At 39.2% G+C, this 144,179-nt stretch overlaps 2 protein-coding genes across 5 annotated transcripts in view; one reads left to right on the top strand and one right to left on the bottom strand.

The window, feature by feature from the left end:
• TMEM163 (transmembrane protein 163) overlaps positions 1 to 20,537 on the top strand; it is a 90,104-nt gene extending 69,567 nt beyond the window's left edge. Inside the window, exons 5-8 of the mRNA XM_048309680.1 lie at positions 1,102 to 1,198; positions 14,874 to 14,985; positions 18,309 to 18,450; positions 19,380 to 20,537. Coding sequence (XP_048165637.1) covers positions 1,102 to 1,198; positions 14,874 to 14,985; positions 18,309 to 18,450; positions 19,380 to 19,440 — 412 coding nt within the window. The 3' untranslated portion in view covers positions 19,441 to 20,537. The remainder of the gene's footprint in view (positions 1 to 1,101; positions 1,199 to 14,873; positions 14,986 to 18,308; positions 18,451 to 19,379) is intronic.
• A 5,858-nt stretch (positions 20,538 to 26,395) lies between these two features.
• MGAT5 (alpha-1,6-mannosylglycoprotein 6-beta-N-acetylglucosaminyltransferase) lies at positions 26,396 to 143,411 on the bottom strand. Of its 4 annotated transcripts, none has more exons than XM_048309672.1 (18): positions 143,334 to 143,406; positions 130,779 to 130,878; positions 99,011 to 99,398; positions 94,940 to 95,107; positions 82,504 to 82,580; positions 80,924 to 81,013; positions 72,918 to 72,989; positions 71,694 to 71,855; positions 70,566 to 70,735; positions 69,555 to 69,689; positions 63,677 to 63,810; positions 59,701 to 59,834; positions 49,328 to 49,477; positions 41,035 to 41,181; positions 38,210 to 38,326; positions 37,354 to 37,428; positions 34,843 to 35,000; positions 26,396 to 33,627 (listed from the first exon to the last, which is right to left on the bottom strand). In XM_048309672.1, exons 3-18 carry the CDS (start codon positions 99,246 to 99,248, stop codon positions 33,429 to 33,431), a joined length of 2,226 nt encoding a protein of 741 aa, XP_048165629.1. In that variant the 5' UTR covers positions 99,249 to 99,398; positions 130,779 to 130,878; positions 143,334 to 143,406; the 3' UTR covers positions 26,396 to 33,428. The 4 variants fall into 4 exon arrangements, with proteins under 4 accessions (XP_048165629.1, XP_048165631.1, XP_048165632.1 ...); XM_048309674.1 differs by having other exon boundaries at positions 130,786 to 130,878; XM_048309675.1 differs by lacking the exon at positions 130,779 to 130,878 and having other exon boundaries at positions 143,334 to 143,411.
• Positions 143,412 to 144,179: the final 768 nt, after the last annotated feature.

Genomic DNA, 144,179 nt, shown 5'->3' with positions numbered 1-144,179 from the left:
TGACTACTGAATGCTGATTTAAACCTCAGACTGCATTTCTGTCTGCTATTAATACCCTTGACACTGTTGTTATCATCTTCTTTTTCTTCTATCTTCTTTAGTTATTTCTGGGTAAGTAGGTGGACGGGAATTCTTTTGCTACAGTAAAACTGAGCTGGAGGATGAGAGAAACAGAAGATTGCTGAAGTTGTTGCATATCTGCTGGCAAATATGCAAAATATTTGCTGTTAGACTTGGGTGGTTGGCAAGTTTACAGAGATAACCCCAAACTCTCTGACTTCTCTGGGAACAAAATCCAGCCAATGGTCAGGGCATTCCCCTTAAGGAATGTTTGCCTGTCTTCCTCAGAAGTGTGCAGGGAATAAAATGTGTGCTAAGGGAAGGGGATGATGCATTCAACAGGCATCCAGTGGTTCATATTGCCACGAGGAAATGTGATCCATAGTTTCCAGCTCACATATTTGTGGCTGTGTTGGTTTAAGCCTGTTGGGGATGATAGAAAAGCTTGTCTTTCAGAATTGCCTTCAGATTAAATGTCAGCATATCCTGGCAGGAAGTTTATGTACCTAATGTCAAGCTATCACTGGCTCAGCAAGTGGCCTTAGTCAAGTCCACCAACTTTTGTGGACCAGTTCCCAAATTATGTCATGCCTGGCTGGGGAGGAAGCAGTAGTTTCAGGTTCTGTTATGCTACTGACCACATTTACCAAACATCTCTCCTGGTTTGGTAAAGAGAATAAAGCTCCCTTGGTTATTTCTAATGGGAGATCCTAGCAAAACAAACAAACAAACAAACAGAGACAGATCTCTAGAGGGCTCTGTGATAAATCATCAGGACAGAAGTGGCAGGTCTTTCTCTCTGAAACATCACAGAGAAAGGAACATCATCTGGTATTCCCTGTCTTCTCATGCATAATCCAGGTTTTAATAATGGGAGAAGAACTGGATGTTTAATTCTGTTCTTTAATTTAAGCCTCTATCTTTAGCTCCTCAAGACTTTTTTTTATTATTAATATTGCTATCCTCTGTTACCCTGGAAGAGTTGGCAACTTCAAATATATTCTTAACATTTCTTTGTATTTTTCTCTATTTTTTCCCCAGGGCTTGTGTTATCTTGGGTGTCATATTCCTCCTGTCATCTATATGTATTGTGATCAAAGCCATCCACGATCTTGCGAAGAGGGTGCTTCCAGAAGTGGTAAGGTGATTCCTGTTCTTTTAAATGTTCTCTTTATTCCTTGCCCTGCCAGTGGGACTGAGAAATGCCAGTGTCTCCTTTCAACAGCCCCACTGAACTCTGTGAAGCTCTAGCAGGTGCATTTCCTGCCTGGATGCCCATACTGGCCCTGGTCTTCCAGCAGTACTTTTTACTTATGTGGCAGAGTCTAGTCTACTTCTGGAGTTTACTTATGGGTTTTTATAGTCTCGACCCCAAATCTCTCTCAGCATAACCACTTAAAGCTTCTACACAGGACTGTGGGAGTTCATTTAGAGGGAGGAGGCCTCTCTGGGCTTAATGACTGTACTAGAACTTTATGAGATGAATGTTTCCACAGTTTACTTCTCCAATGGCTTCAGTATTTTATTTTCAGTGTGGAAAAAAAGTATTTTTGGATTATATTTTAATGTCTTCCAGCTCTTGCCTCCAACTCCAGAGCCATGTACGTGTAGCAGGGATGAACCAGGTGAGGGGAGCATGCTGGGTGAAAGAGCTGGCTTTTAGACTGACTCACCATGGAGCATCCCAAAGGGCTTTTCTTCTGCTCTCTGCGTTCTTTTGGCTGTGAAAGCAGCCCCTACCTGGCCTGTAGAGCAGCTCTCCCCAGTGGCCTTTCAGCTCTGCTCTGTCCTGTCCTGCTTGCTTCCTTTCAGTACTGGCTATTAACTTCTACTCATCATAACAAGCTGCTCACTGGGAAAACCATTTGTCAGTGGTTCCACTCCACAAGACTCTTTCCAATATGCTCAAACAAAATGAGGTTTCAGTACAGTTGTTGTGTGCACAACCTGACTTGGGGCTTTGTCTTCAGCCTTCATGAAATTTGGTCTGGTTGTGTGTTCAGCCTTTCACATCGGGGGTTCACCCTGCCGAGTGCCATTCTCAACACAGCACCACACAGAAACCAAAACTCCTTCCTTTCAACCAGGAGATGGAGGCAGAGCTGGAAAATTAAAAAGCCAGAATGGAATTCCATGTGTTACCCACTGTTAGCAGTGCAGATGACCTGCTGGGTCCTGTGTTCTCATGGAAATTTGCAAGAAGCTGGGCAATTCCAGAAGCTTATTTTCAGTAGTTTATCAAAATCTGGGTGAAGATGAGTAGCACAGCCCACGAGTTAGCACGTTACTGAATCTCAGGCAGGTGCATTGTTTGACTGCAGGTGATTCATGTTCTCTTTGCATTTTGCTTGCCCTCTTTTCCAGTCTCCATAATTTACTGCCTCCTCAGCTTTGCCAGCATTACAGCACGTGTGGTTCACCAGCCTGGTTCTGTCAGAATGATCTGGGTTAGCTTAAACACTTTCAGTAGTCAGTTCTTAAACCCAACCAAAACATTTTGACAGAACTGGGTTGGGGAGTGAGCATGGGGCATGTGCCAGTGAAGCCGAAGAGGAAGGGTGAGGGGAGACCCTACTGTGATGGTCACCTAAGGGACAGCATCTTAATTTGTCTGTACCTAAACAGTGCAGACTGGCTACAGTTTGACTTCTGTTTAGTGAGAAGATGAAATACACAGCCCTGACTCAGAGAAGGAGAAGCGAAAAGGGAGTCTACAACCATAATTAAAACATTCATTTTGATGAATTTCTGGTAGTGTATATCAGATTAACTTGGATGTCTCAGTCTAATTCATTGTGGGCAAATGCTCTAATAATTCCATCAGTAGAAATGAAAGTTTAAAATCGTGTCATCTATATCTCACTCTTTCATCATTACAGGTTCTGTCTACAGGAGAGGGCTCTCTTTCTGACATGGGGAGAAATGTCTCATATTTGGATTGTGAACATTTTTTATGATTTGCAGGCATATTGCACTTCCTCATTTTTAATGTTTTTGCAGTAGGAAAAAATATGGAATCAGACCTACAGAAAGGTATCCCTGGAGAGAAGATCGCATTACATTTTCAGTGTCCTATAAGAATGATTTGTACACATCCCTTTTGTCACAGACTGCCTTGGATTCAGTTTCATGTGCTAAATCTGTGTCAAGTAGGTAGAAGTTAAGAGTGGATACTGCTTACATTTGACACAGTATCAGGGTACTGATGGATAATCTTCTTCCTGTGACTGTTCTCACTTGTTTAGGCACTCAAGTACTACCAACAGTTTGAAGGATGTATCTGGTAAGGCATGGGCTGTGGATGTCTGGTGGCAGGGTAAAAGCCCCATGCACACACCTAAAGGACTTTCGTACCTGGCAATTCTGCCTGGAATGTAGGTTGGAGCATGGGAGGAAAAGAGATGGTATTTTTTGGTTCAATGTCTCTTAAATGACATGGCAAGGATTTTAATTTCAGAGCCTTTCAGTGTGTGTCGCTGTGGGAAACTGATTCAGCGAGGGTTGTGTGACGGGTGAAATATCTCTGTGCAAACTCAGAATACCAGTGAAAAATGGGAAGGCTCAGAGGGCAGCACCACTGCTGCAAGTCATGGCCAGGGAGGTATAATGTCTAAGGGTTACTGACATTAAAAATAACTGGGGGAAGAGGATGTTGTTCAATAGAAACCTTTCCAGTTGCCCTAGCTGTGCCTGAATGTGACACAGATTTTCAGGTTGCTGGTTGCTCCCTTAACTGCTTTGTGTCTAAGCAGAAATTGTCGTTCTTCCCTGTTGTTTGGGTCTTTGTTGATTGATTGTGTTCCCAGCGAAGCTGCAGCTGCCCGGGCCATATCATCAGCATCTGAGCAGAGTGGAAATCTTTCAAATTTCATCAGCAGGAGGGTGAAGTTTCTCCCTCTGCTCCTTTACCTAAGGTGCTGTCTTCTACTTCTTGGGCCACTGATGAACTAATTGCTAATGATACTAATTTCTGTAGTATCTTACCATGTAATTTGGCATTAATGTATGGATATATATCTGGAAAAATAATAGAACAATGCTTTCTGTTAATAGTTTTTTACATAGCAGTGAAGTAACCAGTTCTGCATCAAAACAGTGACTTGAAATATTTTCTGATGGTGATATCTGTGTTGGTGGGATTTGATATTAACTTGCTATTCTGAGACCAGGGAATTATCCTTGTGGTGTGAGCAAGAACAGAACATTAACTCCACTGGTGTCCCAAACTGGTATAAAAATGAGGTGAAGAGCTCAGCACTAGATTAAGAGGATCTCTGCCTCAACAGAAGTTTCACATGTGAGTCAGAGTCGCATGATTTTTTTGGTACAGTTTACATCCTTATTGCTCTTTATCGCAGCAAAGGTCATTGAAGATGTGGGTAATTTTTAAAGTGCCTTGTGAAATTTTAGCTGTGTGACTTCAATCTTAAGGGGGATAATGTGGCAAAAACCCAACTGGAATATGTTGCTCTTGGTGCTCAGATGCTGAACACAAAGTTAGTACTGTCAGCCCTGCAAATGGAGATGGTTTGGAAAGCATTGCTCTATGTAGGGGATTCAAGATTAACCTAATGATAATAATAATGCAAAGACACATGACTGACTGCACTGATCTCAGAGCTATAAAGTCTCTTTTTACATCTTAATTTCTGGTAAATTTCAGCAACTTTGTAATAATTTTTGTGAGTTAATTTTAAATTCCAGAAGTTTTGGAGAAAATAGTATGATACAGACAAGTTTAATTTTAGAAACGAAACAGATTAGATAATTAAGTATGTGCTTCAGTAACTTTTGAATAATTCTGGATCAATTATAGGAAGTTCATTGTATTTTCTGTTGCATATGAGATACACTGGTTATGTGTCTTTCAGTTCTTAATATGCACATAGCAAAAAAAAAAATTTTCTTGGAAAGATTTTATGAATTCTTTAATGTGGAGATTCTGTTGTCCTTCAAGTGGATCTTGGAAGAGTTGCTTTCATGAAAATACTAGCAATAAGAGAAAATATAAAAATCACATGACTAAGGAATAATTTGAGGTACTTTTCCAAATGTTTTGAACAGATATTCTTTTACTTCTGTGGACATTTAGAAGCAGGAATCTTAGGTATTGTTGTCATTTCATATGATGATTTCAGGTGCATGTCTGGTAGTCGTCAGCAGGATTCAGAGAAACAGGAAGAGAATGACAGGTTTACTGCACATTAATGGCATTTCCAGCTTGATTTCCCCATTCTGTGAGGGGCTTAAATGTCCACAGATTCTTGTTAGACTGCAGACAGGTGCTACTTAATTTACAGGGCAGGAGCTCAGGTTTAGCTCAGTCATGGATTTTTCCAGTCACCTATTTGAATTATCTTTTATTCCATGCTGAATGCAATTTTGTTGAAACCCTGTGAATGACAGTGCTCCTGATCTGCGCTGACAGAGGAGGGAGGACAATTAGAGCTCCTGAATTCCTGTATTTCTTAGTATTGCTTCTGCCTTCCTTTTCTGCTTCTTGCTTGTTTTACCTCTTGCTGTGTCTCAAGTAAAAAGAAACAATAGGTAGTGTTATGTCACAACACAAGCTTTCAGCACAGGCAATGATTTTGTAATTCTTTTGAATGCCTCAAAACCTTAGGAATCACAGAAATAGTGTCTTTCTCCTTTTTGGTTCTCTAGCTTGATATGCTAAGGATTGCAGTTAACTTTGGCGTAGCCTGTGAGGCGGGATATGAATGACTAGGTAGATTAATTAGTTTAAAATTAATTGGGTAAGTTTAATGATAAATGTTTGTCTGGAATTTTGACTTTGGTAGTGTGTGTGTTTCCTGTATGCAACAGCAACCATGGCCCTACTGGGTCAGACTAAAGGCCCAGCTCTGGTCTTCAGTGACTTTCATCATGCCTTTCTTTTAAATTTTATCTCCATCTCTAGATGAGGAAGCCTGGAGAGCCCACAGAATTCAAAGGATAAGGGTCACCAGGGATTTATACAATCTGTTCATTTTTGCAAATTACTGTTTAGCACTGAATTGATATTTTTAGAGAGCTTTAACTGTAGATTTCATTTCCTGCAGTTAACAGCAAGTTCAGAAATTGTCATTATTAGGTAAACTTAGGGTTTTCCCTTTGCACAGGACTTTGTATTTATATTATAATTAAAAAGAAGCCTGCCCTGAAAAATTATATTCTGTGTCAGGAGAGTTGGCCAGCCAATTAATTATACACTCACTATATAATTCTGCATTTGTATTAATTATACATCTCTTAACTGTGGGGAAAAGTTCATTTTCAAGTAACTGAGATATATATTAATCCTCAGTGTTCAAAACACAATCCCTTGTGCCAGTGTTTTTGGTTTTTGTGAGGTAGAGCAGTGTTCTTCAACAATGATCCATAGGATGGTGTATATTCTGAAATGAATTAATTAATGAAGTCATTAATTACAGAGTTGATGAAAGGTAGATGTAGGAGAAATATTGCAACTGAAGAGATGTGTTTGTCCTAGATGGTTGGAAAATTCCAGTATTGAATATGTGCAGTGAGAAGTGGAATGGATCTTTTTTCCTTCCACATTTTTGAAGATTTTTACATTACTTTTTGTGAGCATTAAAAAATGTACTATGGGCCTCTGATTCTTGGACAGAGGAGTAAACAAGGAGAATAGAGTTTTCATGTCACTTTCAGAGGGATTTGTCTGCCATGTGCCCTACCTTGGATTTGTAGAGATGCTTCCTTTTCCTTTGGAGGCAAATTTGGGTGTGGGTGTGGAGACAATTTCTGCCTGCGCCAACACGTACACGCCAGTCGCTTTATTGAGCTGTGACCTCCGTTCTCACTTGCCTGAAAATATTTTTAATTAAAGCTTCCTCATTTTGAGAATGTAGAGATGTGATGACATTTTCCACTTGCCTTGGAACAGGTTGGTTTGGAAGGAAATCTTGCTGTTTCTCTCCTACTCTTATCGTATCTCTAGAATGCTTTGGTTTTTCGGTAAGATTCTTGTACTTTTAGAGCCCACACTGTGCCCCCAGCCCTTCCCGGAATTTCTCAGTGACACTACCAAACTTAAAAAAATATCTAAATATTACAAAATCCAATGAGAACAAATTTTATAGAGGAGAGAGAGATGTGCCATTAATGTGTGGGAACCTTACAGCTGCAAATTCCACTTATTTCTGTGTTCTTGTCCTACTCTTTATATAGCTGGGAAGTTTTTTATTTAGCTGAGAATATTTATTCCATACAGGTCTGCTTCAACTGACATGCTGCAGTTATTATTTCAGTTTCATATCATTGATCCCTAAGGAAATATTTTTTGCCAGCTAGATCTTTGTCTTTTTCTTCTCCCTCCGTCTTTTTTCTTCTTTCTTTGTTCCAGCACTTGCTGAAAATGTTAGATGAAGTAGGCCAGCTGCTCTTCCTTCTGGAGCATTTGGAATTAAAATTTCTGATAATTTTAGCTTGTTCAATACACCTGAATTAAAAAGCTAATCAGTAATTGACATTTGGAAGAGAAAGTCTTCATTTTGTTTACCCTTCAGGTTATTTTAAATGGGTATTTCTCAGATCAGGTAATTTAAGCTGGGTTTTTTTCCTACAATGATGAGTGTTGAACCTAAAATAGAATAATTTCTTGCTGGCTCAGAAATAATTTACTAAGGTTTCCTTTCCCCTAGCTATGAGATTCAGAATATTTCCCTTATTGTTACTTTCAGCATTTGTTCTCCAACCTATGTTAGCCTTAATAAGATAATTCCCAGTAGGGAAAGGAATTACCATTCCTTTATTGATGTTTCAGAGAGCAATATCCACAGCCAGTGCTGTCCCTGAGGATTTGGTACACATACATTTCCTACAAATAAGAATGAGTAGAGATTTTGCATACTGTTGACGACATCATGCTTGGATTTCTGTGTAAACTTTAGTGATTTTTTTACATTTTATTAATATATTGAGAAAGGAATCTAAAAATCTTTGAGTGTAGGTTTTGAGCATTGTTCTGTGTTTGCATTTGCTACCGTCAGTGCTTGCCAGCTCTGTGATAAAAAAACCTTCATCATTTGCCCCTTTACCTTCATCATGTCAATTATTGGATATTCTTGGTAGTACAAATATCATTTAGATGTGAATGATGTGTTTTATTTTGACCATTTCCACAAAGAATTTGCAGACCTTTTCTTATTTCTTAAAGAAAGCTCTAAAAGCTTGACCCAGCCACACTGGGAAAGACTGTTTTAATTTCACCTGGGGTTGTAAATCAATATCCATTTACTATTCGGTTACTGCTTGCATTTCCCTGGGTAATAGTATAACACATGTAATGTCAGTGCAGTTTGGCATTTGTCCTCATTAGTATGGCAAAGGACACTTTTTTGCAAGAGTAAGCAAGCATCATGCCATATTTGTGACATTTCCTGCAGAACAAAGGAGGAAAGATGTAATCAGTTTGTGGACGAAGGACGTGCAGCCCATCTCATGTGGGGCCTCCAACACTGAAATGAAATCTCTTGAAAAATTAGGCCATGTGGTATTCCATTGTATGTTATTGATTACAGCTGAAACAGGAAGGTTGGGGTGGCACAGTGTAGCTTTGGGAGTTCTAATTGATTTATTAATTTAATAGTTTAAAATAAATACATCATAAACATATATTCAATAATGTCAACAATTGAATTATAGGCCATAATGGTAACATAACAAATAATGCTTGGGATTATATACACATATGTCCTCATACATGTTGCCCTATACATTTCTAACCTCATATATAATTTATTTCTTGCCATTTCAAAGCAAAGTATCATATACACTAATTATACATTAGAATCCTAGTTTATAGTTATTATCACCTATGTATGGCTTGGAGTTTGGCCTAAAATTCCAGTGCTTCTTGCAGGTTGTTGAGAATGTTGTGGGTATTTGAACTGAAAAGTAAGCCAGGTTTAGGGCAAATGTATCAGCTACACATCATTCTTTGCTCAGGGGATGGTGGAAAGCCTCATTTCCAGATTTTACCACATGCTGATAAGAAAGAAAAGCTGGTGGCTGCTCCCCACTTGGTGGGTGATGTGGAAAGTACTGCTGGCCTTGGCTCCCTGCTCATTGGAAAAATCAGTCTCACTCTTCCGAGGGTGGAAAAATACAGTTTTAATTTATGTTTCATAACTTTGATGTTAAAACAACGTAGATGAATTCTGGGAGAACGGGAAGCATGACTGATGTAATAGTTAAGCAGACCCTTTGGAGGAGCCCTAAGGTCACCTAAGAGAGTTCTCTGGAGCTCACAGTCCTTCAGTTCCCGGCCCCTGTGCCGTGCCGTGCCATGGTATTCAGCACACCCTGTCTTTGTTATCTATTTCTTGAAAAAACATTCTGTGCTGTGGAATTGCTTTGTCACACCAAAGACAAGTTTAAACATTCATAAGTTTTTTTTTTTTTTTTTTGGTACTAATAATAGATCTTTGTATCTCCATGTAAAGAGACTGTCTCCTGATTGAGTCAGAGACTGGGATGTTGGTTTGTTTTCTGACAGTGAAGTGCAATTAAAACTCATCCCTTTTGAAGTTTGCTGGTGAAAGAGACCCTCTGGCTTCCCAGGAGTTCCCTTTAGACTGATTACATAAACTATTTATTACTTGGGAGAAAGTGTGATAGAGATTTGGACTTTTTTTTTTTTAAGTGTTTGTATTAGGAACATCTTTGTTGCTCTCTATATAGTAACAGAATCCTTCAGGGGAGGAAGAGGGAGTCCTTTTTGACTGAGTAACATGCTCTGCAGAGGGCCTTTTAGTGATCCCAGTGTGCCCAGGTGACTTGGCAGCTGTTGAGGGACCTGGAGGAGCAGGAGGCAGTGGGAAGCGTGTGAAGGTAGGGATGGGGAGCAGGGCGGGAGCAGAACCCAGCAGGTGCTGGGGAGGATGGTCACCAATCACCTGGACTGAAGAAGGGTCATTGTTGGGATCCAGGAGACAGATGGTGAGTTGCAGAGATGGGTAAAATTAATATTTAACAATACAAACTCAGCTCAGTTTGGGCCAGCCATGACTTTGCTCCTGCCAACACCATCTGTAGCATTCCAGATACACATCCCTACCTTCTCAGCCAAGAGGAATGAGGCTCAGCAGAGGAGAGGTAAAACACTGTGAGACACCAGGTTCTCTGGAAAGGGAAAAAATGGCATGAAAAAGGCAGTACCAGTAATTCCAGCTCCTGCAGGAGTGTGGAGGAACTTCTGGCTGGTTCACAGAGAAAGCCGAGGAGAGGGCAGAGGAGTGGAAGGAACCCTGCAGCTATTGGGGTGAGAGAAGCAGCTTGTTCTGGGATCGCAGTAGAATGAGTGACCAAGGAAGGACAGAGCTTCGTTCTGTACCACTGAATATCTTTTGACTCAACACTGTACAGTGCAGGTGAAATGAGAACTTTTTACATCCCAGAGGAGGAAAGACTGTAAGTAAAGTGGAGTGGGCAGAGAATAGCTGGTAGAAATAATACATGGAATCAGGGCAAAGTTTTAGGGTCAGAATTAGCAATATGCATTCTAGGGAAAGATTAGGAACACGAATCAGCTGAAACTCAGTTACTAAGCTGGGAATTGGGTTAAAATATTTCTACCTAGTAAACCAAGCACTGAAGAATCTGTTGTGAGATTTTTTTTTTTACTTTCTACAGTAGATTCAGAAGGAGATCAAAGTTGCAACATCAAAACCAACAAACTTTTTCTTGAGCTGTAAGATTACTGCTGCCTTTGGTAAAATCCTTGAAAGCAGGGACAGAACTGTTGTGACAATTTTGCAACCCCCTCTTCTCAGCTGCACAGCTGGGGACAATGCATTTGGGTAAAGTGGAGGAAAGCTGCCTGCTGACTTCTATTATTCCTTTCTTAGGAATAGTAAAAGAGGAAAAGACTTTTTCCTAGGAAAGCTTTCTTCTGGGAAAGAAAGCATAAAACCACAGTATAAAACCTTGCATAAAATAAATCTTAAGTAGGGACATTTTAGCTATTAAAGTGCTGTGTAATGAGAAGGCAGCCCAGGATGGGCACCTTTCTTTATGCACAGTGCTGGTCTATACATGAAGCCATCTAATCAGATATATGTGTCCTTGTACAGTGTAGTAGCAATGAGCAAATATGAAAAGAAATGGAAAAGGAAGGAGCTTTATTTACCTCACTGGGAAGCCGTTATCATATGGCAATGATCAGAATTTAAATTTGTATCATCTGTCACAATTTGCTGCTGCTGTAATTAAAATAACACCAAGGACACGTACAGTGAGCCTGGCTAGACGTGCTCCGTGCTCCTAATGACTGTCAGATGGGAAGGCAAGGGGTACGGAGAGGGCAGGGCTGCGGGAAGATCCGGAGGGAGATGGTGCCAGATGGCCGGGCTTATTTTATTAATTTAGATCTCCATTATGGCATTTCTTTTCTTCATTTCTCCAAAGGATGAGTTAGTTTAATGGGAACCATTTCACAGCCACGGGATGACGTGTTTAACCCTCTGGAGCCCACAGCACTGCAGCAGAGCGCGTTTGTCACTCGTGTGTCCCAAAGCCGGACGCCTCTGCTCCAGCCCAGGGCTTGGCCCACAGCAGCCGTCCCTCGGCTAATTCATTGAATCCTGCTGTCCTAAACCAGTTCCAGCTTCTTGGCAGCAAAATAGTGCCAAGGCAGCGTTTTGAGCTGGTTCTCTCCTCTTTCATCCTCCCCTGCTCGGGACACAGCCGGGCTGTCCGTGCTGCTGGACATCGCCACTTTGGGCTGATCTGTTACACCCGCAAAAACTTCTTGTTAGCAGCAGATAGCCTCACTCTTCTTCTTCTTCCAGCTCTGGGGTGCCTGGACGCCCAGAAAGCACTGGGTGAGGAGTACTGAGGAAAGAGAGTTTAAGAGATTTTTTCCTCTGGGGTTTGGTCCCCACAGCCGCGCTCAGTTCGTGCGGGATCTGCCGCCTCCCCGTGGCTCCTGCGAGGAGCTGCGCGCAACAGGAGCTGCTGATTTTGGGTGGTGTTTAGAGATAAAACCAGGAATATCGCCTTCTGAAAATCTGTTTGGCACAGCCTAAAGCATCTGCGTCCAGAGCAGGGTTTTTTAATTTCTTCCCTTTCTCGTGTCCACTGTGATAACAAAGGAGCTTTGATTTTTCAGGTCTTCTGCTTTATCAGTGGTTATTGCATTAGTATTGGCAACAAAATGAGCTTGTCTTGTGTGATTTGGTGGAGAAAAAGCCCACTAAACTTAGGAAGACTTTCTCGATCCTGACTATGCATCCTGTATAAAAAGCCTGTTAAACAATTCATGAATTCATTCAGAAATCTGTATCACATTTAGGTCATTCTTGGATTCCAGTAGAGTAGCTAGACTCATTTTGATTATGACTGAACAAATAGCAAGATGCATTTCCACATACTGTGATTTTAGTGACACATGCAGGAAAAAAACCTGAATTCATCCCAAAAATTTGTGGTACACGGTGGCAGGAAAAAAATAAACAAAAAGCTCTAAATAAAATGCCATGCAGAGGATGAAACCTGACATGATAGCACAAGGAATAAGGCATAGCATTTTCAGGATTCTGAATCAATAACTGGACTTTTGAACATCTCTATGAATACTTTTCAAAATATCTTGTATTGTGATTCCTAGATTTTTTCCAAACTATGCCAATTTGTAATGGTTTTCCAGTGCATCCCCAAGGATTTGACAGGTGGAGGAAAACTGCATTTCATCAGCCCAAGGCTGACAGTGACACAACTTACTTGTTGATAGCAAAGTGATTTGCGCTGTCACCTCTGCTGGGCCTGCAGTGTTCAGCTCTGCTGGTGACAAGGCCTGTGCTTTGCTGAGGGGAAAGGCAAAGATAAGAGGTAGGGATGCCTGGGAGGAATCAGAGAGCCTTTGGCGGGTGTGTGGGTTGATGGAGAAATCAGGGATCTCATGTAGTCATTGAACAATGAGTCCTTGTGCCAAGTGAGACACAAGGGAAATGTTGGTGGAGCACAACATTCTACCTCAGATTATTCTGGAGCCTTATACATATGCTGTATATTAAATATTAGGTAAAATATTAGATGAGATTAGGTTAGATTAAGCATTCAGAACTTGTTAGGCTATCAAAATGAAGTCTTTGGGTACTGAAAACACACATTTTTGAGAAAGATGCATAAAGATTAGAGGCATGGTTTTGACAAGGATCTCAAATTTTGAAAGATTTTTGCAAAGCTTGTCCAGACTGTTGAAGTTTTGTTGTCATTTCAGACCTTCTGAGAGCTCACAGCTTTCCTTGTTAGACTGACAGTACCCAAATATTGCCACTGCTTCCTTAGTCCTTCCCTAGCACTCCAAAATTGCTGGGTATTTTCCAGGTGTTATGTTAAAATAACTGTATGAATGCTTTTTATCCTACCTTTACCCAGTACTTGAGTTCTGTGTTTTCATTGCTTCTGTTTTACTCTCTTTTCCTCAGTGAATTTTGTCTTAATACTTAATACTGTTAATATTGTACCAGGTCTAGAGAGAATGAGCTCATGATTGAGAGTGAAGTAGACGTTCAAAATTATACAACATACAAAATTGTATAAAAATATTGAATGATTTATTTAGGGATATGAGTACATTACAGCAGTAATCTAATTCCCTGTGTCTTCCTAAGCAGCTTTCAAAAATATTTTTTTATTTCTTTGGGTTTCAAATTGCTGCTAAAATAATGAAAATGGATGGAGCTGATGACGAATCATCATGACAATGTTTGGTACCAACAGGGACTTTTGCTGGAGTGTTTTAATCAGGAACAGGGTCCCAGTGGCACTGGCCCACTTAGACCTGCAGACACAAATTAGAAAAGAATGCTTGCTATTTCCTTTGTTTGTACTGGTGTTGCAACAGTTTAAATTAACACTTCTGTAAAGAGTAATAAATGAATCTAACTCAAAGCTCTGTGGTGAGGTGGCAGGCAGGCTGAGAGCTCACTTGGGTATTTTGCAGCCCGTGGGTTGATGTTCCTCAGGGGGAAGAAGGCACAGGGCCTCCCTTTAGGCACCTGATTGCAGCATGTCAGCACCCAGGAGTTTCCTCCCAGCCCAACCAAACACAAAACACTCAGCAGGAAGGGGTGGGGGCCTCCAGATGACCTTTAGAGAATGAGTGTTAAACAATAATAACTTACCCTTCTTTGCCCTACACAGACATGCAGCTCTCTCCTGAGGGAGCCTGGGGAACCCATGTTGCATGTGCAAATTAAGCAATGTGGATGTTTCTGTGAAATGGAAATCCATGAAAAATTTTTCTTCTGAGAAAGAGCTAAACCTTACTTTGCACATCAGTGTCAGAAGTTTTATGGATGTAGCTTGAACCAGACTTTAGAAAAAGGTAATGAAACAAAACCAAAGCAAGCACAGAATCAGAAACAACATTAAATGGTTATTTCTTACAATGAAAATCAATATTGGTCTGGTAAGTGGGTTTCTATTTTCAAGCCTTCCTTCTGCCTGTGGGGATTTCACTACTGCTGGCATTTAGCATTAGATGACCTGGCAGTCTGCATTCAGCCCCACTGGTAAATATAACCTCCTGACTCTGAGGAGCTTGGGTCAATTCACAGTTTGTTGGTTGGAGCTGTCATTAATTACGGCTGCAAAAGCAATTGCAGCTGACAATATAAGCCAAATAAGCACCAGCTGTCTTGGAAGTCATAATGCAGGAAATCTTTATCTCAGGTTGTGTTTCTCAGCAGCACAAATAATTACACATTAATTAGTACTATTTGTCATTTAATACATGGGACATGACCAGAAGACTTACTGATGTCTGACTTTTTTTTTTTTTTCAGGATGATTTTCTGTACAGTGTCTCTGTTCTAAGTGGAATCCTTTGCACTGTCTTGGCAGTAATCAAATTTATGCTGGGAAAGGTCCTTACAAGCAGAGCACTGATAACCGATGGTGAGTGTGACATTGATCCTGCTGCTTTCATAGACTCTTCCAGGGAATGTTGTGGATGCAGAGGATAAGAGTGACCCCTGCACAATGACAGCTGTGAAAGAGCATTGAAATTAGGCAGCCACTAGGAAATGGGAAAAAACCCAAACCCTAGAGCAGTCCGTAGTACCACTGGCCTTTAGCACAGATAGCTCAGCTGGAATGACTCTGTCTGGTGGAAGTCAAACAGTGAATGTGTGGATAGTAAGCAGTAACAGAGAGTTAGAGGTAGAGCAGATAATGAATTAGAGGTGTATTAGTCAGAGGTTAGGCTGCAGCAGGGTTCTCAGAGCTCTGGTTAAGTCACCTCCATCTTCACTGCCTGTGCCTGGTGAATGGTAAATCCTGACAGTTTAAATGAAGCAAAGTCTGCTGTGGAAACGCTGCCTGCCTTGAGCAGGGATCATCACCATCATCCACAGGTACCCCCATAGGTGTCATTTGTCACCACAGTGCTTTCTCTGCCACTCAGCAGAGCTGCTGGAGCATGGCAGGTGTGAAACAAAGCCTTTCCCTGCCCTGCACTCCTCTGGCCCTGCTGGTGTTTGGCACAGGTTGAATCTCCTCCACTGCATCCTTGGAACACCTCACTGCCACCACTGTATTGGCCCAGGTGTGTAGCAGCTGACTGGTTTTGGTTTTAAAGGAAGTTTAAAATCACTCTTTAAAAGTAGCTCCAGATATTCCTCTTACTGACAGGGCTCAAGCTTGTGAGTCCTCAGAAATCCTGGGGATCTGTCTTTCAAACAAGTGAGGCCACAGTGATGGCAGAAGTTTCACAGCCCCCTACAAATCTCTCCCAGTTTTTATCTGCCAGCACAGGACAATTTGAAACAGTCTGTAAACAGACACTGTAGGGTGTTCATGATTCATGGGTCGTGGTACCTAAATTATTTTATTCTTTGCTAAAGATTTCACTTTGAGGAAATTCAATTCTCAGCTTACTCTAGAGATACATACAATTAACTTTATTTTAAGCAAATTAAACATACTCAGCTTTTTTCTTGATGATATGTGATAACACGTATTACGAGTATCTCTATCATCCCACTTACAGAAATGCTTCATGAGTACTTACATTTTAAATCTACAAGAAGCAAAAAAGGCATCAGAATAACAGTGAGGGGGTTACAACTAAGCTACTGCCTCCCTGCATTTGGGATTCTCTCCCACCAGACCTCCAGCTCAGAGATCTTATTCTTTCCAATGGGCTCTGCCACTCTAGACATTTTGAAACAGAAACATCTCCAAAAGGAAAAAGGATTCTGGAAAGGATGCTGGTAACTGCAGCCCAGTGAGTCTGACCTCCTTCACTGCCAGGGTGTAAGTGGGTCATGTTGACCATTTCAGAACTGTGCCTGGGCAGGCAAATGATGAACCCTCCCTTTAAAAAAATGTAGCTGAGTTTTGAAACAGAGCAGTTTATTTAGACAAAATATTAGCTGAAAATTCCTACGTAGCTCCAGCTCTGAATTGTTCTCCTTCATGACAGAGAAATCTCTTTCCCCATAATTACATCCTCATGCTAATGATACTGCTTCTGAGCTGGAGACTGCTCATTCTTTGATTAAAAAAATTAGGGAAAAAGGTATAAAATTACCTCAGCCTGGTTTTTATCTCTCTTCTCTCCTTTAGAACTACTTTAGAAAATGTAGGAGGCTGATCTTAACATGTGTGGTTAAATATCTGCTTTCACCAGATATATTTACATATATACTTGATTTATTAACAATCAGGAAGAGACAATGTGATTCAGCAGCTGAGACAGATTTAGCAGTCCCTTGCATATCTTTTTTTAGTGTTTTCTGTTTCCTGCTAATTTGCCTCCTGGGATCCCTGGCTCCAGACCAACAAACTGTTTTGAATAAAAGGAGCATGAATTTTTCTTCCTGAAAAATAGGTTTATTTTCAGAACAGCAAATTCTCTCTTATACATGTCAACCTCTATTAACAATTTTTTTTTAGAATTATTTTGTTTTAGAGTAGGGCTTAACAACAATATCACTTTAAAGCCTAGATGTATGAACCCTAATGAGGCAAAATGTCATTTGTACAGGTTGTTTATAGCAAAAGCTCTTGGCCTTTAGGATAATAAAAATAGCCATTTCCTGCCTTGAATTTTGTGACATCTCAGAGGACAACTCTGTGACAGTGATGTCAGCCAACTTTCCTGTAGGTTTTAGGTACCTGTTTCCTACCCAGATTTAGCCACCTGTTTTTTCCTGTGCTGGCCCTACACACAGAACAGTGTCTGGATTAATACCTGCAGCCATTCCATGATTTCCTGCCACATCAGCAAAGAAAGGTTTGGCTGAATGAGAGCCAGGAAGGGAAAAAAATTTCCTTTGCAAGTAGCTTTTAGATCATTTGGAACCATCAGCCAATAATGGCATGGAAATATTTTATTCTTTTGCATATTGTGCTGGTGGATTCTGACTTAAGCTGGAGCAGGGGAAGTAACAGTGGTTTAAATTTCTAATTAATTATTTATATTTTATATTCTTTATATCTATAGACACAATACAACATGTGCTAGCAGTATAAATTAATAAATAGACGAAGACTTGGGTGTGAGAGGTGTGGATCAAAGGACATACTCAGGAACAAGTGTCAGGTATATCATTGTTGGCAGTCATGGGGAATTGGAAAAACCTGGCTAAGTCCTGTAAACAGCAGCTGGCTAGAGCTGACTCACCAAGGAATATAGAATATTTCAAGTTTGATATTTCATTTGTTACCTAGGTTAAATAGCATATGGATCTACCATTCTCAGTGACTTTTTTTTTTTGGTAGAACAACAGGGGTGTCTTTTGGGTTACTGTGGAAAAAAAATCAGAAAAAGGGAATTTGGAGTTAAAAAACAGAAAACAAGGAATGACTTAAAAACCCCCAAATCAATAATCAACCAAGCAGGAGTTGGATGAAAAGGGGCATTAATTTTTCCAAAAGCTCTGTGAGAATTTTGAAGGGACTGGCTTGGAGAAAAAGAGAAAGAGTTTAAAAAAGAAAAAAAGGAATCTAAAAGGATGTTCATTAAAATTGTGAATAGTAGATAAGAAGCTGCTGTGGTATATCTAAAGCACAAATGGAAAATATTACTAGGGTTATCCTTTGTGTCTTCAGCAACGTCTACAGCTCTAAACAAGAGTGCCAAGCACGTAAATAAATATATGGTATGGGGTAAAAAGCTCCAAGAGAGGCTCTTTGACAGGTTACTGTGCAAAACCATTTTCCTTTCCATGAGTTCCTGCTGTTCATCCTTTAATTATTTTTTTTCCCCCTTCTAGGTTTCAACTCTCTTGTAGGTGGAATAATGGGCTTTTCCATCCTTCTTAGTGCAGAAGTGTTTAAACACAATTCTTCCGTCTGGTTCCTGGATGGCAGTATAGGAGTGTTAATTGGACTCACAATATCTGCCTATGGAATCAAGTGAGTATCTCCTGGGAGCACGCAAGGCAGTGTGTCCAGCAGCTGGGCTGGCCCTGAGGTAGGAAGTCACAGTCTTTAAGGGCTTAAGTAATTCCAGTGAAATCAGTCCCTGGAATTTATTAGACTAGCAGCCAATACTGGAGCAGAGTGTGTGGAAAGGGTTATAAAAGACTGTGTCCCCCACATCAGCTGGAAAGCAGCCAGGACTTAAAAAGCAATTGGAATAATTTTAGATTTTTGTACACTTGAAATGCAATATATGAAAAATGACCACAAATGATGGATAAAATCAGTCCTCATTACTTTTGGGGCACATTTCTGAGCACTGCTTTTCCACAGGAAGTCTGGATATAAGCAAAGGTGCTCAAGTTTAAAGAAGGATCTTGCTATTGATTCCTGTCCCAGCCCTACCTTTGGCAACTTCTGAACTGAAGGTTCCTGCTGGTGTTTCAGATGTTGCTTTTCTTGAATTTTAAGATGCTTTCTTGATTCACACCAGAAACAGACTAAAAAAATCAAATTAAACTCTGCCATGCACTTCATTGCTGCCACAATTTCCCTTGACTGCATGGAATCTAACCCGAAGTTTGCACTTCATCCCTTGTGGATTATCTGCCATAAGAGAAAGGGGGAGATGTGGAGTGTCTTAGTTGGAACTGTGCCCGTTGAGAAGCAGCCCTTGGCCAGGCTGCAGTCAGCCCTCACCTGGAAGCTGTGTGGGGTTTTCTTTTTCAACTTGGAAAATTCAATTAACATTTTAATGAGGAATACCACTCTTGAATAAGTCTCTATAATCACAATTTCCACTGTAAAACTAACAGTTCTGGAAAACTGTGGAGGCTGTTACTCCACCTGAGCTGTTTCTTATTAATGAATCTTTATATATTCAGTGCTGTGCCTGTGCCTGACCCCGTGTGCTCTCCCTGCAGGCTGCTCATTGACATGGTGCCGCGGGTGAGGCAAACGCGCCACTACGAGATGTTCGAGTGAAGCTGCTGCCCTCTCCCTGCAAGGACTGTCAAACCACAGCATTCTACGTCTTGGCAAGTGGTGCCAATGGTATTTTCCTGAATATGCAGTTTGTTTCCCGTGGTCTGTTTCTGTTGAAATTTGTTTGAATGGGAAATCTCTCTGTAAATCTGGCATATTGTGCACACTGCTTGCAATTCAGCCAAACAGCAGCGTTTTGGTTTGGTTTTTTTATTTATTTCCAGTATGCTATTGATTCCTGTGACAATAGAAAACATGCAGTTCGCAGTTTGAACCCAGCTGCCATGTTGTATATTCCAGAGTGAAAGTGTTCTCAATGGTGTGGTAAGCCTGTGGGTAAAGAAGTGCCAGTTTCAGATTTGAGTTTTGGATTTTTTTTTCCCCCTGGCCTGTATTTTCACAAACACATGCTGTAACAGGAGTACAATCCTCGCTAACCTCTTCGACTAAGAGTATCTTACATAGAGTCTGGACACCAAGAGCTGTGTTGCTTAAAACACTTAAGTAGCTACTTCCACCCTCTTGTTGAAATAGACAGCCAGAAAGAGCAGGTACGGCCCTTTCTGTGATCAGAGAGATATTGCATTTTAACCCCAAATTAACCAAAACTATACCTCTTCAATTTAAATTCTATTTTTTCTTGATGAGACACTGTTCGTAGCTTTGCATGGACCAAACAAGCACACACAGTATTACTGTACAGACCAAAGCCAAAAAAGTCATGCAGGGAAGAGGAGCTGCTCAAGGAATGGGATTTTCATCTCCTATTTTACCATATGCAGCTGTACCAGCATGTGTGATGTTGTGGTTGCTCTGTAGTCTGACAACGGCACAGCAGTGGCTCAATCTCGTGGTGAGATACAGATCTATTTATTAGATTTAGATTGTCCTGTAAAGTGTTGCTCACTTTCCATCACACATCTTATATATTACTTAATAGCAGGTTAAATGATCAAAGAATCTTGATGTATAATCAATAAAACTGGTATCTATTTTATACAGTATCTGTAAGTAACATTTGAAAACTATTTCCAGAATGTATCATAGAACAAAGTCTTCCTGTATAGCAGCCTATTAAACTGGATTCTCTGGCTATAGCCATTTTCTCTTTATTTTATGTATTCCAGGTCGGTTTTCACAACAGAGAATCAGTGTTGTTGCTTCTGTTTATCACAGGTGAATAAAAAATATGTCAGTCAACTGCAGAGATTGAAGTAAGATCGCAGTAAGTAGCTGAGTAGCTAGAAATGCCCATTTCCACTACAGAACAATAGACTACAGCTATGAGAGTAGATGTACAATTAGACTGGTCAGTGAGGGCTGTAGAGTGGGGACACTGATATTTTCACAGGTATGATGTTAAAACTGTATTTCCCATCATCTGTGACTTGATCAGGTCCTTAAGGATCTCTAGTAAAAGACAACTCCCACTGATAGGTGTTGGAAGAGACCCCCCTGCAGTGGTTTCCCTGACCCCTGACCCATATGGGGGGCACAGTATTGCAAAGAGAACATGCCTTGCTACAGGATTCCTCATGGCAAAACTGCTGCTGCAGTTTGTTTTCACATATTTTGGATCAATTAAGTTTGTATAAGTATTTGTATGCAAAGTGTTGCTGTTCATGCTGATGCTGCTTGTGCCTTGCTGTCACAGGATGGTGTCACTCAGCTGTAAGGTGCCAAAGGAGCTGCTTCAGAGGAGAATTCAGCAAGGACTCCAGAAGGACTGGAGAGTGTAGGAGCGCTCACTGTACTCAGCACAGGTGGATTTTTAAATATCAAATGCCACCCCAAGACCCTGTCTTCCTGCACAAGACCCTAATGTTTTATACTTTTGCTTTTCCCATTATGTTTCTCCTCTCACATCAGTTCCATGAAGGCAGCTGTGGAAATGGTATTTCCTCACTGATTAACAGTGTTTATCAGGCATCTTCAGCCTCAGAATCATAGACCCAGGGCCTGAATCTAGCAATATTAGACATTTCATGGGTTTGTTAATTTTCTTGGTACTGTTTACCCTTTTCCACCTCCCTGAGGGCTTTATTCCCACTCTAGTCCCATTACTAGGTTTGAGAATGAGACTTGGGAACTACCCAGAAGTGTTGCTTCCCAGGACCATGCAGTCCAGCAGCCTGTCTGTAGCCCGCTGCTGCAGAAAACTGAGGAGAAGGGACGTGGCTGAACTCCTGATCCAACCTTTGCCACACCAAAGTCCTCAGCCACTGAAAGTATGCAGGACACTCAAACCAACACCCAGCTCAAGCATTAAATAATTCTGTTAAAATGCTGAGTGTAAACAGGAGCACAGATGTGCTCAGGCATGAAGGAAGGTTAAACACTCAGTTAATGAAGTTTCACAGTTCATTCTGGAACTCTGGAATGCTCCTAGGATGTTTCTAAGTACAGACACCTGAAAAGGAGCTGTGGTTTAACAAGTTAATCATACTCTTATCAGATTAGTTTAAACCAATTGCAGAAAGTTTTCAGGTGCTTCAAAGCATTGCTGGTGTTAGCAGGTAAATACAAGAAAAGAACAGAAATACTTGTGAGACTTGAAAAAGTCCAGGAAAAAATGATTCTCAGAAATGAAGGCAAACAGTGATAAAGCCAGCTGGCACTGGAGAGATTCTGTGTGGTACGTGACAACAGCAGAGAAAATCCATCTACTGTGACACTGCTTGAGCCAGCCACCCTCAGAGAGAACAGTTTCTATAGGAGTTTTCTTTATTAAATGTTAGTGCCAGTTGATTTTTTCCAACTATGAGATGGCAAGTGTGCTTCCAGCCAGGCTAAGTGAAGATGGACTTTTCAAAAGCTGCAACAGCTCAAAAGCACTCGGACTAATCACCTGAAACTTGGCACTGGCCAACATAATAACCTGTCTGGTGATCACAGCAGCCCTCAGCACTGCCAAGGGCTCTTTGTTGTGCACAGGACGTGAGGAAGGAGCCTCAGTACTCACACAAGGAACAGCACTGGCCAGAATGAGGCTGCAAACTGACACTTATTAAAGTCTGGCCAAGCTTACAATTGCAAATTAATCCCTGAAAGTGACTGTGACACTGAGCAGATGCTTTGAATCTGGCCATATTGTTCAGCAGAGAAGGGAGCTATCAAAAACTCTGTCAGGATTACACCAGCTGCAGTCTTGAATCCCCAGCCATAACCCACACACACCAGGTAGGCATGGGAAATGATAACGTTCACTTTTAGCTAAAAGCCAGATTTTTCTGAATCTTGGTAGTCATTAAAAAATCACCAGACTAACATCTGCTGCTTATTTATTCCATTTTACTTCTAGCTATAGTAGGCAAACCATAAATAAGCATCATGGTGAGGCTCTTTTTCAACCATGGTGGAAAAGAGCCTCAAAAGACACTCCCTGATGTTCCAGGAATGAACATGAAGCAAAGATCCCAGACAAGAAGCTCCTCAGATGTGGGCAAATTCAGCTGTAGATACACCTGCAGCTGGGAATGTACCACAGAGGTGTTCACCACTGTCACTGCCACTTGTATTTCTGCAATCCTAGCTGCCTGGGAAAAAGTGTAGGCATTTCTGGCATTCTTTTTTGTGGGTCAGCTCATGGAGATGCTAGGCTATGGGAAAAGTGTTAACAGAATAGTTTTGGGTGGAAGGGACCTTCAACGGTCATCCAGCCCAAGGTCATCCAGTCCATCTATTAAGCCTTAATAAATATGCAAACCAGGAATGTTTGTTCCCATCCTGACAATGCATTTTTCCTAGGCAGTCAAATAAAGAGCTAAGGAAATGCTGAAGCTCCTTGAACAGAGATTATCCCTGGAATATACAGACTTGTGTAGATGCTTCACACACAGATTGCACATAGTTTTGCTGTGCTGGCAGTGATTTCTCACCTCTCAGCCTGTGCTGTGTGTGCTGCCACTGAGAGGTGCTGTGAGAGAGCCCATCCCTGCCCCTCTGGATGTGTTTATCCAGGACCAGGAACTGCACAGGAGTAGCACACAAAAACACATTCCTGCGGCCTGGCATGTGGGGCCGGGTTATGCAATGTGAGAGCATAATTAATTCAAGTAACAGACCAGCCAGGGATATTTCCCTCTCCTGTTCCCCCCAAGATTGGGAGCTGCTGTTTTCCTTTCAGCCACAGGACCGGTATTGGAGGTAGCACTGAACAGTTCCTCCTTTTTCCCTGTTTAGTGGGATCAGCTGCCCAGTGTGGCTGGCACAGCTGCTCCAGAGCCTCCAGCCCACTCACCAGGAGCTGCAGAAGGGAAGCTCAGAGTTCAGGTCCTGCAGGGACTGACACCAGCACCAACATGCAGCTGCAGGCAGGCTCAAAGTACATCTTCTTCCAAGTTAGTCTGGCAAGTAACTAGCAAACATCCCATTTTGTCAGCTCCCACTGCTGGCACCAAACCCAGCACCCTTCTGAACTCACCTCTTGCTGACACAGGCTGTAGGGATTATTGTCACCCTTCACCTCACCATGGAGAAAGGAGTGGAGGCAACAGGACAAGTGACAATGCTAGCCTCCTCTTACTGGGCAGACCCATGGGGCAGAACCCAAGCCTGCAGCACAGCCTTGGGCTGATCACATCAATTCCACCCTCCTATGGAGGTGGGGAGGAAATTAAAGCCAAGAGGGGTCCCTAGGGATTTGGCAGCTTCCCTTCCAAGATCCCCTGTATTTACACTGGAAGCACCAGCTGTTACCTGCCAAGCCACCAAAGGCTCTCACCTCAGGACATTTTCTGTGGAGTTTTCACTCTTTCAGCATTTTTGTCCAGGAGTGGTTTGTTCTGATGTTTCTCTCCTCACAAAGGTGCAGGAAGCTGGTGTCTCCAGCCAGGCAGTGCTTCCCTGAGATCCTGCAGGAGCAAGGACCCCCAAGCCAAGGCTCCAAAGCAAAGCAGGACACACAGTGAGACCGAACAGCTGGAGTCTGTTCTGTGCAAACTCTTCCCAGGTTTTTTTGCTACAAAGATTTACTGCTAGATTTTAGCTGAATGCAATCTCCATAATCAATAAAAGAACAATTCCAGACAAGCATAAACACAAATTCAGGGGAGTGTGAGGCAGCAAAGTGGGTGCTCCAGCTCTTGCACACTGAAGGGAAGTCTTTTGAGAGTGGCACAAAGTCCCAGCAAAATGTTTCCATCTGTGGACTCTCTACCAGCTGGAGGAGTTTGACTAAACCCAGTCTAAACATGTGAGAGTTGAAGTATTCAGTATTTAAGCTCCCCCAAATGAGCTTTCCAATACAGCTGCATGGCATATTTTGATTCCAAGTTCTGATTTTCGTAGATTTTTTTTTTCTATCATGTGACTGCAACACAGCTCACATCTAACTCTAGCTGCTCACCATTTTACAGATGTCTCTTCAGCTTTTTAGATATCAAAGCTGAACAACAATTAAGGGAATGAAACAGGAAGGAAAACGTTTCCAAAAATAGGCAGAACAAGAGCCTGAATGAGCAGTGTCCTCCACTAATTCACTCTGATGGTAGGAAACATTTGGAAATTGTGGTATGTTGAATAGCAACACAGAACCAACAACATTTTCACCCGTTTTCATCCAAAGGGACGTATGCCAAGGACCATAAAAAGGGGCAACTGGTGAAGGATATTCACATCCTTTTCCTCACTGAAACAGCCATAAAAGGCTCTTGCAGCAGCACTGCACAGTGGAAAAACCACCCTCTGCATCCACAGCACACTGAACTTGCCAGGGAATAGACTGGATATCCAGACCCATGTCACAAACCCTTTCTCAGCCTGCAGGCATCTGTTTGACATCTTTATGCTCTTGCTTACGAAGGTGTGTGTCATTAATTGGGACAAGGACAATACAAGGCATCTCAAGCTCATAGTTACTGACTTCTGTACTCCACTGATGCTACATTGCTCAGTTAAGTGTGGCCACAATAAAAACAAAAAACTAAAAGCTCAGCAAAGAACAAACTTGGAAAAAGGTGATGCTGGGAAAAAAGTGAGCTGTTGCTTCTCTCCCGTGTAGTTGTGGTTTTTTTGTTTTTTTTTTTTAAAGTACATAGCAACTGTGCTACAAATGGATATTTTTTTACCAGATAAAGGAGCTAGTCTTCATTTGTTTTTTTTACTATTATTTTTTCCACTGCATACTCCTCCTGCATTAATTGCTCTATTACTCTTGGACACCTCCACCAAAACCTTTCCACATTCCCAGCAGCTGACAACGGAGAGCCCTTCCCTCAGTCTTGGCTGGGCTAACAAAACCTGAGGTGGGCAGAAAGAGCCTGTCAGCAGAATGGGTGCCCCTGAAATACCCTGACAGCTCCCCTGGAGAAGTTTCACTCTGGATATTTACATTTATTTAGAGCTGCCAAGGTGATTTCATGTGGCACCTCTTGAGTGCACTGAATGCACACCCCAATTCCATGTGGGCCAAAGCTTCGTGCCTGAGCCCTTGTTCCACATACAAACGTTTCATTAGTTCCTGAGTGCTTTGCATATTAAATTGGATCCTGGAAGAGAATATTCTCTAAAGCTGCTATTTTATCACTGTGTAGCTCTATCTTTCAGCTTCATAGTGTATTGTGTCAGTAAGTCTTGCAGGCCTGAGAACCACTGTGCAATTCCAGTCTCCCTTTCTCCCAAATTTACAGTGGGCTGTAAATTCAGTGAGTGCTGTAATTAAGTGTGCTGTAAATTTATAGGAAACCAGGAATTCCTAACTACTGCTGGGGCAGAACTGCCTTCCTGAAGGGAGGCTCGATGTAATTCATTATCCAACTCAGGTTTAAAACAAAACAAAGCAAACAGGTCATTACTCACCTGTTGTTCTTCTGGCTAAGGTGGGGACTTACCTGTGCAGAGGTGGGGCAGCAACAGAAACACCCAGCTGCAGAGTTGGAAGAAGAAGCCACACAAATGCAATTTGGGATAAAAGGCAGCTCATGGCATTCCCATTTAAGCACAAAGCAATCATAAATCCAAATCACACAAGAAAAAAGTTTATTGAAAAATAAATTCTCCCTAGTTTTTTTCTACAACAGTGAAAACAAAGCATTTTTCTATGCCATTAAAGTACAGACATTTACTGTTCTAAAAAAAAAAAAAAATTAAAAAAATCCCATCTTATTGAACCCCAGGAACTTGGCAGTATCTGAACCACTGCGTTCTGTTCTGTTTGAATCCAACTGCTTGAACGTAATATAGTGGAACACAACCATTGAAATAAAACAAAGGATCAACCTATTAGGGAAGAATTCAAACCAAACACCCCATAGTACCAGCTTGACCCTGAAGTTCTTGTGTACATTTAAACCCCCTCATTGACTCCACATTATTGTTTGCAAAAAGCAGTATTTTATTTCCTGTGATTTCAGTAGGGTTTTTTTCCAATTTACATTGCTACAGGGCTTATTCAGACTCTGACCCTCTCCACCCATGAAGAGGAAGACTCCTCCAGGGAATGATGTAGACCAGAACCCAAAGAGTTGCCCCAAATTGCACTCTGAAGAATCTCCCTGCAGTGGTCAGCTCAGCAAGCTCAGGGGGATCAACGTCTCCAAGCCCAAATTAGCTTTGTAAATATTTCCTGGTATTTTTCTTTTAGCTCTCTTAGAATCTTCAGGGTAACTTTTCTCATAAAATTTACTCTCTTTTTTCCTTTGGTAAAAACTGCCATTTCCTCCTCCTCTGCTGCATTCTTTGCAAAAACCAAATTAAACCCATGACTCCTTAAAAATATTTTTCACTGTCACTGTACTGCAACAGACCTGTTAATGAACATAAATTAGTTCTGGGTATTACACTATTAAAATTAACTGCCCTCAGACAGCAATTTAGCTTGATTTATCGTGTGCCTATTTGATAGTTCAAACTACTTTGCAGCTGCTGGAGCCTGAGCCAGGTCGTGTTGCATGCACTGGGTGGCTCCAGGAAATGCCATGGCATTATTTACATGCTCTCCTTAAAGCCAAGGATTTGGTGGCTCCTGCAGGCCCCAGGCTCTGCACTGACCCAGGGCTGGTATTTGCAGTGACAATACAGATGTGTTTTCCTGCACCAGAGGCAGCCACGTGCTTTGGTGGCCATGGGGACAGCAGGGTCCTCAGTGCTTCAGTCTGTGAGCCCTTACATGAGGTGACAAATTCTGGTCCCATGCACAGACCACTTAAGTAAATGGCACCTGCACTGATCTGCCCAGCAGAGAGAAGGGTTTCAATCACTTGAGCACAACTATTTTTTTAAAGCAGTTTCTGCATGTTGAGGGTGAAGTTATTACTCATTTTATTAAAACTTTGAGGACCTGGTTTTATTTACTCACTTAATAAACAGGCGGCTTAGTGCTGTTGAGAGAGGTCTGCTGAATTAAAGCACACTTTTGTGTGTTCCTAATTACATGAATATGCAAAGGATGACACCTATAAAAATGGATAGGTCCCAACGTGCAAGGCACATCAGGAATGGTTGCACTTTGTGGCTTTTCCTGGAAGAAAGAACAATGATGCCTCACACCTGAGGCACTCTGGGATCCAGCCTCTGGTATTTTCAGCACATTCCTACAGTAAACATTTTACACTTGATACATTGAGTGTATCAAGTACACATTCCATTTAAATATAATTATATTTGGAAATCATAAACTAATTTACAAAAAACCTCTATAGAACTGCTTGAAAATGTGTAGATGAGATTTAAGTCACTGCCCATAAAATGGTATGTTTTGATGTTACATTTACAGTGATATTATTAAAGCAGATCTCAATAAAATCCTCCATGTCCCTGGCCTTTTTAGCCCCAATGAAAACATATATCTGTCAGTGCATTATTCTCCTTGACTTTACAGCAATCCCTACAACAATGGGGCCAAAGGAAAACTACAGATGGAAAGAGATCACAAGTGAGAAGCTGAAGGCATAGCAGCTGTAGGACAAACATCGCAAGGAAACAGCCATGCCAAATGTTAGCACCCCTGGAAAAAAGACTGGAAATCAGAAACTGGTAACTCCTGGTCTCTCTAAGAATAAACAACAAAAGTGCCATCCCTCAAACTCCCAACTGTAGACTGAACAGCAATTTAACCACATTTTGAATTGGTACTTTAATAATGAATCAGTAACATCAACTTAGAGCTGATCTAAGTCATTGCAGCAAGAAAAACTGGCTGCTGATATGTGTACAATATGTCCTGTAAGTGTTTGGTCTTTATCATGTAAGATCCAGTGCTTCACACTTATTAAAAAGGGCGGGCTGATTTTTTAATTTTAAGAAACATTCATGGAGGAGTTGTGCTATCACTGAAGCCAGTGGGAGTCATGAAGTTAATTGGGCTTGGATGAGATTGTATCCAGCCTGATTCATCCCATTTAATTTATTTTACTAGCAAAATCTGGTCCTGAAATGAACTCTGAGCAAAAGACATACCTGCGAAAGCAATTTGGGTTTTGTTTATGTGAACAGTGCTGCAAACTCATAAATCAATTCAGATGGGCCACACACTCCTGAGAGGGGAGGGCATGTCTTTCACGTCAAGGACAAATTGAGGATGCTGCCTAGGATTTTAAAGGACAGTGGTACAACATGAAAGCCTGATTTGGAGCTGATGATATCAAGAGAAATTTTCAATGAGTCTGAATTCCTGACAATCAGCAAGGTGCAAAAGCGACACAAGTAGCTGGGAGCAGAGTGGAGCTGGGAAGGTGCAGAGTCCTGGCTCTGGCTACAACCCCATCCCAACTGAAATCTGATCAGCAGCTGTTTTGCAAAATACTATTGCAGAAAAGCAGTAGCGTAAAAAAGAAAAGCCATCTGCAATAAGCTGAGCAGTCCCTCCCCAGCGAGAGCTGCCAGTTCAGCTGTGATAAAAGGCCTGTATTCTCTGGGAGCACCAGGAACCGCCCCGGGTACATCCATGCAGAGACATCTTTATCTGAAAAACCAACACCTCACAAACCTCAATGTGGATCCTCAACTTCCCTGCCCATCAAATCAGATATGGCCGTTCCTGGAGGTTTTCTGTTATCATGGTCTCCCTGGGGAATGTTAATGGCTTTCCTTTGCTCCCTGGTCATTGAACAGACATCCCGTCCCAGCAGGAGCTCTCATGCCGAATCACAGATTCTCAGTAAATTGCATTCTGCTTGCAGAAGCAATGTTTTGCAAGAATTATTAAAAGTTACAGTATCTTTTATCTTATTAAGCCTTATAGTCTTAGAACAGATTTCTCCACTACTTAAAAACATTCAAAATTTACACCAGTAAGTTGTAGAGTCATCAGCACACTTTACCTGGAATTAGTGTTCCATTATACTTGTTCAGACAGTGTCCATATTCCAAACACGCATCCAAACCCCAAAGAAAGTAAAAAAGGCACATAAACATTAAATATTTGTAGAAACATAATCTGATATAAACAAGCAAACACACTGCTGCAACTATAAATTACAAAAAGAAACATAGAAACTAAGCAAAAAATGCAAAAAGCAACTCTATTTATACATGTGCAAATCAACTTGCATATATGAAATAAATGAGGTTTTTATTGGCATTTTTAAACAGTGTGTATTTACCAACTTTACCTTTCAAAGGCAAGCCTTTTATGTTAATTTTAATAAATATGTAAATGCTTCTCTCAAGTTTTCTAATCCCGTAGGAATAAGATTTTTGAAAAAAACTAGGTCACATACAAAAATACAAAATTTTAAAACAAAGAATGTCTTGATATGAGAGATATGTTTAAAAGCTTGTAAAATGGTTTTGTATTCAACTTCTAACATTTTTTTCCCGTCAATCGCAGAGCAAAATATTCAAATGCAGTCATGCAAAAACCTGACTTCTGAGCAAAGGAAGCTGCAAGCTCTACTGTCAGACTGAAAACAGCAGCACGGTCCCCTCTCTGATGTCCTTGCTTGAGTGCAAGGATTGGACTACACCTTTATTCTTCAACTAGGAAAGAAAATAGTTATGGAATTCGGACAGAAAGCCACCCACTATCCTGTGGATATCTACTATAGGCTTTAGCAAATAATTCAGACTTTTCACTAGTCCCACATGGATTTGCCTGAGTGTTTATCTGCAGAAGGAGTCTCTGATTTTGCACTGCACAAGGGAACGCGGCTGTGTGACGGGGAGCGTGTGTGGAGCTCAGTGAGCAACGCTTACAGAGTCTATGCACTTACAGTTCTCATGATAGTCTCCTTTTACAGGAATTTAAACTGAAGCTGTAGGTCTTGACTCTTTATTCTTCAAGATAAATGAGTCTTCTCTATAAGTTTCAGTGGAAATAAGATCAGAGACCACTGACTCTGAAGCCAATTTGGATGTTCTGCCCTGGCTGAAACGCAATCGGTGCTGCTGTTTCATTTTTGCCAGAATGCAGTAATTCAGTTCAGCAGACTAGAAACAGTGCTACAGCATGAAAAAACAGAGCTTATAATAAACTCTCCCTGCTGTGGTAAAGGCAAACTTAGCATTGAGCAAAGCACTAGACCAGAAAATCTTATAATAACAAATACCAAACCCCTCCCATCTTTAAAGGTTTAGAGGGAAAACCGAATGCAGTATGTATTGCCATGTGGGCCTTACAGCAGGGGAAACCAAGCAAACACGTATTTACAGCAAAGAATTACACTACAGCAAAACCCACATGTTTTGCATCCTTTAAGTGCACACACACAAATCTTTGTTTCCAACAGAATTCTGTGATATCCCAGTTCGAAATCAATTCCTGCCTGAAGAAGCTCAGGCTGAACTGGTGAAGACAAGTCCTGCTGTTGCCTTTGCTTTCAGCACCAGCTGGAAGTTCATACGCTGTGATAGGCAGGATTTTCTAGTTGCACAAATATGCACAGGTATGCAGGGGATATTTTATATAAATACAGAATGAATTGTTGTGCCTGCTCAGACCCATTTCCAGTTGTCCTCCCCCAGCTTTTCCAGGGCACTAAAACTATGGTAAACTACATTTGTGCTGACTGAAGCAAATGCTGAGCTATGGCAACGGGAGGGATTTTCATACTGGTTTGCATTTGTTTTCTTTTCATACAAAAATTTTGCCTCCCATTAGAGAACCCAGCTGTTCTGTTTCTGGAAAATTAATCTGAAATACAGCAGATTTTCACATCATCAAACCCAGATCCTGGTGACCCTGCTGTTCAACAGCTCCCCCAGACCCTTTTTTGGATACTGAACAACCTCCCAGGATTAGGCTCCTGTGTAGTGCAGAGCGATGTTATGGAGTGTTACAGGGTAACACTGTCAGGAGTGTTGAGGCAGGAAACCAAATGATTGAAAAGGCTCATTCACTGCTTTTAAATTGAAAGTTAAAATGTAGACTGTTCTGGAGGATTTATCCACGGTGAAATAGCATCTCTCTTGCCTGGTTTTTGGTAGGTCACTAGGTCCATCAATATTCCCACACAGATTACAAGAACACTACTTACAAGAAAATTCTGAACCAACCAGATGTGTCCAAGAAAGGAAAACGTAAAGCATCTATGCCTTTCATTACTACCTGGTAATGTTTATGAAAAAAATATTTGTGCTGATTTGAGGCCTTATTCCAACATGGTGAGAGCGTGTCCAAATTGCAAACCTGCAGACTCTGACTGCAGATTTGTTTCTCACTAATCTTAACATGTAACCTTCTGACTACAAATGGTGCTGTCAAGCATGTCACCTTCTGCTGAAAATAACAAATTACCTCTGTAAAAAGAAGGCAGTTTAGAGGAGTTAACTTGCTGCTCTCAAAAAAAGAGTTTGAATTCTGAACTCTTGAATTGTTTTCTTCTAAATTTGTAATTGGTGGGCCTGCTAAAAAAAAGGGAAAATTAAACAAACAGCCGCCTAAAAACAGAAGACCAATCAAAGAACCCAAGAGGATTGATTAATTCTTTTCTTTGCAGTTCTTTATCTCCTCTTACTTGTTCTCTAGAAAAATTTCTCTTTAAAAACCTAGCTAGTTATGAAGACATTTTACATTTCTACCATACAATAATTATAGTTAGCTTAGTTTAACCTTTCTATGTCATTCAGCAACACTTCAACTACTGGAAGCCGTAGCAAACTGAGGCTCTAATGATAATATTGCTCCAATGATGCTGAGTACTTTTTGCTTCACACAGTATTTCTAGTAGACAGACTACAACAGAAGCGTGGGCAAATTCCAAGGATTACTCTCTAAATGGGACCAGTAAACTGTGATGAGTCCATTCCAAAAATGGTTGTGTGTTTTTTTTCCACACTGAAGAATGCCACAACCCCAGTGAGCTGTGCAGTCACCAAGATGTGTCACATGCTGGCAACTGCCTATTTGCTCATTGGTGACACTCTGCTTAGGCTGCTCTGGTGCAGCAGCTGTGATGCAGACAATACCTTGTTGTATACAAAGATTTAATTTAAAAAAAAGGAAAAAAAAAAAAACCAAACTGGGCCCAAATAACCCAATAGGTTACAGAGTACAGGGTACAGAGCTCACTCATTCCAAGTTCTTGTGAAGTAAACCACTTTTTAGCCATTTGAGTCAAAGCTGTACCCAAACCAGTGCACCTTGAATAAAATGTTAGTCCTCCTTCCCCAGCATCCCCTCCCTAAGCACACTTTTTTCAGTTTTCTACTGGAATGAAGTTGAGATCCTTTAGCTAACCATGATGGGGGATGTCCTAACTCATTAAAAAAATAGAAAACACTTCACCCAAACAACAAAAACAGAAGTTTGATGGGTCTGAAAATTTTCTACAAACTATTCTGTGCAGTCATCTTCAAATCATTGTAGAACATAAGACTTGTTTCTCTTTGCAAACAGCTGAAGGAATCCGAAGAGTGACACTGCAAAGGTCCTTACAGGAAGAAAAGATCAGTTATAGCTGTTTATTATGAATCCCTCCTCTCTTAGTAGATAATTCTGCCCAGCAATGATAGCTCTGCCTGCAGCGGAAACCTGGACCAAAGTGCAGGAAGTATGAAGTAATTCTCCAAACTACTCACGTTGTCCCCAGCTGGGAGCAGCCCTGCTGCTGCTATAGGCAGTCCTTGCAGAGTGCAACCTGCCCCTTGATATAGTCCCTGCAGGGGCAAATCCTTCTGTGGGTGGGGTGGGAGCCTGCACAGCTGAACAGTAACAGGTCACCTTGGAAAACACAGTGCTTCCTCCTTCCATCAAAAGAGGGAACCAGGATATCATTTGCAGACTCCATGGTGAGACATTCGATATTGTGCCTAAAAAGCAAAGCACGTGATCTAAATCACACCTGAGTTTACGGGAGTTTGGTACAGTTTTCATCCTTCCTCGCTAAAAATAAAATCCTTGCTCTATTAGATCCTAAATCAAGTACATTTACACTTGCAGCTTTCCAGAATGTGACTTTTCTCCTGTACAGATTCTCTCTGCAGAGGGCAGTGCAGCCTTTACAGCTTTACTGTTCTCTAAAGATTAATAAAAGAAGTTAAAGAGGAAAAAATCGCTTTTGACTGTTCCCCAAAACCTAATATTTAAATACACCATGGATTTTCAGTAGGACAGACTCAAAGAATCTGAAATCAGGAGATACTGTCTCTGATTTCAGGAGGGCTCTTCCCCAGGGAAGCCCCACAGAGCCAGGCAGCCCTGGGCAGCTCGAGGTAGGTGAGCTGGACTGTGAGGATGAGGGATGCTGCTCCTGGGCTACAGGGAGCAGGGTCTGCAACTCCCAGGAACCAGCCAGCACCAGCCAGTGGGAAAATGAAAAATGCCAGTTGCCATTTTCTGACCACAAAGCTTAAAAACAAGGGTAGCAATTCCAGCAGAGCCTTGTTTTTCACTTATCCTGGAAACACTGGTAACTTTCAGCATTTAACAGAGGAGTTTTTTTCCACAGGATTATGATTTTGTCTAGACAGCTAGAAAAGAAAGTTTTTATATGAGCTGCTTCTGAACTCCACTGGAAATTACAACTTTTCAAAGAAAATACAAACCCAAAAATCTTCTACAATGTATTTTAGTGAAAAGTGGGGATAGAAAACCTGGAAAGCAGATTGCCTAGCAGTCATTTGTGGGTAGCTGGTTTTGAGGGCTTTGTTTTCATTCTGAAAGGAACACAGACACATATCCAGAGAGACAGCACCCGAAAGCAGCATTCCTTTCCTTAATGCATAGCTGAGTTTTATACATCTGCACCAACACCTCCAGTGTACCAGGGTTCACAATTCTTTACCCAGGACAATACTGACAGAAGGTTTTTGGCCCCCTGTGCTCCTGGCACAGTGCTCTCAGCAGTCACCACTACCATACAGTGCACAAAGCACTGCTAGGCCCTCACTCACAGCTTGCTTCAGCCAGACAGAGTTTCCCTCCCCACCTTCCCTTCTCACAGAACTCGTGCTTTAAATTCCAAGTGTGGTAAAACCCAGTGCAATAAAGAGACCAAACAACATATTTGTGCTATAAATACTTACCTAAGCAGAGCTTTGTCCTTGTTAAGATGCTGGAAGAAGGAAGGCTCACAGATGAGCTGGCTTTCCTGACAAACTTGCTTACAGGATTTTCCAGGTTCAGCAATTTTTACTTGAAGGGCACTTAATGGGGGCCACATCACCTGCCCGTGACAGAAATCCTGCAGTGACAGATCATGTTTTATTATGATGTGTTCAGACAACATTTCACAATACTCAGAGTGTATTTTAACATTTGGCAACTCTTATCAAAAGGTGATCAAATAATTTGGGCCTGATCCATCGTGGTTTGCTTTCTCTGGACAAAACCAAAACTTGTGTGAACTGATCCCTCACTGTGACCCAAAGCCCCAAATCCATTTACCAGTTCTCAATATCAGCTTGAGCTTTTTTTATTCCGTTTTAATTTCCTCTGCTGAAGGAGGAGGTTTTTATACTTCCAGGTCTAACCACAAATGTAATATTGTACAGTCATGAATCACAAAACATCATGGGTTGGAAGGGACCCACAAATTTCAAGGTGAGACCAAAGGGGTGTCCTCCTTCATCTGTCTTTTCTTGGTCTTGGGTGAATGTTCTCACTCCCTTTGCCAAGCTCTGGGGCTCAGCTGAGTCTCTGCTGAGCCAAGCCAGTTTTCTGACCTCATAAGAGTCCTGCCCCAAACATTTTCTGCTGGGTTGTCAAGTTCTCTGCTTGGCCACATCTTTCAAAGTCAAGTGTGTCTGTTCCATCAGCCCAGCCTGCCTCATCCAACAGCTCCCAGATTTGCAGCAGGGAATCCCTGCTGTTTTGGCTGCGGTTGCCTGGCTGCTCCTTTGATGCCAGTGCCAAAACTGAAGCAGCCCCTCCCTCTGGTTCCCGGCCTCTGCTGCTGCCTTGTGGAGCAGACACAACTGTGTGTGCAGCCACAGAGCAAACAGGATCAGGGCATGGATTCACCAGATGGCAGGGAGGCACCAAACAGCCACACTGGGCACTGGCAGGACAGAGCAGCTTGGAGACACAGCTGGTTTAACCCAGCTGAAGGTGGCACTGCTGGGTGTGAAACCACAGCTCACAGCACTTCTCTTACCTCCGACTGTAAAGGCCTTCAGCCCAGGTGTTGGATCTGAAGGTTCAGGGAATTCACTAAACCTTTCTTGTGAATATTGTCTTCCCTCCTGACCCTAAGCCATGGCCCCAGAAGGGGAACCCTGGACGCCTCCTTTAAATGCTACAGTTTCACTGTCCATAGAGTGACTGGTGGGAGAGAATATCTGAACACATCCTCTTCACACTCAAACATCCCCTGAAGACCTCACTGTCATGGTCAAGGCACACAACCTCTGAAACAGATCAGCTCTTCATTCCAGCATCTTTGTTCCCATTTCAGGCTTGCACTGCTTTCTCTGTTCTTCCTGCCTCCACCACAAACTCATCAAAATAAGGTCTCAATCTTTATTTTTGCTTTTTATTTTTGTTCATCTGACATGTTAATTTGGCAAAGTGCTAAGCACATGCAGCTAAAATTGTGCTTGAACATCCTGGGAGCTGTGAAACACCACCAGCTTTTGACAATTAGTCAAAGCTGAACAAAATGACAATACTTTGTGGATTTCTGAGAAGCACAAGGCAGGGCTTAGCCCTTGGGGGAAGGCCACAGGTGCCATCTCTTGATTGTCTCTTTTTCTCCCTTACACTGAGCTCCATTTCTTCCTGATTGACAAAAACTCCCAGTTATAGCTAACTTGGGTAGAAGAATCAAAAGCAATAGAGATACTTTTACAGGTTTTGTCATCAATACAGCAGCAAAAAGCTTAAAGTGTTTACTGGCAGGAAAGCGGAAATAGTTGTGCAGTGTTAACTGCCCTTCTGACCTGGAGCTGTGTTATTCTTTAGGACTGTCTTTAATAGCACCTACCTTCAGAAATACAAGTACAGACACATGTCCAGTGCCCTTGAAAGAAAACCTGGCAATTAAATGACATATCAGAGATAAAGGTTATTCCTATCTCTCTTCTGCAGCAGCCAGAACAAAAGGCAGAGCTGGCTACTGCAACAGATCTGGCTTGGGCAGAAGTCCAAGCAGGCACACAATTTCTAGAAACCAGGATCTCATGTAAATCTCTGCAGTTTATTACTCCAATTCAACATCTGCTGCTGCTCTCAGCTGGCAGTAATGCACAGGGACCAAAAGTCCTCTAAGTAACTGGGTTCCAAACCATTTAAATCTTTATTGATTGAAACTAAATACTTGAAAAATCTGCCCAGAGGCTGCAGCCGACTGCAATTCTGCCAAAAAGCACCTCTGTGTTTGAGTGATCCTTTGTGATCCAAAGCTTTTTTGTGTGTACACAGCTAAGGAAGTCACATACACACTGAAAAACTGCTTTGCCTTTCTGCTTTCATATAATAACAAGGTCTGCAGAGCTACTGTTTCTACTTGGACAGCAGTGACACTGAGAAGCTTTAAAATGGAAATGGTCCTCCCTTTACAATATAATCCAAAATTCACCTACAATAGAAGTTCATACCTGTCTTTCAATAAAGGCGTTCATCCTCTGGAGCATTCCCTCACAGGTAAATTCGTAGGGCAAGTAAGGGTCAATCTGTGGAGAGAGTGTGTTAAGGTTAGAGGGGTTTTTGTTTCACTCAACTTCATGGTGTACTCTGTGCCAGCAGCTTCTGTTCCAAATACTCCATTATAGCTCAAGTAGCAACAAAAGATACAAATAAACTCATTAACAAATAATAATTTTACAAAACCATCAGCAGTTTTAGTTGATTTTTGCTCCTTTTTAAAGGCAGTAAGAGTTGCTCCTTGACTATCTTTATGGAAACTCGAGGTACACTGCAAAGTGGCAGATGTAAGGCTAGTCTGAGACCCTCTGGGATTCCAGAACTCCTGTTTTAACTAAGTTTCAGTTCTGAACTTGAAGCAACAAAATAGAATGTGATACCTTTGAAAATTCCTTCAAACTCTTCCCCCTCTTGAAGTACCCTCATTACCATTCCACACTGTAAGTGCACAAGCACTTCTGTGGGAATGTCAGGGCTACAAATTCAGAGCTGAGCAGGGCAAAGTCTGCAATGCTCTAAGAATCAACAATGAAACTTCCTCACTGAATGCACAGAAAATACAGATTGCTGTATAATTCACACGTGAAATTCTCATTTCTATACAAATTCACCCACTCGTTCTTTTCAAGTAAGAACCTGACATATCCAGTACTAAAACATGATAATTTCGATACCATTGATATGTAATCATTTTTTCTTCAATATCCCACCAAAATGCAGCACTCATTAGACTAATATTAGGAGGCACTCTACGTGCAGTACACACTACACCCTCAAGTGCTGATAGCAAATTGAGGACACATTTCTCACCTTTTGATTCAAAATTGATTTCACAGCCTTCTCAACCTCAGAAAGATCATTGATGTCCACAGTCCACACATGGGGCTTCCCAATGTAAACTTCAGCATAGGGATGCTGAGATGTCAACTGTAAGAAGAAATTATACTGGTAAAAAGTAATGTTCAAGATATCCTTGATTCTCACTCTCTCTATTAGACTTTTTGGATGAAATGCACTAGGATAGTGCAAAAATTCAGTTAGAACACAACAGTCAGCATCATTCCTTCTGAGCTACCTTTCAGATTTTCTCTTTAAATTTAGAGAGTGAATTTAATTGGAAAACTGAAAATCAGATAACACAGATCATAAATAAGATATGGGCACCTCTGTTTGTGGCTTCAATCTTCCCAGTGACCCACATCACAGAAGACTTGATGTTTACTGAAATTACTTGCACCACGACCTTGCTTCCCCACAGCTCATTCACAGAGCCACCCTCCTTCTTCACAACCTGTCACTGCCACAAGTCCTGCTTATACCTGCATTATTGGCTCCCAGAGATGTCATCCTCACCCTGAGTCCTTCAAATTTCAAACATTGCCAGAGTTCTGTGAGCAACAGTGAAGAATAATTTCTATCACAAAGAATGAATTCTGACTCTCATGGCTGAGAGTAGAAGAGTAACCTGACCTCACCAAGAGTGTTAACCAGTATTTTGCTCACCACTTTGTTAGAAAATAATATCAATGAATACCCAAGAAGGTAACTAAGAAAAGCTGTATCAGAGCTGCTTTCAGAACTAGCAGGACAGCTCAGTAAGTATTTTTGTGACAGGTCACCCAAGAGTGAGAACATGCACATGAAGACACAGAAGCGAGCAAAAACTACAGAAGAGAGGAGTGGTTCACACTGGCCTCAGAGGAAAACTGCCCTTTCAATAAATGCCAAAAAACCCCACAGGACAGGTTATTTATAGGCAATGTTTATACAGCTGTCTCTTTATGCTGTCTTTACAATAAAAAGATGTTGCAGAAGATCTGAAGCAGGAAGCAGTGTTTGTTGGGAAGAACCTTCTCCTGCATAGGCATACACTGTACCTGATCTTCTTCTCAAGTGAGTGCAAGAAACTGTTGTATTCACTACTAAAAATATTAAAAACCCCATTAAAAAAAAATAGCTATTGCATTTTGTTTGTGGAGAAATAGTAACTTGCAAAGGTTACTTTACAAAACTACTTGACAAAGACTTCAAATTCTTGTATGGATAATCATGTCATGGAACTACACAAGCTCTTTTTGTTCTTCTTTAGCACCTGAAGAATGGAGAGAAGCATTTAAGGACTTTTTTAATCTCAAAGAACCAGCACATGGATTACTGTCAATCAGATCTAAATGCAGTTGTGAGAAAAGGTTATTCTCAGGATAGGTCAGCAGGGCATGTGAATGCAGCAATATTCCTAATGGATATACACCATGTACTTTGGACTAGAGCAGTCAACAGGGATTATTGTTCTGTACAAGTCAGGTGCACAGCATTTCTGTTAGCGCTGACACATGCCGGTGGGATTTACCATGGCATTCCAAGCCCTGAAATTCCTACTAAGCACTTGGATGGCTTCAGATTATGTACTGAGCCTGACCAGTGATGGTGTTTGGGCACAGAACAACTGGAAATGAGACAAAAACTGAGGGACTCACAGAAGAAAAGCTTTGAAAGGTGCCAAGCCCAAGGAGAGAGTTTAAACCTTTATTCCCTTATTGCTGTCTCCTTTGTTAGCAACACAGACTGAGACAAGGGACAAGCTTCAGCTTGTACAGGAGATGTGTATAACAAGAAAGGCAATTACAGTTGTGGATCACAAAATTATAAGGAATTTATGTTCCTGATTGAAAATGGGAAACTGTCTTTTGCTTATCAATCAGCCAGTGCTGCTCAGGACACAATTCCCATGGCCCAAGCATAACCTGAATTGGAAGTGTGGCTGTGCAAGGTTATCATCATCTACATGTTACCTGAGAGCTTTCTGTTGATGTAAATACATAAAGAATATAGGTACATACACCTGTGAGCAAGCCATGGCCACAGACACAAGTGCTAATGTCAGAAATGGCTCTGTGACTATTAAATGCCTACAAGTATAGGCTGAATTTTACCTACACTGAAGGAAAAAAAAAAAATCCAAATTCAGGGCCAGGATGAGGGGTTAGTTTACTTAGCCTCAGTTTTCTCTCACTAGAGTCTAAACACACTGACTGTTTTGAATGCTTGGAGTTTGGTTTTCCTGTTTTCCTCAAGAGTCAGTTCTCCAAAAGTCTTCAGCTTCTAACCACAAACACGGTGGGTGACCATTAATACCTTAACTCAACAGTGCCTTGAACAGGTCTTTTCTGAAGAAAACAAAATCCCAAAGCACACGCACTACCACCCACAAATGCCATTTTCATGATTTACTTAAACACCTGTTTACTTCCCGCACAGTACACTGCAATGTCTGTTTCTTCAACAAAATAAAAACCCTTTCAAATGATGCATCATGTATCAAAACGACACGATCTGTTCCTGGGCAGAACACCAGGTTTTCAAGAGAAACTTCAGTTTATGATGTCTCAATTAGAAGTAGCAGAATGTACCTATAAGCAAATCTAGAGGTAAGGCTTGAAGTCTGCTAACAAAACCATTTTGATTATACTATAAAAATTAGGACTGATAGTCGCACCAAAGGCTACAGAAAAAAGCAGTTGCACACCTCTGGCAATAAACCTTGAACATTAATGTAAATTTTCCTACACTCTGTTACTAAAAAGAAACCCACAAGCACTTTCAATAAAAAAATTATCAAGATTGATAGAGCTTACCTCTCGAAGTGTAGGTTTGCCTTTGAAAAAATCCGTGTTTTTGCTACTTTTTGGTGGGTTAAATCTTAAATTGAGGAAAGCACATCCATTGGCAATAGCCTCCAAGGGAGCTGGCCCCTCATATGGAAATCCAAGACCAACAAACAGCTGTAAAATAGAAAATGAGGGATTTCTTAATTTTTGTTCTTCACAAAAAAGCTAAGAGCTAGCTTAAAACAAACAGTAACCTGTTCTAAATGTACCAGCCTAAAGAGAATGCAGTGCTAAGAAGAAAATGGGAGAAATTCAGCAGTTCACCCCCTCCCACCCAAGCAGTAATGGAATGTCCTGTAAAACACATCTGACAACCATCATCTGTAATGAGCTGGGGTGGTTTTTCATGGAGCTGAGGAAACAACAGTCCCTTTCAGGGCTTTTTTGGGGGGGGGGCTGGGGGGAAATTGGTGGTTTGATTGGTGCTGAAGTGGAATTTCTGGGGCTCTCCTACAGGTACAGGTTCTAAGGCAGCTACCTCCAGGAACAGCTGCACCAGTGTTTTCCCCACTCCCAAACCAGCCAAGCCGCTGGCTTTGCCAACAGGAACATGCGCCTGGCACACTAATTAAGCCTCCTAATTAAAACGGTAGGTGGCAGCAAACAGCAGCTCACGACACTGGACCGAGGCAGTAAGAGCTCGCAGGGGCTTCCAGAGGGTTCAACGCCTCCAAGGGAAACCGGAGCAAAAATCCATCCCAAAGCTTTTCCTGCACCTGCTGAGATTACAGGTGCTCTCGAAAAGGCACTGCTCTGTGCCAGTGAAACACATTAAATGGTTTTTTTGGAGTTGTTGGAAAAAATCTTGACCCCTTTCCTGGCCAAAGATAATGAAACCCCCTGAATTAAATACAGGATTCCTCATCTTCATTTGAATGTCTGTGTATGATGGGAGAATCACAAGCTCTGAGCTGGAACAGTAATTTCTCAGCACTGCTGCATAACAATGTGTACATACATATATATATATATATATATATATATATAGCTACTGCTTTTATCAAGAAAATAAAGCACACCATAACTATGAGAATCATGCAATCAGGACACATATTCAAAGAGGTCAAGATATACTATTCTGCATTAAATCTTCTGCAACACAGAAATGAATCCCAGTAACAGAACATTCACAGCTGGGGGCTCTTCCTAGGAGCTGATCCTAACATGGAAGCATAAACTTGTAGTCAGCCCTGACGTGCACAGGCATTGCAGCATCAATCCTCCCCAACCCATGGCAACAACAGTATAAATTCAGAGTTGGCTCATTTTAGAAAAGCAAGTTAACACTTCTTAGCATAGCTGAGGATATACAATTTTCACTGCATGGAGCTGAATATTGTAATTTCGGTTCTCAGCATTCAGGTTAAAGAAGTTGCCTACTTGCAAAAACTTTCTCAACTATCTCACACATTTAAATCTTACAGAAACTCTCCAGTGGCTGATAACAAAAAGATCCAGAAAATGAATTCTACTAAAGACAGATAATCTAAATTCTCATTTTATATATGGCATAAGATAGCCCACCTTTCAGTCAGAAAAAAGCATGCTAAATATAATCTCAAAAGAGGCTGAATTTACAGCAAGATACTCTCTTGAAAATAACGAATTAAGGACATGAAACCATTTCATGCAGTCTGCACGTAAAATATTATTTATTTAAACTACTCCTTAGTTCAGGCAGAAAACCAGCTGAGAACCAGCAATTAAATCTATCTGAAGTATCAATTCTCCTATGATCCTGTGTTTGTCTGTTATGTAGGAGTGCTGGGTTGTTTGCTTAGTTTTGCACTTTTTTAATAAACCACTGCTGTGCACTGCTGAGTTCTGTGTCTGACTGGTCCATTTATTTAGGAGGAAGCTCCATGGGAAAAGAAACATGGGTTTATGTTTTGACAGCACAGAGCACACTGCCATCACTTAATCTATAATAAATAGCTTACCACCTGTTTCACATCCATTTTCCAACCTCACCTCTAAGCAGCACTGTTCCTTTGAAGGAAGAAAGAAGGATGTGTCTGATCCCTAGAACAGGGTGCGTGTGTGTGTGCTGCCTGGTGGCCTGAGGTTGCAGCCTGGCTCACAGCTGCCTGCAGCCCCTCAAATCCTTCTTTCAGCCCTTCTATCACCCTCCAGCACATCACCATCAAGCCAGCTGAAATTCCCAAACTCAATCCAGACCCTTCTCCACAAAACTGTCCCTTATAAAGTGTCCTTGCCCATGGCAGGGGGTGGAACTAGATGATATTTAAGGTCCCTTTCAGCACAAACTGTTCTGTGAGTCTCTCTACGATTAATGTTCCTAGGTTAGGGAGTCAGTATTTTTGTCTGGTATAAAGAGCAAAACAGAAATATCTTACATGCCTCAAGAAAGTCACATTCATTATGATTAAAAGAGCAAGTATTAGAGAACACAGGCCTTTTCTGTAACTCACGATGCTCTCATTTGCTAATCCTTTGAATTACATGCTTGTTATTTCCAGAAAGGCTAAAACAATCTGTCAAGGTACTCCCTAAGAGTATGCAGCAAATACTGCAAGTCACTAACTGAAAAAGAGCTGAAAAAAAGAAAAAAGTAGAAATAACAATCAACCACTTTCAGTGACGCAAACATCCATCCTCAGTACAGACAAGGCTGTGGGGAAGACAAGGCTCTGTCCCACAGAGTAAAGATTTAGAGCAGGCTGTGCTTCCCCTAATTTGTGATGTAAGTGTGCACTGCTGCCTCCCATATGGAAGGTGCTGACTATGGCTCTTAGGGTGATTTCTCATCGGATGTAGGTCTGGTAACCCAGTCCAGCATGGGGAGGTACCCGCACCCTAGGGCTGAAGATCCATATTGCAAAACACCAAATGTGACTGTGTTGGTAACACCACAGTGGGCACACATGGCTAAAAATATTAGTCCTGATCTTACCCTGTTAGCTGCAGCAGAACTGCTGTGCAGAGTAGAATGTATGCTTTATGATTTACTGGTTGATTAGTGCTTGGAAAAAATTCATATTCTGTTTGTGAGCATTTTTCTCACCTTTCCGATGTTTCTGAAAGCAAAAGCCATAATTTTTACTAGAGAGCTTTAAGTGGGCACAGGGCACTGATGCCTTAAGAGGCCTCCTAGAAACAGAGACTAGACAGGAGTAAGGGAATAAAAGTAGGTATTTGTTTGAAAGGCCTTCAAAGGTACACCCTGGGGCCAGAGGCTACTGCCAAGGCAGACCCCAAGATGGACCACAAGTCACGAATTCTTCACACTTTTATAGGTTTGGTTAATTTGCATATCAGGATTAATTCTCCAGTTAATTTAATTCAGTTTAATGATGTAATTTCCCCTCTGCTTGCCTCCTTAGAGGCTCTTTGGTTCATACTTTTTGGGCCTAGGACAGTCTGGGTGTCCTTGAAGAGCAGGCCCGGAGAGGCTTTGTTATGTCTAACTACCATGAGAGACCAGAAACTAACAGGCTACAAGAAACTTCAGAGTTACACACTAAGCAGTACAGAATTTGAAAAATATAGTAGTTAAAACCTAAGGCATCAGCACAGCCAGCTCTGCACATTGACACCCCACAGAACGTGGTGATTGCCAGAAGGAAGTTACACTGTAAAAGTCTATCTAAAAGAGATAACTGCCAATAAATACAGAAGTAGAATGATCATGGAAACAGCAGTGTGGGGTTGGTTTTTTTTAACCTGCTCCTTTTTAGTAAGGTCTGCTACCCATGTGTGTCTGTGCCTGTAAGCCTGCATGGACCAGAGAAAGGGATTTGTGTCTGCAACATCACTGGCCCAAATTGAGCAATGCAGGTGTTGAAACTCTTAGAGTTTGGTTTTCATAAGAAAGGCTCCTCAGGAATCTTTTCCACCTTTGTAATGAACTGAGCCTCTGGTTTGGAGTGCCAGACTTCTGAGTTGGCCACCCAGCATCACACCAGCCAAGACACCACTCTTGCTGCTGTAATGTAAATGGTCCTCTCCCAGCACAGTAGCTAAGTGGAGACATCTCTGACACAAAACGTGACTCACAACCCCTCTCATGAAAAGCAGTGTGTTTTTTGCTTTTTTTTTTTTTTTTTAGACTTTCAACTAATACTAAGCAATTTATTTGTGGAGTTTACAGCACCACATCAGACTACTATTAAAATAAGTAAGTAAACAGTCTTTCTAAATTATAGCCAAAAGTATAAAATAAGGAGTGAATGCTTTACTTCACTGACTGTAATTATGACTAGCTGAATAGCTAAGAAAAAAATTTCATATTCCAGAGACTAAATGCTGTAGTTCCATGCACAGGAGTGTTTATCTTCTCCTCTCCCCTTTCTAGCATTATTGAACTTTTATCTAATTTATTCTATCAGGCTGGTAGGTTGATCACCACTTTTATATGCCTCCTTACTGAACTTATATATTCTCTTCTGAACTCCAGAAAGAGGAGTATAGCAAAGGTTAAGTGTCTTGCCATATTGTGCTCAACAATACAAAATACTTTCTGCAAAAGCCAATCTCAAGTCGTTTGTGATTCAAACAACTTGAGAATAGAATCACTAGTTAAATGTCTTTTCAGCTGATTTTATGAAGTGTGTGGAAGTAAATATATATTCCGTCATAAAAGGCAATATGAAAACAAAGTTTGTTTGCCTATGTCTGTCTAAGCAGGGTGTTGGTTTTATTAATCCCCATACAGAAATCGCAAACCCCACTTAATAAAATAATTCAAACTCTCTCAAAAATTCACAGTGACTCGAAGGAAGAAGTTGCATCTGAAACTTTTTTGAAAGGAGAAATATTTCTCAATAATTCAACACTGGTTCCTCCAAGAGAGCCTGGTCCAACTCCTCCAGCTGCCCACTTGGCAAGGAGCCCTGTGAGTTGGCAGGAAGGCTGCCAGCTCGCCTACCCCATTCTCCTCCGACGTGATGAATGGCTTTACATCTCCTCATTAGGAACTGGAGACATGGCTCGTTTTTGTCATGCTCTACACAGCTGAAGCAGCCATGATGAATCTCAAGCAGCCCCTCCTGCCTGCAGAACTCCCTCCCTCCAAAATGTGCTGCTTTATAGTGCACATAGAACGAAATGGCAGCTGCATGCTGCCCGGAATAACTGTGTCCTACCAGCTACTGCAGGGACCAAAGACATTTTGGGAATGCAAAGCTCTGATTAAGAATCACAGGACTGAGCTGTCACCTATTGGTATTTTGCTGTCTAAGGACAAAGTGAAGCAGTGCAGCATAAGCTGACACTTCTGACTAGGCTGAACCATGTGATCTGTTAAATTATTATTTAGCTCTCCCTTTCTCAAAATCAGAACATTTGTCAGCTGACCTAACAAAAAACTGCTAACACAGTGTTGAAATCACAACCAATGACAGACAATCCTTGCCCTTGGTCTCAACACATCTGAAGGCTTCTGGAAGTTTAAGAACAAAGGTTGCTGTCTCCCTGCGATGCTCCAGACGAGCATTGTCCCCACAGATGTTCCCAGCCCAGAGTTACGGCCCTGATTATTCACACATTTGCAGCACATGGACAGTCTGGTGACAAAACCCCATAACTAAATTCATTAGGGGGCTCTGGTCATGTTGCCTAGTGAATAAAGTGATTATGATTAAAAATTGTCCTTGAACATCACTGCATGCATGTGCACACACACACATGGGGCTCCTCTGGGCACAAAGCTCTTATCCAAGTCAGCCTGATTTTTGTGAAAAACCTGCACTTATTTTAGCAATTCAATCCATGATCCATCTGATACAAACACAATTGACCCACATAGACAGCAGATGGCCACTAGTGACAGGTGAGCAGTGTTTTGTACTAAGCTGCATTCAAGTATTGCCTCTTAAAGGGTATCAAAATCTGGAACTGTGAATATATGGGCAGCAAGAAGACTTAGAGCAAGTGTGTCTGTTGATCAACACTGACAGGTAACCATATGCTGAGGCAGAACAGCCAGAGTACCTAGGAGATACTAAGCATCAGCCAGCAAAAAAAATAAAAACCTCACCCACCCCCCCAACCTCCCTCCAACTGAAATGTTCAAACAAATTAGATGGGAGATCTCAGTTTCCACTTTCAGTTCCAGATGCTGCTGTTTCACTTTTTCTGTTCAATTAGATATATTGAAACCATATTAGACAGGAATAATAAGCAAAATGCATGATGCAATAAGCCATATTTAATTTCATTTTGTTGCAAAATCAGAAATACATTGCACCCTCATTTCCCTGACATGTATTACTAATACTTATGTATTAGGAGAAGCAGATGGACTATTAACAGCTTATCATCAGGGCAAAGTTTTTTTAGCCTGGCTGTATCCTAAATAAATAATTTCCTAAAAAGGAAAACAGCTTTTGTCATTTGCAAACCTGCTAACAAAAGTTCAGAAAAGCCATATAAAAATACTGTTTGGAGATGTAATTTTTAAAACCCTGTCTTTCTGATACAGGGTTCTGAAACATATTGATGATTTTCTCAGTGCCATCTACTAAGAAATGCAGCAAATTATGAAAAAGCTTTTCCCCAATGTTAAGAAAGAAAAAAAAAAAAAATCAACCATAACCAGTGAACAACAATAGAATAAAAATCACTAAAATCTAAAATGCTCCAGGACTCTGACAACAGTACAGCACAGAGCCATACTTTTCACCAAATCCTTTTTGTGAAAAATAAGCAACTTACTGTCTCAGGAGCACTTCACAATCCCAACACAGTCTATTCTATCGGATGCTACAATTACTATTCAAATTCTGAGCGAAACAAGTCTGCTACCCCTGTGTCACAAAATCCATATTACTAAATTGCATAACACATAGATATCAACTTGAATTTGTCCTAAATTGAATGTCTTTACATTGCATCTTAGAGCAAATATAATCAATAACAACTAGATGAGATATCTAGTTAATACTGAAAAGCAAGCTTTTTAATGTGATACATGCAAGATGGCTGACAAAAAATTAGAGAAAGACTTAGTTAAACGTAACTATTATTATGAACTGGTATTTGTATAGGGACTTCAGTAATTCTATAGGAAGTCCATTTGCTTATTTTACTATTTCAGTGAATAGAACACATGTTTTTTTAGGAGGTAGTCACTGTTCATGCTCAGGGTTATTACAAGGTCAATATTCTTCTCACATTATGATGAATGCAGGGATTTCATACTCCACATAGGCAAAAACTGTGTAATCTCAGATTATCTATGATGAAAGCAAATGTTGACTTTTTAATATGCAACATTATGTGTGTCTGCATGCATCAACACACAATGGGTGCCTTTAAAAACTCATAATTTACCAACAGCTGTCACACAGAGATGTCAAATTACTATCATTTGCCTAAGTACTTAAAAAAAGAAGATCTCTGCAGTTGTGTGGGAAGCCTAAGAGGTGCTTGCTTTTTTCTTTTCTTTTTTTTTTTTTTTAAGAGATTTTTCTGTGGAAGTGCACAGCAAGAAACTATCAACAGTGGTGCACTTCCACCACTGTTCCACCATTTAAAATTAGATTTTGCTAATTTTAAACATACAATCCCCTTCTTTCACCAACTTGAAGTTAAACATCCTATTTAAATGCAATCTACTGAAGTGTTTTAGTGCTGCAAAGTGCCAGAAAGATAATGGGAAGGGCACAGAATCCAGACAAAGCTTTCTAACTGTGGGGATGAAAGTTTATTTCAATGTACATCCCATCCCTTATCTTGAGTTCCCTTGACTCTGGAGCCACAGGCAAAGCACATCACGAAAAGCCACGCTCTTCTGCTCACTCTCTGTGCACAGCTGAAGCAGAGGAAGGACATGAATGGCAAATGAAGTGCAGCTTTGCTTTTCTCCCTGAGAGAGCAGGGTTGCTCTGGGTTAAAGTCATTGGGAGGGCAGAGCAAGCATGCAGCTGTACAGCTTTTGAATGTTACCTAACATTGACCTCAGGGATGTAAACTAGAGCACACTCTCAGCTGATAATCTCCTTGAGCTGAATATCACATTCAAGAAAATGAAAAATGCATTTATCCCTGTTTCTCAAGCTGGTTGTTAAATGTGACTGTGGGTTGTCATCCCAAATTTCTAATTTGAGCTGTCAATCCACCAAACACGGACATGATGAAAAACGTATTCTTGGCACACAACTTAAGCTCCTTTACACATGATAATTTTTTTCCAGTGCTTTTAAATTAAGAGCTTATTCATAGGAGGTGAAATGCATGCACTTCAGACACCCTCTATCTGGAGCTATTTTTTGCCACCACTCCTGCTTGACGAACTTACTTTGGTTTCTCTCAGCAGAAATTGCAAATCCCGCCCACTGAGTATTCCATGGTTTTTTACATAGCCAGGAATGTACATGGTGCTTGTCCCATGAACAGTCCCATGGACCTCCATATAGGTGTGGATGACATCCAGATAAGCCTTCTTGTCCTGTAATGGCAAGGAAAAAATATTTTCAGTCATTACAAATTTGAACAAGCAGTATTTAATCAGAGCTGTTCTTTATCTCCTGTACCACAAAAGCCAGGAAGAGAAGAAGTTAATTCATTCCTATTTGATTTCTATAATATTTGATCTTTCATTATGTTATTAGTTTGGTTTTCTACTAAACTGGAAGAAAACTGCAGCTTTTTCACTCATAGTCGAGGTATAAAGAAATCAATACCAAGGCCCTCTTAACTTCTAACTGGACAAAAAACAGGACACCATCAGACAGCTGTAATCTCTGCATGCCTCAACAATACTTGGCTTAAAATTACAGAAAACTCATTTTGAAATATCAAATTTTCACTGATTTTGTCAAAGATGCAAAATAATTATCTTCTTTGTGAAGAAAAGGGTGAATATCACCTTAGTCAGATGCAGTCTTGCCAACTGAATAACTGAACACACTCCTTTATCTAAATACCCAGTGTTTGAGTTCCATGAGAGACCTACAAATATTCCACCTACCTGAAGTTTTAGAGGCATTTTGGAAAAGACCCAGAGAAGAACAATGGCTTTAATGTTGCATTAAAAAAAAAAAAAAATTAAGAAAAAATAGTACACCATCCTAGTTTGCACACAAGAATTACTTTAATTTTCAGTGCCATATGTTTTTTGAGTTTTAAAGACTACTGGCATTCCAAGGCAATTAGCTGAAGACTGTATTTACACGCAGTCTGCAACACAGATCAGAAGACTTTCCTTCAATATTTGCACATAGTCTTAGTAATAGCTCTAAAATCAGGCAACAAGTCGCCATACTTCTTGGCAGCAAGAGAGTTTTTACGAATTCTACTTTCACTCACTATTTTTGTCATGTAAATTCTGTGCAGTGTTCCTCCACAGCCCTGTGGGAAACCTGGCCAACAATTGTACTGAAGTTCATTCAAAGGACAAGTTAGGCTGATGAAAATCCTGTCTTTTCCAATCCTGGAGGAGCAGATATCAGGCCTAGGAGGATGAGTGCTACTTCTTACAGCTTCCTTGCTGAATTAGTTGTTGCAGAGGGTATTTAATGTCCATAACAATGGCTTCTCCCTTCAGCCTGCACTGCTGGTGACTTGCCTGTGCTGGGGAGGATGGGCTGACTCATCTCTGAATGTCCCTCCTGGCAGCTCTGCCAAGGCTGCACCAGCCAGACACTGTCCTGGCCTAAGTGTTACATAAAACAGCCAACAGATAAAGATGCTTTCTTGTTCAATGTGGCTGCTGTTGTTATTAATTAACACAAATTATTCAAACAACTGAAAGGTTGCTCCATTTTTCACTTTAAATTTGAATTACTCTGTAAGACATGTTCTCACGTAATTGTTAAAATACCATAATTAGGAACTTTGAGAAACTCATACACCTTGTCAAGAGAAAATCCATTTAGAACTTTTTTCTTTGGAAATGAGCAGAAGAAATATGAAAGGAATGGCCTGCTCTTGTTTCCAGAGGATACCTTAATCCTGCCTGCCTGGCTTTTAATATATCCAGAACTTTGGAGTGTTCAGGGTTCTGAATGGAAGAGAAGGCAAGGAAGCAACAGGTACTACTGACATGATCCACCTGCAGCAACAACATCAAGGCACTTGCCTCAGATTTTACTGGCTCATGACACAAACCCTGGTGACACAAATGCACTCTAAATCAAGAAAATTTGACAAACGAGCAGCTTGAAAGAACAAAACCAAGATTACCTAAAATTGCACTTCTTTTCAAGATTGCAATAACAATTTTACAAACCTTTTACAGAATATTTAGCTGTTTTAAAATGACATTAACCATGCACAGCCTTAACTGGGAATATTGCTTAGGCATATGACTGACTTCTTTCCCAATTCAGAGTCTAAAACCACAGATAAAACATTTATTATCCTAGACAGAATCAAAGCCCAACCTTATTTACTTCTAGTCAAAACCAGCTGCTTTCATAATCATCTATAAAGTACCACAAAATACTATTACCACCTTATACTTTACCTCAAGCTCACCAACATTTGCCTACTTTTGCAATTAAGTAGTCCTGAATTTCCACATTCTTTGCAGACAAGTGTTATTTTGGATCATAAAAGTATATATTCTAGGAAGCCACCTCACAAAAATAATCAGGACACATAATCAAATTCTAGACATTGAAAACAGTGAATTAGAAAATGAGAGAGTGCAAAAATGGCATTTATAAATAGAAAGGCTACATGTAAATAAAGCAAGGAATGTGACTTGCAAACAAAATATTAACATTCCTTCAACTATTTATCCACTTCCTGAGTTTGCTCACTTGGGAGCAGATATAATTATTCTTTTATCTTAAACCACTTGAACTTTACTTTCTCCAAGATGAATTCAAAGAGACAAGGTCATGAGCTGCTGGGGAGTAATGCAAACCTGACATTCTCTGCAGTTTGTATCAGACTGCACTGTTCACCCTGCTGTCCGTACTGCAAACCTAGACTTAGAGGATGGAAGATAATCACATTTAAAAAAAGGCAAATTATTTCTCCTCAGAACCAAAATGGAAATGTAACAGTGAGTAACAGCTACACAAACCTTTTCTGAAACAATTTTTCAGCAGCTAAAATAAACATGCCATTCAGGAAAGTACTTTTTGTTGATCACTGACTGCATAACTGTTATTACTGTTCATCAATCATTTCCACCTACTTTTAAAAGCATCATGATAAGGCCTTTCTCAGCAAAGCAATCAAGTGACAACTGTTTGAGAAGTCTTTCCCTAGGACAATGTTGACAAGAAGACACAGTATGAAGACGTGAAATTTTAAGTTTGGTGGGTGAAAAATTTAAATATAAAAGCTACAAAAATATGTGGTGGAAACACAATTCATCAAAAACTAAATTCTGCTTTTAGTTCTCTCAGTGTAGTAGCTGGTGGTAATTAACAACTCTGCTTTACCAACAGTTTGCCAGTCCAAGGTAATGACAGTATTTTGTAATTTTGGACCATTTGGGTGCACTCACAGAACACCAAAAATTCAGCACTGAATGAAACCAAGCACTGCTACAGGCCAACTACATAGAGAAGAGCTTGATTTAGGGTTCTCAACTGCTTTATGGCTTGAAAGTTCAGACTGCAAAACATATGCAAAACAGCCCGTATATCCAGCCTCGCTTCCTTGCATTGAAAAATTCAGAAGGCAATGGTTTTATAAAGCTTGACAAATGTAATTCAGAAAAGCCAGTACTGGGATACATCTTTGTGTGTATCCTAAAAGCATACTGTTAGAAGTCTTATCATTTGGGTGCTTATGTGTGGAAGTGTCAAGTCAAAAGTGAGCCAAAATGCAGTGTACGTGCAATGTATGACAATCGAGATTGTGACACAAACATAATCTCTGCTTGAGAACTGTCACCCTTTCAAAGACTTCTCAAGACATCCCTGAATAAAGAAAATTCTGTCTACCAGGGAGCTAGAAGAGAGCACAAAGGCTGGGGAATATTAAGAGAGTCAAATACATACAGTGTTTTACAGGGGTAAATCACAAAGAATAGATTAATTCTCCTGGAACTCAAATATGAAAGTTTCAAACTGCCCTGAATTCACAAATGGATGTAGAGAGGATTCAGTGACTCATGGCTAGCAAGTATGAACTCTACATTGAACAAGTTATCTGAAATTTAAATAAAGAGTTAACTATGTAACCACATAAAACCATCAAAATTACAGTAGTCAGTTCTTCCTGTCCAAGGAAATCCTCTCTCACCAAACTGGTAGTGTTCTCTAAAGAAGCCAATCAGCTTGTAGGAGTTCTTTGAAGTTCTTAAAGGAATGAAATCTCTTGGAGAGAGATTGGGAACCACTCTTGTGAATTAACAGTCATCATGTGAATAAGAATGGAGAAGTGACAAAAGCATGCTGTCATTATTCACAGTAGCAAAACTCAAACTAACTTCAAAATGTTGCATAAAAACATCATAATATTGAACACCTGGGGCTTTAAAGCTTTTGAAAAAGTCCCCTCAGTAATCTAAGGGACAGAGAGACTAGAAAAGAGACTAGAGAGTTGATAAATTCAACTGTCACCAAACCCAGGAATAAACTCTCCAAGCAGTTAGTCAGGTTAGAAAGCTGACATTACTTTATTAGCAGCAATGGATGCATGGGGAATTCTCCCCAAAGTATGCATGCCCAGTAACCTAAAAGACCAGATTATATTCCTGAAACTAATACATATTCATCACATTTTCTAAATACATGTACATGTGCTAATTATTGCCATGGACTTGTTTGGATATGGTTCTAGATCTTTTGATGAATTTTTTTCTCCTTGAGAGTATCTCAAAGATGTCATCAGGTCACGATGTAGTTCTCTTATCCTTCTTTTCTCTAACACACAATCCTCATTCCCAAAACTAAGATATCAGCTAGTACATATTAATCACGGATAGAAATAAACAAGGAGGCATTAGCTGGCACAAGACTTATTAGTCTCAGACACAGGGAGTTAACACAAGGCCACATTAATCTCTGGCATTTGTACTAAGCACTGTATGGTACAAAACTAAGCATTAACCATGAATGTGGGGATCACACACTATGTGCTAAAGTTAAAAGAATTTTCCGACATCTTTCCCCATCGCTGCATAGACTTCACAGAAATAAAACCTGTTTGCTAACATAACTAAAGTGACACAAATGTTAAAAACCAGCCTTCACTTCAAGTGTGGAAAAAAACTCCTGAGCTAACCAGTGTTACTCAAGAACAAAGACTTTGCATTATACTAACATATGATTATGGACCATGAAAAAAATCAGTCCATTGTTCAGTAGCAGTCAGTTCACCCACCAACCAAGTAAATGATAGGAATTATTTGGAAAGAAATTCAGAAATAAAGAGAATATTATTAAACTATTCTATAAAAAACATTCTCTCCCTCCTCACACACTGCTGCACTTCTGGTCCATTTTCTCAAAAAGAAGCTGAAAACATTGGACAGTGCTCTGAGAGGGGTAAGAAGGATCCAAGATACAGGACAGTGTCCACTGTTACACACAGAAATCTGCAAGAAATTCTTTAACAATTCCTCAGTTGAAAAAGACAAATTGTCAGAATATGAGGGAGGTTTACAAAACCACAGTTGGCATGAAGAACATGGATAGTGTGACTGGCTATTCAAAATGTCCTATAGAAAGAAACCCAAAAAAGCTCTTCAGGGGTAGGTTTAGAAAAATGCCCAGGTTAGCAGTTTCTCCTGCAAAAGGTCATAGATTTGAGGGACTCCATTACAGAGAAAGTTGCAGAGGCAAAAAAAGTTTGCATGGGTTCATAATCAAACAAACACTTTGAAATCACCTCTTACTGAGATCTCTAGAATGCGTGAACAGACAGTTTATCAACAGAGAAACAGATTCAGGAGTTACCCGAAGTTAGAAAAGCTGGAAAGAGAGAGAATTTGCAAGGGAAGTATTATATAACTTTGCCATGCTCATGCTCTTCCTGAATGTCCATTTATGGCTTCTTTTTTAGGCACCATATATCTCTGAATAAAACACACATTGGCACATATTAGTTTTGCACAAACAATGAATAAAACATCTCAGTGAAGACTCAGGATTTCTGGCAGAGCTTGAAGAACCCTATCCAGTTCCCTATCCTCATCTTTATCTTTTTCATCCATGAAGGTTTGGGGTTTTTTAAACACCGAGGTTTTCCCAAGATTTGACAATCTCATTGTCATGCAATGCACACCAACACCTAGGCAGCAATTTCCTGCCCTTTGAATGGAAATTTCCAGAACCAACAATGAGATATCCTTGTGCACTGTAAGTGCTGAAGGAGAAAAGTGAAGGAGTACAGTTGAAAGTAGGAAGTGGACCACAGGAAGAAAAGGTTGTGTTGGTTTTGTGCTAGCCAAATAACAATAGATGATTGTGTTAATCAGTGCTGTAAGACCTCATGAATTCATTTTGCAGCTGAAGAGTTCTGCAAAGTGAGAAGCTGATCACTGACCTGACAGGTAAATATCCACAAAAAAGTAGTTTTCATTCTTTCTTCAAAATAAATTAAATTCTAATTTTCATATTAAATGTTAAAGAATAACCCTTTAAAAGAGTATGCTTATTTACTGCAGTCATTTGCTTTGATTGACTTGTTTCTGATCCACACTGCTTTCAGAAGGAAATGGTGAATTTCAGAAATGTTGCTGAACTAAAGTGTCTGGCTCATTTCAATTTGTTATATTTGTGGCATAAGGCAGGACAGTGCTCCTGGTGCCAGGCCTTAGGGTAACTTTTGATTGATAAGCCCCCAGTGCTGCTTCACATTTTTGGAGGAACATAAGATAGTACTATCAAGAAACAAGATTGTGAGTGCACTGACCACATGGGAGAAAAGGTGAGAAGGAACTTTTGTCCCTTTACTTATTTTTCTTTTATGCTGGAATGAAATATTTATTCAAAGTACAATGCTAAACATGAAGTACAAAAACCAACCAGAAGGAAGGGACTTTCCTCCCACTTCATGCAAGAGGGCATATGATGGGGAAATTACATTTCATTAAATGTCCCCTGGAGCTATAAAGAGGAGACATTAGTGTGAACAGCCTCGGTGATGGGCTTTCCCATTGAGAACAAGCTAAAGGTAACCATTTCCAATGCAGTTCTTCAAAAGTTGCTGTGCAGGCAGTATGTATTTAAGAAGAATGCCCAGCTTGTCAAGTGGCATTAGTAAGGAACTCACGCATTATTTTGCCTCTAAACATAGAAATATTTTCAAGACAGCTCCAATAAACTATAATAAAATACTAAAGCAATACACTTATGCATTGATACCTATTTTCTGATACAAGCAACCTTCTGACTTCTCTCACAGAACCCTACAAAAAAAAATAGCAAATACTGCAAAATGAATCTTGACTCTTTCTGTCTTCTAGGATTAAGGGTCAAATTAGTGGAATAGTATAACAGTTAAGTTATAGAAAAAAGAACAAAGACTTAGAAACAGGAGCTAAGGCAACATGAAAGGCTTCAAACATTCTCTTTTAATTGGAATGTTCTGTAATTAAAGCCAATTTTGATAATGGAGAGCATTATGGGTTTCACACACATTTTATTATCTCCTTTTTTTCCCCTCACTTTGGCATAGATAGGACTCTCTTGTACTGCCAAAAATGTCAGACAAAACCCCAAACCTTTAATCCCAACAAACACTTTTCCAAAACTTGGCAAATGTTGCCCTTCATAGCTTACCTCTAAAGATAACCTTTAGAAATGTGGCAAAATTCTTTACAACCTCCTGTCTGTAATCCTTAACCCACCTAGGACTGATTTAGGTATTAGAGGGAAATAAATCAGATTTGTCTTACACCCTCTGCAGCACATCCTTCCTGACCTCAAGAGGTATACCCAGACTTGGCCACTCTGATATGGGATAGATGGCACTGGGCTCAGGCACAGAAAAGGATCCATATCCATGCCTATATAAACCCATGGTGGTTTATATACCCCCAGGGAGAAGAGGCCCTGTGCATACTTCAGTTCCACTTCAGCCTGCTAGGTTTAAAATTAAACAGTTGATTTGCAGCTGCTATTCCCCAAAAGCACCATCGTCTGGGGATGGGAACGCTCTCTCCTCCATGCTGTGCTCCTCTAATGACTGATCAGCCCCAGCAGTGACACGTGTACTCTGTGCAGATTACACTTCTTGTTAATTGGCCGTGTTCAGTAGAGAGAACAGGAGCAGGATAAATAGATTAGTCTGGTTCCATACAAGCCGTGGTGGCAGATGAAAAGAGCACTGAACAGGGAAAATGAAAGAAACGTGGAAAAAGCAAATTACACAGACACAAGATTAGTTCAGGCTTTCCCTTGATCACAAGAATTGGATTTTATCACTCCAGATAAGAAATCCCACACTGTAACTGATTCAAAGTCTATCTGCAGTGATTTGCACGTAATATACCAGTGCATATGGGCATGACTGCAGTTACAATCGGCAAGTTACAGTTTTAATGTGCTCGATGTTACCAGCATACAGTACACATATTAATATGGCCAGATACCAAATCAAACATCTTGCAAAAACAAGACAGGCAATACTGATAGAAACACAGCAGTGACTTGAAAAGCACCACTTTAAAAAATGATACAAAGGTCTTGGCTGAGAGTTCCTAATGGTGGAAAGGGGACCTGCCTAACAATGAGACAGTATTTCCTTTTGGATTTGGTGCTGGTATGGCCCATGTGCCCTTTGCAAACATTCACATTTCAAGAGGAATGTGAATAATCTTGAGAGGGTTCAGAGAAAGCAGACATGTGAGAACACTTAAGGATTAGAAAGCACAAAGCTCTCAGGGGTTCAGCATATACAGGCTTTTCAGGAGATGACTATGGGTAACTTTGACCTCAACCTATATATTCCTAGAGGGCAACAGAACAGAAGCATTATCAGTCCAGTTGAGAAAGTCTATAACTGCCACTAAGATGGGAAACAACCATATGGAAATGTGTACCAGAAATAATGCAAAGTCTTAAGGGAGAAGGGAATTATTGGAGGACTTCACCAAAGGAAACAGTGGGCTTTCCATTGTGTGCTATTTAAAAATCAAGACTGGATGTTATTTTCCAAAAAGCAGTGTTTTAGTCTTAATCCATAAATATCCTGTGTGCCATACAGAATCTGAGACTAATCACTGATCTTCCCTCTGGGCATATAAACTATCAATACATATTTCTGAATCCATGCAGACTGAATAAACCAAGGAAGATATCTGTGTCAGTGAAAAACATCCCGGTGACTAAGGAGCTGTCTTGTTCCTTAAATCCAACTAGTATTCAACAGGTCCTTCTGCTGATGTGCACTGCAAGTCAGTCAGGAAGTTTAGATGATTATTCCATGCTGCTGTTCTTGAGAGACTGAGATCAGTCATAAATAAAAGTACAAGTAGAGTCACAAGCAAAAGTAAAAGAGCCTAAGCTCAAAAAGACTCGAAGAAAGGATCCCAGCTCTGCTCCAGCACTCTGCAGATACAAGAGACTGTAGACAGGTCCTTCTATACCATGAGCCAAACAGAACAAATACTTTCATAGTATTTACTACATATTTTTCTCAGCACAGTAGCCAAGAAGCATCCAGCTCTACCTGTTCTGCTACCACTGCCAATATTCTACTGTTTCTATCAAGTTTTAGTTTTGTTTTGTCTCACAGATGGACCATTTACTTGTAGCTATCATCTTTAGAGAACTCATTCTGTATAATCTCAGTCATCAGAATGAATGTTACTTCTGTGGTTTGAAAACTGTGCAAGACCAATATTCTCATGCCAATAAAGAGAAAAGGCATGAAAATGTGAGACCCAGGTGTTCTCACACTGTTATATTGTGTGGTCCTATGTATGGCACTGATAAGTTCCTTTTTCAGTTGACAAGAGGCTTAAAAATAAGGTCTTTTTAGGCAGGAGGGAAGGCACACAGAGGATATGGGCATGCAGAGCATTTGGGCAGACAGAGCTGGAGGTAACTTGGAAGAAATCCAGTTACTAGTAAATAATCTCTTTGAAAACTGCATGAGAGACTCATTCCCAGGTGTGCCAGCCTGGAAGAAGGAGCCACAGGAAAGGACAGTGGGTAAAAAAAAAGAGACCGCTATGACTTAATAACACAATCTACTTTAACTTGTTAAAAATATAACCAAGCCTTGGTGGTGTTATTCTGCTGCTCTCATCTGCAGATGAGAGAAAATACAATAATGGCAATATTAAAGAAACAAAACACTGATATTATTACAGGGAAATAAAATGAGGTTGCATACTTCTAGAGCCTTTAGTGAAACAGAATTTCCATCTCAAAATGCAGCACATTTTTGGTTGTAGATATAAGAACAGAAGTAATTGAAAGACAGGTTTGCTTATGATTGATGAAAGTTCACACCTTCAATTTTCCATTATGTTTACCAGCCTTCTTCATTTTCCAAAATTACTGAGACATTAAGACTATATTTTTTATTCTACCACAAAGGTGTACAGAAATAGCAAAGGATCCACATCAATCTAGACAGAAGTTTCCCTAACAGAAAGACTTCAAAATGTTCAATTTAATTATTCAAATACATTTGTTTCCAGAAAAAGAACTTAATGGGTTTAGACAGATGGGACACTTTAAAATTTCTAATTATGCTTTATTAGACTTATCAATATAAATTTGCTCAGGCATATGAGTATAAAAAACTCACCTTCCAGAAATTATCTACTTTGCCATAAACGAGAGATTGATTCTGCCTTTTGATGTCATTAATGTGTTTAATGTCACTGGAATTCAGATGCTGCTCTACCACAAATCCAAGGAAACTGTTATCTGGAGTGTGAGCTGTAAAAAACAGAGCGGATTCAGCACCTTTGAAAATATCAGTTAATGCTACATTAGAGTGAATGTTGTCAGAAAAGAGTTATAAGTTGTTATGCAACTGATCGCCTCCTTCTTATTAATACTGAAAGACACATTTGTTTGCTTTATTTTCCAAAATAGTTTTTATTAATTTTAAGTCCTGCTTCATATGCCTACTGAAGTAAGCAGCTATTTTCTGGCTTGTTTCTGATAATAAAAACTCTGTAGTTGGACTGAGTCCAATGGTAATGAATTTTTTTGACTTGTGTGCTAAGCTTTATTATTAGCGATAAAAGAAACAGAAGAAATCTAGCCTGACAAATCTCAGAGATGCCATACCAACAGTTTGAAAACCCCCTGGATTTTTTGTTAGCAAAGCTGATGTTGCTCAATGGCATAAATAAATTTCAGCAAATTTCTTGGGTTCACCTCTTATACTGGAATTACCATCACCAGCCATCCAACTCACTGTGTATTATGTATCCATACTAATTACTGGCCTACCAAGTCACACTATGCAAATCAGAATACAAATTCCATTGCCTAATTCACCCACACATAATGGTCATAAAATATTTAAAGGTGGCAAGTGAAGTTGGCAAAACTGTTTTTAATCCAATCCAAGCAAAAAAAAAAAAAAAAAAGTGTGTGCAAAGGATATGTAATTTACTCATAGTTTTCTATATTATTTTTAGCCCCTGTTGGTCTTTTTTCCAGCAGTGCTGGTCACTGTTCTTCCCCTATAAAGATATTTAGGCTCATTAAAAGGAAGGAGTTTTGTTGTTTTGGCTTGTTTGTTTTTGTAGATTGGGTGTTTAATTCCAGTGATGGACTACAACACTCAATGCTTCAGGTAAAAATCCATCCCTACTATATAAAAGCTACTCCAACATGTAGGATTATTATTTTCTAAAAGCTGCCATAGCCTCACAAGTGCATATAGAAAAAGGCTGCAATGAACAGCAGGATCTCCTCTCTAAGCCTCCTGTTAAATTCTGGCACACAAGCTGTCAATTATTAATCACATTTTGAAAAACTTAAGAACTCAAAACAAAACAAAAAAACCCCTAATCCAAAGATAATGTCCCAGGCATTTTCGATACATGCAATGCTAAATCTCTAGTAGAATTATTAAAAAAAACCCCTTCTATTGCAATTATGAGGTTTTGCTTTTTGGTTCCTGAGAATCAGCCAACTGGATAATGCAGGAGAACAGAGAAACCATACGCAGTGTACATGTCCCTCTGCCATTACATTTAGTCTTTCAAATGACAATTACTCTTTTTCACAAAAAATGCCTCAGCAACAGCCAAGCACCCACTTAGACCCAAGGACTTTTTAGAATTTTACATAGCAAACAGCACATTGCAAATATGTCTGAAAAGGGGCATTTTTCCATCCTTTGATAGTTTTGGATGAGAGACTGCATTCAAAGGAGAGGCAAGGCAGTATACACTCAAAAGGAAAATAAACCTTTGTTAAAGTTAGAACTGGTGGAATTCAGTGCCTCAAACTATGCTGAGAGGAAGCCCTTAGATGGATTTTTAAGCAAGACCATGCACTTTTAGAAGTACCAGTGCTGTTATTTCGCACGAAAGTATTTGGATTAAAAGCACGGAAAACATAAAAAAGGGGGAAAGCTCTCACACTTCTGGAAAACTCAGAGAACAGTCAAGCAGTTGATAATATGCCACAGGTTTGAATATGGCTTGCTTGTTGCTCAGGAATAATTTTCTGCCCTTATAATCAGAGTTCTCAAAACATAATAGAGTCTGTGGATCTTGGGAAGCTGTCCAGGGTTCCAATCTGCCATAAAATCTTTACTGATGCATAATATGCACTTTTAATCACAAGCCCATAAAGATGGTGCTATCTCTGCAGAAGAGAACAAAACAACAAATATAAACTTTAAATATCACAAAACATGTTGACTCTTCTGCACCTAATCCCCAAAAAAAAAAAAAAAAAAAGTAAAATCCTTGAATAAACCACAGCACTGGAATCACTCATGCTTCAGAATTAGTTTGCCTGCAATCTATTTACCACTTTTCCTGCAGAGGAAGACCCACAGTCATTTCCAGCAGCAAAAATTGGAAATGGTTATCTACTAAAATTCCAATACAGTCATACTCTTTGGAAAATTCATTATGAAGCGATTTTCTCTGCACAAGAGACTGTACCAGTGGCACGACAGAGGTCTCTGGAGAGAAGATTTCCTTTCTTCTGCATTTCATGGAGTGGGACTGAGTAGTGCACACACAGAGCACACAGCTGTACCACCAGCATTCATCCAGCAATTTTCATTGAGTGCATCATCACCCTTGGTGCTCTCTTGAACAGGACCTCACATCTGAATTTCCCAACAGCTGGACTACTTCAACAAAGCACAATTGAGTTCCTTTTCCATTTAGGACATAAACCAATAAATATTAGCAAATGTGGATACAGAACAAGCTCTGCTTACTAATATCCAGACACAACCTCTGCAACCACTTCCAAGTCACATTTCACCACATGTTTTGTTACTTGCTTCCCAACAACTGTGAATACAGCCTTTTATCTCTTGAACAACCTTCACTTATATTTCACTGGAAAAACTTGCACAGCAAATGTTGACAGACAAAATATGCCTCTCTCAAGAATTTTACAGGGCAACTAAAATCAAAAGCATGTCAACCTGACAGCAGCATGTATAATTCTGCTGTGAAAAGCAGGGAAGTTTGAAAGACTGACGATGAAAGCTGATGAGAGAGAACAGAGCCCTTAATGGTCTTAATGTCAGACAGGAGCAGCACCAAACTGTGGAGGTGGGCTGGTCACCATGAAGTGTTTCCTTAGACTTGGGCTGAGCAGCCTCTGCACACAGCAGAAGGCACTGCCCTGAGCCTCCCTTACCCTCCAGCCAGCAGCAGTGACTCCGCACCTTTCAGAGATAACACACTTGAACTGCTGCTACAACAGGCAAGAGAGAGATCCCTTGATTCTGGAATCTACTGCCATAAAGTCAAAGACTAGGTGTAGACCAGGTCACACTAATAATTTAATCTGACCCAATTTATAGAGAATTTTTACCTTTTTTTGTGCCTGTTCTGTTTCTTTTTTAGGTTTGGCTGGGGTCACTTCAGAAGATATTTATCGATGCTTGAAAGATCTACAGCAGTGCTGAAATCTACTACTTATTTTTCAATAGCTTTGTACACTGCTGGCAAATAAATGTTACTCAATTCACCCGAGGATAAATACTCACAATATGAAAACAAGCTAGGTAAAAATTTTTACAAAGCCATAAAAAAGTAGAGACAAAAAATTTTTGCTGAATGGTCATTTATCAATCTTAAACTCAAAGAAACAGTGAAGGGATGGTGCTGCTGAGTTGCTGAGGAACAAAAGCAAGAATACAACACTATAGTTAACATAGTTCCAAACTTCACTTCAACATGATGAAATGCAGGAATGCAGTTTATAAAAATGTAACCTAGGAAGTTCCTCAGAAATCTATTGCTTCATAGTAAGATTAGAGAAAGCAAAACTAACAAAAGCAAATTCCCTGACATTTGAGGAAAAAGCCAAGCACCACTTTCCACAGGTACCCAGAGCATAAAGTTCCCTACCACTATTTATATTAGCTCAATATTCTTATTTTCTCATTGCTGGGTGGAAGAACAATAGAGCTTTTGCTGTCTACAGACACTGATACAATTCTTCCCATTTAGCAGCTGTATTTTATTAAACTGTGAATTTGTCCTTCATAATAAAAAAAATCTTCTCAATGACAGCGTTTCTTTTTAAAGCCCTAAATTATTTACAAGCACAGAGGTACTTACGGAACATTGTATAAAACTGCTGTGGATTAAGGTTCCACTTTCCCCATGGTGTCTTGTGGCCTTTAGACTGGGCATAATGGGCATGGTTAAACTCTGGCTCAGTTCCAAAGGAATCCAGAACTCTTAGCATACACCTAAAAGAGAAAAACAAATTTACTGTAGGTACACCTACATATGTATATACAAGAATGTGTGTATATATACACAGTTATGATAATTAAGATGTGTTTTGTCTTTGTGCACAGCTGTGGAGGATGTATAAAGTGAAGGTACATTTTAATTTCAAACATTTCTGCTTATATTACATTCACAAAGATGGTATGAACAGCAAATTTAAGGATATATCAGATATTCAAATAACGACCCTGGAGCTTGTTTTGGGTTTCTTTGTCCTTACAGAATGAAGTTATGCTTTAAAATCCAAGTAGAACTTATGGGAATGCCACAGTGGTCACCTGCATTTCCTAGGGCTCTGAAGTAGAATTTAAGCAGAAGATGAGAGGATTTTCCATCTGTTCTCTAAAGTTCTCAACCATTATTACAAAACCAAATGCAGCAGCCAGGGGCAACATGCCAATAAGATCAGAGCAGAACAGGACATTATCTTTAGACAATTGTATTTGTTCTCCCGGTTCCGACTTTTAGACCTACTGGAAAAGCACTGAAGATGGTTTAATTTGCTGAGTTCTTGCAGTCAGATCATTTATTTGTTTATGAAACATTCTATCACAGACTTTTGAAGAAACAATATGAAAGTCAATTACCTGCATCAACCTGCACACAACAGAGAGAAACCCTGGCACTGGATTAGAAAGGGCCTGGGATTAGAGAATCACACTCACCCTTTATTTAAAATCCTATTAATGTCTTGAAAAAGAAATCACTTTATTTATGAGCGTCTCCTTTCAGAAAAAGGGCCCACAGTAGATGACAGGCAGAAAAAGGGTCAGTATGAAGACAGTACATGTTACAGGACAGAGATTCTAGAAGTCATGTTTCCAAAATGCAGCCTGCCAAATCTTTGATATGACTTGGACGTACAGATCACTGCCACTGCAGTACATTATAGGGCTCCAGAGCTGCTGGCCCTACCATTCTTCACCCCTCCACAAACAAAATTGCAGAAAAGACTTATACAGGAATTAAACATCATGTGCAATTATGTTATAAACACATGAACTCTTACCACTGCATATTGTATCACTGGGTTCATATGTGCTAAGGATGGGACACGACCTCATGGGTACCAGAAAGGGAGTAGCTGCAAAAGTTACTATTAAAAACGGCTTTTTTCAAATGTTTTCAACATTTCCCATGCTCCAAGCCTGTATATACATTCTGTTCAGAAAAACACTAGGATTTTGGCTTTTATATGTGAAAGAATTAAGTTCTTTCACCTTTTGAGGGCTAATATCCAACCATTTCTCAGCTTTAAAAATAAAATATTTTAGTCCCCAAAATAAATGTACACATTACTTATATATTGGTCCTTTCCCAAAAGTATTCAATAATTTGGGAAATAGAAAAAAACCCCAGCAACTTTTATATGAAATACTACCTTTGTATTTTAAAGTACAAATTGAGCAAAATGACGTGGTTTTTTAAACCTTCACAGAGATCTTTCAAACAAAAAGAAAGTCAAAATATACAACACATTATGATTCACCAAACAACAAAGCTGACAGATCAGTTTCTGTGCAGTGTTTTATGTCAACTGTTCTCAATGAAAATATTTTACAACAGTGGCAATTATCTCTGCATCACACAAAATACTCCAGAAGGACCAAAACAAGTTCTGCGCCGATGAATCATTCAGCAATAAAAGCCCTCTTATTTCTTGGCAACACTTAAAACAAAATTCCTCTCAAGTATACAGCTTTTGGCCAGGTACTTGATCACAGGAGAATGAAAAATAGGAGAAAGCTACTGAAAAACTGCAACATTACTGGAGTTTGTCAAGAGATATATGTAAGGAGCACTCCATTGCTTTGTTGCCTCTCTTTTTCCTGTATTCAGATGTAAGATAAGTATCACTAATGGTTCATAGGGATATGTGGAACTATGTTCAGTACACACAGGGTCTCTGAATCAGGACAGGCAACGTGATGCAACAGAAATCTAAACCAGAAAGCAGGAAAACAACAAAAAAAATTTATATAATTTGGCACAAACTAAGTCAGAAAAAAGATGACAGCAAAAAGTGCAAGTGTGTGCAGGAATGGTATGAAAGATCAAAGCTTCAAGTGGTGAAACTAATCCCTGAAATGCAGCAGAAAAGAGTTGGTAAAGATTTCAAATTTAGAAATGAATGCAATTAATACCAGTTATGCTGAACTGATATTTTAATATATATAGGAATGCCTTGATTGTCTACCCTAGTACCATATTCTCCATTTCACTTAATAATTTAAATGCCTTCAATTTTTTTTTATTTCTGCATACAATGCATTAGCATTTCTAAAGTGAAATAATTAATTTTGAAAAGGACAAAACACTTTTTTTTTTATAAATCAGGGATATATTTTAAATTAAAATGCTAATTTGGTATATCTTTCACTTCAGTTTTCCCACCCTTCCTTCCTAAAATGTCACCTAGCTTTAGCAGTGAAGCTGCAGAGAATTGCAGCATGTCCTGAAATTGGTGTCAGACTAAGTGTATTATCTGCCTAATTAAAAAGAGGACTGGTAGGTAGCAAATTGCTTTAGTAATATCCATATTAGTCTTTTTTGTCTAACACATTAGCAGTGACAATTTTAGGACTTAAAAAAAAAACTAGACGAAAAGTAACCCAGGATTATTTAAAGGGAGCTTTTCCCCCTATAAATATCGGGCAGAAGCACAATCTTAACAGAGCTGACCTGGTAGAAGTATTTATACATATTTTTTTTGTATCCTTCTCCCACTTCATCAGGCCACTTAGGACTTGCATTTAAAATCTTAGGACAGAAAATAACCCTCCAAAAACAGATGAATCCGAGAGAACACGTACGAAGCAGGAATGTTGCTCATTTTTCAGGATAGCTGCCACGTTAATTTATTTCAAGAAAAAAAAGCCAGTTGGATTTTTGGCATATGGGAATGAGTCATTGCTACAGACTGTGGAAAAATGAAAAAAATACCAGATTCTTATGTGCTGCATGGAGGATGAGGGTACTAAGAAAGGCTGCACTTCTTGAACTATATTAAGCTATTAATTTGTATGTTGATTCATTGCACACAAACTGCATTCAAACATCCAGACCTCAGAACTGGAAAAATCCAGCACGTCCAGGCATTGTTCTGCTTGGAAATCAGGTGCACTCCAAAAAGAGGTGTGTTTTGCTGTGTTCCTGCTATTTACAGCACCAATTATCCCAGAGATAAAGCAGGTACTACCAAAAGTCACTGGTGCTCTGAGCTGTACAGAAGAGTCTTTCAAAAATACTCACTCCCAAAGCAGCAGGGTCATTCTTTCGAGCTCGCAGTTCCAGAAACCTGATTTGCAACTACCAAAAATTTCCTCAGGGCTCAAGTTCACCCAGAAAGATTATATAAAGCACTCTTACCAAGTGACTGTTCTGAAGGCAGAGGCTTATTCTGCCACTCTATTCTGAAGTGAATAAAAATGTTTTTATTCATTTGTATCTGAGTCTGGTCTGTATGAACCAGACTGAGCTGACCTGCACATGTCTACTGAAAAACCCTTCTTTTGAGACAAACAATTATTCCTACTGACATTAAATACAACTGAGAGAAAAAGCAAAGTTGGTAAGGAACAAGGGCTAAAAAGCATCTTTATTTGTGATAATATTTATTTTATTGGAATTAAACAGAAATGGATGCCTATGCTGTTATAACACACTTAGTGGTTTTAACTTCAAAACATTTAAATGACAAAATTTATGAGGTAACTCATGATGCTGAGAGAAAAAAACAATGATTGGAAGAGGATCCTGAAATAGGAGCAGCATGCATGCAGCTACAAATTAATTCTCCTGCTCTAATAAATTCTGTAGTCTCTGCTAGTCTGGACCCTGTTTTGTACACTGAACTTGAGAGAAATTATCACGTAATTAGAGAGATTGACAACAAATGCAACAAGTTTCATGAAATGTATACAAAAGATGAAATGTAAGTAATGGTTTAAACCCCTAAATTTATATATTTTAAAAAAGCAAATTGAAGGAAAAGCAGTATAGAAGACATCCTAGGAGCTGGCAAAGCAGAAGAAGGAAGTAATTTATTCTGCAAAACCTTATTAGAATAAGCAGTAATGGGCAGTTTGCAAGAAACCAGGCCAAGAAAAACACTTTAAGAAAAGCTTAATTATACAAAACAACACATTGGGGGCATCTTTTTCAGTCTGCAGTAAAAGAGGAGGCAAAAATCTCTCATGAAGGACAAATGCACCATTATCTGTTTTTCAGTCAGGCTATGGACTAGATGAGACTCCCTTCCAGTCCATGAAATTTAATGTTGTAGAAGACAGGCATTAAGATAATTTTTTCTCCCTCAAAAGCCTCAAAAAATTCTATACTACCTAAGGCACTTGGAGTTAAATGTAATTCTGCTCTCCTAAACCAGAAAATGCTAGCCATTACCACAAAATAGTAATCAATGAGAAGCAGATTGATAATTCAAGATTTAATGATTCTATGAAGAAAGAATAACGGAATAGCTATCTATAATCTCAATATATATTTCCATACCTTTGTTACAGGATATACCAGACAGGAAATTGCAAGCAAACGGAAAGAAACATTTAAAATTTATAAGAAGGGTTTCATATCCTGACCACAATGCTGGATGTGATCTCCTAGTGACAATTACATCTGGCAGACAGACAAGCAACTGTTGCTCAGTGGAAAATGGGATTATCTTTATTAGCAGGCTCCTAAAAACTAGAATATCCATTTACTCCCCTGCTTCAAAAAAGAGATTAAGAGTAATCTAATCTGATATGTTGATCACAGTACTGTCATTTAAAATTCCACTGGAAAGATCCAATGCTCTAGAAAATCCTGAGCCTGAAAGAAGACAGTTTCTCTCCATGAACACCTTCCAATACCTTCCTTCAAGTAGGATTTACTGGACTTTCTGGATCATGAGACACAGCTAATTCAATCAAAGTATAGAAAAATCAAAGCAAGTAATTTAGATTTGGGTTTATTTCATGCTGATATGTATTTGTACAACACATGGGAGGCTTAATGATTTAAAGCTATTGACAAAAAGAAAAGAGGTTTTAAAACTGCATGCACTAAGAAAGGTGCACAAAGTCGTTTCTTGTGACCCTCATCTTCTAATGGAAAGAAGTTTACAGATTACAGAAGCAACAATAACTGCAGTTTATTCTTCAGACCTGTCCCTGAAGACAATTCTCTTCCCAGTATCTTAAGGAATGGAATAGAAAATTGCACTGCAGTTGTTGGGCAATACAATTAGAATAGATAAATCTCCACAATCACTGATCCAATGTGGTTACAATCACCAACAAAAAACCCATGCCTCTGGTATTCCAACTAAACAATAAAATGCAATAATCTCTCAGCTCATCTACTCATTTACAGAAAAAAAATGGGGAGGAGAAGTGTGGGTAAAGAAAGGAGGGAAAGAGGGGCAAAGATACTGATTTATCAAGAGGATAATTAAGATTTTTAAGATTAAAAATGCTTGAACCCAAGAATCTCAAGCTTGCTGGGGGGGATAATGATGGCATGCAAATAACAAGTAATAGCCCCTTTAATCTTAAGAGTGAAAGACAACAGAAAAGTGCATTTTCACTTTTAAATAATTTCAAGTTCATCTGAATGGATTTATTTCAGTACTTTGACAAGTGTTATTCAACAAAAGCTCTTTAAAAAAGCAGTTTAGAGGGCGAGTGAGTGTTATACTTACTGGTAATGAACCCATGATGGACCAAGTGTTTTCTTAAACTGAGTCAGTCCCACAATATCAATGTAAATGAGTTCTACAATTTTATCTCCCTGGGTAGGGCAGCCAGATCTGTTACCTACAACCTTCTTCATAATCCTAAACAAAAAGAGAAGCAATATGAAAAAGCATTACTTTCCAAATACCTTGAATTGATGCTGTAATAATATTTACTCCAATAAATCCAGCTTCAAAAAAGTTTTACTCGTTTACTCTGTTTTGAAATCATGAACCATGTAAGAACTCTAAAATGCTCAACATTTATTAAATGTGAAGCACTAATTTTCATTAAAAACCCCATCTGATTTAAGCAAGAGAATAATATGTTTGAAATGCTTAAAAATAGTGTGCTTTGAAATTATCCAAAATAATTTCCCACTTCTATTGACAGCTTTATAGTATAAGAGCTCTCTATAAAACAATGTTGTCATGTTTGTAATTAAGAAAAGAAAGCTGCAGAAAAAGTACATGTGCTCAAGCTTCAAACAGATGTTTTATGTCTGGTGCTGAACTAGTTGGCAAAGCAGGACAACGAAGAGCAAAGAGCAATTTGACCTAACACAAACAATTAACTACATCAAAAGTAACATGTTTAAAAAACTTAAATCTTTATCTTAAAATGAGATTCTGAGTGAAGAACAGCAGAAACTGAAGCAGAGGACACAGAATTAGGCTAGTCTGTAACATTTCCCATTGCAGCTGGATAAAGCACCTGGAATGTTAAAGACTAAGCTGCTTAGTTTGAATTTTACTACATTCATTTATGAAGTCCCAGGAGCCTGAAGCTACAATGAAAACACATTATCCTTTCCATGGCACACATACTCAGCTCATGAAAATAATCTTATCGTCTGTTTAGTGAATTATCACTTTCATTTTATGCTTCAAGAAATTATATACTGTTAATAGAAGCTTCAAGAGTTTACAATTCTTTTCTTTTAATTCCAGTTTCAAAAGCGAAAGTAATCTCCTTACTCCTTGAGCTCTGCCAGTGAAGCTGAAATCCTGATGTCATGGCCCAGTAAGTAGAGAGATGTAATTAAATCACTCCACTGGACTAATTCACCAAGTGGGCCACCGCTAAACGCATTTTCTGCAATCTTGAATCCAGATTCTTTTGTCAAAAGCCCCAGATGAACAAGGATCTGGAAAAGAAAGTCATACGTTTGAGTTATCACCATTAAACATGCAACTGTTGTACCTTACAGCAGTTTTTCTTCCCATTAAATTTCAACTATAGGCAAAAAAAAAAAACAAACAAAAAAAAACAAAAAAAAAACAAAAAAAAAAAAAACAAAAAAAAAACCAAAAACAAAAAAAAATCAATGAAAACAATCCAGTACTTCCACCCAAATAATTTAATTTTGTAATGAATGCAAGGACTGAGAATCTCCAGCAAGGAGCTGAGCCAGCCAGGCTTAAGAGAGGGTAGAAATATGAACATATTTTTATTCTGCTTATTCTGCTGCCACTCAGGACTGGCTCCAGGAATAACAAGGCAGGAAAGGAAACCTGTTGTCGTGTTTGCAACTTGTGGCTTTATCTTAGCTAATTGAGGTAGTTAAAATAAAATAAAAATTAAATCAAATGAGCTACACCATTTCACTTCAAGCATCTCATGGCCTTAAAACTGAACCCATTACAGGAGGTCTAAACTGATCCAGTCCAAAGTTGTGGTTAACTTTAAGTCTACTCAAATCCAAACCCAAGATAAATCGTTTAGAGTCTCAATTTTGGACAACAAAGATGTACAACTGTTGTTTCCCATGACTACATAAAACACTTCAGTGTCATCAGCTTGCAGTAAATTCATAGTTTCTCCCTTTAGAAACATCTACACAGTCTCTATTTTATCCAAAACTACAGAGGTCAGGAAACTCAATCCAAGACTGACTCATACAAAACATGTAAAATTCCCTGTAAAGCAAACACCCATTGCAACATAATTTCAAACAGCAAAATACTTCTTGAAAAGAGGCACAAATATAAACACGAGCCTTTTAGACATATTTTCTATTTCCACTCTGAAGCTACATCTCGAACAAGAAGCTTGAAAGAGCCCATATAACAGCAAGTGACAGGAATAAAAATGTTCTCATCTACCTTTTTTCGTTTTCTTTTCTCCAAATTTTGTTTTTCTGCAAGGGATTTAATTGCTTCAATCCAGGTATCAGCCATTCGTCTGATGCGCAACATCATCCACCTGAATTCCTCATGCCTCGACATCATTTTGTAGAGATTATCAAAGTTGATACGAATTTCAGCCTTCAAGCAAAGCATTAAGAAACACCCCAAACATTAGTTATTCTTCAGCATTCTTTCCAGAAGCGAAAAAACTGCTCAAATGTGAGCTCTGGGCTTTATATCCCTCTTTTTAAAAAAAGAAATAGGAAAAAAGATGCACTCCTAGCACAAGTTAAGATTTTAGTTCAAATATTAAAGATATACTTAAACAGACACTTCTAAGCTATGTAAATGACTGTTATTTTTATTAGTAGTACTTGATAGCCCAGAATACGTTCACAATGTTTCGCAATGCATTTATTTCTGCAAAATAAGATCTGGTTTTGTTCATGTGCTTCAAAATGAGGTAAAGGTATATCTAAATCACAGTACAGAACAGTAGGCTCAAGATTTATGTATATCATGAATCTTCCAAATACAAGGAGTCTCCCATTCTACCAGAAATGAAGAAACATTACTAGGGTGTAAATTTTAAAGGAAATACTCATTTTAAACCTAGACTGTTCTAAGATCAATTGGTTTTACAAAATGAGACAGTCTATATCTATATTATGTAAGTGGTGCTCATATGCAACCCAGCAATTATCTTAAATTATCTTAAAATCCTAATTGCTACATAATTAGGCTGTAACAATTTAGAAACAACTCTGTGTACTGTATAGTTTTTAAAGGGAAAAAATTAGTAGTAATCAAAACGTTACTACAAACCTGAAATGGATATAAACCTTTTCCATTAAGGCAGTTTTGTAAACAAGGCCCAGATTTTTGGGACAATAAAAATGGATATTTTCACATATACTTAACACTGGTGAGCAGTCTGTGGATTTATAATTTTTCTCAGTATCTGTGTACAGTGTTTCATAAATTTAAACACAAAAATGTTTTTAATGAAAACCTACCACCAAGACTGGATACATGAGCTACACATGTCAAGGAGAATACCTTTCAGCCTTGAGGAGTAAAAATTGTAAATTCTAGTCTTTTTAGCATTTATGTGGCACAGGATTCCAGGGTATTTTGCATGAATCTCAATTACTGAATTATTTCTCATGTTTTCCCTATTAAGGACATGGGTGTTCTTACCACTGTTTTTTGATCAGCTTCTTCATTAGGATTTTTTGCTCTCCAAGGTAAACGAGGACACCAATTTTCAACCTGTAAAACAATCACATCAAAATAAATAATTCTACTCTACTCTCAGCTACTTGACCAAAGGCTCCACTCACCACCTTTATATGACACTTTTATGTTAACCTGATGGTTCAAATAAGGCATCAGCTGATAAGGTGATCACTTCAAGGTAAAACTGCTTTTTTGCAGGAAAAGCTTAAGATGACTTTTTGCAATTCCATGCTCTTTTAACCCAGCAAATCTGCAACCAAAAGTCACAGTTAGATATTCATTCATGATAATGAAAATGGAAGATCAAGACAGAGGTCAGGTGTTAAATGCTCAAAATACAGTTTCTCTGAGCAGTTCTTAAATGTTTTCAAGAAGTTTTTTAAGCTTCTAGGCCTTACAAAAATATGTATTTTGGAACATTTCCATCTCCCTAGAATATCTTTTTATAAAGACAAAGCCTGCTAAATCAAAGGATCAAAGTTCTACCTTGTAGCAATTTAGACCCAAAAAATAAGAATCATCATAGAACCAAAGCCACATGTTTGAAGGCTATAAATAAGGTAATTATAATGTCAGTAACAATATTCACAAGCATCAACAGCTGTGATTCTTAGAGAAAAATGATCAATGCACATGCAATACTTCTACTATTGTCTACTAGAAAATAAAAAAGTACAACAGGAAGTAGTCAGTGAAGAAATAATAAATAGATGCAAGTCACTGAGAGCTCCTCAGCTTCCCCAGGGATCTTGCCCATCGTGCAGAATCCTTATTATTCATGTGCCTTAAGAAATTTGACCATTTGCCTTGGGAAAAGAGGAATCTCAGTTTTGGAGGCAAACCCATGAAAACTGAAACATGACTGTACTGTGAAATAGGGGAAATGTAAAACTTTATCAGCTGGCTAAGATACCCCATCATTACTGATTAAGTTCACAACTCCCAGAGAATTGGAAGTCAGAGTTGCCCTTATGGTTCTTCCAATCACAGACCTGTCAAAACACAATTTTAGCTTAATCATACTGCAGCAGTAAGCTTGGAGCATTACAGATTAAAGGCTTAAGATTACACCATATGATTTCCTAGAAGGCCAATCACATGAAAATAAATGAATAGCCACCCTAACCTCATTAAAGAGAAGAAATGGATCAATCTTGGGTTCCTCAGACAAATTATAAAAAAGCATTTTGAATGCTATGACTTAACCTACTCAAGGTATTTAATACAATGTTTGAAAGCAGTGACTTATCCACCTTCTTTGAAAACATCTGATTCTTCAGTGGTCTCCAGCTGTGGAACCACACCAGAAATTGTAGCAATTATCAATCCTAACTTTTACAACTATAAAACTGTGACACAAAAGAGTTGCAAGCTCCACGTTACAAATCATGCACAGTCACAAACTCTGTTTTTTTTGTTTGTTTTAATAGTACAAATTTTGCATTATACCTAGCATTAGAACTGATCTAAATTGAGAGATGACATTTCAAGGACTACTGTTCGTGCCCCTTTTCTGACTTCATGTACTTTGTATTGCACCACAAGGCATCCTAAAGGAATTGCAGAGTTTTCAGGGCTGCCGAGGACAATTAGCTGCATGCCACACTGACTGAAAAGCAAATACAGTTCTTTTGTGCTTTTAGAACTATTTTCTCTAGTCTAAGTTAAATTACAGTAGTTCTCATCACAAATAAACACTTAAGGAGTAGATTCAAAGTAATATCAGTGTCTGCAGTTGGTCTGGCTCTCATTTTTCCTTATTGATCTTTAGCACTGATGGCAGCAAGGATTAGGATATCACTAAAGTGGGTTTAGATGAAAACTCCATCGGAAATACATAAATACTTTGGCTTTGTATTTGTTTCAGTACAGAATATCTACATACAACAAGCCCCAGTTTTGAGCAAGGGCAGTGATGTTCATTTGGATCCTGCTCTTTAACTTATTCATTTGATAATTTAAGACCAAACACTAAAGTTTCCTCTGAAAAAGGAACCAGGACTCCTCTTCCCCATTTCCAGCACTACCTCCCTCTCACTGGGTTACCATCAGTTCTTTCTCCAGCTTATTCTCTCCACAGCAACCTACTGTTGTACTGTCATGTAAATGATTTAATAGGAAGGACGTGATACCAGACAGATTAGCACTTAAAGACGACTGTTGGGAAGCAGCAACTGCATATTTGAAGACAGACCATTTTTTGGATGAGTGACATAAATGCTAAGCTATTATTCAGAACACACTATATTTATCTTTGTACAGTCATATTTTTGAATAAGACCAGCTGTGCCTCCTGTTCCTGGTACTGAATTCAATGCCCATCAAATGCAGTAGGTAGTATTTGATCTTGCTCAGGAAACTGTGTCCACCTGAGAAGTCAAGTGTTCCCTGCTTGGTTTGGAATCACATTAGTCACAGCACTGCCTGGAGTATAAATAGCCAGCTCCTTAAGGTTAAGCTGCACAGCAGTTTAGAAGTTCAAAATTTAAGTGCTACATGATTCCAGATACTTGAGAAAAGCTGGTGTTCTGAACTGCTCTGAGGTGTAAATGGCCGGGTTTAGGATGAAAAAAAAAACCGAAACAAACTTAATAAATTTGAAGAGTACTTGCTTTATAGAAGCTTTGCAGGTATGTGTTCCAGTGACTCTTGCTCAGACACACTGAAACTGAATGCAAGGCAAGATTGCAGCACTCGACTGTATTACAGAGCAAGTACTTCAAGCAGAGTTTTAAGAACCTGGCAACATCTGTAGCACTGGAGTAGTCTGAGCATCTTCCGAATTGAATCAAGGCATACTCTGCCAGCAACTCTCCACATCCACAATTTCAGAAAGACCTTTATGTTTTCAAAGAGTCACAGCGGGAGTTGAATAAAGCTGGAGCTGAAGCGTACTCTCTGAGCACTTGGGATAATCTTCATTTTGGACTCTGCCAAAGTGCAGGTGCAGCCCATCCACAGGGAAGCTAAGATAACTTTCTTTGCACACCAGGTGAACACACTACTGCTCAGTGTACTTCTATTCATGGTACAGTGCTGCTGCTAGTGTCTTAAGTCAGTCCCAGAAAGAAGAATACACAAACAAAAATATCCAGTGCAGTATCTGTGGAAAAAGGTGCATCTTTAAATTTATTAGGCAGTATGAAGGCAGGCAGAGAACTTGTAATGCTACAAATGCCTTTGAGAATTTGATGCAAAAGAACTGCTCCCATTGGGAAGGTGACTTTTTCAACTCAGCATTTCCTCAGTGACAGAATCACTTTGAAGGGGTTACAGAATCTGTGGTGTGCAAGATGACTGTCTCTTTGGTTAGTGAAATGGAGTAGGGTACAGGTAGGTTTGGATGTGGTTGTTTCCAAAAGCAGTCTCAAATGTTGGGTGTCAGACACCCACAGCCCTGGTCACACAGCAACACAACATCTCACACAAAACATCAATCAACAAATGGCCTCTTGTCTGGCTTCAATAATGTGCACTGCATTTGCTTCATCTCATACACTGGCATTTATGTCTTTTCCAATAAGTCATTAAAATACTAATCCCAGTTTAAGGTGACAAAAGAATTAAAAATAACTGAGCACAAATCATCCAAATTCAGACCAATACACCAATAGCTAATTGAGGGACAAAGTGCTGACTATCCTTAGCATTTCAGTTTCTTAGGGACATGTGTAAGATGACTAAATAAGTCTGAACTTTTGCTGATTTACATTTCTGACAACAACGCTGGTTTTGTCAAATTTCTGAGTATTTGCATAGAATGGAAACAAGCTGGTTTGATTAACATTACACTGAAGAAATGCAAATCATTAACTCAATGTCCAGGATTAGCAGCAGAAGTTGTGGAAAGAGGACTTCCCCAGAGATATGAGGAAACTGCAGTAAACTAGAAAAACCACAAGGATTTAAGGAACCTCTGTAATTATGATTCCCAGGAATTTTCACGAAAATGTGCCTCAGACTACAGCTTGCATGCTGGAAACAAACCCATGTTCAAAATCATCTTTGGTTTGTGTTTTTCTGCTTTAGCCCTCAAAGCAGGAGTGTGAAGAAAAATACTCCCATAAGCAACTATGCCTTGTATTTCCATCAAGTCTGAAGGACTGAAAACAAGAATTCTCTCCAGCAGTGTATTAGCACACGTGCAAAAGCTACAGGAGTCTCAAAGACTGGAATTTGAAACAGTTTTAAATCTTTGGAAGTGTTGCATTTCAAGGTGGGTACCAAAAATTATGCATGCACCTGAAAAGAGAGCTGGAGATCCAAAGCATGGGATTTTAGGGAGACCTGCCCAGCTCCAGCAGGTAAGCACCAATGTAATGGGAGGTGATAACTTGCACCACAGCTACCAGTTGACCACCAGGCACAGCACCAGTCCCACTCCTGCGTGGAAAGTAGTCCTCTCAGAGAAACACATATGTAGATAAAGAAAAAGAAAGAGCTATAAAAGCCCCCTCCACTTTTTTTTTTTTCTTAAAAGCTTGAAAACAGTGTGAAAAACTCATTTTCTAGAAGGTATTTTTAAAAGCTTCATTCCTCAGCTGCAAACTGACATTTTGCAGTGAAATATATTTTTGTACTGCCTAGAAATTAATTTTTCACATTTCTCCCCAGAGGCAATGCCACCCATGAAAATGATAACTGTGCCAATGCCATTATAGTGTTAAACAACTGTCTTTTTCAAAACTAAATGCTAAGTTTAAAATAAAGTAACTCTCCTCTGTGGGCATCATGGTTAAAAGGAAGCAAGTTTAATTTGCTTTTTAATGTTTGCTATTTCTAATCCCTGTCAGGCTCTGTATTCAAGAGAAAGTAAATCTGGTTTTGCTATTCAGGCCATTTGTATCTCCTCCACTCTTCAAAGACTCCAGCAAATTCGTGTTCTGAGGATCAGAGGGTGGTGAGGCCCTGGCACAGGTTGCCCAGAGAAGCTGTGGCTGCCTCATCCCTGGAAGGGTTCAAGGTCAGCTTGGACAGGGCTTGGAGCAACCTGGGATAGTGGAAGGTGTCCCTGCCCAAGGCAGGGGGTTGGAACAACATGAGCTTTAAGATCCCTTCCAACCCAAGGCATTCCATGAGTCTATGACCCCACAGTTGTGTATCACACCCCAAGAATGATCCAGTGCCTGCAGCAAAACAGCAAGAAAGAAGTGCAAAAATTCTTTCAGTTTCACCTGCAAGTTTGTACAGGGGACAGCTTTAAATAAAAGACAGAAGCCTGGAGATGCTGGGCTGCCACACTCGCCTCCCATTCTGCTCAAGCAGCCAAGACACAAAGCAGCGGAGAAGAGCTGTTCCTGAGTTCCTGCAGGAGTGCCATCCAAAGCAAGGCAGAACTGCTGATACCTGCACTTGTGCAAGCTCTTCAGGAGAGAAGACCTGGGGCAGCCTGGATTTTGTCAGCATTGTTTCTATTTTGCAGGCACTCATGGGGGAAACATAACAAGAGCACATGGCTGATACCCAAAGGCTGAGGTTTAGTCCAACCTTTTGTTTCTGAGCTTTTACATACATTGTGGACAAGTTACTTTGTGTCTCTGTGGTTGGGACCCATATTGCACACCAAAATGAAATGTTTTGGGCTCCTTTGTTTACAAGTTTAAAATTCCATTACAAAGAGTACTGGATGAGCATAATGTAACATCCTAACTGAACCGCTTCAGAAGAAAAAAAGTAGATCCCAGAAGAGTATGAAAGAGCACAGACACTTGTCACACTAGACTGTTGAGGTGATTTTAAGAGTGAAAGTAGATATACACGTAATTTGATGCACATCATTTTTCCAAACGGAGCTTGTACATAATGTGATACATTTATTGCCTTTTGAAACATGCACGTACACAACCATCTCACTCCAATAGTCTAACCTTGAAGTAAAAAAGAAAAATCTTAACAGTAATATCCTTTCCATTACCCTAATGCATTTTAAAATTTTAAATCAGCAGTTCTGACTCGAGAGCTCTGTAGATGCATTTATCATTCAGCTATGCAACCACGCTATAAACTGTCAACTCTTCATCACTGTCCACTTTGACAAATTACTCTTGCAACAGCATTTCCAAGTTATCCCTAGCAGCCAACACACCTCATAAATCCACATCATTGTAGTGTTATTAGAATTTCATTTCATGCTTGCATTCGCAAACATTTAAGCTTTCACCCTCTGCTGCTGGACATTAATCATGAAATTAATCATAGGATTAAGAATGCCAAATTTAAACTCAAGGTTACTAACATGCTCACCCAATATTAGTTTAACATTCTGTCATAAGAAAACACTCTACAAAAAAAAAAGGACAAGACCTTTTCCCGAAGTTAGGAAATATGCACATAGGCTAATTGCACTTCTTTTCCTTCATGAAATGAAAATTGACCAAATTCAATATTGCTGCTCAAAGAAAAATTTCAAATCCCAAGACCCTAGAAAAAACAACCATTTGGCCTCTGAAAGTCTGCTCACAGTTGGCCATGAAAGATCAATTATGAAAGAGCTAACAGCATCAACTGACTTTCAAAACTGATGATCAGAGAAGATTGTCACATAAAAAACTGTGCTTTAATAGAAATGTAAAATAATAAATGTCATTGAAGAATATTAGGTTCTCACATTCAGTTGAGATACATCATCATTTTTAAGATATATCTGCATTAAAACCATGAAGCACCTGCTGGTTGACAGAATACTAATGACCAGGCATAACTCTGCTGATGCTAAAACAAAATCTTCTAGTAGAAACCTTAGATCAACTTCAGATGATTATGAAACCATATCTCTAGCTTCTATGATAAATAACAAGATAAATAATATAGTCCTCCTGTACCTTTTCCTTCCCCAGCTTCACAGCCCATAAATAAATCAACACTCAGTGCTAGAAATGGAATGAGTCAAAACTGTGATTCAACCCAGCCTTTGTTATGTCTTCAGATAAATGTTTTGGATATGCATTTAACTATTGCTGCTTCAAGCAACACCCCCAGAAGTTCAATGACAGTCAACTGAGTAAATCAACAGAAACTGCTTTGATTACAACCACGTTACTTCTTATAACAGACTTACTGTTTTAATCTCAGACACATAATTCAAAATCCCAGCCTAACCCTTCCCATCCTACAGAAGCTACAAAATTAATATTAGTTGCAATCCTGCAGCCACATTGGCTCTTGCACTTCTTTGCAACCAGTGAGCCACTGGATATCAATACCACTTCTAAGATCAGTTGCCCTAAGTTATCAAAATTTTACTTGTAAGAAAGAAGAGGCCAAGTGATCAAATACACCTGACTATTTCTGGCACACACACTTCAAGCCAGTAATAGAGCTCATGATAATTGATTGACAAAACTAATTCTTGGGAAACAAGTGTTACCCAGGAAATAAGAAAAAAAACCCCACCAGGACAAGCACCCTACTCAGTTGTGTACGAAACAGCTTAGGTTGTGCCAGGTACCAAAGGCTTCAGCCAATATAGCTGCAACTTCACTCAAAAACGTGACATTCAGGTTTTTTTATTTTCTGTTAACAGATTTCACAATTCACAAACAGTCTCAGAGCAGGAAGTGGCCATACTGCTTAGGACCATGTACCATCTAGTTCCACTTTCTGAATTTTCCATTCCGAATGCCTCCCTATTAGTACCTCAGCAGCTGCATTAAAAGCAACAGAAAGAGTGTTTAAAGGCAAAGATCTCTGACTGAACTTCCCACCCAGGTTTAACAGGATACCCAGCATGGACTCCCTGGAGAGCTGCTGCTTACATCACTGCAGTTACAAACATTAGAATTCTCCAGGCTAGAAACCCCTGCAGTTTATGAATAATGGCAACACACTTAATAACTCCGTTTTAATAACTTTTTCCTCTTTACACAATTTTTCTGAAGAAAATGATGATTTCTTTCAAGAAAAGTACAGTTACCAAATCTATGAAGGTAATATGATATTCCCCTTCTGCTGATTGAAAGATTACTGACCTCACTGAGGTAAATAAAAAAGGAGCACGTGGACCCATCTACACCGTAACTTGCATAACAGGGATCTGATCGCCACATATCTTTCATCCACTGTAACAGAAGAAAAGACACAAAAGTCTGTTAGGTTAAAGCACAACAAAATAGCTGTGTTTCACACCCAACCCAGGAATAATGGAGGAAGTGGCAAAGTGACTACAAACATCACAAATACTAAACCAGAAATTTTATTAATAATACACACTGCATCCCTGCGTTCAGTAATGCTGGGGAAGCAACAACATAGCAGATGTGAGCACAGCTTATACAAACCAGCAGCCAGGCAAGCAGAGACAAATATGAAAAGGAAAATAAAACTGGGATCCAGACATATGGCTGTGGCTGGAGTTGAATGCATTGTGTGTTCCCCACCATGATATGCTCCCTCTAGAATTTCAAAGATCATTTCAGTTACCAAGACTGAAATCTGCCAAGAATCTGCCATGTCTGCAGAAGCAAATAATTAATTTCAGTTCATATTTTAATATTCAAATAATTTATTACATAGTCACTATGCAGCCAGTTTGCCAAAACAGATCAAAACACAGACCAGAGATTCAAAACGTAGAGACTTTTAATTTCACAACTACTTGAGCATTTAAGCAATCAGAAATTTTACTGTTGTCCCCCACTAATCACATAAAATCACAGAATGGTTTGGGTTGGAAGAGAGCTTAAAGATCACCTCATTCCAAGACCCCTGCCATGGGCAGGGACAACTTCGATTAGACCAGGTTGCTCAGAGCCCCATCCAACCCGGCCTTGAACTTTCAGGGATGGGGCATTCACAAGGACAAATCAGTATCCCTTACATTTGAAACATATCTTGGGGAAAAAAAGCCCTTAAAAACCTCCATCTCTGCAAGTTTGGTGGAGTTTCTTTGGTTTTTGTTGCCTTTTTTTTCCCTTTCCAACTAAAGTCTGATACCTTGTAATATTTAGCCTTTCCAACTGCATTATTAGTAAAATACAGGATTTTTGTAGAATCCACTGTGAATCCCAGAGTTCTGGTTGCACACTCAGGCACTGCCTGCTCGTGAGCAGAAGAGGCAGAATGCTTCCAAGAGAAAAGGGGAAGAGAGGAACCACACAGAGCTGTGGGCAAAGAGAGGAAAGAAGTGCAAAGAAACATCATGCTGAAAAAGGCGCTGGAGTGAAGTACCCACATAATCATAGGCCTGGGGCAGGGGAGCACCAAATTACTCATCATAGGGAAGAAAACAGGGCTTTTTCAAAAGGAGAAGTTTCTGAATAACAAGATAGCATTCAAATAATAAGGCATTTCAGTAAATAATATAGCATTTTAATATCACAAATTTTTCCCTGTCTTGTCAAAATTTGTCTTAAGAGGATGCCACTTTATTTCTCAGCAGCAGTAGTATTAAAGGCTTGAGGTGAGCAATGCTGCAGTGACACACAGTCAGTCCTAAATAGCCTATTTTTTGACTTAGTTGTCCCTGTTTTATACCACTGAGTAGTGGCCTCTTGCAACATAAGTTCCATTTTTAATAGAATGCACATAAGATTAAAACCAGTTCACTTGCCTTTATTTTCCCTTCACAGTGAGGAAAACCATCCATAGGAGGCAATTCACACTGTTCCTGGGCTCCATTTATGAGATCTAAAGAGAAACACAGACCATAACTGAGCTTCATTTTGCAGTTATGACAGAGAGCCTGATGAATCCTTCCATTTATTTTCATAAATCTACAGTCCAGACTGACTGAAGGGTCCTACTGGGTAATATTTGTTATTACATTAAAACTCAGTGTGCTCCATTTTGACCATAGAAGAAAATGGTTGCATAGATTTCAACACTGACTTGAAGTAAAAGTGCCGAATTACAAAAACCAATCTATGAAGACTTAAAAATTAAGCTAATCCATACTGAAAATAACAAGAAGAAAATATTTTCCTATCAGTGTGCTTAAAACTACTAAATTGCAACAATTTGTTTTCATTTGTCAAACATTTATAGGATGTATATTGCTCTTAAACATAAAACTAGTTTTTCAGGATCTGTTATCACTTTATCAAATACCCACAATTTGAAACATGGCACCAGATATATATGACCCAATTAATAAATGTTGCAATATGATCTAATTTAACAACTGAGTAGCACTACATCACATCTCACAAGAAATATTTCGTATGGTCTCCCAAGATCTTTTTTCCTTCTTTTTTTGCCCGTTTTAATATTCTTTCATTCTAGATTATTGCAACGCATTAAAGAGTGTAATATAGAGTAAGATTTCTAGCCCATGAGCCAAGCAAAAAGCAGCAGTTTTAAAGGACATTACCCCTTCAGCTTCAAGGGACTTTCTTCTTAGAAGAACCCTCTAATGCAGGCCTTTAAGGCAAGAAAAATTATTACCATGGAGGAGAGATTCTTGCCAAAGGCAGTGGGGGATAAGGTTTTCAATTTAGGTAGTTCATCCCACAGTTACCTAAATTATACCTGCATCATTTCTGGCTTTTCCTATTGGCAAGAATTGAGATCATTAAAGTCAGCCAGCCATCAACCCAGGAACACTTTATGCTGTGGCAGTAACAGTGCACAATTTCACCCAGAATATGCTAATTAGAGAGCCCAGAAGAAAAAACATAAAAAAGGCTGCAGTATTAGAATAGTGACAAAAATCTGTAGGTAAAAGTTAGAATGTTGCATTATATTATTATACGCAAACGTCACGACCTGATTTATCGACTTTCCAATTTTTTTGCAAATAGCTTCTTTTAAAGATAAAACTTGTGATGTGAGCCAAGCATTGCAAAGTGAACTTGATGGGGGAAAGAAGAATCATGCCAGGAAGTCACCACTTCTTTGTCAGTCTCTGCAGTGGGAGTGATTTGACAAACTGAGCTGTACTGCCAACGACAATAGCACTGAAGCAAAGCAGTTTGTACAATGACTTTGTAATTTCAAATCAATAAGTACTTTCAGAATATTCTGCCTATCTTCCTGACCTTGTGGGATTCTTGCAGACCAGACCATCGACACCTAAGGCTCTGATTTCTGCTCTGAATAAGAGCATACAGAGCATGAATACCGACAGCAGCAATTTAAAAGTATATTCTCAATTCAGTCAGTACAGCTACACAATAATAGGACATTTTGCTTTACTGCAGTTCAGGAATCAGACCTACCACTTGAATCACACCAAAATCAGTACCTGAGATCAAACAGTAATAAAAAGGCATTGTTACTATTACGGTAATTTTCAATAATCAATATAATTCCATTAGAAAGCTTTATGGTCTAAATGGGTTTGTGGGCTTTTCTTTTTTTTTTTTCCCTAACTCCTAAGTCTGAATGCAAAATAACAGCTTTACATAAGGCACATAAAATTCAAGATCTTCCTAGAACAAAAAAGACCTCTGAAGTCTCTGGTACAATATCAGAGATGCAGCTCAGCCATAGGGAAAGTTCAACTTTCAGCATCATATTGCATTTAGGGTGAAAATGCTGACTGTCTGGGTATAGCTTGCCAACAAGAATGAGCCATGATTTCTGTAATTTAAAATTAAAAAATGCCATCTATCTCCAGTTAATTATGCTATCATATGATGGCTTTCCTCTTCAGAGGGTTAGTCAAGCATATCCTCTCTTCTTCTTAAGTCCTATTAAGTACAGGGTAATACATAAGCACAAGCTCTAATTCTTATTTTACAGCACACAGTGCCAAGTCTATCACTTATACCATATTTCATTTTAATGGGGATCTCATGGCCTGTTAAAGAAAGAAAGGGTGGAGGAAACACCCAAAATATGGACAACAGCCTGATTTTTGGTAGGCACACAACTGCAGTCTACATGTTTGCTTTTGTCATGTGTAAACACATTTTCTGCATCCCAGTGTGGTTTTGTAGATGGGCAGAGTCTTTGCTACTGCTCATTTCTTGCAGGTCTTACAGGAACTCTGTATTCGCAAGATCTATTTGCAAGAATAAAAACCCTCTTCCAACAGTCACACATTGCACCAGCCTCACACTTCCACAGCTCCCATCAGCCGTGGCAGTACCACACGCAGATACTTCCCAAGCAGAAACCCTCCCAGCCCTCCCTGTTCCTGTCCATTCCAAGAAGTAAAAAGTAAAAGACAGACATTTTTCTCAGCAGAAGCTACAGACTTTCTCAGGCATCTGTTCTCCCCTGTGGCCAGTTGCACTAAGGCTTTTCCAGAGCAATCCCACTCTTGATCTTCCACTGGAATGGGTTACACACAGAGCATGGATCTCTCCAGGATAACCTGCTCGTATAGGGAACACGGAACACCAGTGCCCACCTTTATCACCTCTGTCCATGCTGAAACACTAGTGTGTCTGGTAGTATTTCCTAGAGTATCTGACATCTTTCCCCCTTCTTGCTGGCAACAGTAAACACTCCTAGGATTCCCCTTCCTCAAAATGTTCATGTTTTTTCTCCACCATAGTCCACAGACACAGGAAATGCTTTACACAATCACCAGCTCCCCACTTCTGTCTTCCCGTTCAGCTTTACCATGGATCTATATCCCAAGCACCTACATCAGCTTTCACTTGCTTTATTCTCAGCTATTAATCAGGTAATAGCACAGTGAAAGCAATTCTACAAAGCTTAAATGTAAACTGTCCCAATAAACAATTTACATACAACTATTATCCAGAGCAGAAAAAAATGCAGCAATATGTGCATACAAGAGGAAATGAATGTCAAAGAATAGGAGACGGAACACAGAAATGCAACTCTGTTCCATCTGAGTATTCCCTAGAGAAGCAGTCTTTCCTCTGTGCCCATGAACAGGAAGCCAGCTGATGCAGTCAGACTGGAAACACATCTACATCAAAGACTGCTGTCCAAAGGAACAACTGCCTGCAGAAATGGGCAAGTCAGTGCTGGTTTCCACACATAAGCCTGAGAATTCACTGCAGAACTCTGAATTCACCTGTGAATAATCCTGACAGTTCCAGTCAACTACTACTTGCCCTGGTTGTACCTTTTCTTCTTGGCCACAGCCAGTGCCAAGTTCTAGGCTGAGAATCATCCCCTCCCAAATTTTTTTTCCTCAATGATCAGACCCTGTACAAAGAATTACATTTCTGCTCCTCTTGCTGCTTATTTTAACTCAGCATGGAGGGTGTGCTGGAGCCTGCTGGTAACACCTCATAGCTGGCTCCTCTTGAACAGGAATCCAGAGCTGAAGAAATCTTGTGTTTCCCACGAGCAGCTGAGACCAAGCTCAACCAGATACCAGCAATTTACACTTCTGAGTGTGATCATAAAGACACGGGAGATAAAGAAGTGGAACCCTGGGGATGCCAACTACACATGAGGATCTTCCAAAACGTGAAAAGCAAGCATTAACATACAAGTCAAGACTTAGGAGTTTTTCATCATTTGGAGATAAAACCCCAAACCCTAATATCTTATGAGGATTCTTCTTAAAAAGTCTGGATAGATGTCTTATGCTGTTAGCAAGTTCACATTGGATAATTCTTTCCTGAAGGGGAAAACTTCATTAAGCCAGACATTAAAGTTACTTTTGTTGGAAAATAGTATTTGAGAAACCACAGGAATTTTTATCCTCATTTAGGATTTATGTAATTTAAAATGCAAGTTCTGAAATCTCCTTTCCCAGCCAAAACTTTAACTTAAAGCCAAAAAGTTAGAAATACAACTGTCAAGTTAGTACAAAGCAACAACAGTTAATAAACACACTTTTTTCTCGTAAACTTTGTGAGCCATTATATTAATTTCTGTTCTACACACACCTAAGTATTTTTGAATTCATGCATAGCTTATCTCCTCTTGACTGCTGTTATGAAAAGATGTAATTATTAAACACTTATCTCTTATGATGTTACATTAAAAGTCAATGCACTGACAAACTAAAAACATGAACATAGCTTATTATAAATCTAAGAGCATGCAGTTGGTACTGATCATCCTGGAAAAAAAAAAAGAGAAATATTGATAAAACACCAACCAACTGCAAATTTTAAAAATCCTCTTTAAATATCTTGTGAGGTCCTGGGATATATAAAATATAACTAACAAACTCCATCCTCATGTTTAGAAAGAAGCCATATGTTCCCTTCACAAATGATCTACAGCTTTGCATCAGACATCGTTAGAGCACAGCAGGTGAACCTGAACTTGTGAACAGCCCTCAGTTGTTTCAGTGCAAAGTCTGGCACGTCAGCATCAACGTGGCAGATTTGAGCTAAGCCACCAACCTTGCACTGGAAAAGAAGCTTCTCTCTTGTTGCTTGCTAAGAGCAACTGCACCTGCTAAAGCTCCAGGCCTTCAGCACTGCTCTGTCTAAACACCAGTTCACAGACGCAGGTCTTCATTGCCTCCTGCATTTAAACTCCATGTTCACAGGTTTTGTTTGTCATAGTGAAGGTTTACAACACCCACGTGAGAATTACGTGGTTAAAAGCACGGTCTGTGGTAGGGATTGATTTTTGTTTGCTTCGAAGTTACTCTTTAATAAAACAGTAAAAATGAGCAGTAGTGAGTGCTACATGCATATTTTCTCCCTTTCCTATATTGCACATCCTTCAAATAATGTTTTTTGGAATAGGCTAAAAAATTCTGCTTCAAGTTTTCTCCATCAGACAGTTAGGAAGTCTAGAAATATTCCACTAAGACAGTACACTGAATAAGGGTTATAATTAGTGACTCAGCAGCGACTGCTGTTTGATAGGTGCTCTGTTTGTCATAAGAGTTTTAAAATAGTGATATTGGTTAAAGCAAATGAAAAGGCTGCAATACAGCTGAAATTGCAAGCTGACACCAGCAGCCTACCTTCTCTGCTAAGGACCAGCCTGGCATTCTTCTGAGAACAGAAATGTATTAAGAATTTAACATGACACTAAAAATGATGTACTTTGGAACCTTGAGGCTTAAACTCTGATTTTCAGACTAGTGCACATTAAAGTATTTTTTGATGATATATAGGACAGATAGTAGCTTAAGTCAAAAGTATTCCCATCAGCAGATCTCATAAAATACAGAACCTCTCTAGTATTATAAGGTCAGAGTAATCACACCCAGTGAAATCTATTCACCAATTTTATCTCTGTTCTCCTTCTGGTTTTGATCATTAAATATAAGTACTATTCTAACTTTAATTCATGAAACTGTTCTCTTGTTTATATTTCAGTCCTGAAATCTGGTATCTATGGTTAGACACAGACTGTAGTTAAGGCTGGTTTAGTTTGTATAAGGTCTCCTTTCCCTTCTCCCCCTAATTAACACATTCTCAATTCAATTCACATTTTTCATCTCCAGCTGGTAAGATTTCTTTAAAGAGAGAATTTGCAGTGTGAGCTGAAAGCACTAACAACATATTCAATCAAACGAGCTAAAGGTTTCAAGATTTTAAATGCAGAGCACAAAATGCTTTCTACTAACATTTTAGAAACTTCTGTAGCAAACTGTTGGTATGATTTAAAGAAAATTAACTTTTCTACCTCTAGTCCATCCTCACACAAGCTGTGCTGCTGTGTTCCATTAGCACTACTGAAATCAATGCAGTGTTGGGAGAATTCAAGTAGTAGTCAAGTGGTTAATCAAAATGCAGCCCAGGGGACCACTAAGAGCCCCCTTCAGCATTACTAACACAGCTTTGCACTGCAGTGGAAAATATTCACCTGTGGTCTTCTGCACACACCACACTGTGCTGCGACAGCCAGGTTTGAGGGCACACAAATCTCCCCAGCTCCACACTACTGCCTTTGTGGGAGGGGGAAAATCTTAACACATACACATATACAGTGTGGAAAAAGAATACAATGAATAAGGCTCAATAAACATGAGTCACAGCAAAACATCACCTCGAGGAAGCTGCAATCTTGACTATCAGAGCCAGTGCAGTCCCACACCCTCTTACAACTGGTAGACACTGGTGCTCTGTGGGGACAGCTGGTTTGCTTTCTGAGGCACAACACACCATATTGACTAAAGAAAAGCCTACTCTAGTCCTCTTAAGACAGGAGGGCAGCTTTGGAATTTAAAACAATATGCAGCATCTTAGCTTTTTGAATCTCTGCAAGTACAGGACTATGATGGAACTGTGGTTGCAGACTGCTAAAACTAATGAGGCTGTGTAACAAAATTCATCAAAATTCATGGAAACAAATCCACTGATCCTGAGGTTACCTGAGTCTTTCCATCCCACCTAAAAGGCCTCAGAGTGTAGCAGCCCCAAGTCTTCAGGAATAAGGACATGGAAATACCAGGACAAAGGTCCTTCTCACCATAGTAACATTAAAAAAAAAGCCTTCTTGTAGCATTGCCAAAGCTGACTTTTCAGCCTGCCTTGCTACATATTCACGAAGGATGCCAGATATCTGACAGGCATCCAAGCCGTCATGTCTTAAATGACAAGTATACACTGAAGTCTGCATCTTAATGAGTGAGTTTAAAGATGTTAAAACTAAAGTTGTTAAAAGAGAACTGAACAGCCAACACAGCAGAACAAGTTAATGCACAAGGCAGAAAAGCTACAGAAACTTTGAGCAGATACACCAGAAATGTCCTCCCTCCCTGTGCAGTGTTGTATGCAGCACCTGAGCCTGGGCTGTTCTTAGGCTTAGCAAGAGCCCTCCAAGCACCAGCTGTGCACAAGGGGAAGGCTGAGGAGGATTTAACATAAACCTTCACTTGCTCATTTTTGTGTGATCAAAGATACACAATTAAAATCATTCAAAGCAGCACTTTTCAAGGCAAAAGAACACTTTGTAAACAACCAGTCTGGCAGAGTTTTCAGTACAATTTTACTGTCTGGGGCATTAGATGGTCAAGCTTATAAAAAATTTAGCTTTTCACTGAACAAGCACAGAAAGAGCGATGACGACCTCTAAAGAAACCCATCCCACAACACAACACACTAACCCCACCCCCACTGCTTACCAAAAAAAAAATCACATGAAGAAAACAGAGATCAGATTCTCTGATCATGTTTGTGCAAGCAGAGTGCCCTATCTGATGAACTATGATAGTGCAATTCTGTCCCAGAAAAGTCAAAGATTTATTTTATCATTATCTTAGAAAAACACAACTGTTAAATACCAAGTTGCCTAAACCAAACTGATCCTGTGCCTGTCACATGGAACCAATGATGCAGCTACAACAGTAGAGCCCTGTAGACAAGCTCTCCTTGAAAGTGCCATGGTTTTGTATTTCCCCATTTCCGTTTAATCATCTCTACAACAGCAACTTTAAATTTACTTAGGGTGTCATTTGCGGCAGTGCCTCAAAGCTTCCTGTTCTAAAGGCTGATGAAAACTCTTATCTCCTAGACAACCAAAGTTTAGATTAATACTTTCCGGTGTGTATGGGAATATATTACTTCCCACAAATTCAAAAAGGATGGCTATCAGATATCTCAGAAGCTTTTCAGATAATAACTTAGATTAATAGAGGAGAGAGAAAAGGAAAGACAGCTTTATTGCTTTCAAAACCAATCAGCCAACTTTACAAGTATCTTTATTAACAATTCACTCATAAACAAAATGGAGGTTCTGGAAAAGCAGTTGAAAATTGTCAGGATCAAAACTACCAGATTGTTTGATGGTTTTATGGAAGGAAGAAGAAAAAGCAAAATATGCTTATGATTTTACACATGGATCTAAAAAGGGGGAAAAAAAATGTAACACCTAAGCTCCCACTCAAGCTCCCCAAGTGTTCACAGCTTTGCTTTTTAACATATTCTCTACAGCCTCACCCTGTAGCACAAGTCCCATCCTCAACTCCTCTACGATTAAAGATATTTATGCTACTAAGAGCTCATGCCCTATTATCCTTTCATACAGCCAAAAAGAGAAAGAAAGCTGTTTTGCTCTTTGCCCTTAATGAAAGATTCCATGAAACTAACTTCAGAGGAAGAACTAGGTGTAGTACCACCCTAAACACACTAAAGCTGAACACAGTAAGGGTATGAATACACAGGACAGTCTACATATACATAATTAGATTGAGAGTCACCAAATCAGACACTGGTTTGGGTTGGCAGGCACCTTAGAGACCATCTTGTTCCAATCCCCTGCCATGGGCAGGGACACCTTCCACTAGATGAGGTTGCTCCAAGCCCCATCCAGCCTGGTTTTGAATGCTTCTAGGGATGAGGAGTCCACACACAATCTCTATGGACAACTTGTGCCAGTGCCTGACCATTCAAAGAATTTGTTGTTAATATCTAATCTAAACCTGCCCTCCTTCAGCTTAAGGCCATTTGCTCTTGTCCTATCACTCCACGCCCTTGTGAAAAATCCCTCTTGTACCCCCTTTAGGTGCTGGAAAGGGCTCTAATGTCTCCCCAGAGCCTTCCCTTCTCCAGGCTGAACAGCCCCAGTCTCTCAGCCTGTCTTCATTAGGAGAGGTGTTCCAGCCCTGTGATCAAAAGTCAGGATTGAATCGCAAGAAAGTTTGAGTTCACCTACTTCAGAGACAGTTAAGTTACAGTCTGCTAAATCCTCAATAATTTCAGCTACTGTTATCACTTTCTTATCATGAAGGAGCATAATCCAGATGGATTTTCTTCAGATCCCTTTATCTGCCAAAACTCCACACCACCACAGAGTGGTATTTCCATGGCAGATTTCACCACTGCTGCCTCAGTTCTACACCACACTTGATAGCCAGATGCGGAACAACTTAAAAAGAAAAAAAACTTTCTTTCATAACTCGAAACAAAGATAGGTATTTTTTCCAAACTGCTAAACAACTTGATTATTTCCCATGCCAGTGCTTCCTTTTTCTTCTGCTGTCAGGCTCTTTCAGAGAAGTTCCTGCTCATTCCTTCAGGAAGTAGATTACAATGGATTATAAACTCCAGGTTTCAACATGTCCTGGCTCAACTCTGAACTTCCCCAGATTTTGTGGCCCACCTTGCCTTCAGTCAAGACTACATTCTGTTTTGTTGAACACTGTTTAAAAAAAAGAAAAATAATCTTTGATATTTGTTAACTCTATACTTGCAGAGGAGCCTCGGAAGGAGAAATGCTGATTAATCATCATAATCTCTGTTCTTCCTGGTTTGCACATGAGTACTAATTTTTTTTCCATGAAAGTGTTATCAATACTTAAAGTACACAATGAAGAAAAGCTTACAGTATATTCAGATTAGCCAGTCTAGCCTGCCATCATAGTCAGTTTTAAATTGTAAGAAAAATACTATGTTTTGCTCTTGAATTTGTCATTAGCAGCAGTGAGGGTAAACACAGCATAACCACCTTCCTGTCATTCTGTCTTATTTTATCATTCCTATCTACTCCAGTAGTATATAACCTTTACACAAGGTCAGTGAGGACAAAATGCAAATCTCAGGATGATTTGTGACTCCACTCTTTACTACCAAGGTTTACAAGCAGTGTCAATAGATTCCAGGGTGAACATGAAGCCTCACTTATTTCAGAAAGGCTTTCCATAGGTAAAGGGGCATGGCTGTACAAATTACAGGACCGTAGGTCTCAGTGCACTGTAAAATCCCAATCCAGAAACAATAAATGCATGATGTAGCTCTACTGGAAGCAAGACTCTTGTAGGACAGTCTGCTAATGACATTGCACTGTTTCACTGACAAATGAGGCTATAAAATGCTTAATTTACTGCAGAGTTTTAAGCAGCAACTCTTGAGGCATAAAAAAAAGTAAACTCAAGAAGCCTTCAAAAAAGATTACCAAAATTATTAAACATGATGTTAATCAGATGCTCCACAAACACTACAGTTGTCCAGACAGAAAGACCAAAATTACTGACAATAATTAACATGAATTTGTCTAAAGTCAGCATTAAAATATTACAACTACTAGAGAGAGGAAGGGTAATCCTAACATGCTTGCTTTGTGATCACAGTGTAACAGCTGAATGTTATAAAGAAAAGTATTATCTGTATTTGTACACGTACATGTTTCAACTTCAGTAAAATGACAAATTGTTGGGTAACAAAATGCCTTTACCACAATTTTCAGATTACCTCAATTGCTCTAACACAATATACAAGGGATGTTGTTGAAATATTATAGACAAAACCAACACTGGTATTGTAATCACAATGTCCTCACCTAGCTTATTTTCTGAACAATTCCTTCCTAACAGAGAAGATATTTATATTATGATTATGCTGGAATCATATGGCTTCCAGAGTGTGCTGTCAGGAAACTGCCACAAAGGAAGAAGTAGAAACAAGTTTTTCATTTCCATTTGGCTGCCTCTGATCTGAGCAATTGCCACTGATTGCTTCAAATGGATGAAGAGCAGGCACTTAACACAGGGATTAGCTTCAAGCTCTACTCTAACCCTTGGTACTATCCAGCCTGGAGGTACCTGAGCAGTGACATTATCTAGTCATCAGAACAATACATTAATCAAACCTTAAGAAACTCTTACCTAAAGGTTTTTCCTGTTGCTGCTGTTAAACGTTCAGACATTTTAAATTCGGTGTACCAAGAGTCAAAGGTAAAAAACCTGCAGCTCTAATAAGAGGAATTGTGTTCTTTGCCACAGAGCAAGCCTCAGGCAGCACTAAGTACTGCAAACACTGCAAATGGAAAACTCTTACCAGTCTCCTTCAATGTTGCTCCTGAATACCAAAACTGTGAATCTAGCCCACTCCAAGAATAATAAACAACATTCAAATCACCCTAAGAACTGATGAAAGATGTTTCCTATTCAGGTAAGAACAATGAACCTTTGCCTATAAACTTTAAAGCAACAACATGAGTATGCCTGTTCCAATTATCTGCAAGTCTAAGGAAATAACAGCATCAAGTCTCTTTTGTCCAGCTACGAAAGGAAACATACAGGGACGTTTTTCATTTTATATACGGCCCAGAAACTCTTAACAGTGCTGTACTTGCTCACTTTCCATCTCAGTAGAAGTTTTTCCAACCAAGATCTTGTGCTGGATGCTTTGTGGCAGGAACGTGGTTTACCCTGTCAGCACCCTGCAGGTGCTGCACCTCTTCAGGTACTTGTTCCTGATCTGCCTTCAGTTTAACCAAGACAAGACAGATGGGGGGAGGGAAAGGTCTGTCTGACCAAGAGATAACATGACTTTAGCACCCTGGTACAGACCAATGCAGTTAGGACTGAGCAGCTGAGAGCAACTCTGCTGCCATACTGTCTGTCATCAGTCAATCACTCGCAAATCTGCTTTCCTACACTTGTTCCAGTGGCATTTTCCTACCAAAGGTAGCATTTGCTTCTCTATTTTGACCAATTTAAGCAAGTAACACCTTCTCAACAGAAGTATTTATTTTTGCAGGAAACCCAAGGACAGACAAGACATAGGAGCACAGTTATCAACTTATTTGCCAAGTTGCCTTAACTTTTCTGGTCTGTTCTCTTTTTGGGACTGTAAAGATCATCAGACTTAGACCTTCCTATGAGTCAGGACTGCCAGTATCTGTGTCGACTTGGTGGCAGAACAAAACAGTCCATTCATTGAAGACAAAATTAGTGACTTCAAATGTCATCTCAAAACATGTTTTTATTTTAACTGAAGTTACCAGGTAGGTGATCTCTCTGTGTCAAATCCTAAGAGCCATTAAACATTGTAGGGGAAGACATTTTTAAATCATGATGAACAAATATAATAAATGTTTTCTTTCCATTAATAATCAATAATGTGCATATGGAAGAATGGCAGAGTAGATTGATACCAGCCAAAATAGTTAGGCTTAGAGAGAAAAGATCTCCTCAGTTTCATCATTATGAAGTGCAACCATTTAAAGCATGAAGCATCTACTATAAATGGGTAGACTATTCCCTTTAGCAGAGAATTTGATTTTTCTAATGTGGGCAAGTTACCACAGAAGAAAGATCTTCCTCTAAGCTTGGACTTCAGATTGTCATTGATAAAGCTGACTTCAAATTTTGTTTTCTAAGACATTCCAAATATCTAACACTGAAAAATCATGTCATGGTCAAGAGAGAAAAGGTTCAGATTAAACAGCCCATAAATAATTTCAGTAATTGCTGTACACACCTGCTACATTAAGCTTTTCAGCTGCTCCTAAGCTGGGAGCAGAAGTGGTAGTATTGTTGGTCGAGTTTGCTCCTGTTCCATTAAGTACAAGATTTTCCACCTTGGACTCCAGCTTCCCAATGCGCTGCAAGATATTATCCAACAGGACAGCAAGTGTCTTCTTCAAATCTGCAAATGAAAAGTTAAACTGCTTAATAATGCAATACACACTTGTCAGACAGAATCAGAAAATAGATACAAGAATGAGACTGGAGATAAATATATCTAGAGAGAGAGAGAGAAAGAGAGAGGGAGACTTTCTCAGTGCAAATCTTTGCTATTACCAGCTCTATACACTCATGTTCCCTACTTTGTTCAGCCTAAGATACAAGTTTCCCTGGCCATGGAACTTGTCAGCCTGTCTATTTAACAAAGTACACTGCAACTCATATAGATACCCACATTCAAGGTGAAATGTGAGTCTTTATGGGAACAGAAAAATGCTTGGTTTGCAATGGCTCAAGTAATAAGAAGCTGCTTAAATAATAGAGAGCCTAAACCTAAATCCGTAGTCAAGCACCATCAGAGGAACAGTCTGTTAATACTCAGTCACGAAGGGAACAAAAATCCCCTTCCCAGAAAGGACAGCTTTGAGCCAGCACAAAAACCTTCTCCTGCATCTCCTCCACATAACCAGCGTCTGAACTGGCGAATTAAAACAAACCAAAAAAAAGTTAAGCTCAACCTTTCTGTTGTATTCACAAAACACCAAAATCATGTTTCCTTTCTTCAGTCTGTTGGTGATTGTCTCTGTTTGGTCTGACACAGCACTTCCTTGGCATGGAAAGCAATGAACAGTAACAGGAATTTGCATATCAAATGACAAAACGGAAAGAGTTCTCTGATATTTTTTTCCTTGGCTTTTATTTTGTTCAGATTCCTTGAAGGAACACAAGACAGTTTGGCAAGTTAAAAGAACTGTGGGCAAGAGGGGAAAACTAGACCACTATCAGATTAAACTCTGTAATTATAATGGCAACAAGCCAAAAAAGACACTATTGTCCTTTGTTCATTTATCCTTGTAAAGACTAAAGAATTTGGTATGAGAAATTTACATTATTTTTCCATTTAATTACATAAAATAATTGCATGTGTACTAGTATAATATATTTTCTGTTTTACACAACTTTAGAATCATCTGTAACAGAAAACTTCCCCATACATCCGTTGTATTTTTGCCACGTTCATTCTGTGCTTTTTTTATTTTTCCCACGACTATCTCAATTCTTATGCAAATGAGAGACTAAATAAGGAAATGCTATTACTTTTGAAAACTCATAATTCTTTTCTCCAAATGAGAGTTATATTTATTCCTTGGTGCCATAAAGAAAGCCTTTCTCATTGTTACTGTGTTTTCCTCTGTCCCGAAAAGATCAGAAGATGGAATCTGAAGCACTAGTCCACACATTCGGACTATTTTAAACAGGGTCCAGAAGTCATTTAATGCCATAGTGTGCAGAAGAAAAGGGAAGAATGGACTTAACATGAACAAAACCACAGTACAGAAGGAGGAAAAAAATCTAGGAAAAAAAGTAGTAAAAATAATTTAGGAAACAGTGAGGAAGAAACATAACTTACATAAAGGCATACACAGATCAGAAAGACAGAAAAGGTAAAAATGTATTATTTTTTAGTTCTGATACCAAAACACTGATATGAGAGACAGCTTGTCAGAACAAAAAGGCAAGTGGAGGCTAGTTTGAGAAGGGGAGGGCAGAAGCACAGATTCATAGAATTTTTGTAAAAGAACTCTTTACTGCTATAAAGAAAAATCCAATATTCACTGTGTATATCTGAACTATAACTTTTGAAAGGAAAATGTTTGATCCACCTACCTGACAGGTAGAAAGAAAAAGTGAGAAAGTAAACAAGCTGTGCAACCACAATAAGGAATGACTGAAAACCTTTCAGGTGGGTAAAAGCAGCCAAATGAAGTAAACATTAAATTTATTCCTGAACATGGAAATCATGACTTTGCTCACTTAAAGCAATCAGAGGATAACATTAAGAAAAATAAAAAGGCTAAATAAGCAAGAGCAATAATTTTCACAGAATACTGAAGAAACCTCTACCAATTATTATTAACATCCATCATTAATGTGCTTATTTCTGAAAAGCTAACCTGATTATTTGCTGGCAACAAGTCATTTGGTATGCCAAACAGGACAAATTAACTTATTAAGTAATTACCTTACCCAGTTTCATAAAGTATTATTTAATATGGCGTTATTCACTCATCAGAGTGCTTTTCCCTGAAATATTTCAAATAACTGCATTACCATTATTTTGTGTCTTTCCAAACTACTTTGTTAAAAACACCTGACCAAACTTAAATTTTAAGTCTTTAATCTTAAAAATCTTCTCAGCCATGGACTTGAAATTTCTACGCAAACCTTATCTTTCCCTTCACAGAAGTGTTAGAAAGTTATTTCACCTGCTTCCAAATGCAGTTTAACTTCTCCTCAGGATCTTGACCAGTGTTTGGAGGCAAGTCAACTATTCCTCAGCAGGATTTGGAACAGGAAATTAATGCCACAGGCAACAAGCTGCAGGGGGAACTTAGCTTATGGATATCTTGTACCCATATTAATGCAGTTACCTTCAATATCTGCAGCCAGATTGTTTGGGGTTTGTTGTCCATTTTCTTCAATTCACCTACCATCAAACACCCTTGGCACAGTAACAGGACACTGGTGATGGCTATACAGCAGATAAAGTTTTGTTTTGAGCCTAGTCACACAATCCTCTAGGGATCTCTACTTGCTTGGACAGCCTCAACTCAAGTATTGATCTAGTACCACTGTTTTGCTTGTGTTGCTTTGTAAGGCTACAATTCCAGTATAGTTCAACATGCAGCCACAAACGTGGAGGTACAGAATAAGAGCACGTTGTTATTCAAGCAATGAAGCAATATAATTGTTAGCTGTGTTGGGGAAAATAATCTCAGGCTTACAGGCAAGCAAAAGCACACAAACTCTTAAGATTTGGTTTTTAGAGGAAAAAGGAGTGGTGACAGAAACAAGACACAGAGAGAACCTTCCAGGAGGATGTTTTCATTGCATGAGCCAAAAAGTACAGAGCATTAAGAGAAAACTAGAGAAAAAGGTGCAGCTTTTCTATCTATCTGTTGCATCCTAGTCTGTATTCTTTGTCTAAGCATACAAAAACTATCTACTCAATTTCTTCAGAGCTGAATATTAAGACAACTATAAAAGAAAACAAATCTAGATGACTAGTTAGTTTTCCAGACAGCCTGGAAGTGCATAGGTAAGTAGGAAAGAAAGCGAGTCTAAAAACTGCTAAACAAGTAAGGTGTATTATGTGATCTTAACAGAATGGAAAGGAACAACACGTAACCTGAAATTTGATTATTTTATTTAGTAATATTTTCTGGTAATAAGCTTCATTCTTTTCTGCTTGCTTTGTCTGACACATGCACAAAAACTTAACTCTCCTGTACAAACTGGAAGAGAATAAGCATTAAAACCTATTGCCAAAAAAAGCACTTAAACTCACAGAGTTTTCCGCCCTGAGGCAAATAGGATATATTTAAGCTTAATTTAAGATTATACCAGATAAGTAAACTTAAACATGAAGTAAATTGACTGAACAAAGAAGTTAAATGGGAAAGAAGAAGAAATAAATATAGCAAGTCTCCATTTTATAACTAAGGCAAGTTTTTCCACAGGGAATTTCTTAGATCACTGAAACGAAAACTGAAAAGCCTCCCAAGTTTCTTGCAAACACCAAAAAAGTTTTTTAAAACTGAGTTCTAACAAATAACATAAGGCATATTAGATAGAGCTACTAGACAGATGTAATAAAAATTAGCTGACAGCTTCATTTCCAAATGATTGGAAACATAAAATTTGTCCCACTTCATACTTACAAGGGAAGAGCATTTTCTCCATCTGTACAGAAAACACACAGGGTAAAGTACTGCCAATTGAGCGGCATTATGAAGTAAAATGTTTGGACAACTGAGGAGAAAGCCTTAATCAGATTATCAAATAACCCAGAGAACACACTTACCATATGCTGTCACTGTCCCAACATAAGGCCCATCAACAACATTTTTATTTTCTTCAGCTAACGCTTTGATGTATCTTTTGCTGAGATCCAAAATTTGCTCACGCAGGACTGAACTGCTTTCGTGTTGTGTTTGTTGCTGAATAGTAAAATGCAGAAGCATCATTCCCCAAATAAAACCAAATGTCACCAGAAAAAAGCCAAGTTTCTGAGAGGACAGCTTCCATGGAGAGAATGCCATGATTCCAACAGCTCCACACAGTTACTACAAAGGTTCCTAAAGCATGAAGACAAACAGCAAGTTCATGGTCCAGGTATATAAATATCACAGAGCAGGACTCAGTCTTATTCCAACTCCTTTGTCAACACATATCTGTATTTCAGTTCCATCCTGTTGCAAGAGAAGAGAAAAAAGCATAGTTAGCACACCTGAAGTTTTTACTGGCCACACTAGCTCTTCCCTCTAAGTGGTACAAACCAGGAGTAGACAATATGCTTGCTTTGTAAATGCTTAATTTGCATATCTCATCATTGTACTGGAGTAGCCAGAGCAAAAAGAAGCTGAGAAAAGCACTGGAAAGACAACAAAGGAGGAGCGATGCACCTGAGCAGGAGGAGAACATCTCACAGGATCTGGATCAAATTCCCTGCCTGAAGAGGTTTCTAAGGTGTATTTCAAAGTAGGGCTGCTGTTACATATTTATTTGTGTGTGTGCATGCAAAACTTTGCAATGTTGCCAGTGCAGCAATTTAAGACAATTCTCAGTGTAACTCAGTTCTCAGAAAACAAGTAATTTTAGCTGGCAGTGACACTGCTCGGGGTTCCTGGCAAGAGCTACAGCATATGGCTAGATAGGTGATCAGGAAATCAGACTCCCTCAGGGGTAAAGAGGAAAGAAGAAATCTACATTATTTAAGCCAATACACTCTCGTGGCTTCCACTGCAAGCAGTTGGGAGGCTGCAATAATGTCCTGCTCATGTGTGGCCTCTGCTGTGCATAGTTACTCCTCATCCATAAAACATCCTCCAACAAGTTTGCTCTTTGCAACTAAATTGAAAACACAAACTTCTGAATGCTGCAACACGTCTTTTGTACATAAACTAATATTCTCAGAGCTTTCCATACACAAGGGAGAAAGAATTGTAATAAAGGCCTTCAAGATACAGTAGGACCAACTTTTCAAGGTAAACTTAATTATAAAATCTGGCATAAACAATCCAAAGGCAAGAAATGGTCTGTGATGAGAGTTAGAGGACGGGTCCTTAGCTTAAAGTCCAACTAGAAGGGATGTAATTAAAAGGTAATAAGTGTAACCTATCATGTTAGAACACAGATTTGGTAAAATGTTATCCTTTTAACTTCATAATGCTCCCAGACAGGATTAGAGAACATAATGTTCCCTTCCATTCTGCGCTTGCACAGATAATGCAGATGTTGCTCTGCCTTAATAGGATAATTACTCAGATGCCCAGTGCTCCCTGCTTGTTAAAATTCCCTATGGATCTTCTGCTTCCAGCTGAACCAGGAGTTTTGCAGCAGGACACAAATACTTTTGGAGCATTTATCTTCAACATGTCTTGAGTGTGCACATTTCACATCACTGATTGACTGCAGAAGTGAAGGTGCATTACTTGAACTAAAAGCAGGCAAGGGAGACACTGTCCTGCGCACTCATGTTGCTAAAAGAACAATCTGCAGGCATCTTTTGCTTAAGGAGGAATGGGGCAGAGAAATTAACTGCAAGTACAATGAAAAACATCATAAAGCCCTCAAGCAGACTTTTTTCACACAGAAAGTATCTCAGTAAAGAAAATGAACAGTCTCAACAGGGAAAATTAAGGACTCTGTTTAATGATGTACCCCATACATTTCAGTTAATTTTCCAAAAAATGGCAGGGAGAAGTTTTACTTCTTTCTGTTTATTTAACTATAGCCTTGGGATATTTTTGGGCTGACTGAATAGTAGAATATTGTTATTTCATTAAAAACTGAAAGTTTTACTATTCTTTTGCAATATGGGGTGCGATAAAATATAGAAAATTCCATAGTTTAAAATAACATCACAACTTTAAAAAGAAATCTAAAATATTCAAGATAAACTCCCTCAGTGACTTAACTTTAAGTAAGCACTGACAGCATCCTCTACAGCAATAAGATCTGTAGTTAAACAGTCAGTATTCCTTCCCCAATTACCACTTGTTTGTGAAGCAGAAAACACTGAATAAGAAAGTAAACCTATCACCACCATATTTTAACAGACAAGTGTTAATGATTATTTATGACTAGTTGTTTAGGGAAAAAAAACAACCTCTGAACATAATTAACACTAAAAACAGCAATTAAAAATGCAAGTATTCCACAGTCTTCTTTTTAAAGTTCTAGAACTGAAACAAAGATGCTATAAGAAACAGCATAATGACACTGAACTATGAGAATGATTGACTTAAACAGAGCTGTTGACTTTTCTGTTCTATTTATCAACAGAAAAATAAATCTTAAATCCACTCAAAAACAGTAAGAAGGTCGACAGCAAATATTAAGCTTTTGCCATAAGAAAGGACTAAAATTCATTGACAGAGAGAAGAATGGCCCCCACTATTTCAACAAACAGAAAACCCCAAACCCAAATGTCACCAACCAGCCCTATTTTTCCACAAGCAATTCCAGTGGCCAGCAACTTGAGTGCTCAACAACAGGTAGTTAACTAATTAACTTTACAGCACTGCTGGTGGCCATGGAGGTTTATAACGTGCACAGCAGAATCCCTGTGCTTCCCAGCCCTTCCATGGCCAGCTGAACTGATTTTGGTATATATTTAATCCCAGATTTGACAGCTGTCAAGGACTGCAACACAACTATTCCCCAGTAAATGATTACCACATACCTATAATGAGTCATTATTTGGTATCTAAGTGGACAGTGGACAGAAGATATCAAGGGGTGATGTGGAATGCATGAAGACAGCAGCACAGAAATGTCTCTGTATATTTCTGTTTTGACAGGAAATTAATAACTGAACTGAGCAAGAGCTGAAGCAATAAACACACATTTGTCTACTATAATCATTGATGGATTTTGACTGACAAATTATCTCTCTGCCCATACCAAGACATTCCAAAACTTCAGGTGGTGGTATATTTCCCTTATTCTCCTGCACACCTAATAAATGTTCCCAAAGGAGGCAATCCTGTTAACTAGTAAGGCATTTTCCTAGTCTAGTCTCCAGACACACATATCTGAAGAGGATATGGGAACCTCTAAAGAATGACAGGTGCTTTTTTTGCACCCACTCCCCACCCCTTTTTTAAGCTTTGGAAAGATGTGGTCCCACTCTAAGACATCTCTTGAAATAATTCCAGCCACCCTCTGGAAACTGGATGTTACAGTGTGAGTTTGTTTGTGAAACTGTTAGGAAGAGAATTCCTCCTGACTTAGTCAGAACAGCTAGTGTACAAAAACTAAACAGAAAGTGTGAAGAACAGGATGAAAGTGAAAGGATATACGAGGCAAGAACACTTCTAATAAACAGCATCTTTGTTATGTTCTTTCTCAAATTCAACTCTAACCAGCCAAAATCCCACCACAACTGAAACAACATACTGGGGGATGGAAGGAAGGAGGTTGTTTGGGGTTTTGGGGGTTGTTTTTAAACAGTCTAGTTACATCTTCTGTGAAAAACATGCCACAATTTACAACACAACTGCCCCTACCCTGAACAAAAACGATTCACTTATTTCTTTGAAAAAGGGCTAACCTTATACCCATTTACACAGGCACAAGAATTTTAAAATACTAAAAGTACTATTATATAGCTTCATTAGAAACACATTTTCTCTATTCTGTATTTAATAAACCCCTGTTCAACAGCTGGTCAGTTCACTAGTTAGAGAGGATAACATTACCATGCTGATGTCATTGGTATAGAAAAAACCTCACACTATTAAGAATCATCTCAGATAAGTATTCCAATGTTAAAGTGATCCATTGTACATCAGGGGTGAAAACCACACATTTCACATTTCTCCACATTGTAAGATTTAATTTTTTTTTTTTTTTTTTAATGCTCAAATTAGAGTACAAACAGCTCATCTTCATGTGAACAGATTTTGGTGACACATATCCACGTATTCCTCTTTAAGTTTTAAAAAGGAGAATTAATCATCTACAAGAGATTAAGCAAAGTCTCTTTATAAGTATGTACATAGACCCAGCTTGATATTCTCTGTCCAATCTGTACCTATATTAGAAATAGTACTTAGGGTAAGCTTGGAATACCACTATCCTCAGGATACTCAGGATTAAATCAGGATACTCAGGATTAAACTTCATCAGTTGAATGCACCGTTCATCGGTAGTTACACAGTTCTAAAACCTTAATTGTCTGTAGTCAAAGAAGAAGCTTTTGCACCCAAAAAACCAGCAGCTTGAGTGGTATTTAATTATTAGTTTGTTACAAACTCAAACATAAGCAACATTACACATGATGACTAGTAAAAAATTTATATACATTTTTGTACCAAGTGGCTCAGTAAAAATAGTATTACCACTGCCAGGAAAAGGTTTGCATTCCAATGCCAAACATGCAAGCCCCAAATTCTGACCTTTTATGCTTAAGAAATTATTCCAGGAACAATTGTATGAGCTAGAGCTGTGCACCAGGTGCCTCTTGTTACAGCAAACAGCTTAGATATTAGATAAGAACCAAGGGCTGGAAAACACGGGCACAGGTCAAAAGGAGAGGTCCCAAAACTGTGAGCTACTCAGTGATGGTCAATCACTAGTCACTGATGGGGTGTAACCCTGAATTTTGGAAAAAAAAATCTGCTTTTCTTTTAATAGGAGCAAAAGCTGAAAAGGAGGCATAGGATTGCTAAGCAACAAGAAAAGGCACCTGTGACAGGCCCGTCAAGGCCTGTGGCACCAGTTCTGTGGTACCTTCTGCTCACAATTTATGGTGAGACTTTTACAGACTAATTGCTTTGACTGTGCAGTGGTAATGAGCAGGAATGAGTACAACCCAGCCTTTAGCAACTTTAGCAGTTTTAAAACTGCTTTGTTTCATCAGCCTTCTAAACCTTCAGTCACAGCAATCTCTCATTCTCCTCTTACATATATCCATCCAGACACAAACAATGTGTATTCAGATGCAGCCTCATGCCACCCTGCCTGACTCTCCACAGTTTTATTGTCTCATAAGAGCACCTCCAAGAGGTGCTCTTAAACTCCTCACATCAGGATCCTAATGAAAATACTGACCTATTTTCCAGATTGTTTCCTGAAGAGGGCAAGTTGCCCTTCTGTTTGCAGCTGTTTGATTCTGTAGGACAAGTTGTTACAGACCAGCCAAGGACAAACATCAAGACGTGACCCTCCTCTATTCTTACCAAGGGCGTGTTAACCTAAAAGCTGATGATAATTCAAGTGTGAAGCCAGTGGGCTGCCAGCACACAGGGTGAGTGAAAACACCTGCCATATCCCTGACCTCCTCTGCTAAGGGATGCCAGGAGTCATGCCTCATGCAGAAGCTGATGCAATACATCCTAAAATGGATAGGCAATACTCTAAAACCTCTTTTCTAGGAGTAATGAGTCCAAACTGGGAGTGCTACGTTTTAAGAGTTTAAGCCAGACAAACTTCCAGTATACATAAACTAGAATTCCAGGCTGATGTTAACCACAGCCTTCTACTTCAGCTGCATTGCCTAAACAGATGTGCACCATAACTCAACTGAATGCAAATTAATGGATTTCCTGGTATTGCAGTTGTTTATTCCTGCGGGAATATCGCAGCTGGTGTCTCACCCCAGCTGGCCAATCTGTGTTCTGAAACAGTGCAGTCTGTGCTGTGATTGTGAGATGTTGGCTTCCCTTAGTCCTTTTGGAGGCTCAATCTACCTTTCCTTCTTTCAAAACACAGCATTAACAATGGGATAAGCTACAGCCTCCTACTTAATGCAGGCGAGTGAAATCAAAGAACAGTCACATGCTCTGTTGGTAGAAGATAAGACAGGATCAGAGAAGAGAAAAAGAAGCCTGATTTCTGATAAGATTACTTGCATTTAGACACAATGTGTGCTCATACCATTGTCAAGTGTCTTTGTACCACACACATTTTGACTCCAGTACTGACACTGCAATTAATTAACCAATATACTTAGGAAACATACTCCACTAACATTAAACTATCCACACCTAAACAAAACTTAGGGTCCTCAGTTACAAGGAGCGTTCAGAAGCAGTTTAGCTGCTGTTCAGCCACTGACCATGTCAAATGCATAAAGCAGAGGTCAGACAGCAGGACAACCAAAGGCCAAATCCACACCTGCTCAGGGTGCCACATGCTGTATCCTGCCTGACTGGGTCACAGAAACAAAAGAACATTCATTTCAATAGATCAAGTCATAAATTTGAAGGCACCTCAAAGCATTTTTGTTAATTCTAAAATAAACTTTCTTCATTCAGTTGTGATCAGTCCAATAAAAGTCACCTTTTCTGATAGAAAAGGTGATAGAATGTCCTGGAAGGAGCAGAAGCATACCATCAAAGCTGATAATACTAACCCAGATCTGCACGTCCTAAGGCTAGGTGAGGGCTTTCAACTGATTGAAGCTGTACATGTTCCCTACACACCTCACAGGCTCCTCAGGAAGAAGAGGTAGCTGAAAAAATCATGCAACTATACCAGATTTATGCACACATTTGCTAACTACACATTTTATAATTTACATTCCTTAATATAGAAAATAAATAAATGCATGAAACCATTTCCCTTAACTGTATTATGGAGTCTTGGTTTTGCTGTTCCTTCTGCTGCTCAATGTTATTTTCAGCAATGTTTCTGCCAACCCATTCTCTTCCTCTAGCTGACAGATGTCACTGTGTCTTCTCGCTCACCGCCCATCTACAGCTGATGTGGCACCATGTACTGTGCCTGAAGAGGCAATTTGGGGTGTAATCCCATGAAGTGAGAAAAGCAAAACAACACTGGGTCACAACAGAAGCAGCAGGACAGATGGACTGAGGGAGAATAAGAGTATAAATACTCCAGGTTTGGGGTTTTTTTAGGTTGGGGAGCCACGTTTGCTTTTGTGCATGTGCATGTAGTACAAATTGGCAGGAGGTGGTGGGATGAAAGTTGAAGGAAGGGAAAGCAGTCTCTGATAAGGTGCCATAAAAACAAGTAAATATTCATCTTGAGCAAGCAGCTTTCCTTCTCTTTCAAAAATAAATTCCCCCACTTAGAAACAATTTGGGAGGCATCCCACCTTAATTCCCTCATGTGGGTCTGTGCTTTCGCAGAGCACTCTGAAGTGTTTCCAGTTTTCTACCTAGCACATCACTTGCTGTAGTTCAGTCCTACAGAAATTAAATCATCTGATGTTCTTCCTTTCATGCAGTTTGCTTACTGTGATACTTCAGGGAGGAAAGAGCAAAAAAGGGGAGAACACAGCAGACGAAGGGAAAAAGGATTAGAGGAAAATCCATAAGGAAAAATCCTTATGCATTGAAATCCTTATGGTACACATACTTTTTACTGGTTAGAAATGCTCCAAGCAATGCATTTAAGAACATAATCACAAACTCACTGGATCTTTCTATAAACCAAATGAATGTTAGGACTAGGAATAGGACTTCAGTGAACTTCAAAAAATCAGAAACATTCCTGACCTTGAAGAGGCAAAAGAAGTGTACATTTTTACAGCCATTTACAGTCAAAGGACAGGGAATATTAATAACCTTCATCTTGCTGCTGCATTAAAACCATATGCCCAAAATAGCATTTTCTCACTGAAAAGAACATTTTGGTCAGCATGCTGACCGAGAGATTAAGAAACAGTTTTTGGTTTTTTCTGGGTTTCGGTTGAGGGTTTTTTTGCAAGAAAGTAACTTACAGAGCCTGAGAGTCCCAGTCATCATCTACAAAATCCCTAAAACCAGTGAAAAAAGTCTCCATGAGACATGCTTTCATGGCTTCAAGAGTCCCTGAAGTCCACTGCACAAACAAACCTTTAAGCAACTTCATTAATTTTAACGAATTTTATAAAAGGACTCATGGCCAATAAGTTTTATCATATTTCTAGTGTGCATAAAGTACATTTATTTTTCTCTTCCCCTTCTTGCAACTCCCCTCACTCAAAGACTAATATATGACATCCTCTTATGTCATTCTCAATTTTACATTTGGCATTTGGCCTCTGAAGTGCAAAACCCATGGCACCTGCAGAGAAGCAGGGCCTCACACTTTTCAGATCACCTGGATGATCTCCAAAGTCATGAGCAAAACATCCTTGGTTCCTCCACAGCAATCCCATGTGTGCTTCTGGTAATGCTCTCCCATTTCTTTAGGGCACAGGGTATCTGTGCAAGAGCAAGAGCTGCAAGCATTGCTATGAACTTATGCAGAAAACTTTATTTATTTTTAATGAATAATAAAATTAACTTCAGCTTATAATCAAAGCAACCAAATTATGAGGTACGCCAAGAACAACTAGGTTTATTATATAGAAATTGGATCCATTAGCTAATTTCTTGTGTCAAGCTGATACTCCAGGCTCCAATCTCACCCTCTGCTATTAACCACAAATCAGCCTGTTACATCACATCTTGTGGTCTGTCCAAGAGGAAAAACAAGCAACTCTCAAAAGGAGCTCTGTCCAACTCTCAGAGGAAAGTCAAAACCCTCTTTGTATTCAGCAAGAAAGCTCTCATCAATGTGGATGCCCAGGTATCATCTCCCTGTCGAATCCATGGTCAACAAACTAAATGCAGTCTTCAGCAATTGTGCTGGACCCCAGACAGACAGCCAAAAATAAATACAAGTTCCAAGGAAAGATCCAAACATGTTCATGCTCAAAATACTCACTACACCTTATGAAAAAGTTTTTCAAAAATAGAAAACAGATAATATAGAATATAAGTACATCTGTGTAAAAGAGTTAACTTTCTTGAATTTTCTACCATTTGTTGGGAATTGTAGATAATCAAAACAAAAATAAATTCTCATTAAATTGCATTTAAGTTAATTTTTGCTACAGGTTTCTACACACAAACTTTTTGCAAAGGACAAACACCAAGGGAAAAAACAGCAGAGTCATATTAAAATAGAGGAAAGCAGAAATAAATATATAGAAATTTTTTATGTTCGTGCTATTAAACACGTGCATATCAGATCACAGGGAGGACAAAAAAAAGTAAACAGCTAAGCTAAACATTAAAAAATGTTCAGAAATATTTATCTTTTGTTGCTTTAGAATTTCTTGAACTTGGGTCAAAGTATAACATTTCTTCCAATGGATTTGTTCTTGGCAAGCATATTGAACGCATTCCAGCCTATGTGGCTAGACAAATGGCTGAAACTACAAGCTGCATCTCCAGAGTAAAAAATTTAATGGAATTAAAATTTCAACACTGTCACCTGTTTGGAAGCAACAGTGCTGCTGATTATTCCATCACTCTGCATTTAGGACCTTTGCTTTATTATTGAAAGGATGAAATTGTAATTTGCTTCATATCTAATTCAAAAGTTAGTAGGGCAGCAAAATATTTTTAACCTCTTTCCTGCATATATCCTGTTGCTCAACACTGATATTTGTCAACAGCTGTTACCACCAAAGATTAGAGAAGCACTTATAATTGAAATGAAAGAATGAAAACTGCCAATGTTTCTAATTTCTCTTTGTAAGTAGCAACAATCTGTCACACAGAGATGTTAAAATATTTAAAGGGACATAAATGGAGTTCTGTACATGTGCAATGAAGCCCGGTTAGAAACGTACAGTCACAGGACTTCAGAGCAACGGGCTTGAAAATAATGTCAGAGGAAGCATTAGACAAAAGTTTCACTATCTACACAGTTCTGATCCATCCATCCGGCCACAAGAAAACAGTAATAACATGAGACTTCAAAAAAAAAACCTCTCTGCACATGATTCTCGCAATGCTGCTATGCATTTTAAAGCTTTGTGAGAAAGTACAACAAATATTGAATGACAGTATTTTCAAAGGAGAGCCAGTGAGGGCAAGCTTGACCACATTCTAACTTGTCACTGACTATAACCACTGCACTGCTGGGAGGGCATCAGCTTTCCAGCCATCTGCAGGATCTAATAAACTACACAAGTTTCCTTTGCAAAAGAATGAGCTGTACTTAGTTTATCGTAGGGCACAACTTCTGAACTATTTTGAGTAGGTGGAAAACAGCCTCCCCTCTTTCAGCATCCCTAGACAGCTGTAGAACAACTTGTACTGGCAAACTCTGAGGAATAGCTCTGTTTCAGCTGTAGCTCTAACAAAGCTAAATGGGGAAAAAAAGAAAGAAGTGCCGGGTAGAAAACAGCCGGCACAGGCAGCAGAAGGAAAATGAATTAGTAATAGGCCTTTGTGGTTTCTCTCCAGACTACTGCTAGGCAGGGAGAGGCAGGACAACACACAAGCCCACTACCACGATAAAAAATAATGTGAAAATGTCCTAGCAAGCAGCATGGGTTTCTGATATGATGTTTTACACAAGACAGTACTAAAGGATGCATACAGAACCCCCTAAGCTCTCCTCATTGCTTATACCCCATCATTAACAGCAACGTTCCTCTTTTTAGCCTCTCTCACTCCCAGGTTTTCAGGTTCTCTAGATAGTTATAATCTACTCAAAAAAGCTATTTCATCTGCTGTTTCTGGTCCACAGTGCAGTAATGGCTTGGGTAATGAACTTCCTTTAATGCCTCAGTGCTTTTTATAAATAATCTTAATTACTAGAAAGGCCTCCTTTCCAAAGCATACTTTGTTGAAGCTATTATCAATACTCCCATTCAAGGTTTGGTAGCAAAAGTAGCTTCATTTTCAGTGCTGAAAGCAAATCTTTATTCCCCCTGCAATGCAGTTTCAAAGTAAATGTACGTTAACATCTTGGAAAATTTAATTATTTACAATACTGAATGCTTGAATAGTCATGAGTTTCCTCTTCCTTCTCCAAGGTTCTAGTTCAACTCAAATAGGAAAGTTATCCTTAAGTAGACCAGAAAATAAAGTCTGAGGTCTGTCTTTAATAGATAGAATCACACCTTATCTCTTGAAATCTCTATTTGTGTGAGCAAATATCACAGCAGAACAGGAATACATCTGCAAAAGAACCCAATAGGTTTTGAGGATGTGACATTCACACCAAAAGCATTTAAGCTCAGACGTGTGGGTGTCAATACTGGGAGGATGGTGCTGTGGATTGTATCTATTCTGGTTTTAAAGATGAAATACCAACCATTTGAGGATATCACTTGCATTCCTGGAATATTTTCATTACAGAGCAACTCAATTTGTGCTCTCCAAGAGTACTCCATTAAATATACATATATATCTATATCTATATATCTATATATCCATGTGTTACCAATTCACTTCCAAAAGCATGCCTCATGCAAACCTATGTTTGAGAACATGTTAAACTTCTCTGAGCTACAACACTCATATTCATGTTATAGATATGCATCAAGGAAATCGCCAAGGAAGTAAACTCATAAATCAATTGCCTGTAGTTCTTCTCTCAAGCAACATAATGCAATTCGTAATGTTAATGGCCAAGAAGATATACAAAACCCCTATCGCTTCCTTTACACACATTTTGGTTATAGATCAGCACACAATTGCAGATTTACTGAGACTGAACACACTTGAAAATAGTTTGGCTCATGCCTGACTGAGCTATAACTTTATCAAAAAGGGTTTCTTGTGTTCCTGCAGCTCTGTAACCTGCTAAGGCTGCCCACACCAGCTATGCTCCATTTTACAGCCCCCTAACCACTGCAACAAAATGCAAATACTGCAAAGATGAATACCAATTCAATTTTCTGCATTTCACTTTTTTCCACCAACTCTTCTGATTCCCTATCTTCCCTTACTGTACAAGCAGAGGCTTACTCAGCCAGCTATTAGTTCACAGAAAGCTTGTAGAAATTTCACCACTGGTTTGACTGAAATTCCAATGGGAATTGGAAGTATGAAGGAAAAAATTGGATGACTGAAAGAGCCTTGTTTCTTTGGGAAATCAGAATAGAATAAAATTAAAGAGGCAGAAATTTTGTATTCACACATTCTAGGTATAACAGATTACAGATAAATAATTATCATCAATAGGAAAACAAAGCTCAGGTCTTCCTTTTAATTATGAACAAGAACTTGTTAATGTCATCAGCATCTCACTGATACAGTAACAGATGAAATTTCAAAATAGCAGATAGGAGAAGAAAGTTGTAGAGAAATCAATAGGTAAACTTGAAAATCTGACAAGTGGGGAAATCACTGTAAGAAACACAAAGTATTAAGCTGGTAAAGAAACTGAAAGGTGAGGAAGGGAGAAGAAAAAAAAAAAAATGCCCTGAATGAGGCAAGAAAATATTTAAATGCAAGTCTAAGAGAGAGTAAAGAAAAATAATGTTAAGCAGATGAAAAGGTACTAAAAAGAGCAGCCTGACAGACAAGGGCTACACAAACTGAATGGCTGAATACACTGGGTCAGGCAAGACCAAGAAAACACAGAACATGAAATAATGCTAAATCAACATTGCGAGGGATTTGCCAACAGACACAAAGGCGACTACAAGTGCAAGTGGCAAAGCATAACTAATAAGCTTCCACACACAAATGGGACTTTAACTATTGATAGAGAATACAGTTTGCTTGTCAAAAGTTATCGCTGTTTCCTGATACACTTCAGCTGCTAAAACTTTCATCTTGAGTGAGAAACAGGTGGAGCTTTTAGGTTATGAGAAAGTCACAAACAGTGACTAGAACTTCCTATTTCAACACCTTCCTTAAATAAAATATTTAAGATAATGGGAAAGTCGTTCAGAACTATTCCTCAATATTACCATTAGTCTTATCAATATATCAACTTCACCAAAAAATTAACTTCTCATAGGGTAAGCTCTCTATGCAATTTATCTTCCAAGCACTTGCATCGATTCAAACCATAAGCACCCAGTCCTTGGTAAATAGGGTTTATTTCACTACAGATATATACATTCACGAGTATAGTAACTTCTACAGCTTTCAGTTGTCCTCAGGGACAAAATGTAACATCATCTTTGCATAAGACATTATGGGTCTATGTTAATGTTACTTCATAGGCAGTAAGAGGATTCCGGAGATATACAGTAACAGGAAACAAAACCACAGATGCTGCAAGAACATATTCAAGATCTACATGCAGGATGATGAAAATATTTGGTAAAAATGACATATTAAGCATTTACAGCTCAAGAAGTCCAAGGTCTAGGGTCCCATTAATTACTTAAATAAACTGCTGAACATCTTCCCATGTGGTCAGTGACAATTCAGAGCAATACTTTCAAATGTTCCAAACCAGCCACCCTCTTTAACATATTTCCCACACTGAGTCACACAGGAGAGATACTCAGAAAAACCATATACTCACACAGCTAACCACAGGTGACAGAAGAGACAGAACTAACCATCCTTGATAGACTTTGGCAATTTCCACTGGCTCCTCCGCATTTATTTTCAGAATAAATTCCTCTCAATGTTCTGACAACGCATAATTAGTTACATTTATTGACACTGAGGTTGGAACATTAGTCAAGTGTTGTCACATTAAATATTGCACAAGAGTGCCATGAGGCTTTTTTTGGTACTATGAAATCTGAAGATGTCCAGAAGAGATGTTTTTAAACCCACCCTTGTGTAGAGTTGTTTAAGCAGTTTTTCAGAGGAGTCAGCTGGCAGCTCAGTGTCTGTTACTAGCACACCACCACCTCCCAGCCCAAGTACTCCCTCCAAAATTTGTATGCATTCACTTGATCAGGCTTTCAAATTGTACTTTGCTAACAACAGAATATGCTTCCTGAAGGTTGGTAAACATGCTTCATCACCAGCAGCCACGCTTTAGATCTTGCACTAGGAATCATCCATGTTTTAACAGGTGGCTGCGTAGTGAGTGTCAAGCAAAGAAACACTCCCTTGCATAACACCCTTTTTGCATTTTCATATAAGCACAAACCAAGAAGCACATACTGCTAGAGAACAGAATGATTTTGCTGCATATCAGATTTTTCAAATTTCTTTATCAAGTATGATTTAAATATCTCATCTTTTTCCTCTTCCCCTTTGCTTATATGCCATCGGAATTTCAAACTCCAAATCCAAGTAAAGAATAACCCACCAAATACTTGGTACTTGGCATAGGTTTGTAGAAGCAGCAATTCTCATTATTTAGCTTTTATTATGCACTAGAGGCAAAACTTAAGTAGAAAAAAAATCTCATTCTTCCCTGACGGTCAGCCATTTCTGAGGCAACTTTCAACAGTCAGATAGGAACACTTTCATCACTTTAGAATAATAAATTTAGTGGGGCAAAAAAAATCAATAAATGTATTTTTGACAAACCTACACAACATATATTGCATATGTGTATGTAGAGATTAAAGAAAAAAGCCCATACAGGACTTCTTGCAAAATCTGCTTTACAAAAATACAGAAGAAAACCATCTTTCAGACTGCATGATAATGAAAAAAACTTGTATATTGGCATTTTTCCCCATTAAAGTCAACATTTCAATCTTTTTAGAAGACAGGGAGAAGAAAGGATTTTGAAGGACAAAGCAGGAACTACAAATAACCCAGATCTAACATTAGCAGTGGGTGAAAGATAAATGCCTAAGAAGTTTTATGAGCAAAACTGAAGTGACATTGTAAACACTGCAAGCAAATGAACATCAGGAAGATCAAAAATGCAAGCAAGCAAGACTTAAAGAAATGTCAGCAAAACCACTAGCAAAAGCCTCCCCACACTTCAGCCAATTCCAAGGAAGTCATTTTTAAAGAACAACAGCAGAGAGTTTTTCCCTTTCAAAAAGAGAAAGGCACCAAGACATCCCACAATTTTTATTCAAGAGCCTTGACAAGAATTAATTTTTAAAATTAGTGTTGCATAACTACAAAAAAATAGTCATTCATTGAATTAAATAGATTTTAAACAAAAATATATTCACTAACATTTTCTATTCTTCCTCCTTTGCTGAAGTTTTTTTTTTATTGCAACATGACAAGAAAGTTTCAGAAGCTCAGGTTTGGAAAGAATATTAAATTAAATACCTGTTGTGCAATTTTTCAAGAAAAGTAAATAAATGGGACCAGCTAAAACAGAGTAAAACAAAAACTAGCCCAAAAAAGAATGAATTGAGGCAAGGAAAAAATGTAGCAACCCCTAGTTTTCAACAAAACACCTTATCTTGTGTACTGTTTATAACAAAAACAGAATTCAAAGAAAATAAAATTAATAAATTTTGCAAGAAGGTAAGATTGATTACAAATTCCAGTGACACAAACAATACATTCATCTCCACTTGACCTAAGCTTCCAATTAAAGCAGGAGGGGAAAACGAGCTTGTCCAGTATTGTTAAAAGCTAAATTCTCAAGAGGTTTTAAGCCAATATATAAAATGCAATTACAAGGACACACCACAGCTCAAGTAACACATATATGCAAAATAATATAAACATATAAATGCAATTCTTGTGGATCACAAAAGCCTCACAATTCTGACCATATTTTTCACAAGTCAGGTTGCAACCCTTATGCGTATTCTGCCTGGAAAGTCGGATTCTAGATGCATCAAACTGGACAGTACAGAACAACAAAAGAAATTTAAAAAAGAAAGAAAAATTACCACAGCTCCCTTGTAGCCAAGTGTTGGATTTCGCTGGGGTACATAGTGAACACCTCCTATCATACAGAAAGGATTTTGAAAGCCAGACCTACATCCCCAGACTGGTATTTGCACTGCAGTAAGTCCCACACAGGGATTAGGAGTCCTTGGTCTCTCTGATAGCAAGGACAAAGATCTGTCTTGTGCCCAGCAACCAAGCCATGCAAAAAGAGAGAAGAATGAGTGGATGGACTGGACACACAAAGAAACAAACCTCAGGAAGTACTGCCAACAAGAGAGAGAGTCTCATTTCCTTTTTGTCCTGTAGTCATCACAGCAAAGCAGAGTTTTCTGAAGAGATCTGAGAACGGTGAGGCTTTGCTGAGATTAAAGGGAGATTTCTCAACTGCTCTAGGAAGGAACAAGGCAGAAAGCAAAAAGATGCTTTTCACAGAGTCTGTCTACAGGCAAACCTACCGTGGGCAGAACGTGGCCCCGGGGGAGGTAGGAAGTAAACCCTGCTGGAGGGGGAGGATGGGGACAGGGAATGTAAAGAAAAGATGACGTTTCAGTGGGGTAACAGGAGGGGAGCAAAGGATGGGCAAGGGGAACATGGTCAGACCAGTGTGTACAGGACAACACAGAACTTCAGAGAGCTCTCAGCACAGCAAGGCCAGAGAAAAATCCTTTTACACTAAATCGAGATTAGAAAGGGGGGAGGTGTGTTTGCCTGTTAAAACATTTATGCTACATGACAGGATGAAAATGGCTATACTTCACAGAAAGTATGTCAAAACTCTGCAAGACTCACACTCGGGGATTTTTTGCCCTTTTTTTTTTTTTTTTTGGATATTCTCACATTCAGAATTTGGAAAGAGAGGCTGATACCATGGCTAGGGAAGACTGGGAATGGAGACGAAAATTACTTTAATAACATGAAATTTGATTTATTAGCTTAATGCAGGCTTATACAATATAGGAATTACATGCAAGAGTATGTCACTGCTAAAATAATACAAATTTACTGGGTTTTTTCTTAAAGAAAAAAACCTCTGTTACTATCCACATTTAATCACTATGACTATTAAGGAGTGAGAAAAAATTCTGAATCTCTGCCAATACCAACATTTTCCTTTACTACAGAAATGTGCCTTAAATGGAAGTAACACAAAGAAAAATAAGGGGGTTTTTGTCAGTCATGCCAGATGACTGTCAATAAAAAAATGCTCAGAATTTGTAAACAGCTTCTAAAATATTTTTCCTTCTAAATTTCAAAGAATAGATGTCTCAGAGGTGTATCTACAGAAGTGTTGTTTTTATTTTAAAAAGGCTTCTTTTTGCATTTATCATTAAGAATTTTAAAGCACAAAAGGTCCTCTTCCTAAATTTTAATGTATCCAACAGGTTAAAGAATCCTAGATAAATCCTTCATGTTATGCAAAGTACTGTCCTTGAAAATTTTTGTTGTTTCTACCCTTGATCCCACAACATTAGGATTTCTTTTAATTAACTGAGAACTGTAAGGCAAGCTCTGAAAAAACAAAAAAAAAAAAAAAAAAAAAGAAGAAGTCACTTTAATTACAGCAACTGTCAACAGCACAGCAAGAATTTTAAAGAAATCTCAATAAATACGCAAAGAGGCGTCTAAGAGATTTATGAACATGCCCAAATACCCAACTCCCACAGCCCTTAATGAGACACTCCTGGGTACTCCTGTAGGTGTTTGAACACCTTCTACAAAGCAGACTCGGGGTATGGCTGAGCATAATTCACACCTGTAGTCCCCATCAACGTCAGCGTGGTGTGGTGGGCTTTTGGCACCTCCAGAAAAGCCCACACATTTAAGTCACTTCTGATTATCTCCATCTGGGCACATTTATTCCTGTACAAAATTATCTCATCTCTGTTTATAGTTTAAACCTCAAGCTTAGACCTCGGGCTCACACATGGAGACAGGAATACTAACAGCAATTTATAAAAGAGTAGGAGTGAGGCTGGAATTTTTCAGCACCGTCTTTTTTTTCTTCTCCCTCCCTGCACCCTTAATGTGTTAAAGAGGGAGGGAAATAAAAAAAAATGCTTTAGGATTTGGAATATTATACTTGCTACATTTGGAAATATAAATCACAGCTGTAACAAGAATTCATGAGAACAAGAAAATTTTGAGATTGAAAACTGTTACTGGAAGTTATCTTTTCAGCTACTCTGAGATTTGCTTAAACATGGAAAAAATTGAGACTCATATTTTAAGCTTTCCATATTCCCAATTTTCCTCATGACAAGAAATCAAAGTTTACAGCTCTGCTTTTTATATTGTATCAGTTTAGCACCTGGATTTAAGGTATTTTTATAGTAATGCATTTTATATTTTTATATGTTATGAATATAAATACCTTCATAATAGATACTATGTATTAATAAAAACAATATACAGTATATTATATAGCAAAATAGACTAACATCATGAATGAAGAAGAATCTGAAGAGAAAGGAAAGATAGAGATATATAGATATATATGTGAAGTCATTTTCCAGCACTTGTCTTTTGAGAGGGTGGTCAAAATCTGTTTAATTGTGGTATTCAGAAAAAAACTTTATCAGTTCAAGGACTATCTATTCCCATAAAAATTGTATATATTTAGTAAACTCTTTTTGGCATCATCTTCAGAACATTCATATTAACAGATGGAATAAAAATGTGGCTCATAGGCAGGACAGACTGACCTTCCAGGCCAGGACTCATTTAACCCATGGACAGATGGGACAGCAGAGTTTAGGAATACTGCACATTTCTGTGTCCAGTTAGTTCAGGAAGAGTTTGTCTGGGTCAGTCACTCAAACCTGAAGACCTAACAGTGTTATAACTTCCTCAGGTCCTGCAGATTCTTAATAAATTCAATAAATACAGATATCACAGCCAGGACTTTTGCACCAAAATGCTGGGCCCCCTGCAAGGGAATTTATTATTGTTCCTGGAGTTCACATTGCTGAGAAACGTGGCCTTCTTGAACACAGGACAAGCCTGGTAAGGACCCTGCAGAGGCTGCAGCAGGCAGGGACTGCTGCTGTGCTTCCTTAAGACTCATCAGCATTGCACAGCTGACAGCACAGTGAGAGCCCACAGGGACCTAGCACAGGCTGCAGTCAAGGTAAGGAGAAAAAGATGAGAAGACAAACCTTGGAAATCCTTTTATCCTTTGCAAACTGAAGTAGATTTAGTTAACAGTGGAAGCAGGTGAATGGGTTTTCACTGACAGGGTTGTCAAGCACTGGCACAGGCTGCCCAGGGAAGTGGGGGAGCCACCATTCCTCAGGGATGGAGAAGTCACATGGATATGGCTCTAAGGGACATGGTTTAGAGGTGAACTTGTCAGTTACAAAAAAAATCATCATGGCTCGCAGCACTTTAAGAGGGCATAATTTCTATCACTCAGAAATCCTTCTCGATGTTACTCAAAGTGCATTCATTTCCCATACTGAGAAAATGAAAACTACTCTAAAATCACTTCTACTCATGCATTTTTGTTTCTTTTTTTTTTATTAAATAGTGAAAGTAGCAGATAGTTTCACTTAGGAAAATAAAACATAATACACTGAGTGGTTACAGTGACAATGCTTGAGAAGAAGCTACTCACTGAATGCACTCGAGTGTCTTTTTATAAAAGATCATTAACAAAGTACTTCTTTGAAGAGGTAAAAGAAAAAGTTTGACCCAAATTCAGCATTTCTCTCTTTACATTTCTGTTTTCAGCATTGTGCCTGATCTCTCCATCATCCTTAACCCCTGCTGCAGTGCCTGGCAATGACCCATTGTTACAGCCTTGCAAAGTGACTGAGCAACTTTTTCAGTTTTTGTTTTTGAAAAATAAGATTGGGAAAAAAACCCAAAACCTACTTTCAACATCTTCAAAAATCATTCATTTGACTGGACATGGACAGGTTGTTTCTCATGACAAAAAGTGTCCTTGTTTTCCAACACCTGTTAAGTGGTAGTTTGTATAAATTCAAGACTACTTTTGACAGTGGAAGATTTCATATCCAGCTTTTAAAATGGCAGTTGACCTCCCCTTGCCCCTCCTAAGTATTTAATTGCCTTAGTCTACTGACACACTGAGCCACCCTCACACAAATCTCACCCAGCACACATTCGATACTTCTACTTTGATATTTACTATTAAAATATAAGAAGGCCTTTTATCTGTATTCTGGTTTTCTATTCAGATCACATGTTTTTCTCCACTGATGTAAAGTTTTTATTTGGTTTTGCAAGAGATTAATAATTTTTTAATTAAGGCCATCACACAGTTCAAGTAATTCAAATAAAGACTACAAGGTTTGTGATAGTACTCACTGACACAGACATGTATCTGGAATACAAAAGAAACACATAGAGAAAATTTATCTTTAAATATTATCTTAAAGCAGCTCGCCTTTTCATGGAGCACCATCCAGAGGAGTCTGTCCCTGTTTTCTTTACACCCTCCAATCTGATGTTTATAAAAATTAATAAGATCTCCCCAAAGCTTCTCTTCTCCGTGCTGGACAGTCCCAGCTCTCTCAGCCTCTCCTCCCATACCAGATGCTCCAGTCCCTTAACAGGCATAGCTTCTCCAGTCAAGAGTTAAGTAGGTAAGGCAACTTATTTTGACAGAGTTGAAAACCACTCAAACCTGAATATTTCAAACCAGACACACCACCCAAAGTGGCACACATTCACATGGGAATTCAAGAAGTATCCATAAATGCTGTAGAAGCAATTCAGTTAATATTCCTGTTAACATGGCATCATCTGTGAAAAACTAAATACTATTCTTCACATAGATATGGTACCTGAAATACAGAACATAAAATGCTAAGCGTAGAATGAGGGGTTAAGGACAATTTACAGTTTCAACTGTGTTGTTAACTGTGAAGGTGTTTTAAATAAAACAAGGTATTTTAATGCATCTCACACTTACTTGAGGAATTGTACTATTACTACCATAAGCCTACATTTGCCCATCTTGATCTGCTGTAAGTGAAATATTTTCAACACAGTTGTAAATACCAAAGAAGAGCATCCACATTAGTTTATATGTAAAACTCAGAGCTAGTAACAACAACAGCAGTAAAAGTCAACCAAATGAGAACATACACATTGGAGACACAGTCCAAGGTACCAAGCTGGCACATTGTATAGGCTCTTAAAGGCTTTCTAAAACTTCAAAGAATAAATTAATACGTTTCACACTTCAAATATCTATTCCAAGCATCTTACTTGATTTATGCACAGTTGGCTTTTACAAACAACCCATACAGATAAAGAATTTTGGAGCCAATGCTACAATTCTTGCAACCATTTACTAGAAAAAAAACCATTAAAATCTTGCAAAACCTTTTTTTTTCCTCCAAGCAATAAGCATTCCGTCATCATCACAATTTCTAACATGCAAGTAAATGTATTTTGGCACAAACCTTGGCTGCCTTTATCTGAGTAAATGATACAAGTCTTTTGAAAATGCTTTGAAAGAACTGGATCTCCAGTATGAAAGAAAGGATAGCTATAGACTCAACAGCTTTCCATAATTACAGCATTTTATCAATTAAATTTTATGCAGGTTACAATCAAGCCCATTCTGTTTCCCAGACAGTCCCAGAATACATTGCAAAATATCACTAAGCAAGTGTGTGAAAAGCCTCTGCTTTCATCCTAAGTGATTAAAGACAAGCTTGGTCAGTTCTCATATTTAAGTCATGGCAACACCAGAATACAGTTCACCGAATTTCATGTCCCTTTCTAAAGATCTTCCCACTGGCTCTTTTCAGTAGTACCTTCCTCCAGGTACCTGCATCCTCAGAAAAGGATTCTGGCTTTTCTGAGTCACCTTATGAGTAAGACTTCAAAGTTCTGCTTTAAAATGCCTGCTTACCAAGTATCCATGTACATATGCACTCGTCAGGAATTTGCTGAAAGTGAATAAAACTTGACTAGCACCTCTTAAATCAGATACAAGTCTGCCCTAGTGTAATGAATGTGCTCAATCCCATGCATACACATACAAATTAAGTCAAAACCATTCCCACAAACAGCCTCCTTTTGATACCACAAAATCTGAGTTGTGTGATTAAAAATAAAATAAATTAATTATCCAAACAACTTGAGTATCTAGGCAGCATTGTCTCTTCCATGTGACTGCTGCCAGGTAACTAAATAGCAGAAAGCTGAAGCTCTGTGTGATTTATACAATATTCAGATCAGCTGCATACAAATTATTAAGTTTACCAAATCTCTACAATTTCAGCTTTTTCAGATTTAAAAAACACAAGTCAATTAAGTTCTGCAGATATTTGATATTATTTATTTCTATATTGTGGGAGTAAAAAAACCAAAAAAACCCCAACAAATGATATAGAGGAACTGGAGAGGAAGTAGGAGGGAAAAGGAAGAAAAGGAAGCAGATGTGGACAGTTGTTAAGACAGTTCTGAAGGGACAAAAGAGGCACATAAGGCCTCAGTGGGAGATAATGCTCCCTCTACCCCAACAGCTGTTTGAGAACAGCAGCTGAATCGGTTTCTTCCCTAAACACACCCTCAATAACTCTCAAGAGTTGCTGTAGAAGGCAGCACAGGGAAAAATGCCCTGCAAAATTTGTCTTGATTTGTGTGGGAGAGCTCCTGGGACCTGGCTGCTGTCTTTCACTGCTAACAGTGAAACCAGAGCTGCACCTTTTCTGCCTTCAGAAGACAGGAGCATGACTCTAACTGGGTTCTAGGATGCAGGGATGTCATAGCAGGCATGACATCTCCCATGTGAATGTGACATCCTCCTACTCCCCTCCCTTTCACTTCAGCTCTCTTTCCATTGAGATGAAGACCTCACCAAGCCACTAGGGGAATTCTTTGTGCAATGGGAATGGAAGATGTTTCAGTACACAGAGTATGCATTGTAGCAGCTCTTTTGAGGCAGTAAAACTTGGGGCAGGGGGACCCACAGACGTTTACATCAAGCTCAGTCCAATATGTGTCCTTTCACTGAAATGGGCAAAGCCTATTAATATTAGCATGCCAAGCCAGCAACAAAACCCACACAGTTTAATCAGCATTGTCAAAACAACATGGCATTACTCATACACTTCACACTTTTAGTACAAATTCTCATTTCTCTACCTCCGTATGGCTTCCTTTCCCATCGTAAAGGGCATAGAAAAAGGAAACAAAACAGCTACAGGAGGTAAAATCCTCCATATAACATTCCAACATTCAAGCTACAATGGCCTTTATTTTTCTGCTTCCTTACACTTTTCACAAAGTTGAATAAAATTCACAAAGGCAACCTCATATATAAGGCTGGCAAAGCATTATGGTCTCAATCTGCAGGAACAGGTGACAAAATGCTTACCTTCCAAACAGACACACACAGCAGATGGCAACCCCTCCCTAAGTGTGGGATTGAAGAACAAGGCTCTCTCTGCAATACTAGAAGCACATGAAAGGTACGGCTAACAAGGAGAAAAACATCTGGAAGAGAGTGTTTGTATATGGAGCACAGTTGTTGAATAAGCAAACGGAAGTGTGAATTTGCATTTGTTAGTTTAGCTATAGTCTGGCTGCTTTGCAAACAGCTACAAGGCAACATAAGGAAAATCCAGACTGAAAGGCTCAGAAGATTTTTGGGGCAATGTGTACACAATGCTTTCCCATAACTCTTTTAGAGCATGTGCAAAACTAAGCTTCAATGGAAGATTTTACTTTTGTTTAAATATTAAAGAAAACTAGCATTTTTTTAAACTTGTGCACACAGAAAATCATCATGTAGCAGAAAGCCACAGCACAAGACAGTGTGAAATAAGCTATACATTACTTTTTCTGTACAATTTCCAGTTGTCATTCTAAAGTACAACAGGAAGAATTTAAAGACCTGCCAGTTTTCAGATGAAAATCCTATACCTAAACAGGATTAGCTGGTAACCTAAAAATATCAGTCAGTAATCTCCAAAAGTCATAAGCTTGTGCACCCCACAAGTCCTATACCAATCACTAACTAAAAGAAATTAGGTCAGAATCCAAATCAGATCACACTAGAGTAGTGTCAATCTTCTTATTTCAGAGCTGTGACATTTTAAATCTTTCACACAATTTCAACATAAATTATTAAAAACAGAGGAGATCTGCCTCTGAACAGAGACTAAAAGTGACATTCTAGTCTAATGTGACAGTTTAAAAAAATACACATTATAAAGTTTATCTTCAGTCACTTATACATCTCTAAATGCACCCCATTAAGCAAACAAAAAAAAAAGCTATCTGACAGGCTGCTTTAGTTTGCTTAGAATGGTCTGGGATCAGGTGACAGCTCTTCTGTCACTGCAGTGGACTACTTTCCCTGTACGTTCCCACATCTTATTTTCTATATGTAAAAAATAATAAACAGTATATAATATATGACAATTTTTGAAGTTTATTGATGTAAAGCCACACAATAAAATCACTTTCTGTCCTACAGCATGGTTTCCTTTTCACAATGACAACAGTCTTCTAAGATGCAGACTCCAGGATCCACGTAAAGTATTTGACCATATTACAATAATTTGCATCTGGAAGTCATTAGCTACACTATTAAAGAAGTGGCCACTTCAGCTCACATTGTTAAGCTCCACATCTTGACTGACTGCCATTTGGGCAAAACCACAAATATCCAATGAAAGCATGTCACTGGTACTGTGTTCCCAGAAGCGGCATCACTGACTTACTGACAATTATCACAATTTTTAATGGCTTTTAACCTTGGTGCAGTTCACTGACTGACACTGCTGACAAGGAGAGGCAAGGAGTAGCTATGACCAGAAAATAAGTTTCATCTACAACTTTTAGATAGAGGCTCTTTCCATAATGAGAAGCAGCGTGGTACTCAAGTCCTATGACATTTTCAACTCTAAAATTCACGCCTTATCTACAAACTTGTCACCAAAGCCAAACCAACTGGATAGCTAATGGCAGCAAGGCACTTTAATGCTCTTATTTTGACTAATTTTATGGTGACATTTATGAGCTGTAATAAGCTATATGAATCAGTGTCATAAACCCACATAATACATAACGAACTAGAGGGCAAAGTAAGTGGTTTGCCTGCTAATTAAACAATAGTTTAAATTCTTGCCATGTAGAATAAACCTCTTATTAAATATCATCTTTTTTGACTTCTTATATAACAAGTTTCTGTCTATCCCTGGCTGAGTTACAATGACAATCACAGGTCTACAGCAATTCCTTTGGGAAGGGACATTTATCAACTGCAGTTTGAGAAAAAATAGAAAATGTCATGTGAAAAGCCAAGAAAAGTTTTCACTCCTCACACAGAACCACTCAAAAAAGCTCCAAAAAACCCCACATCCAAAAAACACTAAAACAACCCCAACAACCAAACCCTGCCCAATGATTTAACCAGTAGCTGCTGCTTCATCCTTGCTAGTAGACAAAATCTCCACTTCCTCATGTGCTCTGAGCCCATCAGAAAGTAAAGTCAGCATAATCTGGCACGTGAACAGTGCTCTGTAGGCACAGACATTTGTATCACAATAACAGTTGTGCAAATGGCATCGAACAAGCAGGGGGTTTGTTTGTTTGTTTGACTTTGTTCTTGTTTTCTCTCCCTTGGATCAGTTTATTTGCTGTGGACCATCTCTGCTAATTTTAGCTGCAGTTCTCAGTCATTTTCAGCCAAATCCAAATACTTCTCAGGAACCCATACTCACAGGCATGTAACATCACACTGCTTAACTCTGACAAAGCAAGTTTGCATATTCTTGCTACAGGCAAAGTAGAGAAATCTGAGTTCTCTTCATACCACAGTCTAGCAGTGATGCATAAAAAACAATCAAACCCTGCAGTGAAGAAACCTTAACTTCATGCTCTCTTGTGATAGGATCTTACAGCTATGAGAGCATAAAGCAAAAGCAAAACCAGCCAACACAAATTCAGTTTGAATGCAAGGCCCAGCAGAAGAGCTATGTGACCCAACTTACACAGCCTGTCACGAAAAACAGGCATGAAAGGCCTTTTTTTCTACCAAAGTGAGCTGACAAAAAGGTTTGCTAGGACAGTTAAATTTTCTTGCTGCCACAGCTGTCATAGACCACTCCTGCTTGGCTTGTCACTTGTCTTCAAAAACCAGAAGTTCCACAAAAGAAGGTAAACTTGTATCTTTTCCTCTTCTCTCCCCATCTCCCCTAGAGCTACAAATTAATTTAAAAAGCTTAAGCAACTATAAAAGCCATCAACAAGAGGCAGAGAGGAGTACAATTAAATAAAGCCAGTAATGTAAAACCCAAACTGCAGGCAGACAATTGAACACAGTGTCCCTGGGTTTGAACACAGTATCCCTGGGTTGATTTCAATATAAAGAAGGTTGAAAGAGCATTGTGTTCCAATCTAAGCCTTAAGAGTAAATTTCTTTACACTCATATCAAAATAATAATTTTCTAATGCAGGAAAGAAAGCAGTTCAAAGCCCCAGCTGAAATATGACTGACACAGTAACCACCTAACCTTGTTCTCTGTTGAAAGCTTGATGGACGACTTTGTTAATGTTTATAATGTTACAAAGAATTAGGCCTCCATTAATTGCTTACTTCCTCATTTTGAAATGGGTACCAAAACTGATGTTTCTTTTCAAGGAAAGAAGAAACTTCTGAAATATCTTGTCAGCTCTACCCAAATGAGGACTATAGAGCTCTTCAGTTCTAGAACATCCTACAGCTACTACTTATCCTTGAAGAAAGTACTGCCAGTGACACAGTACTGGAACTAGAACAACTGTAACATTTCTCTGTAGTTATACCATGTTTGTTATGAATCAAAACCATTTTACTAATGTTAATGTCAGAATTATCTTCTGACACAAAATCCACAGTATTTTGTTTCAACAACTGTAAAGAATTAATTCACTCTCACCAGCCTAACACTTTTCTTATCAACAATATTTAAACAAAACAGTACTACTTATACAAAGCACAGACAGCCCTTAATAAGATGTCAAATGAATCAACTTATAAAGACCAGGTTATCAAGTATGTGCCAATATACTGTGGACACCTCATCCTGAAAATGTATTAATGGCTGCACGCCAGTCCTACTTCAAAGAAAGCTGCCATGCAAGTCATAACTAAGTCCTCCTCCTGATCACAAACATGCAAATTCCTTAACTCTTGGAAACATGTATTCAGAATTTAAAGGGGAGGGTGGGCAGATAAGAAGAAAAAAAAAACCAAAAAACTCCCAACAAACCCATATGTGACTCATTTTCTCCTAAGGGCAAAAAATGCCACTGGGCATTCTCCAAAGGGCTGCAATGACTCTGAACATTTTAGAGGACGATGTTCTGGGCATATTCAGCAAAAATCCACTAAGAACTCAGAAGTCAGAGAGCTTCCACAACAATGATAATAGCTCCTTTGAAAAACAATTATCAGAGCAACTATGGAGGAAAAAGTGCATATACATAAGCAAATAGGAGTGAAGAGAAGAAAATATTTGGCAGAATATCTTTAGATCCAAATTGGGAAATACATTTCCTTAATTTTCCTCATTTCTCTCAAGCTGTTAGTAACCAGTAACATATTTTGCATCTTTATAGTATTGCTCTTAAATTAACTAGGATTTACATCAAATGTTATAAGTACATATTCTACTATTAGATAACTTATTACAAAACAAAGTTAGTGGGTAGTGAATATTAGTGGGTATTTTTGCTATCACTGTTACTAAAATCTGGGAGAAAAAAAATAGCCAAACAAACCCAAGAAGAAAGGCTTTTTTGTAACCATAATAAACAATAGTGAGGTTTTGTCTCCATACTTCTTTGAAGGTCTCATAATGGGCCATAATGACGGAATTGTTATCACCTAGGTTAAAATCTGATGAATTGTAAATAAAGATCACAACTGCGTATATTTGAGCTAAAGTACTTATGCTGGAAAAAGTATACATCCACCATCTGGTGCACAGTAATTACAGAAATTAAAACCACATTTCTGTGGCCTGCCTTTAACAATTTTTACTGATACAGTAATACTTGATCTTCTTAGGGAGCATAATCTAAACTCATGCTGGTAAATGATCGTAAGACTATCCAGTGCATGGCATAAGCAGTTCATTAAGCCGGAATCTTTAAAAACACTTGCTCCCCAGAACTAACGGAAAGAGTTCCTGTAGGTTCACGTCACGCCATTCAATTTAATCCACAGTCAAGGCAAGTTAATTTCACACCTGCTGAGCGATATTGTGATGGACGGCACCACAGCAGGTCATTAATTTTGTTTCCTTTTGATTAATTTCACACCATACACTGGACAGTCTTTTGAGCTACAATGTCTAAGCGCAGCGCTTAATGCCTGCAAAGGGCTAAATCAAGTTTTGACTGCTTGCCAAAAGGCAAAGAACCCAGATGTGGTACAAGTGAAAGGGAGCTTCACCAGACTGGGCACTGAACTCTGACCTGGCTACAGGTATGGCAGGACACTCTCACCCAGCTGTATATTTTAAGTGTGTTGTTCTCGAGCATAACTATAAAGCAAAAATTCCGGATATACCTTACTTACAGTTGAGGAGGTAAAGTTAGCTTTATTTGCCAGAGAAACCCTCCCACCATTTACTTCCTGATGATATACCTAACAAGGTATAAAGATTTACTAAAACTACTATATTTCCTGATTTCAAATTAAAAAAAAAAGAAAAAAAAAAAAAATCAAGATTACACAGGAGAAAAGAAGAGGAAGGAAAAGCTAACATTGAAAGATGACAACAGTAGCCACTGTTGCCACCAGAGCAGAAAAGGAAGCTGTGGGTTGTTTTGTCACTCTGTAGTCAGTGAAGACATCTGGGGCCCTTGGAGGCCTCTGGACCCACAGGAGAGGGTCCAGGCACAGCAGACAGCTGAGCTGAGCCAACAGCTCATGCTGAGGAACAGCCTAATCTCACCCCACTTATCCTACTGCTCCAAGGCACGCAGTCTCACACCCCCCTTTGTGCTGCACATGCCAGATCAACAGATCCCTTGATGAGCTGATTCACATCATGAAAACAAAAGAAGCCTTTTTCTTACATTAGCTTTCTGCTTGTTTCACAAACCAAGCTGTCTAACAGATGGGTCAGGTGCGTATCAGAGCTGGTGAAAATGAAAAGGAGAAATTGTATCTTTTGGTAGCAAAGAGATGTTTAGCTTAGCCCTTCTCCCCCTTTTAGGGAGTGATTCAAAGCAGCAGCCCCAAAAGCCTCATCCTCTCTATTGACTATGGAATTAGAGCTTCCTAAACTCAAATTAAGATGTGCTTTCATCCCTTCTTTTCCCTTTCTCCATGCACCCCAATATTCTACAGCACAACCAATATCAGGGAACCATTACTGCTTGTAACTCATTCAAAGCTTTCTCTTTTTTGTTCTTAATTCAAAATAGTGCTTTACAACATAGTACGAGCAAATTTTTAGTCTCTTTCTGATCATGAAGAATAATTTAGAAAACAGAAAAGTGCTCATGCACTCATGCAGCCATGTAAGAGAAACTATTGCAGTGAAGTCAAAATAGAGGAGAGAGTGACAGGGAAAATGGTTTTGTAATTTGACAAACGGAAATGAAATGGGACGTGATTCAGTATGCATGGCTTAAATCTCAGTGTGACAGGCACAAGTGAGGAAGACAAGAGCTATTCTGAATCCATCTGTGCCAGCAGACTTCTACTTCTCCAACCAGAAGTCATTGCCCCTGCACATCTGCCCATGAAATTAACCTCCGTGTCCCCTAGACATTACTGCAAAGTAAGTAGGGCTATAATTAATTTGCTATTTCAGCTACAAATCTGGTCTTGCTATTTTGATTAGCATAGTTCAAGATGCATAGACTGGCCCTTCCATCAAGATTGCAGGAATCTCTCCTACAATCATCCTGTTGTCTTCTGGTTTAGCACACTGACATAATGACTTACTATCAAGTACTTGATCAAAGGCTCCGCACAAAGCTTGAATAAATGCTGATTTGATGTGCTATAATGGTTACCTGTTTATTTGCCAACATGTAATTTTCAGCCTGAACTGAAAAATTTTACTGTCAACTCCTATAAAGAATCTAAACATGGGAAGAACAAGAGGCTGGATTAATAGGACTTTAACGCTGTCTGCGTTACTAATTGTTGTCTTCCCTGATGGGGGAGACGTTCAGATTTTTGCCAGGAGAGAAAAGGAGGCGAATGGGACTTCATGGCTTCTCAGTCTCCAGATAGGTGTTTATTAATTCTTATCTAAGGAGTACAAGCCACTGGCATGGCCTAGACATAGCACAGAGCAGGGAATGCAGCAAGAAGACAACTTATCAAGATCTCACAGCCTTTTTAAAGGTAAATTACCCAGTGAAACTTAAAACGCAAGATATTTTCACTTTTTTACCAATGTCCAACAAGTTCCTAAATCCTGTAGACAGGAACTGTGGAATTCTTTATCCAATCATCCCAAACCACTATTGCTGCAAAATATGGAGTTAGTGAAGAAGGAGGAAGAAGCTTTTAACTACAACTTCTCCTCCATTTTGAGGTTTTCTACTTTTATCTATTTACTATGCAAATAGACCTAAAAACTCTAAATTTTTCACCCTGTGATAATCTCACATAGTATTCTATCACCTAATTCACACCATTGTAGATTCAAATTCTTCCCAGAGGCTAGGCAAATTTTCCCATGGACAAAGGCCAAAACCAGTACGGTCCAGGGGGGTAAAACCCCTTCAAAACAGGCAGAGAAATATTCTCTGCATTCTGGGTTCCCACAGGACTTAGCTACTGAATGGGAATTCAAAGCAAATTATCATCAGAAGCTGCAAGCTGGATTTTGTGGATGCATCTCCCATTGTTGGTAACCAATTATGACAGTTCTGACAGTCAGGAGTACCAAAGGAAGAGCTACAGCTTCAACATGATTTGCAGCAGTTGTTCTTGCTCATCACCATCACATGGTTCCCATTATGAATGGGAAAGTGAACATTTTGGTCCTTTCCCCAGTTACCCAAAACACAGTATAAAAATTTTTTTTTGAGAGAACTAGGTTTTTAAAGTTTACATTTTTGGATGTCTAGAGAACACCTAGGTGTACTTCCCTTTGTATGTCTCAGTTCTAAGGGGCTGCTGAAGAAGCCATTCACTTTCTATCCAAGATTTCTTTTTAGCTGAAAAAAACCCAAACAATAAAACCTTCCCCACCCCATTCCAAAAAAACCCCCACAACCCAAAACAAAACAACACCCCAAAAACCCCAAACTGAACACCAACCAAAATCCCTAACTAAGCCACACAGGCCACACTTCTCAAACAACCAACTTCTTATTCTCCCCTGAAAATGGTGGTACTTTCAAAAAAGAGAAACTTAATCTGTTTGTATATCATTTGAAATTAGGAAACAAGAGAAGCCAAACTCTCAAGCCAGGTCTTAAATTAGTTTTTTTCCATCTCACGCAACTAGTAAATAATTAAGGTGAAATTTCCCATAAGTGCATAGATTAATGCTTACCAAATCTCTTTAATTATTACAGCAATTTGTGAACTTAAAACCTAAGTGCAATAAAGAATGAATTTGAAACTGCTATATGTTTGCATATATTCATTATGCACATCACCATATGTCAGGCAGAATCTCTGAAGGTGAATCTCAAACAAGTGATTACCACTGAAACAACATGATGGAGAATAAAGTAGACAAGTGATATTTTTAGCTTTATTCTATCTTTGTCCCTAGAGGAAAGCATTCCCTCTAGTGTGGGAAGGGAAGGGGAGGAAAAAAGAAAAGCCTAGAAAATTAAAACATGTTTTTCCCCAATACTAATGACCCACTTTAAACAGTCTTATGTAACTCAAAAATGAGATTATATTTGCATTGTCATGGATTTAATCTTATATTTTTCAGTCTGAAGCATATCAGAAGGTTATTTACCTCACCTGCCTACCACAGTTTTCTGAACTTCCTCAGTTTAAGAAATCCAGTCCCTCTCCAACTTTTCAAATCAATTAAATAAAAAAAGGAGCAAGCCTGGTGAGGTAATTTTGCACTTGTCTGAACTGTGCAAGGTCTATACAATCTGAAGCTATGTAATTATGTTAAATACCTTCTACCTTCTTCTTAAATTTTCAGCAGTCCTGGAATTCCCCAACGTGTGCTCTTCGATGTGTTCTCAAGCATGCACATTGAGCTTTCCCCCTGCAGTGCTGGGAACACAAGCCAGTTCTTAGAACACATGGTTTAAACTGAAGTACTGTCATTAAATGAAATGGTCTTCCAAAAACAAGCAGAAACTGGTCCACTTTGGTAACTGTTCTCTAAAATGTCACATAAAACTTAGCATTCACAAATCTCTTTGCCACTCATAGTTGGATGGATGGAAGAGAAAAAAAATGTTCCTTCTAGCAGAAAATCTTGCTGTGTAGCAAATAAAAGTTCCTTCACACATTAGATGGACATTAATACAAATTGAAAACACCACATAGGTACAAGAAAATGTCCATATATTTGTCAAACATTATCTGAATAACAGGGATAAGATCTACAAGGCAGTTAAGTCAAACTTCCAAGGTCCACTCAAAAACATTAGGTTCCTATTTGTTAGTTCTCCTGTGTTTCAACAATACAAACACATTATAAACAATAGAAATGTATACAATATAAATGTAAACATCAAGGCTTCCTTCCTTCTTCCTCAAACATTAAAAAAAAATCTCTAAAAAATACCTCCTAAATAGCCTCCTAAATCCAAATGGTTTCCAGAATCAGAGAGGAAATTCAGTAGGCAATATTGTCCATCTCTAGAATGGTGACAGTGAAAGCTCTGCATTTTGATCTAACAAGTTTCTTGCTAGAGCCACATTCATATTAGTTAGGTAAATGTACAAGACATAAAATAAACCCAGACAGGAATACTCATCTATAAATGTGTACCCAAAACCTCTACTTTCAGACAATCCATTTGAAAATTATTACAATCCAGCAGTTAATGTAAATGCACAAAGCTGCCAAAAAGATCACTTACAACTCTGAGAAGAATGTAAATGATCTTGAAACAGTACTGTAGTACCAGCAGAGAGGAAAACAGAGACCACTTTACTGACACTACCACAGATGAATGGATTTCTTTACTGTTTAGTCAAATCTAATGATGAGAAAAAGATAGGCAGAGACAGAGGAATAGATTTTCCAATATTATGAAAATACTCATTCCTCTCAACTCACAGGGTAAATGTGCTGGCAAACACATCCTAAAAGTTGATACAAAAAGCCTTTCTCTTTTAAATGCTCTATCACTGGGCTACATTGACTTATCTTTGTAACAGCCAGTAACCTGCAAATAACTATTTAAGGTGTTATCTTAGCACATTGCAACATCCTGAGCAGGCCATTTGGTCTGTAAGCTACAACCATGAGGATCCAACACAGACTATCCTACCATGGTATCCTGTCTGAGCCTTACAGCTGTGTTCCACTGCCTGAAGTAGGTAAATGTGTACTTGAGCCACGAGCATGCATAGGACATCAGTGGCTCTGATTGCAGGGGGGACACACCAAAACCCAAGAGCTGTCACTTCAGCAGTGGCTGGAAGTGCCCACGGCCAGGTTGGATGGGGGTCTGAGCAACCTGGTCTAGTGGAAGGTATCCCTACAAGGGGGTTGGAACGGGAAGAGTCTTAAGATCCTTTCCAACAGAAACCATTCTGTGATTTTACAATTAATTCTATTATTAGGTCTGGCCTTAGAAAGGAGAACAGTTCAAGCTACTAGCCTGACAAAAGAAAAAATAAATTTTTTCAATAACATTTTCCTCTGTATTTCAGAGGAATATGATATTTCTTTCTGCAGCTTTTATCACTTAATAGTTTCCAACTTAGGCTGTTATTTTAACAGCCTAAGAAAAGTCGTATCCTACAGTTTGAACTCATCATATGACTTCAGGTTCAGCTCTAAAAGAAGCAGCTTAATTACAAAATGACAATAGTTAGCATGGATTTACCGGACATTTCAGAAGATAAAATTTTAAAAGTTGTCTAAATTAAAATTTATTTGCTACCTTGCTCTTCTCAGCTTTCCTACATTCTAACAGACCACTGAGACAATGTAAAGTATCAAACTTGTATTTTCTCCATAATATTTTCATTTGCTTATCCTGACAAGCTTTTTTTGGGAGGTATAATGATAGCCTTAGATGAGATTCCCACACAAACATTTAGAATAATAAAGCCAAATATGTTATTGCAATAATATATTGACTATATTAGCAAAAACATGGAAGATAATTCTGGTGCAAATAATCCCAAGGGGAAAAAAAATCTGCAGACCAGGACAAATTACTGGACACTCATGGATTTCCCAGTTTTTCAATGTGCTACTTTCATTTTCTGTGGATTCAAAGCTTGCACAACTTGGGCAGTGAGTCAGACCTTCAGTAAAACACGCTCAATCATTACAGACATCCTGAGGTCACTTGAAAAAGCCTCATAAGAAAAAACAAACCAAGAAAGAGGATCTGTGTGGAAGAGGTATTGTTGTGACCAAGAAAAAGATGCAAGATCAACTGGTGTTCTGAAGGCATGCGGTAAGAAATCAATGCTTGAAATCATCTGTTTTCATAAATAGGTAATGAGCAACCCAACAGAAAGATACAAGATGAACTAGAACCTATTTTTAGCTGATTATAACAAAGATTCAGCACAACTGCACAGATACCATTCAGAGACTTCATCAACTCTGACTTAACTGTACAGAAAAAAAAAAAATCCATCCAGGCTTGCTGGGTGGGTGGAGCAGGATGAAGAGTTCTCTTTTAGCCCAAGAAGTCAAGGAGTTCAGTAAATAAGGGCATTTCCTAACTGGTTTAATGAAAAATCAGGTTACAGGAACTGAAAAAGAATTTCAGAAGAATACTTTGTGGGATGGGAAGGAATGCATGAAGTAAAGCTTATGTTTAATGTGTGTTAAAAATTTCAAGTCATATGGTGAAATCTCATCCCTGAAGATTAACTGTTTGGAGCAAAATGACAAAAGTCATTCAGAAGTCTGGATTAAGATGGAAACCATGCTTTTTTTTGCAAGCACAGCAGAGGATACAGAAAGCTCTCCTCAAATATAACTGAAATCTGGCTTGAACAACCTCTGAAAAAACCCACACCACCAAACTCAAATTATGCATACTTAGAATTGAGAGATTCTCATGACATTCTAAACAAATTTTAATAAATGAAGACCTGAACACCTTCATAAACTGGACAATGGTTAGCAGTGCACTGAGGCACACACACAACACAAGTCAGAATGTATCAGCAAAACCAAAAGAAGTATGAGAGTAACATTTGAAAGATTTCTTTCTCTGTTTATGAAATGCAAGGATGACAGAGCTGGTCAGTACAAAATAAAAAATTAAAAAAGGTTATAATTCTGCATTTATGTGGCCTGGACGAACATCTTTATCCTGAGCAATGTGTTTTATCCCCATAGTACAGGTAAGGTAGACACTGTAAGGTTCCTACAGTAATTTCAGCCAAACTACAATGCTGCATTAGCTGCCTTTTTAATTAAATATCAATTTTTAGTTAAAGAATAAGGTGGGTGGCATAGTTAAAAATATTCTGTAGCTTGTCAAAGGGCAAGAGTATGTCTTCATTAAAAAACTCTTTTCATAATACACATCCAGAATCAATACTGTGCAATCTGAGTTGTTTATCAGGAATTTATACAGTGAAGAGGCTTTTTTTTTGTTTTCAAATTTGGATAAAAAACCATAAAAATGTATATTGATAGTAGGCAATGGAGTTCAAGTTTGCCATATCCACCAGGAAAAATATTCAAGGGTAGAACAGACTTGAGGTACAAACAACAGTCCAAATAGAGCCCAAGACAATTCTAACAAACCAGAGTACTAATGGTGGGTGGGGAAAAAAATCCATTCTTTAAGTGCACGGGATGAAGAAAACTTACACTTCAAATGTAGGGCAAAAAAGAACCCTTGCTAGTTAACATATTTTTAAACCCCAAATAATGAGAAAACAGATGCTTCAGATCTCCATCTAACCCCCTTCTTAAGTCTAAAATATGAAAAATTGATGTAGAACAGCTTTCCACATGTAGTTAACAGCTTTCCACATGTTAAAGTACAATACTATTTTTCAAGTATAGCTTTTTAAAAATGAAACTTTTTTCCATTTATAAGGGTCACAGTTTTCTTTGCTCTGGAAGTGGCCACATACATGCCAATATCTCAGTATGTAAGAAAGTGTTCCGGGACATGTTTTAAGTAACTCAATAGTGGCATTCTGTGACATTACACAGTGCAAAAGCTATGCAACCGGTGCATATGGAAACTACGACGCCAGGAAATGAATCAAGGTACAAGGACTTTAATAGAAGCTGAACAGAAGCTAAATCTGTTACAAGCTTTTGCTCTGTATCAGCCAGCACAGCCCTCAAAGCAAAGTTTAAGTGCACACTCGGGCCTCATTGTGCTGGTTTCAGTATACAGAGCCAGAGGTTTAAATAGCATCAACTCAAAAAGAGCTTAAGTAAACTGCAATACGCCTTTTACACCGGCACAGAACTTCACCCACTGCGGTTAAACTCTCCTCACATCACTGTAAAGATCCAGTCCTTTCACCACAGACCCGTGGCAACACTGAATCCCTGCTGGCAACAAATCAACAGTGCTGCAACTATTGCTCTCTTAACTGGATATTCAGGAGCCAGCTTGGATCATCTACTGAACGGGAATTCCAAACTCCCAGTGGGAAAGTACTGTTTCCACAGAATTTCATCTCAGACACAAGTACTCTGACATTTGTACTGGACACCAAGCCCTCACGCATCTTCCAGCCTGAAGCTCCTCCTTGCTCCCTCAAACATTCTCTAACTTACCTTGGGGAGAATTTTGCTATTATAGGTCAGGTGAAAGTTACTGTAACCTTTCCCTCAAAGGAATCATGAATTGTTCCATTAAGTTATCAATCCAGAACCCAAGGAGAGTCATTTCTGACACTCAAAGACTTCACAAGGATTAACAACTGGGGCCAAAACCTGGTATCAGTAAACTGCCTGAGAGGCCTCAAACCATCAGGATGTACATTCAGTCATAGGTCAAATCACTTCGTGAAACCAAACACTCCTACAACTTCGTTTCATTTCTCACATCATTAATACAGTCAGAAGTTCTTATTTTGCTGATTATCCAATTTCTTGAACTTATGAATGCCAAGCTACTGAAAAAACTCAGGAAAAGTACTCCCATAAGAACTATGGCTTATCTGTAAGAAGCACAGTTTATCTTTCTGTTTCAAGAGAAGTTAAGCTATCGAAAGAAAGATTTTTTTACTATTATTTTTGATTTATAAAAAAGCTCTATTGGTATTTAAGAAAATGTCTATTAGAAATAATAAGCCGATATTTTATTTTGAACTATAACCAATACCACATTTAAAGTATAACCATAAAATACAGAAACCTGATTATAGGCTCTTAAAATCAGACTAAGTCTACAAAACTGGTTGATTTTATCTATGGTAAAATAGCTGTTAGCTTTAGCAGAAAAACCACTGGAAGCTTTCTCCTCCTGTGTGCTTTTTTGCAGTCTAGTAAAAGTAGCTGCATAACACGAACAGATGTGAAGTGAAAACAGAATGATACTGCCTTTCACCATGTTCTTGGAGGATCAATAATCCTGATAGACAAACTGCATTTAATGAAAAGAAATTCAGGGAAGTAAACTGCTCATTTTTACAAGAACTTAGAAAACTAAATCAATATGCTAAGGGACTAATTGGAACAAGGTAGCTTTAATAATGTGGTCAAATATCCTGTAAAACCTAGGCTGAAGTCTGTGCAGTAGAGATTGAGAAATCTTTTTTTTACTGCTCTACAGCGTGTTCCACACCCTTTTCCTATACTGTCAGATCAGGAAACACAATTACTGATTTTGTTGACAAAATCTTGCCAAACTACAAGGGTGACAATTCTTAATGAAATCTAAGAAGAAATTAATAATAAATATTCTTATTTGGCTACATGTCTACTCAAATTTAATGCTCAAGATCTTAATTTAGTTTTACTTACAGACAGCTTGAGTGCTTCAAAAGCCTTTCTCAAACAACTCACACACTGCTTGCAAGCAATGCCTGTAAGACTTCCACAACCCCTGCTTCAAACTGGTGCCTTATTTGGACTGCTTGCCCACTTTTTTTTTTTTTTTAGCATCTTTTTGCAAGCCAAGGAATAGCCATTCATTTTGCAGCCCCTCCTTATGCCAAAATCATCCCTAAATGTACTATAGGTCTACCATTAGCCAAAAGCATTTTTGTCAGCATGGTAAGAGTGTTTCAAAAGCTGAGATACTGGAGGGTTTTGGAGGTGTGCCTTGATTATTTTGTGTGTGTGTGCCCCTGTGAAATAAGTAGGGAAGTTTGTATCCACATACAGTGTATTGGAACCTCCAGAGAACAGTGCTGCAAGCTCCTTTACCTTTACAGCGGGAGTTTGCCAAATAGGTGTGAAAATTCCTATGTCAAGAATATTTAATGTATTTCCTAGGTATGAAATAGAAATACATCTGTCTGCTTAGTTTCTCTCTTTTTTTTTTTTTTTTTTTTTTTCTTTCTTTTTTTTTTTTTTTTTAGGGAGAAAGCTCCTCTGCCAGGAGGCTCAGAAATTCCCTGATCAAGTTAAAAACCCTAAAACCCAAACAAACACAGAGGAAAATAACACACTCTACTCCTTCTAGGGAAAGGGGGCCCATTTTTAGGTACAACTCATACTAAACACAAGACAGTAAGAAAACTCAACCCGATAATCTGAAGATGATGAATACGTTGTTGCTGCTGTCTGAGGAATGCTTCTAGAGATATTCTATGTTTCCTGTATTTATTGCTATTTTAATTATTAAAACAAGCTTTAATTACTTCAAGACAGAAATGGGCAATTCAAATACAGGGAGAAACTAAGAAAAAGGTAATGAATTGGAATGCCTGATAAAGAGGTGTAGAGGTGCAGCATGAAACTTTCTTGAGCAACTTGGAGCTGGTATTTTCACTCTTCTAAATCTACAATATGGAAAATTAAGTGATTGCACAAACTGTATTTGAACAGAGCCTATCAAGAAAGACTCACAGAAATTACTTATAGCTTGTTAGGAGGTAGATTATCTGTTCAAGGATTTTTATTATGAATACTATACCAATTTTCAAATTCACTGAATGAAGTAGTTATGTATATTTTTTACTCATGTATATTATGCAGACAAGGTTTATGTGTCTAAGAAATGTTTCAGATAGACCATCTTTAATCAAAACACATTTTATGCTTCATTTTACAAAAAAGAAGGTCAAAATAGAAGAGAAAATACAAGTTTAGTTATGTGGGTCCATAAATACTCGAAATTGTCTTCCAGGTATATTACATGCATTCTGCAGAGTTCAAAAAGTGCATTGAAGCTCCATTGAACAGTAATAGCTCTCTGCAGAAAAGCAACAAACAAAGAGAAAGGGTGAGAACTGGAAAAAAAAAAAAAGAGAGGTGAGAGATAAGACACAGCATTCAAACTCAAGAGAACTTCTGCCCAAGGGAATTTATGCAGATACAGAAGATTCTAATTGCTAAAGAGGTAAAAATGTGTTAATCCACTCTGGTCACACATTTTGCAGACAAGAGGGCTATGACACAATGTAGTAAAATCCATGTGTTCAGTATCTTCCAATGGTCAAAAAACACCCAGTTCACAAAATATAATCTTGGGCAGGAATGGTAATTCACTGTAGCTTGTACCTTTCATGAAAACTTAGAATTATAAAATCTCTTATGTTGGCAAAGGTACTTGAGATCATAGAGTCCAAGAGTTTACATGGCTTTTAAATACCTCCAGGGATGCTGACTCAACCCTGGGCAGCCTGTTCCAAAGCCTGACAACCCTTCTGGTGAAGGGATTTTCCCTAGCATGAGATCTACTACTTGATTAGCAGCCATCTGAGAATGCTTTGCTAGGACCTCAATTCAGGTTAAATAAAAAGTCACGGTGCACATAGGAAGGGAGGAACACAGCCTTAACAGGCAATGGGAAACCAGCAGCAATAGACTCCATTGCTTAATCTAACAAGAGTGAAAAAGAAAGGTTTTAGTTGTAAAACTATTCTAGGGGAACATAACCACAAGGAATAAATTTTATGTCAAAAATTATATATAAAGAAATGTAACAAACTACATGACCCGTGAGCAACAACCAATAAAAGTAAAATCAGGTTCAGCATGCTACTTGTAATCTAGGGAAATGCCTTTGTCTAAAGGACAAGGTCAAAAGAGGTCGTTGGTTGCTTTCAAAGATTACAGGATTTTATCAGGATGTAAATATCAGTAAGACAAATGTCAGCAGGTTAGACTAATAATCAAGGTTAAACAGTTTGGAATGCCTGTGGGATATATGAAAAAATACAGTTAGCTAAGAGGAATAAGAGGTCCTTGTGAGACTCAAAGGGCCACGATCACAGGATTCTTAACTCATACAAACCATAAATAATAAATCAAATGAATCACAGCATTGACTTAAGCTTTCCTTGTGAAAAGGACTTCGCTATTTAGAGTACTGTAAGAGGGAATCCCCGTCCCCCAAACTATTTCCTCTTTGTACTTTCACTGCAGTGTCTCCCTAGTACACAAGCTGCCACACCTGTATGGAAATGCCATCTCTTTAGCAGAAGTTTCTCAAAGGACCTGCATCCTCGCCTGAGTGCATGCACAGACCTTGGGCTTGAATGATTGACCTGATTAAAGCAGACAAGACTTCTCCTTGTGGGAAGGTAAAGAACAAAACCCCACAAATTCATCTCAAGACAGCTGAACTATTCCAGTTTGAGTAAAAGAATAAGGCTATCCACTCTGACAAAAGTCTGCATTGCCACAGAAAGCCACTGCCTCACAGCTGGGAGGCCGTGTTAGCACCTGCGTTGTCAATTCTTCATCATTGTGGTGGCTCCTCCTCAGATGACATCCAATTTAGAGAGCCTATATCATTAACCAAAACCCTCCACTAAGTCTGTCTACTAACTAGTCTAAGTTTGTACAAAACTCTACTCACCCCTTCCTTGTAGGCATAAATTACAGTAACTTATCAACTCACCAGAACAAGCAAGAAATAGTAAAAAAAATACGGTCAAAAGCAATGGAAATCAAGCCACTACCAAAACATGATCTGAATGAGATTTATTCCTCAGAGAAATTATACTTCATTACATTATAGGCCTGGGCTCTTCAGGAAATGAAAGTTAAATAGATAAGGAAGCCTTCAAAACTTCAATAGTCTATGCCAATAATAGGAGGCTTATAGAGGAAAACAAGAGAGTTTTGAGTGTGCAGGCCTACAGAGGGTTGCAAACACAAAATTCCACTTTTTCTTCTGAAGAAGAACAAAAGATTTGTTAGGTTTTGGTGTTCTGGTTTTGGTTGTTTGTTTTTTTTTTTTAAGTTCACGCGTGTATGTGGTACATGAAATACAGAGATGCACAAATATTAATTTGGCAAAAGTAGAGAGGAATAAAGAATGACCTTATTCCACTCCAAACAGTTTAGAATTATTTTGAAATTGAAGATGCAGTAATAGCAAAGCTGCTTGATTCCTGAAAGAGTTTCCACTCATCAGATTCCCAGCTGATTAGCACTGTGCAGTGTGTTCATTTCCTTAGCAGATGCTTCCGATGTTTTTCACCAAGAATTGCTGCTGGAGTACCCTGGTTCCAAAACAGGCTCAGCAGAAGAGTTCTGCAGACACTTTGGGAACTATGTGATGTAAGTGAAAATACTATCAGAACCTGGCACTTTGATATTCATCAGTGTATTTCTTTCCACATCTACTTAAGAGACCGAGCAAACATGAAGTCGATCTCTTGGCAAATTAACAATAATGTTTGCCACTGGATCTCCCTTGGGACTGCTCTTCCTAACAAAAAACCTGAACTAATTCTCCCATTCTCTCATAAAACACTAAGTCTCCTTTATATCTCAATCTTCTCAAAACATGAACACTGCATTCACATAAGCCTTCAAAACACCTACCACATAGCTAATAATCAAGTTACAATACCTGCTAGGGGCAGTTAATGTCAATGACTCCTGAAGTTCTATTAAAATTCTGGAGCCAAGATGAGGAATGAAACTGCATGCTAAGCTATTTTATCCAACAGATGCAAAAGCAGAGTGAACTTGTTAGATGATGGCAGCATACAACGCCAAAAACATAACCCAGCAAAGGAAATTAAAAAAAAAAAAAACCTTCAAACTTGAAGGGAAAGGAGTGCTGCTAATAAAATTCCACATATTATCTGAAGCACAGAAATTAACAATACAAAGCTTGCTTTTTTTTTTTTTTTTTTTTTTTTTTGTTATACAAGGGAACAGAAGGGAATCTGGTTGGAGGGAGATGACTTAAAACTGGAGAGCAATTGTCTTTATTCTAAGTCATTTTAAGAATTCAGAACACCTCATTATTTTGCCAGATTCTATTTCATGAAGCAGATTAAGGATTTTACATGATTTGCACCCAGTGTTGCTGGCTGCTTCCCAAGTTTTAGGCAGTCTAGTTTGGGGAGCTTAGACAACCTGATCTTCTTATATTCAGCATTCAGTCACTTTGTCTTTCAGCATCTTTTCAACCCAGGCGGTATAAGCTGCCTTCCTCCGGGACAGCAAGATGGATTTATCATGCAGAAAAGATGAAGCATATGTTCTTATTTAATCCTTATTCTGTTCGTACAAAATAAATCCATATTCTACATAAGTGCAACAGAAAACAGCCTGCATATGTTAAATCATGAAGAATAGACATTTCTTTCAGTAAACATACTGTTCCACAGGCCATTTTAAGAGTAAACTACTCCCTACATTCATCTCAGACAGGTATAGAACAGAAAGCAGAAGTGAACATACCTTGTATGCAATAAAACAACCAGAAAAAAAAGGTTTTTCCCCTACTCTTAGGCTTGGTACAACCAGCAGCAATTATGTGAACCGTGGGTGCTGCAGTAAGCAGAGTTTCTCATGAAGCACAGTCAGAGTCATTAGACAGAGATCAAGAAGGAAAAAGGTAAATCACCCATTCAGACTAAATTGAACTTCGTGTCCCCAGGCAAAATGGTTTCAATAATACAGAAACCAAGAACTAACCGGTTCCTCTGTTTTTGAAAGCTTTTTATGAAATGGCAAAACTATTCTGAAAGAACTGAGATCATCACCTCATGGATTTGGGAGCAAAGACATACCCCCAGCCTGGAAACAACTCGCTGTCCTCCTGAGGACAAAGATTAGCAGATGAGTACCAGCGACTCCCTCTACCCTGCTTGCATTTTCTACACACAAAGCTTGAGATAAAGCACTTGCACAGCACTAAGTCAAAATTCATTCCTGTATTTAGGATTATGAGTCATGCTGTTGAAAAAGCCATCATACTATTTCATCGGGACAAGGCGACAGAGCTTTTTAGACAAATAAGACTGTATAATAACATGAATCTCAAGAGTGAGCCTTCATTTAAAGAGTGTTCTATTCTTGCTGCAGTTATCCAGAGAGATTGATATAACAAGATCTAGTGCAAGAATTGAGAATTCATTTTCTCAGGTTTGCTGACCCCAATGCCAGAAAGAAAAATATGTTCTCAAAAGATGAGACCGATATTGTACCATATCTGGTAAAGATGGAACCTACAGACTCTTGACACTGGGGAAAGCCTCTACCAAGGTTTACTTCCTCAAAACTGAGTGACATATATTTTCCCCCTAAATATGCTGAAAAGTAACTTTGCCTTAAACAGTTGCTGAAACTCAAAGGAAACAATATAATACTTGTTCAATATAGGTCCGCACACCTATGCAATCACATCAGGTCACTCACTGCTTTTGACAGAGAGAAATCCCTGCGATCAAACCACAAGGTGATGTTGATGTGTAACACCGAAGCTGGCAAATAAAAAGCACTGTTTTTTCCAATCCAAACCTCAGTGCATCTCCGGGAAAAAAAAAAAAAGAAAGAAAAAAGAAAAAAAAAAAAAAAAGTAGTAGAAGATACGGCAGCCCAAGGCATATTTGGCACCGAGATGACAGCTTTCAGGAACCTTTTTCTCAAATTCACTTCCTAGAGGTTTACAAAGCATTGGAGAGGGAACAAAACCAGCAAACCGGGTGGAACAGATAGCTTGTAAATGGCATCATAAGGGGGAGATTTCAACAGACTCTCGCCCGAGATTCATCCTCCCACCCGCGGCACCGCCACCCGCGCTCGGCGAAACCTCCCCGCGCCGCTCCGTGCGCCCGGGGCCGCCCCCTCCCCCGCAGCCACCGCCCGGCCCGGCCGGCCCGGGGGGGCCCCGCCGCTCCCCCCGCCGCGGAAGGTCGTTCCGCAAGGTGACGGGGGCGGCCGGGCCGCGGCCAGGACGGGCCCCGCCGCTCCGGGGCGGCCGCTCGGTGCTCCCTCCATCCCCGCATCCCTCCCGCTCCGCGCCCACCGCCGCGCCCGGGCAGGCGGGGGCGATGCCTCCCGGGCCGGAGGAGGGTGTTGGCAGGCGGCACCCCCCCCCCCCCCCCCGCTCGGCTGCAGCGACCCCCGCAGCAGGGCTGGGTGCGGCGGCGGCTCCCGCCGGCCCCGCAGCCCGGTGCCGCCTCACCTGTCCGGGCAGCGCGCAGGTCCCCGCGCCGGGCGGAGCGCGGCGCAGCGCCCATGGCCGAGCGCGGGCGGAGGCGCGGCCGCGCCGCCGGGGGGACGGGCCAGGCGGGGGCGGGCGGCGCCGGGGAGCGTCTGCAAAGTGCCGGCCGCGCACGGGGGCGCAGCGCAGCGCGGCGCGGCGCGGCGCGGCGGGGCGGCCGGAGGGAGGAGGGAGGGGCGGGGGAGCGCGCGCGGCCGGAAGCGCCTGTGACAGGGCGAGGCAGAACGAGGGAGCGTCTGCAAAGTGCGTGCCCGGGCGCGGAGCGCGCAGGGGCGGGCGTGAGGGGGAACCGCCCGGGTGTGGGCGCAGGCCACGGGTACCAGGCGCTGGGCAGTAGGCGCTGGGCACGGTCACAGCCGCCGCCCGCCGTGGTGAGTGTGCGGAGGCGGCTCCCGGCCTCCGCGTCCCCGGGCTTGTCCCCCTCCTGTGAGGGTTTCTCTCGGCAAACCCGTCAGGCCGGGCGCGGATCCCGCCGCTGGCAGCAGTGCGGCTTTGCCCGCGCTAAGCGGACGCGTTACAGCAGCCCACACGTTTCCTAAGCATTAGGAACAGGTATTTGTGTCAGTTCATCCGCTTAGGCTGTCTTTGAAACAAGCTCTACGCTCTACCTGAAGTTCGCTTCTGAGAGCCATTAGCGCAGAGGAAGCTGGTGTATTTTTGCAATAAGGAGATGACTGCGTTTTGTAGGGGCGACACTCTCTCGTTTTGCTCGGCTTCAGAATGGTCTGTTTCCCCCAGTCTTCACAAGAGCTCATAGAGGCTGGGTGACATCTCGTGGTCACTCCTGCTCTTCTGTATGGATCGAGC

This window comes from Corvus hawaiiensis, chromosome 7 (genome assembly GCF_020740725.1).
Source record: "Corvus hawaiiensis isolate bCorHaw1 chromosome 7, bCorHaw1.pri.cur, whole genome shotgun sequence".
NCBI lineage: Eukaryota > Metazoa > Chordata > Aves > Passeriformes > Corvidae > Corvus > Corvus hawaiiensis.
This window is presented reverse-complemented; position numbering and strand designations above follow the sequence as displayed.

Bases quoted from the DNA above. Each gene is read 5' to 3' on its own strand.
- MGAT5 (XM_048309675.1), bottom strand. From the start codon at position 99,248: ATGGCATTCTCTCCATGGAAGCTGTCCTCTCAGAAACTTGGCTTTTTT. The intron at 70,736-71,693 runs GTAGATGAGAAC...TTTCTTTTCCAG, and splicing joins AGAAAAGAAAACGAAAAAAG to ATCCTTGTTCATCTGGGGCT. The intron at 69,690-70,565 runs GTAAGGAGATTA...CTTTTTGTTTAG, and splicing joins TCACTGGCAGAGCTCAAGGA to GATTATGAAGAAGGTTGTAG.